We start from the raw sequence: 144,179 nt of genomic DNA, 5'->3' as shown, positions 1-144,179 counted from the left end.
ACTCGGGTCGGCCATGTTGGCTGCGTGCAAGGCAGACGCCCTACCCGCTGTGCTATCGCTCCATTTCCCCAATTTTTCTGTTAGAGGTTATATCTACTGGAATTTTCTTACTTTGTTTTTAGTACTCTGTATTGCCTTTCTTTCCTCCTCCAGAAGTTATCTTGTCTCAAAAAAAAATTTTTTTTAATGTGTGTGTATTTAGAGAAAACAATGATAACCACATTAGCTTCACCTACCAGGACTCAGTAATTTTTTTGACAATTTGTTGAATTACGGTTCTGTGGCTTGATGATAGCAGTCCATGTCATCTCATTTGGATTTCACTTGAGGTAATTTGCATCATCCTTACTGATTTGCATAATACCATATGCTGCACCCACTGACTCTGCACAGTACAAAATAATTCCTTTCGACAGGATAACCACTATTACAGCAGGTAGACCAAACTGGGAAAAACCTGTAATCAAATTAAGGAAGCAATAACCAGGTTTCCCCACTACCAAATGCTGGCACTAATCTGTTCAGAATATCTAGGAAACCTTTGACAGAACTAGAGTGAGCACCACTTATCAGGTTACTGCAATGCATATGTAGGTCCTCCAGAAAGTTCTTATTCGTGAACTATGTAGGCTTCTTTGGTAGTGTGAAGTTCTGATTTTTCCCATATTTTGAAAATTGAGTATTTTAGTCCACAGCCCCAAGGTATACAGGTCAGTTTCTCTATCTAGCCTGATGACCTCATGCATTACTTTAATGACCACATGTTTAAATGTTAAGTGTCAGGGGTTAATGTTTAATTGTCAGACAGAAAGATGCAACTGCATAGTTAGGAATGTATCACTCATCTGATCCTTTCTCCACCTCCAGCCCTGACACTCTTCATCTATCTCCTTCCTACACTGTCAAGCCATCATTTCAGGAAGTTGCCAAGGGAGGATGTGGCAACAGGATACAGATTCTTGCTTGTGCAGGTGCTCACAAGGTAGTAGGACTCCTTATATGCTGAGAAAGTTCACCCTTGTCTCTTTGGAGGACTGGAAGAAGCAGTTGTGGGAGGAGTTTGGAGCCATACCTATTGAAGCACAAGTCCACAGAATTTACATGGTCAGGGATCACTTCCGGTGGATTGAGGATAGAAATGGGGTCAGCCATGTACAAGGCAAGCATATTGACCCTTGTTATAGCTCTCCTTGATTCCCTAGAAAACTGTTACTTATTTCTCCTCTCCAGTGTGTGTTTCTCAACAGAGCTGAGTGCCCAAGCAAGCTGAAGTGCCAGAGATGAAAATTCACTCTAGGCCTAATGGAGATGTTCCACTGAATAGCTCCCCTGGGAGCTGGGGAAGCTTCTGTTCTCTAACATGCTGAGCATCTATGAAGGAAACCTTGGAGGAGGGAATACTTTTCGTCTCCTGAAGTTGGAAGGAAAAAACTGAGGGTGTAATTGTGGGGTCTGATGGTTTTTTTATAACCTAGATCTTTAGGAACTGTCAATTAAGGTTTACCTGCTGGAGCGTTTTGCAAAACAAATCAATATCTCATTTATTAAAAATTAAGAACCCATAAGCTTCTAATACACGAGTGAAAAAGCAGGGGAGCAGTGTAGCAATGAAGGCTTGAGGGATTAGGGACAAAACCATAAAGTACATTTATGATTTTAGATATACCACAAAACCGTGGTTGTTGTCATGCTGTACTACAGGGCATTAGCATAATCAAGCTTGTTCATTGTCAGTTTTTTAAAGCTGTACATTACATTAGTCTTGATTTGTATTGTTTCTTCTCTTTTTCTGATCATACCTGGAGGTACCCAGCTCTATTCTCCCATTGGTGCTGGGTCACATGCAGAGCCATTGATTGAACTCAGCACTCCTATGCCTAAAGTGTGTGCTCCAATCCACATCTCTTTGACTCTAATGCAATCCTTTTTTTTCTTTAGGGTTTTTTTTTTAATCATGGTCTCCAGTCCTGGTCTCCTACTACTCTAGAAGAGTAGTTAAAGAAGAAACTCACAGGCTAGAGAGTTACAAAGCAATTGGTTTTCTCTGAAATGAAAAAGGAAACAGAAAACAGGACAGAGTGAAATCTTTCCTATTGGACTTCGTATCTGTGGATTCTAAGTGCTTTTCTTTCCAAGAAGCCTACCCTTCCTCCTCCCCCGAAGTTACAGGTCCATTCCCCCTCCCCACAAGTCAGCTATGCAAAGAACAATCTTTAGGCATTCCAGGCACATGCTCCTACCTGTCTTTCCACAGTTAAATCACTGATTGACTCTTGGTGCCTCTGGTTTTCTAACTGTCTTGTGCATTGGAATCACTCATCTGGATAATTTTTAAAAAGATTCAGTTCCATCCTTAGAATCTGATGTAATTAGCATGGGTTGATTTTTGTTCATCCTTTGCTTCTACCTTTCCTCTAATGATTTTTGTTTTTGTTGTGTGTGTGGGGGAAGAGTTTAAGGGGTGGAGGAAGGGACCTTGATTTTATTAAGGGGCAACACACAACAGTGCTTAGTGTTTACTCCTGGATCTGCACTCAGGAATCACTCCTGGAGTGCTCAGGGTACCACATGTGGTGCCAGGAATTGAACCTGGGTCAGTTGTGTGCAAAGCAAGTGCCCTACATGCTGTACTGTTGCTCCAGCCCCTTTGCTAATGTTAAATGTTTCTGTAAACTGTGTGTGTGTTTTTGAACCATACTGCTGCAGAATCAGATGACCCCATTGTTATACTCATGGCAATGACAATAAACAAGACAATCACATAAAAATGCAGAAAATAGCATCACTGCCAGGAGAAGTGTGGAATACCAGAGCTCACTCCAGACTTGACGAATCAAAGCCCAGTGGTTAAAAAATAAAAACAAAAAACAAACAAAAAAACTTGCTTCCCTCACCTCCATGATTTGAAATCTGCAGCTCCTTCCAAGATCACATCAATAATATCAACAGCATTGGTCCGGGAACTGCACCTCTGTAGCTGGGACCTAAAACATGTCTTTTCTCCCCATTCTAGCACATTTGATCTTGAGTCTATTATTGAGTATTAATTTCTTATCCCAGTCCTACAGCTGACAACATGGTAGAAGAGGAAGGGAGGCTCACTGAGTCACTGCAGGGACTTGGAACTCCTGCAGAGACAGTTGGGGTTTTGGCTTTAGAAAGGGTGCACTTGGCTTCACACTGACCACCTATGTGCCCACTTGCATGAGATGCAGGGAAAGCCTAGCTTGAGGCATTTCTCTGTACAGAGTGGCAGGACAGAGGGATCTTTGGGATAAACTCTAACACCAATCGTTCTTACACCCTTCAATGGGTGAGTCCAGACTCACATCAGGTGAATGTGGCATACTCTGTGAAAGATGTTGTAAACTATCTACCTTGTATAATGTCTGTCTCTCTACATTGGCTCTGTTGTGCCCCTTTTATCGTGGTATACACACACACCATAGCAGTTACGCATCAATCTTACCTGTTTCCCAGTGACTCGTTAGTGTTGATTACACCATGTCAGCCTCTCTTGTACCATCTGTCTCCCAGGTTCTTGAGATGGGCTTAAGTGCAGAGTGTTTGAATTTAGCCCATCTGACCTTGAAGTGGTTATATCTCAATCCAGACACTAACATGCCTATTTCCTGCTGCTCTCTTTTCCCTAGAAATGAACTGATACAGTTAGTCAGTTGCAGGTGTCATGTCCTAATCATAATTGAACTTCTTCAAAGTGGGACTTCTGTCACACCAGTCCCCAAATCTAGCTCCCAGCTCATTATGGAATACACCTCAGTTCCAGTTATGTAACATGTCTACATAGGGACTCTGTCCCTGTCTTTGATTCCACTTCTTTCTATTCTCCTCACTTCCTCTACTCTCATCTCTGGGCATCATCACATTTGTGGTTCTCCTCGCTGTTCCCTTTCTCCAGTAGGATGCTATTCCCCAATGACTACATGGCCTCCTTCTTCTACTCAAGAAAATCTTAAGGATCTTGTTTTCAGAAAGGCCTTCCTCTGACCCTCACCTATCTCCCACAAGTTCTCATTTCCACCAAGTAATACTGCAATACCTAAAACTAACACAATCTAAACTCTTTGCTTAATTTTGGGCTACACCCAGAGGTGCTCAGAAGCTGCTTCTGGTTTTGTGTTGGTTCAGGAAGTAGAGCTTTGCTCCAGGTGATCCTCAGGGACCAGGAGATGCTGATTGAATCTTGGCCTCCCGTGGACATGGCATGTACTAAGCTCATTGCATTACCTCTTCCATCCTAAACTGTCCTGTTTATATTTTTCTTTGCTCCAACACTAGAATATAAACTTTGAAAAACTATTATCTCATCTGTTTTGCCCACATATAATAGGCATCTCATAAGTTGAAGAAATAGTGCCAGGAAATATGACCAATGCCATTTCCATGTTAATTTGCTTAATAATATATCTGATAATAAAATAGACAAAAGTAGCTATGTGGGTTGGAAATTGCTATATAAATAGAAACATACTTGAACCATCAACTCTAACCCCAGCCAGCTGGAGCATGAGGTAATGCAGTGTAAATGAATCATGACTGTTGACATGGCAGGTCAAGATACAGAGTTCAGGGAGCATTTCTACTCTTTTATTTATTTTTGGTTACATGGGTGGTGCTCAGGACTTACTTCTGGCTCTGTGCTCAGGAAGAACTTCTACGATGGACCCTATGTGATGCAGGGGATCAAATCCAGGTTGATCACTTGCAAGGCAAGCACCCTACCCACTGTACTATTTCTCCAGCATCAGTACCTCTACTCTTACTGATGGGTTAGCAAAGGCACATTATAAAAATGGAAATGAAGATGGATGAATAAAATCATTGTCTAAAGAAAGGAAATGATTCTTCCTGGTTTCATCATTCTCTTGGGCTATAGCCCACACTTTCAGGTAAACTGATTTATATGTCCCATGTAGACCATTACATGTAGCCTAAACTTTCCATTTAAGGGCACAAGGGTTGGAGAACATGTCTCAAAACTACATCATATTGTGTCTCTCATTCATTTTATTCCCCATATAATGACATGTTCATAGAGTTCAATAGTAAAAAGCAAAAGCAAATAATCCAATAAAAATAAGCTAGGGGCTGGAGTGGTAGCACAGCAGGTAGGGCATTTGCCTTGCATGCAGTTGACCAAGGTTCGATTCCCAGCATCCCATATGGTCTCCTGAGAACCACCAGGAGTAATTCCTGAGTGTCTGATCCAGGAGTAATCCCTGTGTATTACCGGGTGTTACCCAAAAAGAAATATATATATATATATATATATATATATATATATATATGTTGAAGGTTTAGAGTATATTTTCTCCAAAAAAAGACATAAAAATAGCCAATATTTTCAGAATTCTTCAATATCAGGTCACTGTCACTGTCACTGTCTTCCCATTGTTCATTGATTTGCTCGAGCAGGCCCAGTAATGTCTCCATTTTGAGACTTGTTGTTACTATGTTTGGCATATCTAATACATCACGGGTAGCTTGCCAGGCTTTGCCGTGCAGGCGAGATACTCTCGGTAGCTGGCTGGGCTCTCCGAGAGGGGCAGAGGAATCAAACCCGGGTCGGCCAGGCTGGCTGCGTGCAAGGCAATCGCCCTACCAGGTATCATTAGGGAAATGCAAATCAAAATTCAAAACCACAATGAGATGTCATATGCTATAGAAAAAGGCAGCAAAGTCAGGGAGGCTGTTAGGAAACGGCACTGTGGGAGGAAATGGGAAATGGTGCCCACTCAATGGAAATAGTGTGGAGTCTCCTGAAGAAAATCAGGAATAGAACAATGGTATGACCCAGGAGTCCCACACTGAGTAAACTCTATTGCTGAAGGTAATGAACTCTCTACTTTGAAGGGGTATCTATCTAGCTGTCCTTCATTGTTCATTTCAGCATTATTCAGTCAGGAATGCAGGATCTGGGGATGGGGTGGAGGGGATATGGCATTACTTAAGGGGTATACATTTAGAGTTATAAAGTGGATGAGGATCAGGGATCTAACACATAGTTTGCTGAACTCAGTTCATAATATTATATTTATACTTGGATATTACTAGGATAGCAAACCTTTTTATCTATTTATTTTATTTTTTAAATTTTATTTTCATAAAATTGTTCACAGTAATTGATTGCATTCAATATTTCAATACCAATCCCACCACCATCACACCTTCCCTCCACCATTATTTTGAATTTTCTCACCACCACTCAAGCCTGCCCCACAGGCAGATGCTAAATAACTTACTTTGTATTGCTTATTATGAATAGTATAGGATGTCCTGTGGTCACAAAAGCAACCATGCACTCCTGGATATATAAAACTTTAAATAATTGGGGTCCAGAGACATCTCTGTGATGTGCTGCTCTCTTCCAAGATTCATTTGTGAGTCTCTGGATCATGGCCATTAGTGTGGTTAAATGGCATCCAGAGGCAGTTTGTGGGCATGACAGCCAGGACACCAAATGGTCAGGGAGATGGGGAAGAATGACCCATTCCCGCCTCCATGTGGCCCAGAGTTTTCAGTCACTGGTCCTGTGTACCTGGGTTTTACTTCTGGAAGTTTGTGGCTAGGAGATTAAAGCTTAATGCCCAAATTAGACACAGAAATGGGGATTCTATTAGGATAAAAACATAGTGTTATTGAAATTATTTTACAGTATCAACATATATGAAATCATTATATACCTTATACCTTAAATTTATACTATATATTTACTATATACTATGTACCTTAAATTTACATGATATATTAGTATACATGAATAACTTTGAAAAAAATTTAATTAATTTGAGAAAATTCTGAATATTTTTCTTATATACACAATGATTCAGTCTTTTTCCTCTTCTTTTGCCCCAGTTTTTATTTTCTTTTTAGAAGATGACAAATTTTTGCCATGCTGTCTGAGAGATTCAGTCTTGTGTTGGTGGTTAAAATTATTTTTTTCTTTCATATATTCTATTATTTCTTGTTTGTATATTTCAGATAGGGCTACAAGTATAGATGTGTATTTCTAGCTAGATGCACATGCATCTTTGATACACATAAAACTTTGCAATTTTTCAATAAGTCTTCTCTTATATTGAAATAGTTAATCAATAAGATCATTTCTTATCAATCTGTTTTTTTCCCAGTGGTGGAGTTGTGGTCCTTAAATAACACACATAAATATTACAGATTATTTTTACTTTACAAAAAAGTCAGTTTAGGAGGAAGGATGAGAGGCTGGAGAGTTAGGACAGCCAGTAGGGCATTTTCCTTCCACATAGCCTACACGGATTTGATCCCAGGCATCCCATATGGTCCCCAAAGCAGAGCCAGGAATAATTCCTGAGTGCAGAGCCAGAAGTAGCCCCTGAGTATTTCCAGGCATGGCCCAAAAATCAAGGGAAAAAAAGGAAGAAAGAAAAAGAAAATATAGTATTGCCTCAAGTACATTAAAATTCACAGTTATTATGAAAAGTGGTTACCTCATGAAGGGACACCGAGCTACATTATAATTCAAACTGAATTTTAAAGTAAGATATAAAATAGCTTCTCTTTCTTTAATAATTTTCTTCCTTCATAAAAGTGACCTTATGACAAAGTCCTAGCAATAGGCTCTTATCTGTATGGAATGCCTCAGGCAGGGCAGCTTGGGAAAAGTCCTATAAAACTAACTTCGTAAAGCAGGGTGGAGAGTCTTTTATCTGGGGGCCGTTGGATATTTATAGCACTGTGTGTGTGTGTGAGCGCGCGCACGTGCGTTGCGTGTGTGTGTGTGTGTGTGTGTAGGAGGGTAGGGCATAGAATATTGTGGGTGAGCAGCTGATGAGAAGCATCAAGTACCAGGGCCAGTACACATTAATTCATGGGCCTGCAGGCCAGACACTGCCCACCTCTGTTGAAAAGGGAATTAACAGGCATTCTCCATTCTGAGTGTCATCTGCTTCTCAGTCTGAGATGTGATGTGATTTTTTTTCTTTTTTTTCTTTCTTTTTTTTTTAAACTCTGTGGCCTATCTAGGTTCTCTCCCCTCTGGAGATGCCTGTGTGTTCTCTCTTTAATGAGTCTCTCATTCTCAGCATCCTCATATTTCCCTAAATAAAAATATTTTAATTGGATAATTGTCTCCTTCTGAAATTCCTTTCTGTGAGGGCAGAGGACAAACCTGGAAACCTGAGGGAGGTTAGTGCTCATTTTCCTTTTCCTATAAAGAGCAATTCCTCGGGACCAGAGTGACAGTACAGTGGGTAGGGTGTTTGTCTTGCATGAGGCTGAACTGGGTTTCTTCGCCAGCACCCCGTAGGGTCCCCTAAGCACCACCAGGAGTAACTTTTAGTGTAGAGCCAGGAATAACCCCTGAGCATTGACAGGTGTGACCCAAAAAGGACCCCCCCAAAAAAGACAGAAGTTCCTCACTCTAGTTTAAGCCCATGGTTCTCTAAGAATTTGTGTGATGGAAACCAGTTCCTGCTCCAAGAAAATCAAGTGCACCACAGGTGCAGTTTGATGGCTGCTCGGTGGGACTGATGGGACACCAGTGTCCATACCATGCAGAGCCTGTGTGCAGAGTTTATCAGTTTTAGTCTCTCCAGACATTTCTGTGAGAGACAAGGGTAGACTAATGGGGAGGTGGTAGCTCTCTCTCAAGATTATTACCTCTCTCACTCCCTACTTAACGTAAGCACCTACATCATGGTATTGACAGCCAGGAATCAGGTGGTCTGAATCATTCCATTTCAGAGCCAGAGAGACAGTTCAGGAGAATGTAAGGTGACTTTCTGTATGCCACTGACCCTAGTTTAATTCCCAGCAACATGTATGGCTTCCTGAGCACAGCAAGGTGCTGGCTTAGTGCTGGGAACAGTCCACAGACCTGAATGAAACTCTCTACTCACTGCACCCAATAAAAGTCCATTTCTTTTAACTTTGAGATTTAAAAAGTTAGGGTTCACTAAAGCAATAGAATAGTGGAGAGTGCCCTGGCATTGTATCACATATGGTCCCCTGAGCACCACTAAAAGTGATCTCTGAACAGATCCAGGAGTAAGCCCTGAGTGCTGATGGGTGTAACCCCAAGATGAAAAGAAAAGAAAAGAAAAGAAAAGAAAGAAAAGAAAAGAAAAGAAAAGAAAGAAAAGAAAGGAAAAGAACGAAAGAAGGACGGAAGGAAGGAAAGAAGAAAGAAAGAAAGAAAGAAAGAAAGAAAGAAAGAAAGAAAGAAGAAAGTTAGCTCGGTGGCTGGAGTGGAAACTTCACATTCAGGAGACTCAGGTTTGTCTTTGGCACCACTTTGGTCCCCAGCACATTGCCAGGAATGACCTTGCTGCGCAGAGCTAGATGTTATAGTCTGCTAGTCTGAGCACTGCTGGGTGTGGCTCATACAACAATCACAAGCTTCTAACTCTAGGAGGGAGGGGTAAAAGGATTGCTTGGTACCTGTTTTCATACTGAAACAGCACTATTCCATGGATACCCAGGGCACCTTCACAAAAGCCAGGAACTGGAACTCCAGAGGCTTACTATCTCTCCACCTAACTACAAACTGTCTCAGTGAAGTAGCACTGTCTGTAGCACTGTCCTCCCGCTGTTCATTGATTTGCGCGAGCAGACACCAGTAACGTCTCCATTGTGAGATTTGCTGTTATTGTTTTTGGCATATTGAATACGTCATGGGTAGCTTGCCAGGCTTTGCCGTGAAGGTGGGATACTCTCAGTAGCTTGCCAGGCTCTCTGAGAGGGGCGGAAGAATCAATCAAACCCGGGTTGACCACGTGCAAGGCAAATGTCCTACCCACTGTGCTATCACTCCAGCCCCTCAGTGAAGTAAGGCAGAAAAAATGAGAGTAGAAAAAAAAAAGAGATTATTTTACATCACTCTTCTATTGTTCTCACTTTTCCTTTTGCTATATCAGGTATCAATATTTCAACTGACAATATTTCAACTATGTTCATTAAAAAAGAAAAAGAAAACTCTTTTTCTCAATGAATAAGGAAAGATAGGTTGAATCCCCAAACCTTTTTTAACCCAAGACCCCATGCACCCCACCCCATCAGCAGCGATTGGTTTTGTTCTCATTCCTTTCCAGTAATTTCTTAGCTTGTATTTGGTATTTCAAGGAGGCAACACCCCTACCCTCATGTTTCTGATTCTAGAACTCAGCTTCTATCTTGATTTCTAGCTACTACCCGATTCTTGAAGGAACTGAAAATCAACCATTCTCTTTATCAAGGAAACTGGAACACTTACCTCACCCAGAGCTGAATGCCAAAGATTCTTATCATCACTCCTACAAAGTCAGAAGGGGAGGGTGCGGCTGGTGAAGTGGAGGGTGTAAGACAGGATTTCCTACAGATATACTGAGCGTGAGTCTCAAAATACCACAGCAATTAGTGGTCCAGTTTCTCCTCCCTGAGCCTGGTTCTGGGTCTGATCCTGGATCAGTAGCCCATTGACAGAAGACTGCTTCCAAAGGTGCAAAAATTGCCTTACCTAACTGAGCTCGGACTTGGTATGCCAGATGTGCTTATGGCAATGCTTTTGAAGTAAAGATTTCGTAATCACTTCGTTTTTTATTTGGAAAGGGAGTACAGTTTCCCTGAGCAAGATCACACAAGCAGTCCACAAGCATTTAGAGATAAACACTTTCAATGCGTACACACACACATACCCACGCACGCATGCACACACGCATGCACGTCCTCACGCACACACATACACATACACACACAGGGGTCATTTAACTACACGTAGCATCTTAGCAAGAGGGCACGTTCTCTAACCTGCTGCTTCAATCTGACTGGCCTGTATTTGACTTAGAGACTCTATGCTGAACCTGGGTCTGATATATAAGGACTGACCTAATGTGGTGCTGAACTCTTGGACATGGCCCCACCTGTGTACAGTTGTAAGAAGACTGCCTATCTGGCATGTAGAGGGACCGTAATACTTCAAGGAAAAGATGGACTCCCCCAAATCCAGCCTTCCAGCCATTCCTGCCAAAGTTTCAGGCACCAAGTGACACTCCGAACGCCTTCCAATGAATCTAATTACATGCTGAATACCACAGGTGACCTCAATCAACTCCACATATTGCAGAGAAATCAGCCACTTCCACTCCTGTATTAACACAGTGACTGTTTGATAATGCATGTATAATTCAATCACAATTTGTTAAGCTGGGAACAACTCTTCTGCAGCAGCAACTTCCTGGAGTGCTGGAGAAGGGCAATTCTATAAAACTTCTAAACTGCCTTTAGGACTACCCCTCCCTTTGCAGGTCTAAGCCATGCTTCTTATCTGACCTTCCTGACCAAATCCTTCCACTGCCACTGAACACCCAAGGCAATCAGAATGACAGTTATCTTGTACCAACTTGATTCATTAGATAGTCTCAACTTTCTCCTACTAGATGCATAGATGCAATTATTCCACATGAGATGCTGTACATTCCAGACATGGAAACCCTGTTATACCTACTGTTTTAAAGCCTTTTGAAAAAGAGTTAGGAGATCAAGACTAAAACAAGGGGTAGGAGTTGGTCTGAAGAGATTTATAGCAGTTAGAGCACTTGCCTTGTATGCTACTGACCAGATTTGATCCCTGGCATCTCATACAGTCCCCTGAGCCTCCCCAGGAGTGCAGAGGCAGCAGTAATCCCTCAGCACTGCTTGAAGTGGCCCCAAATGAAATAAACAAACAAAAATGGTGGTGGAAAGGGAATCCGTCTTCAGAGTAAATCCTTATTTTAAAAAAATAAAGCAAGGGATAAGGGTGGGGTTAAATCTTTTCAAAACACTTCATATTGGAATTTGAGTGGAAGAAAATATTCAAGGGTGGAAAGTATATGATTATGGCACTTAAATCTCTAATTTTTTTTCTAGGAGCTATATTTCAGGATATAAACCTGAAAGTATTATCTTGTCTATTAGGACTATTCTCTCTCTCTCTCTCTCTCTCTCTCTCTCTCTCTCTCTCTCTGTCTGTCTTTCTCTCTCCCGACTAAAATAAAATTAGGGTTCCTAATTAGGATCCATAGTTAACTCAATTTATGACTCTATCTCTGAGTCAGATACCAAATACACCTTTTTAATCTCGTTTCCAGGCACTTGGCATTGATGTACAATGATGGGCAGCAATACAATGTTCAGTGATGCATTAATCTTTCTATTCTAATGACTGCACTTACCTGTTTATGGATCAGCAAGGAGTAGCCTAACCTTCACCTTCAGAAAAAATAAGTATGGGTGAGGTGCTTCTAGTCATGGCACCAATGCTTGTGACCTTAAATTAAGTCTAATCTGCTGAGCTTAGGTGCAGTTTACAGCAGTAGGGAGGATATGAATTCCAGATACCTACAGATCCTTTTCATTAGATCAGGGCAGAAGAGATCTTTTCTCAGCTGCTGAAAGCGACCAGGGTTCAGGAATTAGACATGTGTTTAAATTACCATATCCCGTTTATCAAGGGATCCTTAATAATTTATTGATCACCTTCCCTCTAGTTGTAAGATATTTGCAAAACCACAAACATTTCAATTCTGGATGAGGAAGAATTGAATGGATTGGTTAGGGCTTGTGGTTCCAAATTAGTTAGGGATGGAAATGGCAGAAGACTCATTATCCAAACAGGTCACTGTGAGAGTGAAAGGAAGCACTGTTAGTAGTTATTACAGGCTAATAAACACATTCTGCCATTAAAACCTTCCCATTCAGTTGACTTGGGCAATAAAGGGGATTCACTCACCACATAACAAGAACTGAGTGGGCTTTAAAACCTAGCCAGATTCTATTATGCCACCATTCTGCTTTCTGGGTGGCAACCTTGTCTGAAGATTCTCCTCTACCGCAGTCTTAGATAGATAACAGGATCAAGGGGAGCAGCACTCCTTTCCTTCACGTCCAGAAGCAGAGAGAGCATCTTTATCCCAATCTAACACTCTGAGGCCCAGACACATAACTTGCCCTCACTTTATGGAGAGCATAGCCAAGGAAACGTGAAGCAAGTCTGGGCTGATAACTCTGGGGCCTTCTTGGAATGCGGGTGGACAGATTCCCCTTTCTGCCTGAAGGCACAGCAGCTCCCAGAGACCCTTGGCATAGAAACAACCCAGTTCCACAACTGAACCTCATCAAATCGCCAACCTATCAAACCATTCCAGCTCAATTGCTCCTAGAGCACATAGCCAGCACCTACAAATTTCATGGTACTGTCAGTGCAGTAGGAGCACAGAAAATCTGATGGGAAAGTTGCATAAAAGCCTACCAAGGTTAGGACTGTAGCACTATCCTCCAATTGTTCATCGATTTGCTTGAGTGGGTACCAGTAACGTCTCCATTGTGAGATTTGTTGTTATTGTTTTTGGCATATCAAATACACCACAGGGAGCTTTCCAGTCTCTGCTGTGTGGTTGGGATACTCTTGGTAGCTTGCCAGACTCTCCGAGAGGAATGGAAGAATCAAACCACTGTGCTATCATTCCAGCCCAATGAGTGAAAATAAAGGTTCAACTAGCATCAATCAGTCCAGTAAGTCTTCAGAGTATGACTTTAGTAACACCACCATTTTGAGAAATAACAATTATTGCAAACTGACTTTTATTGAAACATTTTTTATAAGTCCATTTGCCTTTGTGTTGAAACAAATATTATAAAGTAAATCTATCTGTGTCTGCAAGGAGAAGCTTTGGGTAGTGCATGGGAAATTTGGTACATTAGTTGAGAAAAGGTCACACACTATTGGTGGGATTGGTGTTGGAACATTGAATGCCTGAAACAACTGTGTTATGAGCAACTTATCTAATCATGATGCTATAATATAAATAAATAAATAAATAAATAAACAAGATGTCTTGGCAAGTTCTAACCCACCATGGCCACCCATTGGAATTGTGAGAAAATCTTTCTCTCAATAAAACTAGGACAATTTTATGGGTTGGAGAATAGTACAGCAGGTAGGGCATTGTCTTGTCTTGTACACAGCTGACCACCAGAGTTCAAATCCCCTGCATTCCATATGGTCCCCTGGGCCTGCCAGGAATGATCCCTGACTGCAGAGCCCCGGAACACCTCCAGGTTTGGCCTCCTCCAAAAAAATTTTAAAAAAGAACTAGGAAAGTTTCAAATTAAAATTTGATTTCAAACAACAGAGAAGAGATAAAAGAAAAGGAAATTAACAAAGTGAATACTGGATAGGTAATCAGCAAACATCTGCTTTGTTGGGAAAAACCCTGAAATATGATGAAGTGACTTCTTTTATGTAGTGAATATAGGGAATACGGACTTCCTAGGAATGAGCTAAAGCCTTTACCAAACTTGATAGGCATGTAAACTTGGGAAAGTTGTTTCACTTCAGTCTCATTTCCTCAATTTGAAGAAATGAGCTAATAATTATAATTGTCTTAGATAGCTATTGTGGGAATAAGTAATATAGGCAAAGTGCTTATGACATTGTCTGGAATCTAATTAGTGCTTCATAAACGTTAGCCTCTTTATAATGGTCATTTAGGTGACTCCTGAGAGGTATATACTTCGGAACTTACATACTAATGCTGAGGCATCAACCTTTCTTCGGGGAAATCCATTTACTGTTTGAAAGGAAAATAGAAATGCAGAAAAAAGAACCAGAGGAAGGAGTAAGGTGAGGTCTACAGAGGGGAGAAAAAAATGACCTCAAATAAGCAGATGAATTAGTCTGGTTTCTGAAATATAAAATGGGTCCCGTCCAAGGTGAGTCTGTCATTCTTACGCATTACAACAGACTCTCTTAGGAGCCTTTTTCAATGTTTCATGGTCAAGAAATTCTCCCTTATATTCAAGATAAATCCCTCTGGTTGTCACATAAGCCCCTTTTATGTCTTCACACAGGATAAAACATGGGTAAAGATTTAACAGACATGGCAAGCTAAGACGGAGCTTTAGCGATGTTGCAGAGGAAAGTGACAAGGCTTAGTGACATCCATTTCTTAGTGACAGGAGAAAAGGGTAGTGTCAGATACAGACCTGTGATAATGTGCATGATAAAGGAGGGAGACAATAGTATCTCTGAGAAAGAACAGGGGAAGAGGTTGGTCTGCTAGATAAGGAGTTGGATTATAAATTTAAGGTAGTAGTATTATCAGAGCTTTGGTTAATGAAATCAAAGTGATGCCAGAATAGTAAATAAGACATTTCCCTTTAAATCTGTCTTCTGTTAGAAAAGTATGCAGTTAAAAAGGGAGGAGAGAGAAAAATGGTGACAGGAGGAGAACTTTAAGCAATCTGGACACATTTTAGCCAGGTTTGCTCATTAGACACTGTCACTGTCCTGTCCTTCCGTTGTTCATTGATTTACTCGAGCGGGTCCAGTAACATCTCCATCATGAGACTTGTTGTTACTGTGTTTGGCATATCGAATATGTCACAGGTAGCTTGCCAGGCTTTGCCGTGTGGGCGAGATACTCTCGGTAACTTGCTGGGCTCTCGGAGAGGGGCAGAGGAATCGAACCCGGCTCGGCCGGGCCAGCTGAGTGTAAGGCAAATGCCCTACCGCTATGCTATCGCTCCAGCCCACTCATTAGAAAATCATTTAAAAATAGATATTATAGGACCTTGAGAGTACAGCGGGTAGGGCATTTACCTTGCACGTAGCCCTGGCATCCCATATGGTCCCAGAGCACCACCAGCAATTATTCCTGGGTGCAGAGCCAAGAGTGACCACTAAGCATCAATGGAAATAGCCCCCAAATCAAGAAAAAAACAAATCCCCAAAACTGATATTATCAGTTTCTACTTTTGGTAAAAGGGGGTCACAAGGTGGGGGTAGTAGAATAATAGTTGATTTTTCTTTATCCTCCAGGGACTTTGGGTGAAAGTGGTACATTTTAGCACCACCTGTCAGTCAAGTGAGACTTCCGCCTTAGAGGTGAAACTAAGCATTTACAATACTCATGCTCTTTTTTTCATTTCTATTTTCCTGAGTTTCCCTATATATTTATTCTCTGGCAGACTAGTCTCTGATTTTAATAGAGGAATTATGTTTTTTTGGGAAAGATTCCAACTCAAGTCAAACTATGTTTTATTCAAATCTAGGTTGTTTATTAATATAACTGGATACAAGTAATTGCTTCAGAAATTAAATACTTTTAAATTATAAGATGTTTTCTGAAGTTTTATTACTTACATTTAACTTGTTATACACATAGTATCAAATAATAATTTTGCATTGAAAATAATAAAGAATAAATTTCTGCCTCTGAAGATTGTTCTTTGATTTTGGAAGAGAAATAACTCCTCATATCTTAGTAAAAAATTGGAAGTTCAATGAGGATTATATCCCAGAGAAATGAATGATTGTAAAAAATAATTTGGGGGAGCTGGAGAGATTGTACAGGAGTTATGGCACTGCCTTGATACAGCTGACTCCACTTTGATCCCAAACAGCATACATGAATCTCAGGAGACAGTCTACCAGGAGAGCACCACCAGGAGAGAACACAGCCAAAAGTGACCCCCAAACAACTTTAAAATTTTTTAAAATTTTATTTATCTCAGTTTATTTTTTCTTTCGTTCCTTTTTTGGGAAGCCAGGGGGTCATGCTTGGTCAAACTCAGTACTTACTCCTGACTATGCTCAGGGATCACTACTGGCAGTGCTTGAGATGGGGAAGGGGGAGCTCATATGTGATGCCATATGCAAGGCAAGCAATCTATCCTCTATAATATCCCCTCACCTTCCACCTAGTCTTCTTTGCTTGTGTCACCAACTAAGGATTTTTTTCATAGTATGTAGCTATCTCCATAATCAAACTGATGGGAGATATGCCTTCTTACTAAATGTAGTTGATTTTAAAAATAATTGCAAATAAACAAATGAATCTGTTTTACATGAGAAATCAGTTCAGAATCCTAAATTTGTTCATTAACAACACTGGAATATTATGGGTGTCAATTTGAAATTATGGGCATGATAAAGTTTTATTTTATATTTCAAAACATAGCCAATCAATTTATTAATATGTTTAAGAATTTAATTCTTACTTAACCACTTGACCTACTACTGTCCGCTAGTCTCAATTACTTAACAACTTAAACTGACACTTAATAAGTATGTAAATGGAAAGCACCCTAACGTAATACAGGTACCTTCCTAAGTGCCAATTATATGCCTCAACATTCCCTTCAATTTGAATGTGTTAGTAAGAATCTAATTACACTGGTTTATAGCTGATGGAATTACAGAAGGAAAGATTTCTCTCCTACATACTTATTAGACCTCAATAAGTGTTCCTTTGCAATCTGTTGCTATTCAATTACCAAGTAATAACTGTCTTAATGAATCTAATTGAAATGCTTATTTCAGACTCCTATCACACACAAAAAGGAGGCTTCACTTGGAGTGCTTCCCCTGACTGGAACCCACTAGGTTGTTTATCTACAAGTGACTTCACTAGGAGGGATGTCCCACTTGTGAAAGCACAGCAGTGTCAAGGGCACTCCCTTCTCTTCGTTTCTCCAGCATAAAACCTAAGGCTTCTCTGAGAAATGTCTAGTGCTGTGCCAGAGAGATAGTACAGATAAGGCACTACCTTGCATGCCACCAACCAGGGCTCGGTTGCTGGCACGCCATATAGTCCCCCAAGACCACCAGGACTAACACTTGAGTGCAGAGCTGGAAATGAGTCCAAACAAAACTGGGCGTGGCTCAAAAACAATAAAACAAAACAATTAAGAAATGTATAGCTCAACCCTTCAAGATCATGCAGGCCGCATGCTCATTAAACATTACTCCAAGAAGATAAAATAATGAACATTGAAATATCAGTAACGCATCTAGGAGATGGATCTTCCTAGTGCCAGTGTTGCCTAAGTAAACAGGAGTGCCTCAGAAATCACTTTACTCCAATGAGTCCTGAAAAGGAATACAGCCATAATTGTACCATCTAACAGTGAGAAAACTGAGGATCATTTGTTTTTTGGAGAAGGGCAAATAGCATTTTATGAACTAGCAAAAGGCAGAGGTTGGGGGACAACCCTAGGTTAACTGTCTTCCACTGCTTAAACTCACAAGAGTTGGAATGAATGTTAGAGCTTAGCTGATGTCACTTTGTAGAAATCAAAGTTTCAAACTCATGGTAAAGAAGGAACCAGATGTTGAGCTCTAAGCCTGTGCACTTTGACAGAAGCCATCTGCATTGTTTAAAAACAAGACAAATAGTTACAGAGCTAAAATATCAAAACCCTTTTAGTTGGACAGTCAGTGCAACACTCCCTCCTTCCTCCCTCTTCCTGCCTGTGACTTTTGGTTGATACAGCAACAGCAGTCATAAAACTCATTCATTTCAAGGTATGATAGAATCAGTTTGAAATAGCCTACAAGAGGCAAGAGGAGAGCCCAAAACAAACCACTGTGCTTATTTTCTTAAAAAAAATATTTGCATTGTATTGGACCAAAGACAAAAGCAAACTTGATTCAAGGGACTGACTGGAACATCAGCTTGATAATTTTTGCACCAATTCTGTAGGGCTTCCCCGTGCAAACTGGCCAGGACAGAGAGCTGGAGGCACTAAGTAAGCTCAGAGTCCTGCTGACTATTCTGTGAGCCTCATCTGAAGGTGATACTGCTCAGCTTGTGTCCACAGTTGGTGTGATGGCAGGTACCACAGTGCAGTTTTGGAACATGTACTACAAGGATTTCCTTTTCCAAAAATGTTGTCAAGGTCATGGGGCAGTTCAGCAATTAAAGGAATTCCTGTGGAACAATGGCTTTCAGAGAGAGAGAGAGAGAGAGAGAGAGAGAGAGAGGAGAAAAATTAGATAAAAGGGCTGGAGAGACAGCACAAAGTGTAAATAGCACAGAGACAGAGTCCAAGCACAGTTGATCCCCAGAATCACATATGGTCCCCCAAGTGAGAGATCTTTGAGCATAGAGCCAGGAATATCTCCTGAGGACCATTGAGTTTGGCCCCAAAATGAGAAGAGAGAAAAAGATATTTCATTTTTCTCCTCTCTCTAGAGAGAGAGGAGATAAATTAGTAATAAAGAGAGAGATAAATTAGTCAGAGAGATAATTTAGTAAGAAAGAGAGAGAGATGAGAAAAATTGAGATAAAAACACTGGAGACATAGCATGAAGGATAAATAGCACAAGAACCAAGTCCAGTTGATCCCCAGCCTCACATAGTCCCCCAAGCACCACTAGGAGTGATCCTTGAGCACAGAGCCAGGAATATTCCCTGAGAACCACTGAGTTTGGCCCCAAAACCAGAAAAGAGAGACATGAGATAAATGAGATCTCTCTCTCTTACTAAATTAGAGAGAGAGAGAGAGAGAGAGAGATGAGGTGAGATTAAGGAGATAACTCAAGTCGCATGCATGCTTTGTGTGTGAAGTTCGAATTTGATCCCTGACCCTGCATCCCCACATGCCCAGTACCACTGGGTATAGCCTGATGACCTCCCAGCACCACCAAGCTCTGTCAGTAAACATCCTAGCCCCTGACCACTGCTGAGTGTGACTCCTGTAAAAATTAAGAATAAGATCAACACAGATCTAAAATAAGATCAACACTCTGTGTAGTCTATATCACTTTGCTGAAGCATCCATCACCTTATGACTTACTTAGACATAGTTCTTATTTCTAACCAATAGTTCAAACCAATGGTGATTGGTATTATTGCCCAATCTAATTATGAAGGCACTGAAAAAGATGGCAAGTCCCATGTGGTCATCTATGCCCAATCTCTCTCTCTCTCTCTCTCTCTCTCTCTCTCTCTCTCTCTCTCTCTCTCTCTCTCCCTCTCTCTCTCTTTCTCTTCTGGTTTTGGGACCAGACTCAGTGGTTCTCAGGGGATATTCTTGGCTCCATGCTCAAGGATCTCCTAGTGGTGCTTGGGGGACCATATGTGGTGCTGGGGATCAACTGTGCTTGGCCTCTGTGCTCTTTACCCTTTGTGCTATCTCTCCAGCCCTTTTATCTCATTTTAAACTATAACATTTTCCTCTAAACATCCATTTCAGCCATGTCAGTAAAGAGGCCTTACAACTGCTTTTGCCTTCACTCAGGAACAGTTGTTAAAAAGGGATGGGTCCTTTTATCTATCCAGCTAACACAGAGAGAAAATTATGGAGGGCAATAACTTGTTTTCTTTGGAAAAAAATAACCCAGAAAGTTGCTATTTTTCCCTGTGGAGGAAGCCTTGAGTTCAGCTGGCCAGCCAAATGATTTTTAAGTTTCATTAATGTGCCAAGCACTCTGTTGGGGTCCCTGGCCAAGAACTTATCACCTAGAGAACTACAGCCTATGTAGCTTTGAAAAATTCTCATCATTGTCCTTATAGTGACAACCAGGGGAAATTTTCAGTGATGAACAGGGAACCCATAGTAGAGAAATAAGTTTTCCTTTAATCCTGTTCTTCCTGAATGGAAAAAAGCCCAGAACAGAACAAGGGGTCATGCAAAATCCAACATTCAGAGACCAAGTCTATGCAGAGAGTGGCCTATAGAACACAAATAAAAATTACAGAGAATTCTTTGAGTTTAACTTTTTTTTAAATGACTATGTAGAGAGTGATCATATGAATTTAAAATACTTTCATTTGAAATTTAAAATGTTTTTAAAATATGAAATTGTGTAGGTGTATCCTAAAGCAACAAGTGGTAAATTTAGTAGAATATATGGAAATTATTTTCCACCAGGGAATACAATAGATTTATATTATTTACAGAAAATCTACTACATTCTATATTCTCATTTGATTATATTTTTAGTGTGTCAGTTGTTGGTTTTGAATCTAAACATGAATTATTTCAAAAATAATGACAATTTTAACTTTCTTACTTTCAGATAGTTTTGCAGGCTTTTTTTTTTACATCACTCCATGAGTTACTGATGGATCCCCACTATAATGCAATCCAGTCTGCAGAGTAATTTCTCCCAGTTTGTACGTGCTGCCCACACGGTCTTCTTTTATTAGAGACCACGAGCTGCTCATAGTGCAGCTTTAATCCTGGAAAATTTCACTTTGCCTCTTGTCTCCCCTCTCCAACTCTGTTCTTCTTGGCTCTTTAATCTTCCTCATAAAACATCGAAATCTATTTTGGCACTCCCTCTATTTTGTTCAAAGAGTTATGGAGTTTAATGACCTAACTCTGGACTAGAGGATCTTGATGCAAATGGAAAGGAAATGAATCCAGGCTATTCTTGGAGATCCACCTGAAGGGGAGGCTCCCTGGACGAAAGGAGGAGAGCTTCTTTTATTTATTTAATACACACCTACTATTAACATATTCCAGAGGGGGAAACTGAGAAAGTCCTACCTCCCATATGGTTGGATAACAGAGGACACATTCTGATTGGGTAATACAAGTAGAGAACATCTGATAACAGCAGTGTTATCAGTGGGGATTGGAGGTAATACTCAGGCAGGTTGAAGCCTCCTGTCAAAAAAGCAGACTTTTTCTCATCTTAAAGAGCTTTGTCAGGGTCTCTCTAACAGTGGTTTAGTAAAAAAATATTTTTAAAAAGTATGCGTTTTGTAACTGAGACCTTACAAACTAAGTAACTTTAGACAAATGACCCCAGTTTACTGAATCTCTCACATAAAATTCGATTAAAAGTATCAGCTCTTATTTAACATAAGAACACAGGAGAGGAAAATGGATAGAAAGCAATCCAACCAATAGTAGCTGTTCATTATTGTTACTGACAAAATGCTGTGTGTATTAGGGCTTTAGCAAGAAGCAGACAACACTTAAATGAGAACAATCTGAGTCAGTTAAGCATAAAGCTGTGGCTGGATGTAGAGGAAGTACATTGTCTGACACACAGCAAGAACAGATGACAATGATCAACTGGACCCCAAAGGAAGAACAGAGAGTGTTTGTGGCTCTTCCAGGCTGGGAATGCTATATGGAACAGATCAACCTAAACTTTCAGTCTTCTGATCTTGAGATGCTGGAGTCTGTTAGGTGCAAAATTTGGTAAAGCATGAAAATGTGCTGGATATGGAGTCTACCACCAGTGGACTTATTGTACAGAGTGGACAAGGACATGTAAGCATGAAGTTTGATTTCAGTTGTATACACTAAGGGCTTTGATAGGAGCTTAAAGAATTAATGACTAAGGCCTTCTTAGGGAACAGATTGCTTCCAGATCAGAATACATGCGTTAGAGGGACTGTGGTTGTACTGGACCTTATGGGTGAGGCAGGTTTCAAACGTAGCCATGAAAGTTGTCAGAACTCAGCACATTTCATCTGACTGGAGCTTCTGGCACCTGAAGGGAACTTAGATGTTATCATTTCTGTGAAACTGTCCATCTTCCCCTCCTGCTATTTATCTTTCCTTTTTTGATCACTACCTGTTCTCTGTCTCTTTCACAGTTCCTCGTTTTCCTTTCCTAGCTGTCCTTGTCTGTGAGAGGAAGATTGGGCAGAAAATGGGGAATGAAGCTCTGTGGGATGTTCAGAAAGCTACAATTCAGTTCTGCTCCATCCCTTGATACGAATGGCAATGGCAGAAAAAGGGAACCAAATAATTACCACCACCACCCTCCAACAAAGGGTATTTACTTGAATCCTTTGACTCACTTCTTTTTCTTCCATTTTCCAAAAACCTAAAGTAGAAAGATTGGAAGACTAGAAGTAGATTTTAGAAAATATTAGCTTTTCCTTTGTCCCTCAGTCTGCTACTACCAGCTGCAAGAAAAAAAAAAAGGATTAATTTCACACTCCACTGAGGTCACAGCAGGCTTGTACTTGCACTGGGTTAAGTCAGGTCCTTTCTCTTTGGCTCAGGGGAAGCAGCACTTTCCAACATGCGGAACGGTTATTCAGACCACAGGCCTTTCTACACGGGACAGCATTCCTTAAGGAAAGATGAATAAATTGCCCTGGATCCTTTTGTGTTTCTGGTTTTTGCTGCTGTTTTCATCATGTAAGCCCAGTTAAAGTGGAATGTAAGCTCAGAGAATTCCCATTGTTTTCTCTAGGTGATTTCATACCTCTCAGCAGTCAATGAGGTAAATGTAAGCTGAATGAATGAACATTTGCAAAAGGGTATCTGAGCTGGGAAGCGATCATAATGGTCACACCTTGTGCCCTCCATTTGCCTTTATTATCTTTCTTCCTCCCTCCAGTAAACTTTTACCTCACTGGGAGAGAAATAAGATTGTGTTCACCTTTAAATTGCCAACAACTGGAAGACTATAGATGTCCCATAATAGGCCCTCAATGCATACTTATTTGAATGAATGATTAACTAAATTATGGAGTGAGCAATTTTGGCCTCAAAGCATAATTTTGGGAAATGATGATAGATAATGAAGTCCCTTAACACTGAGGGCATTTTGGGAAGGGACTTGTACATAAGACAAAGTTTGGACTTTACTACTTATTTGTTATTTATTTCTTATGGGGTATTATTGTATTCTGTAAATAATCAGGGAGTGATTTAGTAACCAAACCTATTTTAGAGTGATCATCCTGCTGGTTATGTGATAAGTCTGATGTACATATACTTTTGGAACCATGAAAACTTTGGTAAACAAAGGACATTTTTTTTAAAGGCACCATGATTTACAAAGGTATTCATGATTAAGTTTCAAGCATATAATATTTTTATTTTATTTTATTGTGTTTTTTTGGGTCACATCTGGAAATGCACAGGAGTTACTCCTGGCTCTGCACTCAGGAATTACCCCTGGAGGTGCTCAGGGGACCTTATGGGATGCTAGAAATCAAACCCAGGTTGGCCACATGCAAGGCAAATAGCACCTGCTGTGCTATTGCTTCAGCCCCGCATATAGTATTTTAACACCAATTCCTTCACCATTGTTTACTTCCCTCCACTGATGTCCCCAGTTCCCTCCCATGTCCCAGCCTACCTCTATTGCAGACATCTTATTTATTTATTTTTCCCTTAGCACTGTGGTTTACAGTACCGATTGAGTCTCACACATATTTTACCTCCTTCCAGCACCCTGCCTTCTTCAGAATGACCACTCCCTTAACTGTGTGTTCTCTTCTCTGTCCTTTCTCCACCCCCCATTCCCCCACCCCCAGAGGCAAACTTTCCACTGAAGTCCACTTCTCACGTTCTTCATTCTATTGCCACAAAGGACATTTTTTTTGTCCAAACATAAGTGTAGCTGTCCAAGCTCTATTATCTATGCACGAAAATAAATCCACTTTCTCTAGGTTATGTGGACAAAGGTTGTATAGTTTAATTAGATTGATTGATTAGAGTTTATTTTGGGGCTCTGTCCCAGTGGTGTTCAAGGAACCATGCAGTTCTAAGGTATAAACCCAGAGCTCCCACATGCAAAGCATACAGTCCAGTCCTCTGAATGCTCTTCTTGGCCTGTGTGTTGTATAGTTTTAGAAGACAACATGTCCTTATAAAACTAGTGAAAACTAAGCATCCTTGATTATCATAGTAAGCATCAAGTCACAGGGATTCCTAGATTTTTAACAGCAAACTGTCCTCAAACTAAGAGAAATGTCTTCATTTTTAAAAATCTGAAAAATTATTTTTGGTTCCTGTGATCCTTCAAAATATTGTACATCAAACTGTATTTTATTGTCACCTCAATATTTGAAAAGTCAAACTTGTAGATATAGATTGGTTTGTCTAGGTAATCTGAGTACTGGCATCTGATAGCCACACTTGTGCATACTGTTCTGACAGAGAACTAAAATGCATTCGACTATAGCTGAGGATAATTGTGGGTTTGTATATCAAAAACCAATCAAAACCTTTTGTTAACATACCATAATAAATATCGATTATTCACCATGAAATACTATGTATGGCTACAATTTTTTTCCGCGTACATCAAGTTCTCCCCTTACAGATGAGTTTTGCCCTTTCTTTCTGACACTGAGTTGGCTTTACACATTGCTTTGACAACAACAAAGTGGTGATTTTGTGATTTCCATGTCTCTACTGAAGAAGACTTGGACTTTCTCCTCACACTCTCTTGGAACTGTATGCCTTGTTTTTATTTTGTTTGGTTTTGTTTTGAAGCCATACTAGGCTGTAGTCAGATTTGACTCATGACTTTGTACTCAGGAATCACAGCTGATGGTGTTCAAGGGACTACATGGGGCACTGGGGATCAAACCTGGATCAGAGCATGCAAGGCAAGAGCCCTACCCATAGTTCTATTTTTCTGACTCCTAAAACTGTATATCTTAAAGTAAACATAGACTATTCCCCAGTGATTGTGTGTGTGTGTGTGTGTGTGTGTGTGTGTGTGTGTGTGTTTTGGGGGGGAGGGGAATTACAGTCTATGCAAAAAGATAAAAATGAATAAAAACAAAAGTATCACAATAGAGGCCCAGATATCTCAGATATCCTTGTTGAGTCCCAAGATATGTAAAGCCATTAGGACTGGCCAGTTTCATAGCCAGGGCTACTTAAGTCTGTTCAATCACCAAGTGGAGCAGAGTTGAGCTATCCTAATAGTTCTCTGCCCAAACAACAAGCAAAAGAATTTTGAGGGAAAAAAACCTATTTTTCAAATTTGAGGATTGGGACAGGTTGGAATAGGGGGTTGGAGGAACATGTGGTTAATAGAATTTGAAGTCTCTCCTTTTTTGTTAACCTGGAATTCAATCAAATGTGAATGTCCTGAGTCTGCTGACTTTAGGACATGGGTCTGATATGATCATTTAAATGCTGAAGTGAGCATGTGAAAAGCAGTACTATACTTTTCTTTGGCTGGAATCAGAAACAAAGTCAGAGGGAGTCAAAGAATGAGAGGGATTTGTTGCACCTCTGTTTGCTTACAGATGGATGGGGCCATAAGACAAAAGTGACTGGCACCTCTGCTGAGAATTCAGCACCCCCCTGCTGATTGCCATGATTCAGTGGTATAACCATAAGATACCAAAACGCTTGAAAGAGTTGAGGCAGATCCATTTGTGCAAGACTTCACATTAAGAGCAAGTCACATTCAGCCAAGATCTTCCTTTCAGCTTCATGAAATTCTGAGCAGAGACTTTGGTCCAGCTTACCCACATCTTTGAGCCAAGAAACTACACTAAGGTGGGTTTGTACTAATGTGTTATGTAGCAATGAAAAACAAGTACAAGTAGCTTATTTCATCGTAAGATGAATGTACATAGTAGCTTTTTTTTTCAATAACTGAAATGACTCAATATGGAGCAAAGAATTTGTTTTGGCTGCATCTCAGAATTTGTTGGAGAGCACTTTAAATATACTAAGGACTGCTCCACCTCCAACCCCCTGTGATGATGATTTAATTGTTCTGGGATGTGGCCCAGACATTGGTATTTTTAAAACGCTCCCCAGGTGATCTTAATATCCAGCTGGAATTGAAAACCACTAAGAAAAAACAAATTATAACATGGGCAGGTAGATAGATGAGAGAGATGAAAAGATTTCCACCACATTATCCCTCTCCTGTCAGACAACCATCAGTAACCAGATAGACAATGTGTTTTGTACTTCTGGTACCAATTAATTGCCCACCATGAGAATTTGTTGGTTTCCCACCACCAACACCACACACACACACACACACACACACACACACACACACACACTACATTTCTCAGATACCAGCTGAGAGTTCTACCTGGAGATAGCTTCAGATCCCAGAGATTAGGACTTAAGGACTCCGGCCCACTTTTTTCTTACCAGTAGCAAGTCCTAGTGGTCCCTGGGCTTCTGACTGATGTTATAGATCTGAAGTATCAACAACTTCCTCCTTGGATTTTATAAGTTTGCTAGAGAAGCTCACAGAACTCAAATGCTTTACTTACTGAATTATTATTTTCCTTTAAAAGTTTATTAATTTATAATTTAGGAACACCCAAGGGTATAGATCTCTAAAACTAGCTATGGTGAAAGTACAGGGACATCTCAGTCTCAGAACACACCACTCTCCCCAAATCTTTAAGTCTTCACTAACCTGTAAACAATCTCAACTCTAACTTTCTGGAATTTTTTGGACACATTGTCCCATAGCCATGGTTGACTTCACAGTTGGCCACTGATGATCAGTGTCAATCTCAAGCCCTTTGCCCCTCTCCACAAGGGTGAGTATGAGTGAGGGGGAAGTGCAGGGGAGTAATTGAAAGTTTTAACCCCTAAATACAGTGTTGGTTTCATTGGCAACCAGACCCTATTTTTAGGGGCAAGTCACTGGATTGACATAACAAAGGCATCTCTCTCATTCTCCCCACAGCAACTCTCAATTGTTAGTAGCACTCTGCCATAAATAGTGAAAAGAACAAATATACATTTTGTATAAATTATAATATAGTGGCTCTGTCAGTTAGGGAGTTTCCATCTGAAGATATGCAGCATCTGGGACCAGAGAGCTAGTAGAGGGATTAAGTGCTATCTTGCATAGAGACAACAGTGGTTCTCTCATTCCATGGCTGGGAGTAACCCCTGAGCACAGAGCTGGGAGTAACCTCTAAATATCACTGGGCATGATACAAAAACAAAAAAAAATTAGGGGATAGAGAGATATTAGAGTAGGTAAAGTGCTTATCTTGCATACAGCCAACCAGGTTTCAGTCCCTGGCACCAAACATGTTTCCCCAAGTCCCACTAGAAATAATCCCTGAGCACAAAACCAGAAATAAGCCCTAAGTGCAGGGTTAGGAGTAAGGCCTCAACACAGATGTGTGTGGCTTCCAAACCAAAACCATACAAATACCTAAACAGCATGATAGAACTTTAATGCCTCTTTTAGCAGGAAACCTAGATATAGGAACTTCAAAGTTGTTTACTTCCCTGGCTTTTTATATTGCCACCAAGCACTTGGGGGCTTTCCATTGATTTTTTATTATGAGCCATGAACTTTTTTCCAGTCAGCCCATCACAGCCAGCCCATCTCTGGCATCAATGAGGCAGTTGGATTTGGTTGTAGTCACCCAGTCCTGAAACATTAGAGTCACTCAGAGTTTCTCCTCATACATTCTTTTACTATTAGGGCAGGAAACTTTCCTCAGAGCCTTTCCAGACTTTCACTCAGCTTCAACGTACAAGAATTGGGTTATATTTCCATGTCCTCATTGTAAGAGATTGATAAAGAAGCAGTCTGCCTTTCAGCCTCTCTCGTGGGACATGGGTTCTCGAAGCAAATTAGAAGCAGGGAAAGTTGAGTAGATGATTAGTGAGGAGACTACCAACAATGTGAATTCTTTCATGCATCATATAAGACACATTTATGTATGTACATACGAACATGCATATGTGAATGTAGTTGTATCATTGCTATGATCTTCTCTCCCAATATTCTGTTATCAGTCTAGTCTGACTTATCTAGACTGTACCCAAGTAGCATATGCTTACAGTTGGCATTTAATATTCAGTAGTTTCTTAAAATATTTTAAATCATTTATATATATATATGTTTATGGAATGGAGGGGGATCATTGTTTATTTACCAAAATAGTAGTACATTTTGCCAATTCTTTCAAGTTAACTACATAGAAAACTTAGCTACCTCATTTATTAAACATTTTCAATAACTATCCATGCCCAACATTTCTGTTTTCCTCCCATTCAACTATTTTTCACTTTCTTCAACTTTTATCAGACCCAATTAAAACCAAGTATACACTTCTCTGGTCCATTTTATAACTGGTGGTTGATATGTTAGCATGAGAGTTATGAAGTAAAATATTCTCTTAACCCTGGTCTAGTTGCTCAAACTATTTACTTATACTTGAGTGTTTTCTGAGTCTTTCATTTTGTTTTGTTTTAGAGCCACACCTGGTCATGCACCTGAGGGGGTACTCCTGGCTCGTGCTCAAATTACTCCTGGCAGTGCTCAGGGGACTAGTTTGGATACTGGGGATTCAACCCAGGTAGGCCAAGTGCAAGGCAAAGATGTCTTACCCGTCGCACTATCACTCTAGCCCCTTTAGATCTTCTTCTGACGCTTCTATTTTGCTTTCAAGATCTTTTATCTTATTTCTACTTTCTGAATGCAAGCCTGTAATTAACCCCATCTTTTCTAGGATTAAAAACGTCTCCTAGGGAAATAAAGCCTGGGATAATGCTTTGCATTTAAAAAAGACCACATCGCCCCTGACTTTTGCTACCCAAATGATAAAAGTTTCCTATTGCAGCCGAGAGGACTTTATTCTTTCCAGATTCCGATCCTACTTCATTCCATGTTTATTTCAACCCTCACAACACCAAAGGGAGCTTCTTCCAAGAACTCTAAAATTCAACCATTCTGCCAAGGATTTTTGTTGTGTTTTTTTGAGCTATGGTTTTTTCTTTTCTTTTTTTCCTATCAGATGTGAACAAAATCAGAGTTATTAGACAAAGTTATAAAAAATTAACTTATAGATTTCTGTCAACCTAGGGTATCTGGAATCCCTTTTTAAAAAAATTTCTATTTTAACTTTCATGACTGGGTTTCAGTCATATAATGTTCCAATTTGTATCTTTTCTAAACTGTTCCTTAAATATACCTAAATATTCCCTAAATATTTATTCTGAATAAAAGGAATTAAGAAAAGACATTTTAAACTCATTCAAAAAAGATCACAACAAAATTAGGGCTCCTCACCGCTTTTAATTCAGGCACAGTACAGATACTTTGTTGGACCATGGCGGATCACATCTCTAATCAAAAGGCCAGTATAGGGAATAGCACAGGGATTGAAGTACTTAACTTACATATGGTCAAGCCTGGTTTCAGCCATGGGACCACATTTATACCCCTTCCCACACCCATCTAGCACCACTAGGAATGATTCCTGAGCATGTCAGAATGTGATCCCTCGAAAACCAAAATAATAACTTTTTTTAAAAAAATAAATAATGCACATCGCAGCAGGGGTCTCAAAAAGATGTAGTCTGTGTATTTTTCTGGTGACCAAGTCAACATTTAGGTAATGGAAATGTAACATCAAAGTTATTTAACTGGGCAACTTTATAAACAAATTTAAGTAGTGTTCCTCTAGGGGAAACATTCTATAACTGTGATTGGTCAGCTAAAACAAAGGGACACTTATCTAATTATATGATTAAATTAAAATTTTTAGCAATAAAGGTGATTTTCATTCTAGTGGCATTGTTTGAACTTTTTCCTTGTAGACTCATTTTCAGAAAGCCAGGATGCCCTAGTAAAAGGTCTTGGTTATTAAAATTCTTGATGGAAGTTAGAAAGGTAGAAAAAAAAGTATGACACAAAACTAGGTGTCTAGATATTAATGTAGAGGTTGAATCCTATTTTTGTTGGTTAAGCTGCTTTAGATTATCTATAAATGCCCTTACTCTCTTTAATGGTCCACAGCTACAATAGAGAAGAAGAGCAAAGTCACCTCTTAAAGGGAAAACTGGTTAAAATGAGAAAAACATTCTTTCCCCAAAGTTGGGGGAAGGAAGAAGAAGTGAAGAATGTTGGAAAGGGGTGTGCTTTCTTGTCAGTTCTAACCGGCTTGCCATCATGCAGAAAAGATTTTTCTTTAGTAATTATTTCATGTGTTCACAAGTTGCCATGACCATCATAGTCTCATTGTCCTCTCAACTACCAGTCTCATTCATCTACTTCCTGGTTTTCTGCTATTTTGGAATCCAAGGAGTAGAGCAAGAGAAATGGACACTACTGCTATCTGAGACCTTGCTCCTTTAGTTCTGGATCAAAGCAGCTTCTTTGCTCTGAGTCCACGCCCTGTAATTTTTTCTGCAAGGTTGTGTGGGGAGGAGGCATAACTGGCAGTCCACAGGAACACGCCTGGCTCTGTGTTCAGGGATTATATTTGTTGGTACTTAGGTTGGGTTTGTACTTATATGTAGTACCGGGGATTAAATCAGGTTGCAAGATGCTTGTACTGTAAACTCTATCTTATTTCTCCAGCCCCCTGTTCTCTAGATTTTGAGTTCATAACCTGCTCAGCTGGTGTCTGAGATACTCTGCTTCATCAATTCCATCTCTTAAAGTCTCTTGATATTGGCATTTCTTCTTTTGATATTGGCACAATTTCCATATTTCATCTCTAAAAAGAAGGAAATTCATTATGTAGACCCTTTAAAAACCAGAGGACCTGATAGTCCATCATAAATACTGATGACTACTCGAAAAAATAAAACTGTTTCCAAAATAAATCTTTCTTTGCTATGTCCAGAAGACTCCTGGCTCTGTGCTCAGGGATCACACCTGGCAGTTCTCAGAGGACCATGCATGGTGGTAGCGATCAAAAGAGGGTAAGCTCTATGCAAAACAAACACCCTAAATGCTACTACCTATCTAGACCCTCTTTCTTTTTTAAAACATGCTCAGAACCAAACTTAGAGACTACAAAAATATATTGGAATAAAACACATTCAAAATGATGGCACTTTTAATAATTTTAAGCAATTATTATGATGATCCTTCATTCTAGACTCATTTCTACAAGTTTACTTTTAAAATATTTTAATGTATATATTAACACCTTTGAAATTCTATTACTTTATTTCATTTCTATTTTGTTATTTTCAATGATTAAAGTTTATGATGAGCTTTTATGTAAATTAAGAAACATTAAGACTTTCAATGTTTTTGGTCGGGAGCTATAGCTCAGAGGTAGAGCACATGTTTTGCTGTCACACTGCTCTTTATTCGTCCCTAGCACCCCCCTACATGCAGTGTGATCAAGGCAGCACTGATGTGTGATCTCCTGCACCACAACTAAAGCATATCATCTTTGGTGTACCACAGCCTACTGTGTGCAAGGAACCAGATTATGTGCAACTGCAGCTGAAGGCAACAACAACTAAAGGATACATTCAGCAAGTAATCTTAACTTGGGCAACCTGAAAATGTCATCAAATCAGGCTAAATATATATGTAATTTTGTTTGCTTTTATTTTGGGGTCACACCTGGCTATGTTCAGGGCTTACTTCTGGCTTTGCACTCAGGAATAACTCCGAGCAGTGCTCAGGGAATTATGTGGAATGCTGGGGACCAAACCTGGGTCATTCACATAGTGCATTACTCACTGTACTATTGATCTGATCCCAAGTCAAGCTGAATCTTAAGAATTGATTGTATTTGATTTTAGTCTTATAAATGGTCACAAAGATGTTGATTGGTCCTGACCCTCAACCTGAGATATTGCTGAACTTTGGAATCTCAAATTCCCAATGATCACTAACACCAGAAGTTAACAAGTGTGAAAAATTACTCTGAAGATTCTCCTTCCTTTTTTCATTTAGTCAAGCTGTCTCCCAATCTCCTGGTATTCTCTTTGACCATGGTTAAATAATTCTATAATTCCCTCATTTGGGAATCTGATTTGCAACTGCTCAGAGGGGTTATATGCTTCTATAAACCGATTAGCCTCAAAAGTTGCAAACATCTGGCCAGGCCCTGCCTCGTCACGCAGGATGAAACTCTGAAGCACTTTTTACATTTGTTCTTCAACAGATATTTTAATATGCTAATTCTATGTTTCCTAGTAAGCTAGGTCACTAAAACAAACAAGAAAGTTTCTTCAAGATCAAGTCAGACTTCTTGCTGTGACCGAGCCCTAAAGGGCAGAGAAGAAGTTACAGTCATATTTAATTTCCAACATGCAATCCCAGCTCAAAATGAAGAAATACCAACATAAGAAATATAGAGAATTCTTCTCCCAAGGATTCTCTGACAATCCACAGATGCAGGCTTGGAAGGATGCCCAGAAACTTAGATGGTTACCAGTTGGACCCATCTAAGAGATTATGAGCAAGTCAGATAATCTCTTTTAATTATCTCCAATTTCATTCTCATTGGTTGCTTTCAGTTTATACCACATCAAGTTAGTCTATGAATTTTGTTTTTCCAAATAACTGATTTGGTTGTGTTCATCACACTGGTGCAATGTGTGACTAATTTCACTGAATGTTTCATTGCATCCCTGGATACTATAATACTTCCACCATTTTTTAAATGTATGAAATGCTGGTTAGAGTCCATTCTTTTGGATTGTAAATTGTTACCCCTTTCATGTGAAGGATGGCATTTTGTGCAGAGAACACGTGAGTTAGCTCTGGTCTCTGAAATGTGAATTGGCTGTCATTTGTCTTTCATAATTGTCATAGCCCTGTTGACCTTAATTTCTACATCTTAAAAATGGAAGTGATAAATCTTATCCCTTTACAACAAAGATTATGTTTAGAACGAACTGGTTAGGACTTTTGAGCAGAAAGCTATTGACCCAAGGAAAGTGCTGACACTTCCTCAGGAATGAAGGGATGTGCTCATCATAGTTTTTTAATAATAACAACAACAATAATAAAACAGAAAACAAACCATAAAAACCCCTTCAAACAAGATTTGTGATTGGTCAAACAATCATGAATTTAGTTCTCTATGAGGCCCAAAGGTAGATCTGAGTATTAGTCTTGTGTTATTTTATACTCCACAAATGAGTTCAGTCCTTCTATCTCTATCCCTCGCTTTCTGACTCTTTCACTTAGCATGATACTCTCCATGTCTATCTACTTATAAGCAAATTTCAAGACTTCATATCTTCTAATAGCTGCATAATATTCTATTGTATAGACGTACCAAAGTTTCTTTAACCAGTCATCTGTTCTCAGTCATTTGGGTTGTTTCCAGGTTTTGGCTATTGTCAACAGAGCTGCAATGAACATACAGGTGAAGATGTCATTTCTACTGTGCTTTTTTGCACCCTCGGGACATATTCCCAGAAGTGGTATCACGGGGTCATAATGCCCAAAAGTAGAGAAAGAGTATGGGGAATATTGTCTACCATGGAGGCAGTGGGACGGTGGGAAAGGTGGGGGTATACTGGGGATACTGGTGGTGGGGAATGTGCACTGGTGGAGGGATGGGTGTTTTATTATTGTGTGATTGTAACTCAAACATGAAAGCTTGTAACTATATCTCACGGTGATTCAATAAAATACAAAAATTTTTTAAAAAGGTAGATTTGAAGTCTGTTTGTCTGTGAGAAAACATATGAGGCTTGAGTTTGCATTAATCATAAATAACCCTTGGAATTGTTGCATTTGAGCAGTAGCTTGACCTCTCATGGTTTCTTCTTTTTTTTGTGGATGATTAACACATTATTTAAAACATTTTTTAACAGGGACAATCTGTCTAATTTTTTTTTAATTAGTGAAACACCATAAGGTACAGTTGTAGACTTACAAACTTTCGTGCTTGGGTTTCAGTTATACAATGATCATGTACCCATCCCTCCACCAGTGCCCATCCCCCACCGCCCCACCTCTGTGGCAGGGCATTCCTTTTTTGCTCTCTCTTTCCTTTAGGGTGTTGTGGTTTGCAATAGAGGTATTGAATGGCCATCATGTTCGGTCTGTAGTCTACTTTCAGCATGCATCTTGCATCCTGGGCGAGTCCTCCAAACACCCTTTACTTGGTGTTCCCTTCTTTATCTGAGCTGCCTTTCCCTCCAGCATGTGCTGCCAGCTTCTAAGCCATGGATCAGACCTCCTGGTACTTATCTCGACTATTCTTGGGTGTTTGTCTCCCCTTCTGTTACTTTATATTCCCCAAATAAATGTAGTCCATATCTGTCTCTTTCTCACTCATTTCACTTTGGGATGATACTTTCCATGTAGAACTACTTGTTTGTAAATTTCATGACTTCATAATTTCTAACAGCTGCATAGTATTCCACTGTGTAGATGTACCAAAGTTTCTTTAACCAGTCATCTGTTCTCGGGCACTCTGGTTTTTTCCAGATTTTGGCTATTGTGAACAGTGCAGCAATGAACATATAACTGCAGATGTCATTTCGACTATACTTTTTTGCCTTTCCGGAATATATTCCCAGGAGTGGTATTGCTGGGTCAAATGGGAGCTCAATTTCTAATTTTTTTGAGAATCGTCCATGCTGTTTTCCAAAAGGGCTGAAACTATTGGCATTCCCACTAGCAATGAAGAAGAGTCCCTTTCTCCGCACATCCGCGCCAACACCAGTTGCTTTTGTTTTTTTTGGATGTGGGCTAGTCTTTGTGGTGTGAGATGATATCTCATTGTTGTTTTTCTCTGCATCTCCCTGACAATTAGTGATGTAGAGATGAACATCTAATCTTTGATAAGGGAACAAGAAATGTGAAGTGGAGCAAGGAAAGCCTCTTTAACAAATGGTGCTGGCATAATTGGACAACCACATGCAAAAGAATGGGTTTAGACCTCGACTTAACACTAAGCACAAAAGTCAGATCAAAATGAATTAAAGACCTCAACATCAGATCAGAATCCATAAGGTACACTGAAGACAAGGTCAGCAAAACCCTCTACCATATTGAGGCTAACGGTATCTTCAAAGATGACATGCCACTGACCAACCAAGTGGATAAATGAATGGGACTATACTAAGCTAAGAAGCTTCTGCATCGCAAAGATACAGTGGCCAAAATACAAAGACAATCTACAGAATGGGAAAGGATATTCACCCGATACCCATCTGATAAGGGGTTGATAACAAGGATATACAAAGTACTGGTTGAACTCCACAAGAAGAAAACATCCAACCCCATCAAAAATGATGTGATGAAATGAACAGAAACATTCTCAAAGAAGAAATCCAAATGGCTAAAAGGCACATGAGAAAATTGTCATGGTTTCTTCTTTAGCAAAGGTAGTTTTCTAGTCCACTATTCTCCAACAGCATAATACCTCAGAGCATCTTACTGCAAGAATTCAGAAATCATGTATGCTAACGGCTACCATATTAGATAGATTGGATAGCACAGAACATTTCTGCCAGTATAGAATGTAGCACTGAACAAGGCAGTTCCATACTGACAAACTTTCCCTTTGGCAAACTATTCTGATAGAAAGTCAGTTTTCCCTCATGGGAAGGGGGGCGTTCCGGTCCGTCCTTCACGCTCTACTGAGGTCACCAGTTGCCCCCCGCGAGTGGCTCTCCAGCACAGCCACAGCCCCAGAAGCACAAGGACTTAATGCAGAACCCGGCAGCTTGGAGCAGAAAAGTGAATGGACTATGTGTTAATCTAGGCCATCAAGTCTGCCGGAGGGGAAAGGGTGTTGCCCCATTCGCCCTCTCTTCTCTGGAAAGAAGGATGGCGGCAGCATGGGAGCCTTGTGGACAGCAGGTATGAGCCGGGGGTGTGGGGGCGACTAAAACCTCAAGGGAAGGGGGGCGTTCTGGTTCGTCCTTCACGCCCTACCGAGGTCACCAGTTGCCCCCCATGAGCGGCTCTCCAGCACGGCCACAGCCCCAGAAGCACAAGGACTTAATGCAGAACCCAGCATCTTGGAGCAGAAAAGTGAAAGGACTATGCGTTAATCCAGGCCATCATGTCTGCCCGGAGGGGAAAGGGTGTTGGTCCCTTCCGCCCTCCTCCATCTGGAAAGAAAGATGGCAGCCACATGGGAGCCTTGTGGACAGCAGGTATGAGCCTGGGGTGTGGGGGGGGGGACTAAAACCTCATGGGAAGGGGGGCGTTCCGGTCTGTCCTTCACGCCCTACCGAGGTCACCAGTTGCCCCCCATGAGCAGCTCTCCAGCACGGCCACGACTCCAGAGCACAGAAACCAATTTCTTAACTATCTGACTTTCAGTAGAAATACTTCCAGGGTCAATAAGTAAAATAGCAGAAATCCAAAACCAACATTTAATTCTTGAACCCAGCTGTAGAAAGCAAATCACTTCACAATGCTTTTTCAGCATGTCTGATTTGGGAGGGGGGGTAAACTCTAAATAATAGTGGTGAATCTTTTATTGAAACAATGAATCTAATCAAAGCAGATAGAGTGTTAACTAGAATTCATCTGCCTCACAGGGACGGGGAGGGGTGGGGGTGGGGTTTTATTGGGGTTCTTCATGGTAAAAAATAAGTATTGATAAAGGGAAATGTGTTTGATATTTGCATGACTGAGACCTAAACCTGAAAGCTTTGTAACCTTTCCCACAGTGATTCAATAAATAAATAAATAAATAAATTTAAAAAAAAAGAAAGTCAGTTTTCACAGGAGCTTTGAGTGGACCCATTTCACATAAATGTAAATATAAATATATGGTACCAAGTAAGAGTTCAAAGGTTTTCTGGTGGGATGCGGACACACCTGGCAGTGCTCAGAGCTTACTCTTGGCTCTGTGCTCAAGGCAGACGCAGGGCACCATATGAAATGCCAGAAATCAAACCCAGGTTGGCCAAGGACAAGGCAAGCACCCTAACCACTGTATTATCTCTTCAGTCTGAGTTCAAAGATTTTGGTTTCCTAATTTTTCTACACTGAAAATGCACTTTAGAGGCTAAAATTAATCAAAGTTCATGCTACAAGCAAGTTAGTAGTTGATAAACAATTTTAAGAACAATATCATGGGTCCAGATCTATAAATACTCTATTTCCTTTATATGTACATTGTAGCTCATTAGTGGTCTGAATATTCAGAACTTGACCACAACTACCATCTCCTCGTCCCTAAATTCCCTTGAATTACACATTGATTTTTATCATAAGTCCATTTTCTGCTGGCTTATTGCATCACATCCATTTAACAAAGGTGGAAGCATAGGCAAGGAATTTTGTGTTTTGCATGATATATGTGCACAAAGGGTACACATCAAAGAAAGCCAAACTAAATGGCTTAAAGTGCATTTGTTTATCAGGTCTTATTTTATTGCTAATTCCATCTATATCTAACATCTAACAGGGAACAGGCTGGACATGTTCATAAAAAGTCTACAAACCAAAGTATTGAGAGAGTGATATTTTAACAAGGCATTCATAAAGCAGATAACAGAATAATGGAGCTGACAAATACCAGAGAGCTTTCAGTGAATTGGATGTCACATTATTGCTTCAAAAGTGAGAAAACTTCAGTTGTGAGTGTGTAGTGCCACACTGCTGCCCGATGCATGGAATCAGGATCAGGACCCAGCTCCAGGTCTCTGGGACACCTTGTGTTTGATCTCTCAAGGAACATGAAGGTGGTGGGTAGAAGGGGAACTGGAGCTAGGCAAGAGGGGGCAGAGAAGTTGTTCTCTTAGATGGCAGGAGACTAGTCCTGGCACCTGGCTAACTTCTTGGCCATCTTGTCACTCTCTTGCATAAGAAATGCCCTTTCTTCTCACCCTGCTCCAGCACTAGTCCCTCTAGTTTCCAAATTACCACTTCCCAGCGACCCTGGTGCCCAGGCAATGGGATGTCAGGACCCAGAGCACAGGCAGCCGCTTATGGTTAATTCACCTTCTTTGCCTCTGTATAATTTCTTCCTCATGAAAGCTTCAAGGTCTCCAACCCCTTTTCTCAAATGGATCTAAGCACTTATGCTGAGAATTTATAGTTGTCACTTTAGGGGTTGGTCAATAGCCTGGAAAGGGAAAATGAACTTTAGCCTTTAAATGATCAAAGACAGTGCTGGAGCAATAGTACAGCAGGTAGGGCATTTGCCTTGCACGTGGTTGATCCAGGTTCGATTCCCAGCATCCCATATATTCCCCGGAGTACCGCCAGGAGTAAATCCTTAGTGCAGAGCCAGGAGTAAGCCCTGTGCATCGCCAGGTGTGACCCCCCAAAGCAATATATATATATATGATCAAAAGACATCTATAATAATAATAATAATAGTAATAATAATAATAGAGTCTGGCTGTCCTTGCTGGGGCACCTTGGAGGAGAGTGGGTTGAGTTTCCCTCCCTGCCCCGACCAGGGCTCCGGTAGCCGAAGACCTCCAGAACCAGCCACCGAGACCACTCTCCACACGCATGAATGTACCGGCCGAGGAACAAAGGCATGTGGGTCCCGGGGCTGAGCTCTCCAAGCCTGCTCGGATTGGGGCTGAGCATCGTCCACCCAGATCCTCCAAATAATAATAATAGTTTCTTAAAAAAAGGAAGTTTTCAATTAGCAATAATCGGGCTGGAGCGATAGCACAGGGGCTGGAGCGACAGCACAGCGGTAGGGCATTTGCCTTGCACGCAGCCAACATGGTCGACCCGAGTTCGATTCCTCTGCCCCTCTCAGAGAGCCTGGCAAGCTACCGAGAGTATCTCGCCCGCACGGCAGAGCCTGGCAAGCCCCCCGTGACGTATTCGATATGCCAAACACAGTAACAACAAAGTCTCCAATGGAGACGTTACTGGGCCCGCTCGAGCAAATCGATGATCAACAGGAGGGTCTTTACTTTTTACTTTTTTAAAAAAGGAAGAAGCAAAAGATGTGCATATTAGAAAAAAAGAAACAGAAAATCTAATACACTTCTATGTGTTAGAATAAACTCAATAGGAATAGACTATGTAATCTGAAATAATTGAACATAAATAGAATAGGGGTGGGAATACGGGGTGCAGGCTTGCACAATCTTTCTTCCATGGTGTGGTAGGGTTTAGTATGCCAACATCTGGCTCTGTGGAGACTGAAGTGGCTCTGTTCTGCTACCTTCACAGTGGATTTGTGTCAGCTGAAGTCCTTCGAGCAATCTTCCCCTCACAAAAGGATTCCTGTAAACTCGTTGTAAAATCTCTATACCATAGAAGATCCTGTCAGGAATAGAAAGGTTCCCCAGACCCTTGAACACTGAAATGCAGCACCCCAAATTGAATGACTGCACGGAAGAAAAGAAAAGAAAGATCTCTATGCATATGGCACCCCCCCCACCCCCCCGCTATTCTGGAGAGATACTGCTGGGGTTCTTTGAAAATGGCTGTTAAGGTGCCGCTGAGTTGGCCAGGAGCAAGAGGGGCAGCAGCAACACACATCCCTACTGCCTCTCTCAGCAGTGACAGGATTTCCTCAATATTCACAACACAATGACAATAGCTACCAGCTCATCCCGTGCATGCTCAGGGAAGAGCCAAATACCTTCTATTCCAGCATTTGGCAAAGACATCTGCTAATAGAGTCTATTCAATTAAAACAATGGAAGTGAGAAACGCCGTTTGCCCAAGCAGAAGAAGTGTTCATGGGAATTCTGTCAGCTAGAATTCTGAATGAAAATGATGCTAAAACTTTCATGTGGGATACAAATAATGAATTTTAAAAATGTCTGTTAAACCAGATACACGGACAATTGGGGCCACTGGCATGTTTGCCTGGAGCATTTGACTGTTGATACATTGTCTCATTTTTTGATTAATTTCTCAGGGTTTCAGGGGCTCTGTGTGCATTAGTACTAGTTTTTCATGAAGACAATGGTGGTGTAATCATGAACAGGCAGCCAATAGTACTGGTAAGAATATTTTGGTAGATTGCAAAAGAAACTCTCACTGGTGTTGACTGCCATAAAAGTTACAAGAGGCGGATAGATTGTTGAGAGCATGTAGGATGCCTGGGTTCCATTCCTAGAACTGCTCATCCCACAAGCCCGGGGAGTAATTTCTAAACAATGAGACAGGAGTAGCCCAGGAACAATACAGGCATGGTCCCAAATCAAAACAAATACTTAACAAAGATGATATATTATTCACCTCTTCAATATCAAGAGGCTAGATATAATGACTTGTATATTTTATTTTTACTTTACATGCGTTGTTAAAAACCCAAAGTACATATTATTTACACATCCACAATACAAGTTTACAAGATATCTATACATGTTAAAGTACTCTATAAAACAGTATAGAGCCACTTCACTTTAGGGTTACTTTTTATGCCGTACCATTAAAAAAGATACAATCTGTGTTTACCTTTGCACAAATGGATAAAGCATTTAAAAATTAAATTAACAGGATAGAGACTAGATTTTTATGTTAGAAATGTCAACATAAATACTGATAGAACTCACATTACAAACTACAAGGCAGCACAATGTTACAAAATGTTATCCGGGATGACATAGAGTTACTGTTCCATTTTCCCCACGCCGGGATTAATATTGGTAAGGTGAATTCAAACACGCTTGTCGGCGATGGGCTGAGTATTGTTTATCGTTGGTTGGTTTAATTTATTATTAATCTGTAATATTTTAGTTGCAAAGCTGAGGTGCTTCAAGAACAGAAGTTTGAGCTTTCTGAGCTTCCACAGATCTCAGGGAATCATGTTCGTTATAAAACAATATTCTCAAAGGAAAAGAATAACTGTCTCAGTATTCTACATTCTGTATCAAAATGCTCTGGTCTCTGCAACCCATCCTCCCCCAAGTAATGTGTATCATCAGCGTTATCACAAGGATTCAGTTGAACTTACTTGTCTGACTGAGTCGGGAGCATTCCTCTGCCTTGATACTTTCTGATTAGGTTCAATAAACCATGGCGTGGTGTGCAGCACATTAACTGAAACAGTCGCTGGTTTGCACATCATCAATTGTAAGTGGTTTCTGCAAACTATGCATAAATGACTCTAGATGGTTTCCGCAGGTGTCACATTACCCAGGACACCTCATTTGACTTCACATTATCACCGTGTCATCCTCAGGAAAGCTGGAGTGGAATGTTTATCATGGCAAAGGATAGAATGCTGCTATTTTGAGTGGATTCTTTTACAATTAATTGTTCTAGGTTGGTATTTTTTGTTTGTTTGTTTTTAAATGATCGTTTTAAAGTCTTTTCAGGTGCTGGTTGAAAAACATTTACAACTGGCACTCAATAAGGATGTGCTCTACTGAAAACACTTGACATACTTTTGAGTACTTCTATCATTCTCATGAATAAGGCACAAAATGCACAGATTCAGGTAAACTCACATGTAATATTTACAGTATATTGTCATTACCTGCATGACTTAGGAGAGAATTCTTACATAACACAACTAAAACAAGATTGCACCTCTGGTAAGTTTCCATAGACAGTTTCAGTTAAGCCAATTAGGATTTCGTTCACATTTCTGTTTTGTTGTCTTTTGTTTAGTTTTTATCTTGGGGTTGGAGAAATTAAAACAAAAGAAACTATACTACATGGGGGGGAGACAATCAAAATAAAACCTTATTAGAGTGACTAAGGTTAAATATGGTGACTCAGCTGGATTCACAGTGGACGGGTAGTTTTACTACTGAATACTGGTAGACAAACCAAGGATACCTCTTTTAATATCTCTATTTCCTTAAGCTGGCAAGACTGTAATAGAAGTGTTAATGAATAGCAGCACAAAATTACTTAGAATTCTTACATTCTGCCACTGGGTACCATGTAAGTCAATCATTTTGATGGTCAAATCAGCCTCGATTTTATTTCCTTCTCAGAGTTGTATGCATGGACTGTGGGGGATGGGGGTAGTTACTGTCTCTTGTTCAGTCATGCTCAATGTAAACAAATCCATAGCACAGAAAAATGCAATGGGAACCTAAATAAATTCTAGTGGGAACAGACCATGCATGCGTACACACACGCATGCACACACATGTGCGCACACACACACACACACACACACACATGTACACACCACAGTTCATTGGTGGCATGAAAAAAATGCCACACATGAAAAAAAATGCTACAGTTTGGGTCAAAGACTGAATTCTTAGCAAATTGTTTGGTAATCTACAAGTTTGAGACATTACCTTTTTTTTTTTGACATTTGTGCAAGAGGCAAGGTGAATGCATACATAAAAAAATGTTCACATTTAATGGGAAGACCACACATAATGGCAGTCTAAGTGGAACCCATTTTCAAGTATTTACTAACAGATTCTTCTGAATACTCTATCAGCTCTTTACACTGGTATGGTGCCCCTCAGAGCTCCATATCTCTTCAACTTCAAACAAAAGAAATGGAATGACCAGCACCTTCCTTTGTTTTCAGACAAGTACACAGAAGCCTTGCTGTAGTAGCTACATGTGGCAAGTTCTGGTGTTGCCAAAGTTAGGAAGAGTTTCTTTGGCCACTTGGTTCTCTTAAAATATGAGGGAGTCTCTTGTCTTAAGGTACCCATACAACAGCATCCTCTCACAACACGGACAGAATAAAGCCACATGGAGGAATAGCACACTTGAGGCCTAGTATGTATACTTGTTCAGTGGTCTGACAGATGTGGTTTGAGGAACAAATGAAGGCTTTGGCGGCACATCGGGTTTTAAGGACGGTGTCCTCTTTAGTCCCGTCCGAGGAAGAGTGCCGTTACTGGTGTAGCTGCTCTGTCTAGAGAGGGAAGGCTGCAGATGAACACTCACTGGTGCTCCCTGAATATAGTCCACCTTAGCCCCTGTGGGGGTGGGCATGTACCCGCCACGGTTCATACTAGGCTGTCTAGATAACAACACCCCATTGGGTGAGCTTAAGTTTTTAGGCAGCGCAGATATTGAGTGCCTTTGGGAGGAATTTTTATGATATCCCCTTTGTCTTTCCAGAGAAGTCATTGGGACTCCAGGAGTGGTGGGGACATCCACTCGCTTGGTCGGGCTATTTCTGGGTAGAGTTGAAGGAGGAGAGTAGAGGGAAGCCTCCCGGTTGGGGACTTTGGGAGGGACCTCAGACATAGGCCCCACAGGATCCAACATTAAGGTTTGGTGGGCCATTTGAATATCTCCCATGATGGCTTTGGGGTTGCTATTGGGGTCATTGAGATGTTTCAGGAGATCGTTGAGGGTATTTCTGGAATCCACAGAACGCCGGTGGTCTCTCTTACTGGATGACTTTGTAAGAGGATGGTCAATATTCTGAAGCTTCTTTTCGGCTTTGTGAGCATTTGAGTTTGAGAAAGATGTGTTGTAGTCATGTGTAGCATTAGGAAGAACAATGGCACTGGGGATGTGTCCGTGACTTAATGGGGAATGGGGTGGAGGACTAGAAGGGAAGAACTGGGAGGTTTCTTTCCTTGAAGCCCCATGGCTGTGGGTCTTGTCAGAGTGGCTCTTCATGGCCTGAAGTGTCTTCTGGTGAAGCACAGGTGTGGACTCGGGTGTGGGGAGAGCAGCCAGCTCAGGAGGTTGGCCTCGATGGTCCATCACCATGGACTTCGTATCTCCATTGGGTGGCAACTCCTTCCGACTGGTCAGCAGGTTACTATACAACTTGGGGGAATCAATATTCTGTTGATATTCCTTGACTGGACTGTCAAAGAGACCATTAAGTTTGGCAAAACTTCCACTGGAGTCTGTGCATGACTGGGCTGATTCTGCATCCTTATGGATCTTTCTGTTTTTCCGAACAAACATGTCACGATAGCAATACACTGCTACACCTGCAATGAATGCACCCAAAACAAAAGCGGCAAAGACACAGGTGATGAGGACATTCATGTGGACCATTTGGTTGGATTCTCCAGACTGAACTTCCCATCGGACACCTGTAATAGACACACAGGAAAAGTTTGAGTTGGGTGCTACTTGAAAGTATTATTAGCTCGCACATGGCTTCCATTGAGCCAGCACTACCTTCACGTGGTCCTGCTTAGCTTCCAGGGTCAGGCAGATTCTAAAATTCCATTATCTACATTCTTCTATAATTACAATAGGAATCCCAGAGACAAAGATGAGTGCTGCAATTCCAAGGCATCTCTAAGCTTTCTCTGATCTCTGTTAGAGTCTATCTGTTTACCCCAGTTTCATTTTGTTGAGCAATAACATTAGAAAGGTTAAGAGCTTCTACCAGTAAATCGGATATTTACTAAATGGTCAACTTTAAATTTATGACATTTTTGTCTCATGATGTTTTCTTAATTCATAAATTGGGATTAAAGGGTGGCTTGTGGGATCTGGGCATTGTACAATTTGACATAAACATAAAATGTTAAGATAATCCTGCTAATACTGAAGTAGAATAAGAATACATGATTTGTTCACACTCTAAGAGAACCAACTCAGTCACTTTAGCCATATACACACACTTTCATGTTTGCTTTGACTTTTTTTGTTCCATATTGGGATGAAGCACTCTTTAATTGCAAGCTATGAAAAAAAATGCAGACAGTCTATGGAAATATCAATTCTACATATCAGTTAAGTAATATCACTCAAATATCTGGAGGCACTTAAGAAATATTTAAATTAAACTAGAAGACTATAAGAGTGAATTAGTTTGCAGTTTTGCTTTTTAATGCAACCACAGACATCTAACAGTCAAAGAAATGTTAGTGTAAGAGGTCTTCAAGTCTGTTATATGCTAAAAGCACAGCTATCCCAGAATAAAGTAAGTCAGAGTGAATTGGAAGATTCTGTTATTTTCGGTTAGTATTGATGCCTTTGAAAATTAGTTGCTTTTAATCAGTGTTCAGGGTTATTGAACTCAGTCGTGTTATGAAAAACAAAGAAATAAAAGGAGAAAGAAATGGTGTTACTAAAGGAAACAAAGCAGAAAAGATGACTATAAAATTGTTTGCAACAAAAACATATGAAACCAAAATCAACAGATGTAAATAATAAATGACAATGGACTGTCTTAAACACTGATTGGAAACCGGATCCGACCTTTTAGCAAGCACTAAAGAAGAGATTTATTTTTTTCCCAGACTCATATATCTAATAAGTTATCTCAACAGGCAGCTATTTCATAAGTGCTTCTATTGCAGGTTGAAAATGATAGTTATGGACAAGCGCTCTGTTGCATTTTATTGCTTGTGGCATTCAAGCAACTTAGCACCTCACACGTTCCTTTTTTCATATTAGGTTTTGAATTGCGACAAAACAAAAGGCTGAGAGAGGTTCCTAGACAAAACATCTGATATCAGGATATATGCAATTAATGAGTTTTGGCTTTTGATGTTGCTGGGGTGACCCTCGAAATTCTCCTGTAGCCAGCAGACGCTCAGCTTCTTCAGACAGAAACCAACACAGATTAGATTGTCTGAGTGGCTGTTTCACCAACCCTTTCTTTAACAGCTTTCGACTGCTTTCATCTTTTAAAGAATGCACTTCCACAGAACCACAGAACACCGGAGTGACTGATGCAGCCATGGGAGGTGGAGTCTCAGAAGCAAGCAGCTCCCCTTTGGGTTCCCTCCAAATTAATCCTAAGTGCCTAGCCTCCTCAGAGACATGAAGAATCAGGTTTCCACTCAGTGAGACATGAGTTCCCTGACGAGAGGCCTTACCCTTTGGGATACCTGATAAAGGATCAGTAAAATCAGAAGTGTTTGGGTCATCTTGAACTACAAATTTCCGGGAACTCGTCAGTTTAGGCCTCCAGGTATCAATCACCTTAGGTGTGATTTCTGGGATACTTGCCATTGTGGTAACAGAAGATGAAGATACCTCCATGTCTGTGGTGGCAAACAGATTTTTATTAACATGGGAAGTGTCAGCAGATTTTTCTGATGGATCGCTTGCATTTTTTTAACACGAATTTTGAGTTTATGAGAAAGCTTGCTTGTGGATTTTATAGAAACACATCTGAGGAGACGACATCAAATCCCTGTCTAGCCAGAGAAAGCTAAATACTAAGATGAATGGTAAGACATGTTAAGCAGATTTCAGAATTAAAAGACAGTCCAAACACTCCTCCAGAAGCACTTTGTGTGATTAATGGCACTCATGGAAAAGGTAATAATACAGATCCCAAAGATTAAAAATGGCTATTTTCTTTTTCTTTGGGAAGACAAAATACTGATTCTTTGTAGCTGCTTTTATTTGAGGGGTAGTGTGGGGGTCACATTCATTGGTGCCCGGGGCTACTGCTAGCTCTGAACTCTTGGTGGTACGGGGGGGGGGGGTGCATATGTAGTGCCAGGGACTGAACCTGGGTAAGCGGCATGCAAGATAAACTCCTTAACTCCTATACTACACTTCTCAGGTCTTCTGGGTACATTTTCTGAAAAGTACTTTCACAGGTGCGGTGATATGATATAATCTTTACTGGGGTGTCTAGGGGGGAATGTCATGAGGAAATAACCTGGTCAACAATTGACTTTGAACCTGGTAAACCAGTTCTGCTGAAGTGCCTGTCTGGCTTCATCCTAGAGCCCCCATCCTCCTAGAGCCTTCTCACATCTCAGATGGTGCCCTGTCTGTGTTGAAGCACTTAACCTGGTTTGAGACTTCCAAAAGTTCCTGTAGTCTCCCTCATAGAATTAGCCCCAACTCATTCTAGGCTGCATAAGGAGGTCCCGATACAGCAGATTTGCCATCCTTTTCCTTCTACCCTCCCTGGCCGCTCAAAAAATAAAAACTGCTGGTTAGTTTTAGAAGCAGCAACAGGCCTGGGAGTGATTTCCTCTCTCCATATGTCTGTTACTGATTTTCACCCTATAGATATCCCCTCCTCAAAAGGCAAGCATAGGTTTTTAGGTGAAAATGTTCAATGCCCCCAATTCACACAGGTGCCACGGTCACCACTGACTTTTCCAGAACATACACACAGAGGGGGAATGACTGGTCCCCAGAGCACCTTAACTATCAGAAACCCATCTTCATTCAGTGCGACTCTTGTTCACACCACCGAGACCACAACATTCAAAGATTCCCAGTATGGCCGCAAACCACTCAAAAAAGAACTCTAAAATGTATAAATACACATTTTTTTGTGGAAATGTGTATTTGTTTACTAGGTCTTAGGAGAGGTGAGGAGAGAAGGGGAAAATAATGAAATTTTGCCATCCATTGAATGGAGATGGCCAGAGGGAACATTCACAAGGCAAGGAGGTGAGAGAGAAGACAGCTCAGGTGGATGTGCGTGCAGTTGGAATGCGTCTATGTTAACCCGACTGAGTTTTCTGAAAGGATGTGCCTCAGTCAATGATGGGTTGTTAACATGCTACTAAGGGGTGAGGTGCTGAATAAGAAAAAGTCTTTGGGGACTATCAGTGGGGTTATGAGTCAAAGCAGAAAAATGAAGGGCTGCCAAACTGCGCAAAAGGAGGGGAAAAGGGGCTGAAAATGCTGAACTGAAGGAAAGAAAAGGTTGTTAATTCAAAAAAATTAAAAAAAACTAACCAGATGTTGGACCGCCAAATATTTTGTAATCTGGTGTAGCTGAAGTAGGCAAAATTTCTAAAAGAATTAAAGGAACAAGTAATCAGTAAAAAGTAACCAAAAGAAAGCAAAAAATTCCAATTAACTCAAAAAGTCCAAAGGAAAACTGTAAATTAAAAGGTTAACCTCTCTTCGTGAAGACTACTTTTGTCTAGATTTCCTATAAAATTGTAAATGGTGAAGAAACTGAAAAAAATTAAAAATTAAAAAAAAAAGGTTCTCCACTAATGTTACCCCATGACCAAACAGCTCAGCTTTTGCGAAGTTTACGTTAAATGCTAAGGAGTATGTGTCCTGAGTCATTAAAAGGCTGATTGTAAAATAATGTTCACGTGCAAATGCAGTCAAAAAGAAGTGTCAGGAGAGAAACGAAGGCTGGACTTACCATGGCAATCCCCTAGGTGTGCGGTGTTGCCATACTCGGGGTCTTGCTCATACCCTCCAGCTCTGTGGTGAAGAAAAAGCAAAGAAGCCTCCAGTTATCAAGAGGAACACAAGTGACAACCAGATAGAACCAAGAATAAAGATTGATTGGTAAGAGCAGGCAGAGAACATTTTAAAAAGACCTTTTCATGAAAGCTCGTTAAACAGAGTATTTCTGTGAAACATTTTGGTAACTACAATGTGTAAGAGACCAAAAGAATTGTTCTTTCTCTCCATCCATTTCCCTTAGGCTTGTATCTGTCTCCAATCTTCCGTCTCACAGTTGTACCCTGTCTTTATTCATTTTCCCCATCTATGTCTATGTGTATACAGAGAGTGACAGATATGTAAAGAGAGAAACAGAGCAATTGTGTTATGGGAAGTTTGTTTAAAGGTCCAGTTTTCTTAAGTTCTGGAGATGATCTTGGCTAATGTGACTAAATGTACTCACAGTGTCCCTGGCGTCACCCTCCCACAGGTCTCCTGGCTTAACCAGCCACAGTACGGGTCCCGAGAAGCAATACAAGACCTGCAGAAAACCATACAGAGCATGACTTGGATACTCTCATCATCAAAGGTCTTGATGAATTCGGAGCAGGGTATGTGAGTCAGTGTGAACTTACTTTTTACACGATCCATAACGCTCACAGCGACTGAGGGGGATGCGAACTACGCAGCTAGAGAAGGCCACGTACAGGGCATGATGGTCTTTATCCAACTGTAATGAGATGACTTTTCTGTCCTCCTCGTTCTCGGCATTACACCTACATTGTGAGAGACATTGTAAGATCATTCATTTAGTAAGTCAAGAGCTACACACAACCATACAAGACAAATGGGACTTGGGGTTTGCAATTACTAGAAGCTAGGCAATCTTAAGGAATATTCTCAGTAGCAAACCAGTCAGGCACAGAGTTTGAAAAGCAGTAATTATACCATGTGTCTGCTGCTGGTCTGCATGGTTAGTTACATTTCAGGTGGCACAAGGGGGTTCTTGAGATTGTTTTCCTGTTCTGATTATTGAAGGGAACTGTAATTTATGTAAACCATGCAGACATAGGGAAGTAAAAGTGTTATATTTAATTACGTTTATTTGTTTTGCTCATATGGTGGTGGTAGCGGGATTTGGCCAGATCTAGCAGTGCTCAGAGGCTATTCCTAGCTCTATGCTCAGAGACCAGGGCTGGTGGAGCTCAGGGAACACTAAGAATCACCAGGGATCTAAACTTGGCTACATGCAAGGAAAGTGTCTTATTTTTTAACTTAAAAATTATTTTGTTTTGTAAAACTGATTTAGGTAGGGTTTTTGGCCATACCTGGTGATACTCAAAGGTTACTCCTGGTTCTTCACTCAGGAATCACTCCCTGTGCTGCACAGGGGACCACATGGGATGACAGTGATTGAACCCGGGTCAGCTGGATGCAAAGTACCTACTGTACTATCTCTCTGGCCCTGCAAGGCATGTGTCTTGACCCCTGTTCTGTCTTTCTAGCCTTAAATGCATTTAAAATATTTCTGTGTTAAACATTCTGGGTCTTAAGTTTTTTTTACTCCATTCCTCTCCTCTATTTTTCATTTGTTTTAATGGTTCAAAAATAAATCTATCAAAGGGACCACTATGACAATGAGAGTTGGAAATCATTACTCTGGACAAAAATTGCTGCCACTGTCACTGTGCTCCCGTTGTTCATCGAGTTGCTCGAGCGGGTCCAGTAATGTCTCCATTGTGACAATTGTTATTATGTTTGGCATATCAAATACGTCACAGGTAGCTTGCCAGGCTTTGCTGTGTGGGCGAGATACTCTTGGTAGCTTGCCGGGCTCTCTGAGAGGGGCGAAGGAATTGAACTCGGGTCGGCCATTCGGCCATGCTGGCTGTGTGCAAGGCAAATGCCCTACCTGCTGTGCTATCTCTCCAGCCCAATTGAATGCTAAAGTAGATAAAGGGATATACATGATGACCATAACTCTGAACAAAGAGGGGGAGAGAGAGAGAGAGAGAGAGAGAGAGAGAGAGAGAGAGAGAGAGAGAGAGAGAGAGAGAGCAGATAGAGAGAAGAGAGGGAGAGAGAAGAAAAGTTCTTGCTGTATACATATTGGAGGTAGCAGTGGGGTGGAAGGAGGGAAAGTGGGGACAATGGTGGTGGGAAATGTATACTGGTGAAGGGAAAGGTGTTGGACACTGAATGATATAAACCAAAACATAAAGAACTTTGTAATTGTGTATTTCGTGCTGGTTTAATAATTAAAAACAATTTTAAAAAATTTCTCTATTAGTAATTGGAAGAAAATGCTTAACTAGAAGTATATTCTGTGTGATTATGTGTATATGTGTGTTTTTGAAAGAGAGAGAGAGAGAGAGAGAGAGAGAGAAAGTGAGAGATAGCATGTGTGAGAGAAAGTACAACCATCTGTGCTGCATGTGGCATCCTGAAATCTGCCAGGTAAAGAAAGTGTGCTAAAATGTTTCTCATTGTCCACAGGTGACAAATGAAACTTGAATTATTTTGAAACCCATCCACTGCCCAGTTTTCTAGCCACAGCAGACACAGGAAAACAATAAACGCAGGATTCATTTCCGTGAGGAAGAAAAAAATAACCTAAAATGCTAATATGACTAACCACTGCTAATTCAGAGGACTGCAAGGAAATGACTAGATAAAAATGCAGTCCGGAAATTTTGAGTAGTGCTGAAGAGCGTTCTCGTAAAATATACCTACTTTGCATGGTTGTAGGCTTCAATCTCTTCCAGTAATACGCTGTCATTCAAAGAAAAAGGACTGGTCTTTGCCAAAACTTTAAGTACCACACCAGCCTCCGAGCCAACGAAGATGACTGTGTAGTTCTGGTGGGGTCCTGCTGTATGGTCCACCGCAATGGCTGTGAGTCTGTACCTACCAGAGCAGGTGGGAGAGCATGTCAGAGATGGGCAGGCAACAGGAGGAGGAGAGGTAGAGTGGAGTATGGCTGGCGTTTGCAGTGTAGCCATACCTGATCCTGGTCTTTGTGAACCAGGGCTCATCAGCAATGGGGGGTACAGCTGAGTCCATCAGGGGATGCGATTTGATGAAAGACAGGGTTTCATCCGGGAACTCAATAGAGGTTTCATAAGCTTCAGCAAGGCCATGCTTGGCACAGCAACCAGGCCTAAAGGAAGAACATTGTGTCTGACCCCTCACATGTACCAAAGGCATAAAGGAGAGGTCAAAAGAGTGGGGAGAAAGACCAACACCAGCGGAGCAATGCATCTTCATGGAAAGAGTTCATGTTTCACTTTTGGCTCCAGGGGTTCTGTTTCCCGACTTTCTGCCTCTACACAGGACCCCCTCACAGTGCTGGGAGGTTGACCAAGCTGCTTTCTGAGAATGCATGCTTCCAGAAATCAAAGGGATTTGTTAAAAGTAAAAGCCCTTTCAATCTCTCTCTCTCTCTCTCTCTTTACCTTGGCTTTGGTACTTTGTCTTCGGGGACTGCTGTCCAAACAGAATCTGGAGTTTTCTGTTCTTTAAACCGGCCTTTGAATACTTTTTCAATGTCATCCATGCTAAATGCACAGACTGCAGAGCCAGGAATGCTGAAAAAAGAGGGAAGCCATGAGCAAGCCACCAGGCCACTGTGGGCAAGCAGAGAGGCCTTTTGAAGTGCCAGGGAGTTGTTCTCACCTGTTGAGCTGTGTGGTAAACACCCCGACCACAGTGGGGATGCCATTGATTTGTATTATGTCTGTGATAGACTGCAGAACATCAAAGTAGAAAAAGGAATCTCCAGGGACAGAACAGTTCAGCCGTGCCTTCAGAAAGGAAGTCCAGTGTTTCTCCAGGACCCGCTGGGAGCCCCCCATGTCGTTTTTACATATGCGGGCAACACGGGAATATACAGCCTGCCAAAAGTAAAAGCAGAGCCACTGTTAGGAGCACAGAGGAGGACCGGAAACAAAAGGCTGCTATTTGAGGGAGGTGGAAAAAGAAGAAAGAAAAAAGTGTTGAAGATAAGTAACTCAAAAGACTCTAACAGCTTTCTCTCTAGGGGTCTATACAGTAGCAAGGAAAACTGGATGCACCCAGGCAAGAAATAAAGGGCTATTTCCTGTTCTCCCAAACAAGTGCCCCAAGAAGTGAGCTAGTAAACCTCTTAGCTGAATGGAAACCATTGTCACACTCATTTCACTTCTCCTATTGTTGATGAAATGTGTCATCCTTACACTTGGCATAGAAAGTTTGGTGTACTTAAAATTCACATAGGAGCTTTGATGAATGCACTAAAAACTGAACCCTTATATTTCATCATTTAAAGACTGAGTACAAAAAGCTATTTATGAATGTCTTAATAGTTAAAGTGCCACCTATAGCTAAGGGTGCCTGTAGAATATTTTCTAAGTAACAATGGAGAAATGACACTCGACACTCAAAGCTGCTGGTCGTTGTTTAATTGTTGAGTGCCGCCCCCTCCCCACACCCCAGCATTTGTTTTCAGAAGCCCCTCACCTCTCCACACCTGGCCTTAAAATACACTGAATTGTATAAAACATACAAAAGCCATAGCTTTACCAAAGTTGGCCCAATTCCATCCCATTCAAGTCCACAATCTAAGTCAAGCACGTTACTTGCCTTGCCTAAATTATTATGTTCTACAGCAATTTCTCGGAAGAAGAAATAGACATAGTTTCCATATTCTATGGCATGAAGAAAGTGCGGTTCTGAAAGAAAAATGGGAAACAAACTGATTGCTAAGGGATCATTCATTAGCCTGAGACCCTGACTTCAAGGTATGATGGACAGATATCACCCAGGTATATTCAAGCCTACAAGGACACATCTAAGCCAGCTCATTGAAGAGACCTGCTATGGGTATGCTGAAGCTTCAGGGAACCCATAGACTTTAATGTCAGCTAATGGACTGTAAAAAAAGGCCTACAGGGAACTGAACTACAGCAAAGGTCTTTGTTTCAACTGATTTATTCATTAACCTATTTAACTAGGGAGGAAAAGGACTTAGGTTGAGGGAAAAAAAATAAAAAAAGAACTGTGATTTCTGGACACCAAAGAAGAAAATGACTCTATAGATATGAATGGATTGTTTCTGCCAGCACAGACATATGGACAAGGATGTCTACAGAGTTAAGCTAATTGGTGTTCACACTCTGTCTCTCTGTCTCTCTCTTTCTCTCTCTCTCTCCCTCTCTCTGACAGAAGAAAATCTAGGTGAAACTACCTTCCTACCAGAACTCCTTGACATGTCCCCTTACCATCCTTTGATGTTTTCCTTCACAAACAAAGAAGGTTATAGTTGCTCTAAGCAAACAACATTGAAGTCTGGCACTGACTCTCTCAATCCATGGTACCCAGGCCATCCCACCACCCTTGTTGATTTCAACTTTGCTCTACAAAGATACCTTTTATCCATTTGGAATCATATTTTATTGTGCGCAGAGCAGATCCATCACCCATGCTTCGATAAATAACTGCATCACTAGCCAAGAAGTCAGCTACTGTGGCAGAGTACAACTTCCCATCTGAAACCAAAGTTATAATTTGGATCAAATAACCAAAATTATCCAGTTGTGTGTTATCCTAGGTGGTGTGTTACACCCAATATAATACTTTTGCCTATGTTATTGATATTGACACCAAAAAAAAAAACCCTAAAAAACTGACACCTGGAATCAACCTGTGACAGGTTGGTCTATGGTATTACCTGATTCTACAGATGACGGATCAAAGCATCATAAAGGCAAGCAATTTACTCAGGGTCACTGGCTTAGTAAACAACAGAGACAAGTATCAGAAAACTTGTATTAGCCTCACTTTTAATTCCTCGTTTTTTTTTAAAAGATATTTGCAGCTTTTAGTCCTTTGAAATATCTGTATCAAGATAGCTATTCTACTTATACAACTTGCCTGCACCTTTTATGCTTTTTTGGGGGGAGGGGGGTCATACCTGGCGATGCACAGGGGTTACTCCTGGCTCTGCACTCATGAATTACCCCTGGCGGTGCTCAGAGGACCATATGGGATGCTGGGAATCGAATCCAGGTTGGCTGCATGCAAGGCAAACGCCCTATCCGCTGTGCTATTGCTCCAGCCCCCCTGCACCCTTTAAATTCCTTTTTGCACCTTCAATGTCATTACTCATTACTCATTTATATTCATTACACTAAAAGATCTTACCAGCAAAAAGGGCAACATTGGTTTGTCTGGCATCAAATGGGCATCTTGCCAGGCCACTAATTTCTTCCCCATCATACTCTAAGGTACTCAACTACAAAAGAAGAATAAAAAGGTAGTGTCACATCTGTTCAATGTACCTGTTTGAAGGCAACACTGCTTTATTTGTACCCAAATTCTATTCAAAGTGTACTGTCTTTATTCTTCCATCACATTTTAGAGATAAAATAAATTACTAGGATACAGCATAGAGGATTCAACTCTAACAGCATGCCAGCAAATGAGGAGAAGCTGATTTTTTTAAAAGGCATATCATACAAAATATACTCACTCTATAGTATCTACACATGGGATTAAAGGCATTGGTACCACACACAAAAACCATCTCATCATTTCTTGGGACAAATACTTTAATAAAGTTGTGGCATTCATCCTAAAGAAAACAACAAGTACGTAAACATTAGCTATGCTTCATGCTGACACTGTGGGATCAAGAGCAAATAAAGATCACATCTAGCAGGCACAGGTCTGTTGTACTCACTTTGTGTTTGCCTTTCATTGCACAGTTTTCTCGATCCTGTTGTCTGGATCGCCATGTCAGTTTCTATGTTAATTAAGCAAAGCCGAAGTTCAGTTTTTAACTATGAAAGGTTTTGGAGGGGAGGGGGGTCATTATTCAAGTTCTGGGGGAATGCAAATCAGTTTGCCAAGTATACTTCCTCACCTTGCTTGGGATCACTTCTGTTTTGGGAATTTCATTTAAGTTGACTGTATAAACTTGATCCCTGTTGGGGGGGGGGGGGGGGAAATGATGGTAAGTCATAGATGTGAATGCATAAAAATGTGAAGGCAGCTGCTGGTTTTATTTTTACAAAGCTGCCTTTATTGTGTTTTGAAGATCATTTGGATTTTCTCTGTCTCACAGAAAGTCAACAATGAGAAGTTTTTCATTAGTGAGATCCTATTCTATATCGCCGTGGTTAGGGAGTAGAGAGCTCTTCTCTTCAGGCATGGGTCAAACTGCTACCTGGTATTAGCATAGACATGCATCTAATATTTGCTTGAACAGTTCCAAGTTAAAAGAGAATAAAGATTTTTCCCCCCTGCTGCTTTAGGAATAAAGCATGGTGTATGATTTCTTGATGGCAGTAATAAAACTGCACTGCTGAATCCTTTTAGCTCTGTATTTTGTTCCTGATACACACAACCCTGACTTCTCGGTGAATATTTTTGGCTACTTGCAATTTTTGATCACAATCACATATTAGTTTTTCATGAACTAGACACATTAATGCAAGCGCCACAAGAGAAAAGAATTTTAATCTAATAAACCAATGAGAGGAAAATTACCTGCCAGCAATATAGAGTGTGTCTCGAATTTTCAACATCAGCTGAAAGTCCAGCCTGTGCTGTGATTCATTGCCTGAAGGGCGTCCTCTAAAAACCGGATATTGCCTTGAATCTGCAAGTAAAAATGGGCTAAACCATCAGTCAGGATTATGGAGCTAAAGAATCAATATACAGCATTGATTAGCTGTATATACTAGTTGTAGAAGGGTTTTAACTAAATTCTTCTCCTAAGGTCTTGAATATAAATGAATAAAAGATGGTGAATGTCATCAACTGGTCTTTTCCTTTTCATTTAAAATAGCTAACCTATGTATGGGCTGCTTTAGAAAACCACTCAACAAAACTGTTCCATTTTCTACAAACACTAGGAAATGATTATGGGTAAATTAATATGCAAAACAGTGAAAGGGATCTAAAACTCTCTTTCTGAAAATGAATATGCTTGCAAAATCAAAACCAGAAATGATTTCTTCTGAGAAAAGGAGAAAGTTGTTTCTATTACTTACAGTGATAATCTACGGTATTAAGGGGTTCATCATCTTCAGGAAAGCTGACTGCCCTCAGTTGGGAAATCATCAGGAGCAGCATGTAGGCACAAAGCAGGAAGAACCTCATGGTGCAGCAAGATGAAGGCAGAGAAGCCCCTCCTTAGAAAGCCCACTTAGCTACCTGGAAAACAGACATAGTTTGGAAAGATCACAGTGCTAAGAGGAAGCTGTTTTCTCATTTGTAAGCAGCTCCACTTCAACGCCAGCCCTCTCCAGTGCTTCCTGCACCCTTCCAAGCAAGAGCCAGGACAGGGGTGGAAGAGCTATCTCTAAAAACTCAGGAAAAAACCACGGCAGCCTGCCAGGACTGACGAAAGCATCTGCTGAGCATATTGAAGCTTTAGGCAAATTTGCAAGAGTTTTTGAGGTAGCTATGTATGTCATCGTCACAAAATCACCAGAACCACAAACACAATGCTGGCTGCTGACTTGGCAAGAAGATGTGCAAAGTTGGGATTAGAATTTTAATTAAACCCCAATCTGCTTCCCTTCCTCCAGCCATGAAGTAAATCCAGTATGGTTCCTCTCTGGCCCCCATAAAATGCCAAAGCTGCCTTACGTGTATCTGAGGAACCAAAAGGCCTGTCACCCCTCAACTGATCTTTGCTTAAGACATGGCCAAATTTTGCATCTTTACCCAACCCTTAGCTCTAAATGCATTAGCAGACCAGTTCCTTAAACGTATCAAGTCTAATATGAAAGCAATGACCTGAATAACCTTGAATCAGGGAATAAAAAGAAATAAATAATTTAACTCTCACAGGGAATAAAAAGAAATGAAATAATTTAACCATCAATTAGTCCAGGAAGCAAGCCACGTTTGGCAGAGATGAAGCTGGATAACTGATTATATATATATATATGTATATATATATATATATACATACATATATATGTGTGTGTGTGTGTGTGTGTGTACTTTTTTTTTTTGTCTACCCCTGGCAGTGCTCAGGGCTTACTCTTGGCTCTACACTCAACTATTACTCTGGTTGGACTGGAGGGATCCATATGAGGTGCTGGGAATTGAACTCAGGTTAGGCTAGTCCCCAATCAGTTGTACTATTTCTCTGTTCCTTGGGGAAAAGCATAGATTTGCATTAAACAACTTAGGCAAATGCCTTACCCACTGTACTATTGCTCTGGCCCCACATTAAACGATTTAGAAACAAACCAGTACCTTGAGTATGAATGTTCTCTTAGCTCTACTGAACTTTAGAGCTGTAAGGGACCTTAGGGACCAACTAGTCCAACTCCTTCATTTTTTTAGATGAGAAAACTAAGAACTGGAAAAATAAAGAGACTCAGTGAATTTCATGTAGCTATTTAGGGCAAGACCAGACTTCTGGTCTGAGTTACCATTCAGGTTCTTTCCATCAAATTGAATGAATAAAGAAATTAAATGACTGAGTCATTTCTTTTCCTTTCTTCAAAAATAAAGCATTACAAAACTCAATTTTTTGGAGTAATGGATATAATCATTATCTTTATTGAAGTGATGTTTCACAGGTGCATGCATATTTATCAAATTGTCCATTAAAAATGTGCAGCGTATTGTACATTAATATCTAAACAAGACAACTGTAAAATATTGTCAAAAATTATAAATATTTGCAAGTTATTTATTTTAAAATACAGCTATAGGACCTGGGAGACAGTACTGACAGTAGGGTGCTCACCTTGCATGCAGCCAATCTTAGTTCTATCCCTAGCACCCCATATGGTCTCTGAGCCCACCAGAAGTGATCACTGAGCTCAGGGCCAGAAGTAATCCCTGAGCACAGCCAGATATTGCCCAAAACCAAAAATAAAATTCAATAAAATAAAACTACTTAGAACCTCTCTGGGCTAAGAGGTCACAAACTGTTTTTGTGAGCTTGTAAATTCTCCACTTTGCAACAATACCAGCCTTTCCTCAACACAAACTGTGACTGTGTGGGCAGTAAAACATTAATCTGTAGCTCTAGTTTCACATACCTAGGAACTTTAGGGGTTATTATAAGAATCAGTTCAAATTTTGGTGTGTGTGTGTGTGTGTGTGTGTGTGTGTGTGTGTGTGTGTGTGTGAGTCATCTAACCACTCAATTAGGTACCTACAATGACTCATCTCTTTTTTGTCTGTTTTTTTTTTTAGTCACACCCAGCATTTTTCAGGGTTTAATCCTGGCTCTGTGCTCAGGGTTCACTCCTGATAAGCTCAGGGGACCGTCCCTGGTACTGAGAAAAGAATCCAGGTTGGCCGTGTGCAAAGCAAATGCCTTATCTACCTGTTTTTTATTGTTGTTAGTTATTGTGGTGGTCATATCCAGCATAATGAGAACCACCAGAGTATCTCTAGATGGTTCTTGAGGGACCTAGTGGTACTGGGGCTCAAACTCAGGGTTTTACACATTCACTCTCTATCATTTGAACCACTTGGGAACCTCTTATATCTTCTTGATGTCAAATTCACAGAAGCACATTGTTCTATGCAATGCTCTTAATATATATTTTTCTTTTCTTTTCTTTTCTTTTCTTTTCTTTCTTTTTTTTAATTAGTGAAACACCATGAGGTACAGTTGTAGACTTACAAACTTTCATGCTTGGGTTTCAGTTATACAATGATCGAGTACCCATCCCTCCACCAGTGCCCATTCTCCACCACCAATGATCCCAGTAGCCCTCCCACTCCCCATCCTTTCCCCCCAACCCACCACACCTCTGTGGCAGGGCATTCCCTTTTGCTCACTCTCTCCTTTAGGGTGTTGCAGTTTGCAATAGAGGTATTGAGTGACCATCGTGTTCAGTTTATATTCTACTTTCAGCACTCATCTTGCATCCCTAGCAAGTCCTCTAAACATCCTTTGCTTGGTATTCCCTTTTCTATCTGAGCTGCCTTTTCCCCTAGCATGTGCTGCCAGCTTCCAAGCCGTGGAGCAGATCTCCTGGTACTTATCTCAACTATTCTTGGGTGTTCGACTCCCATTCTGTTACTTTATAGTCCCCAGATGAGTGCAGTCTTTCTATGTCTGTCCCTCTCTTTCTGACTCATTTCACTTAGCATGATATTTTCCATGTAGAACCACTTGTATGTAAATTTCATGACTTCATCTTTTCTAATAGCTGCATAGTATTCCATTGTGTAGACGTACCAAAGTTTCTTTAACCAGGTAAAGTAAAGGCCCTCCCGTAGTTCGTCGATTTGCTCGAGCAGGCCCAGTAACGTCTCCATTGGAGACTTTGTTGTTACTGTGTCTGGCTTATTAAATACGTCACGGGGAACTTGCCAGGCACTGCCGTGCGGGCGAGATACTCTCGGTAGCTTGCCGGGCTCTCCGAGAGGGGCGGAGGAATCGAACTCGGGTTGGCCATGTTGGCTGCGTGCAAGGCAAACGCCCTACCGCTGTGCTATCGCTCCAGCCCTTTGTCTGGTTAATTCTTTAACCAGTCATCTTTTTTCAGGCACTTGGGTTTTTTCCAAATTTTGGCTATTATGAACAGTGCAGCAATGAACATATAACTGCAGATGTCATTTCGACTGTACTTTTTTGCCTCTCCGGGATATATTCCCAGGAGTGGTATTGATGGGTCAAATGGAAGCTCAATTTCTAATTTTTTGAGAATCGTCCATGCTGTTTTCCAAAAGGGCTGAACCAGTCGGCATTCCCACCACCAGTGAAGGAGGGTCCCTTTCTCGCCACATCCACGCCAACACCCGTTGCTTCTTTTGGATGTGGGCCAGTCTCTGTGGTGTGAGATATCTCATTGTTGTTTTGATCTGCATATCCCTGATGATTAATGATGTAGAGCATTTCCTCATGTGCCTTTTTGTCATTCGGATTTCTTCTTTGAGAAAGTTTCTGTTCATTTCGTTGCCCCATTTTTTGATGAGGTTGGATGTTTTCTTCTTGTGGAGTTCAACCATTGCTTTGTATATCCTTGATATCAACCCCTTCTCGGATAGGTATTGGGTGAATATCCTTTCCCATTCTGTAGACTGTCTTTGTAATTTGGTCACTGTTTCTTTTGAGGTGCAGAAGCTTTTTAGTTTAAGATTATCCCATTTATCTATCTCAATACACCTTTTTCTAACCAAAGTAAGAACTTAGTTTAGTAAAGAAAGAGACTAATAGTATGAAGTAATAGTGAAATAGCATAGTGGGTAGGACCTTGCACATGGGTTCAATACCAGACACCCTATATGATCCCCTGAGACCCACCAGAAATAAACAATGAGCACCACTGAGTATGGCCCAAACTATTCCCCTTCCCTCCCCAAAAATATTAATAGTAAAACAAAATTTTTGAGTTGATAATTTTGTGTATTTATATTTGAGGGGGAATTGGATCACAACCAGCAGTGCTTAGGCTTTATTCCTGGCTCTGTGCACAGGATCACTCCTGACGGTGGGGTTGACCACATACAAGGAAAGCACTTTACCTCCATGCACTACTTATCTGGCTCTTTAGTGGGTGATTTTAATCCAGTGATTTTTTCTTTTCTTTTCTTTTCTTTTTTTTTAAAGAACTGAATCCTGTACATTATTTGGAAAGACACATTAGAGAAGCAAGTCTGACTTACATTTGAACAATCACTGTCACTGTCCTCCCGTTGTTCATCGATTTGCTAGAGCAGGTACCAGTAACGTCACCATCGTGAGACTTGTTGTTACTGTGTTTGGCATATTGAATACATCATGGGTAGCTTGCCGTGTGGGTAAGATACTCTCGATAGCTTGCTGGGCTCTCCAACAGGGCCAGAGGAATCGAACTTGGGTTGGCCGCTTGCAAGGAAAATGCCCTACCCACTGTGCTATTGCTCCAGCACATTTGAACGATATTTTTCCAAATTCTTAGCTGATTGACTTGGTAAAGGATCTCCACTCTCTCTACTTTTTTTTTTTTTACTATAATATGGGGTAATAAATACCATCTTATTCACAAGCTGAAAAAGAACCAAATGCCGGCACAGACAGATTCTAAGTCAAGTGAATCCTCCTCACTCATTTCCTGTTGTATGCCCTTCCATGAGACCATGGTGGATTTTATAAAGAGTCTAAGTAAGAAAGGCCTGAAAGAAATAGATGTCCAAAAATATTAAGGCCATAAAACCGTATTTAAAATTTTAGAATCCTTGAGCATGCGGCCACATTTGCTGCCGCACCACATTTTATATGCTGGTAAACTTTTATACAAGGGCTTACTGCTCCAGGGTGAGATACAGCAATCTTCACATACTTTCCCCTAAGGAAACTTTTTTGGATCATTTTTAGCACATTATTCATAACAAGCAATATAAATTATTTAAGTCCTGCTTGGAGGCAGGGTTTGGGGGTTGGAGTGGAAACATTCGAAATATGGTGGTGGGTAGGTGTTGGAATATTAAATGTAACAAATTATTTTGAACAACCTAGTAAAAATAAAATAAAATTCTTAAAAATATTAAGGTTATTTGTTCCACTTCTTCCCCCTTGCAAATAGTTATAATAATACAAATGGGCTTTTATATTAAATTTTAGGTCTTTAGTTAATTTATCAAACCTGGAAAAAAACGTTTAAAAAATTGCTAACAATCCAAACATCCTAACCCAACAATCACAACTGAGTTCTAGGTTTTTTTGGTTTTTTGTTTTTCACTATGTGCACAGTTTCAGTCACAGGGACACAAAGAACTCCATCAAGTTACCACTGCTCCTGAAACAGCAGCTTCCCTCCTTGCTTCACCACAGTAGCTATGCTTGCTTTGTTGTTGTTGTTGTTGTTGTTAAACATTTACTACCATTTACTACAAACATGGTGTATCTACCATGCTGCAATCTATGTTGTTGCCACTGACTTCGTATATAACATTTATTATTTACTTCTATTTGAGGTAAGTTAATTACAATTAATGGTTTTATTTTATTTTTGTTTATGCACAAAGTTACTGTACCAAGTGGACCAGAGAGATAGTACAGAAGGTAAGGTGCTTGCCAATCCTGGTTAGGTCACAAGTCATCACATACAGTTCTTAAGCACTACCAGGAGTGATTCCTGAGCACAGAGTCAGGAGTAAGCCCACAGTACAATCAGGTAAGTCTGAAAATCAACCAAATGAAAAAAAATTCACGGCACCTCCATCATCATCAAAGTGCTAAAGATCCTTCAACACTGTCCAGATGCCACTTCTTAGTCCCTGTCTTTGGCCTTGCCCTCACCTCAACCCCACCCCCACAATTAATGTGGTAACCTCGAATCCTGCTCATCACCTGTCTTTGTTTTTTCACTAAAACTGTATTACTATTTATAAAGACCCTAGAAAGTTAAGGCAGCATCAAATTACAAAATCTTGTCCTAAAAATTAAATTCTGCTTATGACACCAGACCCAAACTTGATGCTGCTGAAGGGCAAATCACTGAATATTCACTGGTAAATATTCAGAAACATTAGAAATATCAAAAAATGTAAAGAAATCTTAGAACTATCTGCCTGAACCCAAGAAGGGGTGAGACTCCATCTCTATTGGGTGAAGTACTGAAAGGTTCCTGTCTTGTGGACACATGATCCGGAAGGCAGGGAAGGGCGGGGTCCACACCAGGAAGCTTATCTCTCCCAGCTGTGATTTCCACTTTGGGTCAGAGGACAAAATCACGCTGACTCACTGTCGAGCACTGGGCTGCGGCTGAGTTATCACTTTCTATCACTCATTCATGTGACACTGCAGAATGCAGTTTTCACCCAGTCCTCCTCCCAGCAACCTCATCCTCTAAAATAAAACCCCACCACTAATTGCTTCCTGTTCTTGCATAAAGCCATTATTTGAAAAAAACAAATTTTACTTTCTGATTTGTCATAGCACTTATAAATGGAAGTGTTTACTGTAAAATACATATCAAAGTAAGGCTAAGTGGAGAGGAAAGAATCTCAAAGTATCTAAGGGAAAGGTAGCAGGAAGGAGATTTATTTGCAAGTAGATCTCCTGACTACTTCAGATCTCCGCTTATTTAAGAAAATATCTCAGAATTATAGGGTTCTGTGAAATCATGAAACTAGTTACAATGAAATAGGGCAAGTCAAGAAGTAGAGAAAAATGTTGAAAAGATCTTTGCTAGATATAGGGTTTAGAAAAAAATGCTTCCAAATGTACTTGTGCTACTTACTTCCTGGCTCTGGAATTTTATTTAAGTTGACCTGAACTCTGGACTCTCAGTTACCTAAACTTGAAACAGAAACAGTTTTCTTGACTATCTTTTAGTGTCTACTTAGGGTTAAATGAGATATTCTCTATAAAATATCTAACATATGAGGCCAGAGTAATAGTAGAGTGGACGGGGTATTTGCCTTGCATGTGGCTAACCCAGGTTCTTCCATCCCCAGTATCCGCTATGGTCCCCAGAGCAATGCAAGGAGTAATTTTTGAGTGCAGAGCCGACAGTAACTCCTGAGTATTGCTGGGTGTGACCCCAAAAGCCAAGAAACAAACAAATAAGAAAACTAATATAGAGCCAAGTCCATAGCAAATCTAATAAATTATAGCAAATATTATTATGATTATTACTATTTTACATTGGGCTGGGGCAAAAGCACAGTAGGTAGGGTGTTTGCCCTGCATGTGGTCAACCCAGGTTCAATTCCTCTGTCCCTCTTGGAGAGCCCAGCAAGTTACAGAGAGTATCTGGTCCACACAGCAGAGCCTGGCAAGCTCCTCGTGGCATATTTGATATTCCAAAAACAGTAACAAGTCTCACTTTGTGTTCCTGGAACAAGAAGATGCCATTGGACTACACTAGCATGCAACAGGGACAAATGGAGATGTTACTGGTGCCCACTCGAGCAAATCAATGAACAACGGGATGGCAGTGCTACAGTGCTACTACTTTTACATTACTAGGGGAAAAGGTCAAAAACAAGGTTTGCTCTTTCATCTTATAGACGAGGGTTTGCAAATACAGCATGGTGAGTAAGGAGCTTGCCTTGCACTTAGCCAACTCAGGTTTGACCCCCAGAATGATTAGAAGAGATTCTTGAGAGCAGAGCCAGGAGCAAGCCCAGGGCATGGCTGGGACTGGGTGTTTTCCAAAACAAACAAACAAACAAACAAATCTATTCATTTCATATAGCCATTTACACAATTTTATCATCCAAATGAAGTTGTACCTATTTTTTTTTTGCTTTTTTGGGGTCACACCCAGCGATGCACAGGGGTTACTCCTGGCTTATGCACTCAGGATTTACTCCTGGCGGTGCTCAGGGGACCATATGGGGTGCTGGGGATCAGACCCAGATTACCAGCATGCAAGGCAAACACCCTCCCCGCTATGCTATCACTCCAGCCCAGAAGTTGCACCTATTCTTGAAGGTACAACTTCACAGACAAACATCCAAGGAAGAAGGAACCACTTTCCTAATTAATAAACCTATAGTAAAAAACATTCCTATAGGAAATGATTCCTTTCTTAATGATTCCTTTAAGAAAAGAGGATATATAAGAAAGTAAGGTTTGCCACTTCTTACATTATATATGTGATCTGACCCTATTATTTCTGATGGGGTAGACTAAATACAATGACAAGAGCTCTTAGAAAAGGTTTCAGAGTTAGCATGACAACAGAAAATGAGTCCCATACTCAGAACTTGATTTCACTCTTGTGAGACATGTTAATTCTTTTAACACATCAAATTGAGAAGTAGCTATCACGAAGTCAGATTTAGGATCATCTTACATTTAGGACCGAATGTCCAGAGATTTGGATATGGATCTCTGAAGATCAATACCTTCATGAGAGGAGGTAAACATCAAACATTTGCTAAAAACAAACAAACACAAAAAAAACCCCTCCAATTTGGTCTGCAAATTACATCCAGCATTGGATGGATGTCATTTCTCTCCAGCACCAGGTTGCAGATAAAAGTTAGGGCAAATCTTCTTTAGGACAAAATAACATCCTCCAGCATCTATAATGTGTTGCACAAAATGTCCAGCCCTTAAAAACAATTAGTAACTATTTCAATGACTCAAACTAAGAAAGGTAGATAGAAATATGCCCATGTGTAATCTATATATTGGATTTATCAGAGATTTTTAATTTTAAAAACAATTTTTTTTACTTAAAAATATCTGTGTGGTTTTTCAGTGTGTTCAAGAAAAAAGATGACAAGGTAGAGGACTTCACCAGAGAATTGGGAGGATCTATTTTAACTATTTGATGAATTTTTTTAAAAACTGAAGAGCACTATGGAGATGGATTTCTTGAGATGGAATTAGCAATCCACTTCTTGTAGCTGAAGAGAAGTTTAGTCACCAGGAAGATGGGTTTATAGAAATTATCAGACAGGAACACGAAGGGCAAAAAGGCTGTAAAAAACAGACTAGAGAAAAGCACATAAGATCTTGTAAAAAAATTAGAACATATGAGAGAGGGAGAGAACAGATAGAAGTAATATTTGACAAGATAATCATTACATTCTTTTTCAAAACTGACAAAAGACCATTAAGTCACACATTCAAGAAACTTTATGAACATTTCAATACAAAAAAAAAAAAAAACCAACCCAGACTAAACACATCACAGTCAAAATGCTGAAAACAAAGACCAGGAAAACATTAAAAGCAAAAAGGTATTTTACTTTCAATGAAGCAAGAATAATACTGACAGCTGACTTATCAAAAAATATAATGGAATCTAGTAGACCACAGAATAACATCTTCAAAGTGCTAAAAGAAAATAAATTTTCAGTCTAGAATTCTATAACCAGTGAGAATATTCCTCAACAATGAAGTCAAAATGAAGATTTTTCTTCAAAAAAAGACAAAAACAGATGTTCTATAAAGATTCTCAAACTAAATGAAATACTGAAAGGGAGTTCTTTGAGCAGCAGAATTAATAAAGTTGGGCAATACAAATTTCTTTTATTGTTACAGTATCATGGATAAATTGAAATTATGGATCCCAAATAGAGAAATTGATCATCTTTCTCCCCCTGTAAATGGCACTAGTTAAAAGGAAAGTAGAGGGGCTAAGATACAGAACAGAGGATAAGGTGCTTGCCTTGCACAAGAATAGTCCGTTTTATCTCTGGAACCACATATGGTTCTTTGAGTCCTGCTTAGGAGAGATCCCTGAGCACAGCTGAGTGTGCCCCCACCCACCAGGGTAAACAGAGAGTTCAGAATTCAGAAATCTCCTGTTTTATTCAGAATAAAAGCACCAGGAGATAGCTCAGAGGTCTAGGCTGGCATGCACTAGCACATGAGCTGGAGCCCTACATTCCCTGCTGTGGCCTCAATAGCCCTTTCCTAGGCCATGCCTAGGTATTGAACTGCCTGGCCCTGATGGCTAAGTATTGCTAGGAGGAGTCTCTGGAGTCCCTGAGTACTGCTTAGGAAACATCCCCCATATCTCTAAAAAGAACTCAGAAAGAAGCCATGCTGATTTGAATGTTCATTTCTGACTCTATTCAAAGGACACCACTACCCAAAAAGGATCTGTTTAGACTGGAGAATATGAGGTGGAATATGAGAACCCCCATCCCCAACCTGAAGATTTGAAAGTGAAATTTTCAGTTTCCCAATGACTTTTTTCAGGCACCCAGAAGCTGATTTATATAAATAGATATCTCTATCTATATATCATACACACACAAATGCACACACACACACACACATATAAAATCACATATGTGAGGTTCTGCACCTTCTCCTGTCTTTCAGCTGGTAACTCTCCAATCTTCTAAGAAAGTCTTTTCAAAGTCTTTACAACCCCAATCTCCATGGTTCCATTCTAGACTTAGGACTAGCTATCATCCCTCCATTTTAACTACAAGTCAAGCATCATATACTTTGATCCCACTCTCGCTGTCCCAGCTTTCCTGTTTGTTTGACTACACAGGCTCTTTGTTGTCATCAATGTTTTCCTTCTTCCAATTCATTAACTACTCCTTGGAATGCCACTATATACAAAAGAGATCTGAGAGTCCATTGCTGGTCATTTCATCTCTCTCCTATCCTAGACTCTCGTATTCTCTTTCTCCTTGTCAGACTTTCTTGCTGATGAACTCGGTCATTTACCTCCTGCATCTCAGATCCAAAACAACTGAGCACTAGCGAAATAAACCCACTTTGGGGCAATCTGGTAGTAATATCATTGCATTCTGGTTACCAGCTACCAACTGAAACCTACACTTCTCTATCAAGTTGGCCCATCTCCCAGCTTGGCAAATCTCTCTCATTCTCCTCAAGGCCCTGAACTGTTTCCTCTCCTCTACTCCACTCTTCACCCCCTGCTCCACAGCTATTTCATGGATAAAAGGCCCCAAAAGATGCACTTCCTCAACTCACTCCTTCTTCCCATCCCCAACTCATCTGCATTTGCATCTTCTAGCTTTTCCTCCTCTCTGCTGATTCAAGAGATTTCACTCCCTAACCTTTTCTTTCCAGTGCTTTCAGCCCATCTTCCTGCCTTTTCTGAAACAGATAGAAAATAAGGACTAAGTTTTTTACCTTCTGTACTGCTTTTTATGGACCTTCTAGCCTTTAGATTTTGCCTTTTTATCTTTAAAAAAATGTGCAAAAGCTCTGGGTGCTCAGGGCTTCTGCAGCCACACCTAGCTCCTTCCTCCCATTCATAATCAGGCCTCAGGAAAAAGGTTTTGATTCTCACTGTCGTCATTTCCGCACCTCCCACTCTTCTATCTGCTCCCTCGCTCCAGCTCTGGTCTCAATAACGCCTTTCAGTAAAGACGAGGATGACCTCCAGGTCCCTAACGGCAAAGGATACTTTCCGGTCCCTTCTCATGTGACTGCTCAGGAGCTCTGAGAGGCGATGCAGGCCGGCTGTTCGCTGCCTTTTAGAGGACTGCATTTCCTTACCTTCCCTCATTCCGCATTCTTCTGACCTTTACCTCCCTTTCTGTCAGCCCCTTATTTGCTCCCATTCATTTTCTAAATGCAACCTGAATGATCTTTTCAGAAATGTAACCGGCATCATATAATCTCATAATCCTCCAGTAGCTTCCTGCTGTGCTGAGGAGAAAGCGGGATCTTCTTTGTGCTCTGGGAGTGCAGCCTCTCCTTCATTCTAATCTCCATCTCTCTAATTATTTCTTTTTCTACCTGCTGGTCTTTGGCCCTGGAAAATCTCCTACCATCTATTTCCACCTTGTCTTTGCCCATACTCTTATTGGCCCTTCTTGGCCCCTATTCAGCATCTGGGTAGATATTTCTGTGTCCTTTGGGATAAGCATATCTTGCCATTGTAAATACCTGAAAAACTCTGAAGGGAAGGAGAAACAAAAGATCTAATGATGCTCCCTCCTGAGTCACCACAAGTCAGTGTAAACAGACATTTTTGGACTCTAATTTAATTTAGGTTCAGTGAATACTATTTAAAAAAAAACAATTAACTACCCCACCAAGCAGGGACCACAGAGCCAAGGAGGATGGAACCCCAGGCTCAACTCCAAAATCTTTTGTTGAGAAGACTGTCAAATAGAGCAGAGAAATGTTAGAACAGAGCTGTATGTAGCAGAGGGGGCACTTTCATACCAGGGTCTCTGAAAATCCAGAGGACATCATTCACATTGTCACACATGGGACAGAGTTTCAGGAGTACACAGCCACCTGCCAGCCCCACCAGGTGAAATGGAAATGAAGCCATGAATTTAGGAAGATTGAAAAAGAGCAAAGGAAAGCAAGTTAATTGCTATTCCTTTGAGCCTACCAAGACACAGAGGATCATGTAAATGAAGGTCAATTACAAAAGGAGGTTTAGGTTTGTAGAGCATCCAGTGCATTTTGTGTAGGGCTGTGGATTTTAATCAGCATTCACCATCAGCATTTAATCAGAATAATATGACAGTCAGGCCTATCATAGTATTAATCAGCATGATGTGACATGTCTGTGTAACCTTTGCACTCTGAGAAGGTGAGAAGAAGGGAAGATGAACCTTCATTAGATTGATACAGATTCCAGAAGAACCCTCAGCAGAGGTGAGGTGGGCTACTCTGCCGATATTCTTAGCAGCATGGGTAGTACTTGCATTCAAGTTTATCAGCAACTCTTTACTTATATTAAAAATAAATCATATGTATTATTTATTTTTAAATATTAAAACACAAAGACATATATATATATACATATATTATATAATATACATGCATGCATACATACATGGGCTGGAGTGATAGCACAGCAGGTAGGGCATTTGCACGGGGCCGACCCGGGTTTGATTCCTCAGTCCCTCTCGGAGAGCCCAGGCAAGCTACGGAGAGTATCCCGCCCGAATAGCAGAGTCTGGCAAGCTCCCCATGGCATATTCAATATGCCAAAAACAGTAACAACAAGTCTCACAATGGAGACATTTCTTGTGCCCGCTTGAGCAAACTGATGAACAAGAGGACAGTGCTACAGAGCTACAGTGCTACATATATATATACATATATATATATATATCATATACATATATACACACTCTCGGGAGTTCAAGATGCCGCTCTGTTTAACGTTCATTGATTTAAAGAAGGCCTTTGATTCTGTTGAGACGGAAGCGGTCATTGAAGCCCTAGCCAATCAGGGCTTTCAAGCCCAATACATCAGGATCCTCCGTGAGCTGTATTGCGGATTCACTACCAGGATCTCACCATTCTACAAAGAAGTAATCATTGATGTCAAGAGAGGGGTGCGGCAGGGTGATACCATTTCACCGAAACTCTTCAGTGCCACCCTCAAGAACATCATGCGACGACTGGTATGGGAAGGAATGGGAGTGAAGATAGATGGTCGGCAACTACACCACCTCCGCTTCGCTGATGACATTGTTTTAATAACACCAAACATCAGCCAAGCGGCACAAATGCTGGCCGACTTTGACCGTGAGTGTGGAAAGGTGGGACTACAGCTGAATCTTACGAAGACAATGTTTATGAGAAACAGTCTTGTTCCTGACGCCCCATTCGCTCTCAATGGAACGACCATCTCCGAATGCAACAGCTATGTGTACCTAGGTCGAGAGGTCAACATGACAAATGACCTGGCACCCGAGCTGCGCAGGAGGAAGAGAGCGGCTTGGAATGCCTTCAAGAACGTCGAAGAAATAGCTAAGAGGACGAAGAACCTCCGGCTCCAGGCACATCTCTTTGATTCCACTGTTCTTCCTGCATTAACATATGCCTCAGAGACCTGGGCCCTACGCAAACAAGATGAGAACGCTATTCAGGTCTCCCAAAGAAGAATAGAAAGAGCTATGCTTGGAATATCACGTTTCACTCAAATGAGAGAATGAATCCGAGTTCTGACATCCGTCGACGATCAAGGATCAGGGAAGCTGTCTCATATGCCAAGGTGTCGAAAATCAGATGGGCTGGTCACGTAATGAGATTTAAAGACGACCGCTGGACTAGAGCTGTTACTGATTGGATTCCACGGGATGTCAAAAGACCGCGTAGCCGCCCACCTACCAGATGGTCAGACTTCTTCGTCAAGATCATGAACGATCGGTTTGAGGCCCTTCATGTTCCCGGAGCGAACAGATGCCATTGGGCTACACTAGCACGCGACAGGGACAAATGGAGACGTTACTGGCGCCCGCTCGAGCAAATCGACGACTAACGGGAAGTTAAGTGATTAAGTGATAAGTGATATACACACACACACACACACGCACACACACATATATACACACGTATATATTTCCCCACCTTTTCTTGTTTTTTACTGCTGTGATGACTGCGGCCTTAACACCTACTATGGTGCCTGAGATCACAAATAGCAGTACCACTGAGATCTCTTTGGGCGTGGGGTGAGGCAGAGGATCTAATTCTCAGACTTCAGCCCACAGGCTAGGTGCTCTTTCTGCTGAGCTACATGCCCAGGTTCCTTGTCAGTGACTCTTCACTCCTGGGAGATCATCTGCTCTTTCTTTTAAGGAATTTCTACAGTAAGTTCCCCATCCAATCCACTCCTACAGAGTGGTTTAAGAACCAGGTACCAGGTATGAGCAAATCTCTCTTCTATTGTTCTAGGCCAGAAAGAGGTACCTGAAAAGTCCTTGATTCTATGCCCCTCCCCCCAATGTGAATTTGATGCCCAGTGACAATAAGGGCCTTCTTCAGTGGTACTTTTATCATTAACCACTAGCATAACTGCTCCATTGCAAGTAAAGGACCAAACAATTCTCTGACTCATCCTTCAGATAGCCAAAGCTCAATGGACACAATTAAAATCTTGGAAGGCACAAATTCCAGAGGGGCAAAGAAAAGCTAATCAACCATGAGAAATCTTTCGGAAACTCATCTTTTCTCACTGAAAGTGGCAAAGGAAAGGATGAGGCACCAGAGATCTGAGGTCACTGACCAGTCTCTTCACTTCTCTGGCTTGAGTTTCTTCAGTTAATAAAAGAGGAGTAGGCTCAAAGTATAGGAACACTTTCTTCTCTGTTCTCCTTTGAGATCTGAAAGAATTTCAACTTCCCATATCTTCTCAAATGAATGGGACAGTATAACCAATATCTCAATTCCATGGGTTCTATCCCTTCTGTGAGCACCCCTCACCAACACAGGATTTCTCCTGGGACCCTGCTCTGCTATCAACCTGTCTCCTAGCCACTTGTCCACCCACGTTACCTTGGAAAGAAGTCTGAATCTCCTGTTTTCCATTTTCTAACTTTTCATTAAATTTCCAAGCTACTTCATTTTTACTTTAATTCCTCTCCATCAACATCAAACATCTGATTGCTAAACCCAACTCAATCCTTATTTGTTTTTTGGCCCTGCGGATTGAATCCAGGTCAACTGCATACAAGACATGCATTCTTTATTGATAAATCACTTCTTCACTCTCCCCAGGTGCCAAATCCTGTAGATCTCTGTCCCAGAGCTGGAAATGCCACCTTTGACTTTCAAAGTTGCCTTAGCCTTCTTGCTACTTTTTTCTGGCACCCTTCCTAATCTCATCTAAACATGCCCAATTTAATCTAAATATTCCCATTCTCATCTAAGCTTAGGGTCTTCATGATTCTATCTACTTTGGGAATTCACGCACATCATACCCAACCTTCTTCATCATTAATTAACTGATGAGTTCCAAAGCCACATGCCTAGTATAGACCACACACCTAAGACTCAGAACCAACTATTCAGTCCTCTGCTAAAAATGTTATCTCAGTAAAATACTACTACTACTACTACTACTAATAATAATAATATTGGGGCTGGAGCAATAGTACAGAGGGTAGGGTATCTGCCTTGCACACGACTGACCTGGGTTCTATCCCCAGCATCCTAAAGGGTTGTAATTCCTAAGTGCAGAGCCAGGAGTAAACCCTTAGCATTACCAGGTGTGACCCAAAAAGCCCCCAAAAATATTAGAAGAAAGAAAACAGGCAATTTCAATTCAGAAAGTATAAACCTGAACTGCAGAAGCCTTTGCCTTGACTTGTTCTATTAAATTCCCTACAGAGCACAGGCACTGAGCTCAGAGTACAGAGGTTCAAGTTCATGCACTATCACTTGCCACCATGTGACCTTGAGCACGTCACCTCTCAAAATCTCCAATTTTTCTGCCTAAAACAAAAAATATTATAGCACTAATAATATTGCAGTGCTTCAATAAGATAATCTATGTCAAACATATAGACAGACCACTTGCACTTGATGGGGGGCAGATGGCTACAACTATTATATCATTGTTGTTAATAGTATATTTAATATCTTTCTCAGCCACTTTAAGTCTTTTATCTGGGACTCATCCTAAATCTCTTTTGTCCCATCATCCTATCCTATCATCCCAATATTTCAGAATGAAGCTTTTATTCCCATTGTTCTAGAAACCACCTTGGGGGAGGGACGGGATAGTGGTGGAAGTGAGTGGTGCTCCCAGGCACTGCTCAGTGGGACTGGGGCACCATTCTGGAAAATGATTGGTCTGGTTTGGGGGGGCTTGCCTGAGGTCCAGTGATCACGCCTCATGGCATGGTGCTGCAGTGTTGGGGGACACCAGGACCACCATAGTCTCTTGGGGCTACCACAGGAGTAGTAGTAGTGCTGGGCATGAGATAGGTGATTCTCAGGACCTGAGCATATGCAAGGCATGTACTTCAGTCTTTTGAGCTATTTCCATCCAATCCTAAGAATCTCTTTAAATTGTTTTTTGATGGCCTAGATTTTGGCTCATTATTACAAAACCATAAGAGTGATCTTCCTAAATCAACAAAAGGATCATGTTATTTTCTTGTCTAAAAGAATTGAATGGTTCCTGAAAGTTTATATGACAAATTCTAAATTCACACCCAGCTTCTTCATTTCGTCTAAAGATACTTCCCCTTCTTGGTCCCAAGGCAGTTTCTTCTATGCACACCATCCATTCTCTCAAATGTCCTTCCCAGACAGTCTATTCATTAACTCCCTGTGACTGTGACTTTTTCCCCTTTCCTTTTCCTCTCCTACCACAACCCCTCTCTCCGGGCTACAGGGCTCCACTCAGGATGATTAGTCATACGGTGACACTGTGCAAATACTTCTATTACAAAAATGATGATCTCGTCTTAATATTCCTTGTTCTCATATTTTCTCTATTAAACAGGGTTGCATGAAGCAGCAGGATCTTATTTACCCAGGGCACATTAAACAGTCAATGTTCAATGAACAGAGGAAGACATCCATAAATAAAGGAGTTAGTACCTGGAATAGGACTCAGCTGGGAACATGAGCCATACCATAACCATCTCATTTTCATCAACCCCAGCACCTACTCTTACATCTGCCATGGTTCTCCACAGTTCTCAATAGCACAGCCCCCACCTTCCCCAACCTCCACTCTTCTTGGACTTCCATGTTCTGCAAAATCAAAAAGTTCTTACAAATGGCAACAAATGCCCCTTTCACACCTACCCACCTACCCTTCCCAGGCTGCTCTTTGATCCAGGAAAGATGGGCAGTTCCAGCCAGAAATAAGTGACTTATGTCTCACCCATACCCTGACCTCTCCCAGTGAAATTCCTGCTCATTTTGTAACTCAAAGGAAACAAAGACTGAGTTATTTCTGAGATTAAAGAGAGGGGGACAAAAGATCATCAGAAAAGGAAGCCTGCTTGACCACCCCCCCCCCACACACACACACACTACTCAAAACAAACAAACAAAAAATAAAATATAAAAGGAAAAATCAGCCTGCCTAGGGGCAGGCTGATGCCTGGGATCTTGTACTGGGAATTTCTTTTCTTTGGCTGGTTGCCTTTTTTCCAGTTACAAAGTAAATGATCCTAGATGAAACATAAGCCAAACACGAGAATAAATACGTTTATAGGATCTCTTCTTGGGGCTAGATTCTGGTAGAATGGGGAGCGTGGTGGCAGGCGATACCATGAAAAGAAGAAAGGACACTCTAGGTTCGGAAGCTTTTTGTGATCTTTGTAGATGTCTGGCTTTTATAATCAATGCCTTCCTAAAAGTTGGGTCAATTTTAATTTCAATTATATTTTCCATGCATGAGGAAACCTGGCTATTTAAAGAAGTTTTCTGAAAATGAAGCCAGCTCTTTTGCTAGGGTTTCGAGTTAAGTCTGAATTTTCTTAAATGAAAGCATACCAGTCATTACATTAGGAACACTGTTGGTCAAATATTAATAATGCAAAAAGGAATTGAACTTGAAAGGAATCGGGCAGGAAGGGACAGAAAACAGGACCTCACCTGTCTTTGCCAAATTCTAAGCAAATCAGCACAGGGATCCCAGAATTAGTTCTCTGGTCAGAACCATCGTTCCGGGAACACAATTCTCAGAACTATCTGCCTACAAGTTTTTACCTGCCCATGCAAATTCATTTTGGAGAATATTTTCAAGTTAAAAACAATCATCACTTAAATTACACTAGAAACTAACGAGAGGATGAACCCCAGCTGGAAGCATCTAATATTCAGGTAAAAGAGAAAACACATGAGTTTCTTCCAAGAGCAAGATTGAACGAGCCTTGTGAGGATATGAAACGCAAGAACCATCTATAGTGGAAAAACAAAGAAAAATAAAAAATGGCAGGAGATTTCGTGGAAGAAAGGATCACAGCCTGCGTCCACAGTTCAGGGAGGCTTGGTGGGCCTTTCAGGATAAGTGACAAGAGAAAAAGAAAAGCCTTTGTTATCTCTCCCCCACACTCATTCCCAGCCAGGCCTCCAGGAAAGGAAGCATTCTAGACAAAGGAAGGGCTCGAGACTCCAAGGGATGGCCGAGATGCCAAAGGAATCAACTGGCCTTTGGAACACTGGCTTATTTTACCAGCTGACCTGCTGGCGCTGCCATATGGCCTGAACATGACTCTGTCTTGGGGCAACTCGGCCTGGGTCTGTGCCTGGTTCTGCCCTCCAGGCTGGGAAGACAGAAGTGGCGCAGGTTTGTTTTGAGTCTCCTAACTTTGTCCGAGGCAGTCATACTGGAAAAATGGCTTTCCAAATCCTCCCAAGTCTTTGCAGGTTTTCAAAGGATCTGAATAATATGCCAGGGAAGAAAGGCTGAAGATGGGCAGCTGCAGGGACTTGGGAGAGAAGTAGCAGACTGATGAAGGGACGAAGGATCCTGGAGTGGGGAAGTGGGAGCAAAAGCCAGATGACAGGTGCATCTAGGGATCTGTTCCTCATCAATCCTACTAGGGAAATGAACTGCCCTTCAATTAGGTGTGAGTCTTGCTACATTTCTATAAACCACCTTGCTTGAGCTTTCCTCAGTGATGCCACGATTTACAACAACCAGGGATGGACTTGCAGGAAAATGACATGCTAACAAAGCGTGAGAAAGAAAAATCACCTTTGCTAAAGTTTCAGAGTTAAGAATTCCTGGTCCAAGTCCTGTGGTTTTTCAAGTGATCAAAAATATGAAGTTTGTAATTGTCCTCTGAATTAGGAAACCTACTAACTCATTTGTGGCAGAGAGTGGAGGCTGATTAATAATTGTTCAGAATGAACTAAAATAAATCATTACCATGATCCACATTCCATTGGAAAACAGTTCTGACTTGTTTTTTAGAAATGCACTTCCTGGGTGAAGGAAACAAAATTTGAAAGCATTTTTTTCAAAATGTGTTTTGTCCTGTGGATGCAAGTAAGGTTCTTAATGATCTAAATGACTTGAGTTCGACAGTCCTGGACTAAAAGTTAAGCTCTAACCAAGAGGGAGAACAATGAACAGCCCAGGAGAATTTTAAGTCGACCAAGGACACTTGGAGGGCCGGGTTTGGGCCCAATCACTTCACCTGAGACTCAGTGTTTAAACCTCAGGCCCACAGAAGCAAATGGGAATTTTGGTCTACCGGTATCAGTTACTGAGACTGCTTATATTTACTAAATGGGTCCAATACTGTTAAGGTACAAGAGTATCTGGGCCCATTCCTAAGGGGGATGGAGCCTGACCCAAGTGTGCAAAAATGGATCTTCAGTTGCTGTGCTCTGGAGTCCGAAAGCCTAACAGTGATGGATCCTAGCTTTTAATTAGCTATCAGCCCTTGGGCAAGCTGGTTAGCTGTTCTGTTTTTTTTTTTTAGCTGCCCTCTAAGTTGGGGAGAATTTTGTGAGAACTGAATGAACTGTGTCAGGTTTAGGCAGGCAGTACAAGCATCAGGGCACATGTGTTCCAAGAGGGAGACCTGGGCTCTATCCTTAGCATCACAAGGCCCTTCAAAGCGTCACCAGAAAGAGCACTGGAGGCCCTGAGCACCAGCAAGGAGGCCTTGGTGTCTCCTATCATGGAGCAAGAGCCACCACATTCTCAGGTGATAGCACTGAACCTTCCATCCAGCTGTCCAAGAGTTGCCCAGACAACCCTGCAGCTTCCTTGAGAGGCCCCCAAACTGTCACTGTCACCTACCTCCCATTGTTCATCGATTTGCTCCAGCGGGCCCAGTAACGTCTCCATTTTGAGACTTGTTGCTACTGTGTTTGGCATATTGAATACATCACGGGTAGCTTGCCAGGCTTTGCCTTGTGGGCGAGATACTTTCGGTAGCTTGCCGGGCTCTCTGAGGTGGGTGGAGGAATCCAACCCAGCTCGGCCAGGCTGGCTGCACACTGTGCTATCGCTCTAGCCCAGGCCCCAAAACAAATAAATAAATTGAAACTACAAAAGCTCTGAAAAATAAAATTAAAATTAATAAGAATGTGTCTGAGTTTCTGGTACCTGTTATACTATTAGATGAACATCAGGAAAGCCTGCACTCAGCCTCTTGCTGGAGATAATTATGCTTCCAATTTTATAGTGTCCTTATCTATGTTTACTATGCATCCCCCTATGCGTGACCTCAGGTGGTATTAATCATACCCCAGACATCAAACGCACCAGGAGATAATCAGAGTTAATGTCCAATGAAAACAAAGTCCAATGAAAACAGAGTCCTTAGAGTCTGACAAAAGAACAGAGGCCATGGGGCCTGAGCAGGTAGGGCATTTGCCTTGTATGTTCGATCCCTGGCATTCTTTATGGTTCCCCGGCACTACTGGGAGTAATTCCTGAGTGCAGAGCCAAGAGTAACCCCTAAGCATCACTGGGTATGACACTGGGTGTGATGTCCCTTCCACTGCTCAACCAAAAGAACCTCCCACCAAAGAGAGAGAGAGAGAGAGAGAGAGAGAGAGAGAGAGAGAGAGAGAGAGAGAGAGAGAGAGAGGTCATCTGAGGGGTAGTGGAGGCAGGGAAGGATATTGGCTGGACATGAAGTGATAATATTTTACCCCTAAGTATATGGAAGGGGAGGGAAGAGGAAGAGAAAGGAAAGGAATCTGGATTCTATTCAGTCTCCGAGGAACAGCAAGACTGTGAGAAAGTCAACACACCCCTTAGGCTTCAGTTTCCTCATCTATATGATGAGCGAATGGATTAGAATCTCATTAATCCCCAAGGTCCTCTCCAAGTCAATAGATTATGTAATTCTAAGTTTTGAATTGAGGTGAAAATATTTCTTTACCGAAGGCAAATGACAATTCCCAATTCACATTTCTCAAGTTTCCCTCTAGTATTGACACTGATTACCTGGGATACCAAGAACACAAGACTTCTCTACACCCCAGGAAAAGCGGGAAAGTGATGCTGCCTCTGCTCCTCACCTGCTCGCCAGTCCCCCCTCCCCCAAACAACTGGAATGATGCTTGGTCTCCTGGCCCTAATGAAGGAAGTGGCTTCACTCTGACAATCTCCCAGACAGAGATTCAGAGAACCCTGCATTCATCCTCCATCTCTAATAGTTTGGTCCAGATCCCCCACAGGTCAACTGATTACTAGCAATTTTTCCTTTAACTCATGGGATATGGTTGTAGGAAGGAAGCTTAGACCACTTATATCCGATCTCTAGGTTCTCATCCAGGACCTCTGGGTTCTCAGACCCTCAGTCTCCTGAAAGGTACTCTGCAGCTGGTGGTGGTACTTTATCATTTATATCAGCCCCCCACATCTCCCAACAATATTTTTCTTGGACCCCGGAGTTGGATCATGCACGTCTCATATTGATCGTATATTGTGTGTGTGTGGGTTTTTTTTTTTTTTAAGCACAACTACACCTTGTCTGTTTTGGCCCTTGAAGGTAACGATAATCTCTGCTGAACAGCATGTCAGTTTCATGAAAACAGAAGTTATGTTTGTTCTGTTCTCTGCTTTATCTTTATAACCCACCATCATGTCTGCACCCTGTATCTATTTAGAGAATGTCTGCTGAGTTGGGGAATGAAAGAACTGCTCAAGGTTAGACTGTTAAAAAAAGGCTTAGGATCATTTGTCTTCAGGTCCACTGTTCCTTCATCACCTCCCTGGCTTAATCTAAGGGAGGCTCAAAAAGGACTTGCGTAGACAAAAATAAAAACAAAGGGGTGGCCATGATGCTCAGGAGTGGGTTCTCCAGTGGGAGGTGCAAGAAGGACAGCAGGTAGAATTCGGATGATGTGTAGGATGGTACCATATGCGCTGTGAATTGACACTCCCATTTTATAAACAACCCCCCTTCTCCCTGTCTTCCAGTTCTTCATCTGGAATTCCTCTTCCTCCCCTCTGACCAATCTCTGACCCAATCACTGCCACTAGGCTGGCTCTTCCTTTCCTCCTCTACACCCCAAATCTGGATTTGCCGTTACCAGAGCATGTCCCAAATCATATCCTATATCCTTGTTTTCTTAGCATCACTTGAGTCCTTTTCCCTCTCTGTCCTCAACTGTGAATTCCTTGATTGCCAGTGCCTCTTAAGTCCATAAGTAAATTCTTAAATAGAAGTGGTCAAGACACAGATTTTCAATAGTTGTTTTTGAATGGATTGTTATGTGCAACCTTGTACATCATCAAGAAAAAAATCAAATCTGCTTCAGAAAGTACTTTCTGCTTGATGCTTCCCTGGGAGCCACCAGCAGTCATCCAGTTCCCTGGCAATGAACATAAATACACATCGGCATGAAACAAGGCTGCAGACAGGACCTGTCTAATGCATAGCTCCCAGTGACTTGCCATCACCAGCAAGGTTCTGGGTATGTTCCCCAGCCCATTGCCTACGATGCCTGGGTCTTGGTCCTGGTACCTAAATTCGCTTCCTGTCATAGGTAGCATAATGGGAGGAACAGGGAAAAAGACTGACTTTCAACATGCAAATAGAAACAGATTCCTCTGGAAAGAGGAATCTGCCTAATTGCCTGTGGAGAGAAAGGTGTTCCCTTTCCTCGCTTACCCCGATCCCAGAAATAGGGCACAAGATGGGATGGTGAAGTCAGAAGGTAGAGGGCTCATTTATGGAAAAGGTACAGTGACAGAAAGAGGATCCAACCAGGGCAAGCAAAGGACTCAACTAGGCCTTGAGCAGAGGGAGAATCCAGGGACCCAGGCTATCTTCCCAAATGGCTGGACTGTGTTTGTTCCAAGTAAGGGAACTTCAGGAACTGCCTCTTGACACTGTGGAAGGCCCCATCAGACTCCAGGGAAGGGGGCTCTGAGATCAGAAGCAGCCACAACACAGACACAGTCCTTCCCCACTAGTGGAAAGGGCATAATCTCAAATTCTCAGGTCTTAAATTACCTGGAGAAGTTCTGTGCTGATTGTGTACCTCTGTAGTATCCCCCTGTTAAAAAAAGGCTTAGGATCATTTGCTTTCAGAGAGAAGCAGTGAAAGGTCTTAGTAAAGGTTAGAGGGATCCCACAGAAAGATCACTCTGTGTGTGTGTGTGTGTGTGTGTGTGTGTGTGTGTGTGTGTGTGTGTGTTCACAGGTGCTTGTTTCTGCTGTCTCCCCTGCTCCCAGGCTTCCTCTGGGGTGTGAGAGGGAACATCGCTGCAGACTACCTCATCAGGGTATTTTTTTTTAAGGGACAAGTGAGAAAATATGAGTAAAAATACTTGGTAAGTTGTAAAGGTGCTATACAAGTGTGAAGAAGTAGTATTATTATCAGTGCTTTATTTAGTTGCTACTTGTATCAGCAGGGTATGCTGACATGGCTTTTGCTTTTGCTCACATAAATATCAACATTCCTATTTCCCCTGTGGCAGTTACTCTGCAAGTCCCTGAGCCCCGCTGGGCCTCCTGTCCTGGTCCTGCTCCTACTGTCCTGGGTACTTGGAATGTAGCTTCTCAGTGGGGCACACTCTCCACTGTTCCTCGGGACACATCCCCAGCAAGAGCCAGTTTCCATCTCTCTTTGGTTTCGTGTACTCGTCATCACTTTGACTAAGGATTTGTATTGACCATCTTCTACCTTTTTTTCCCTCCCTGGACTGAGAGTTCCTGGAAGGCAGGGACTATGAATAATGCTAGAAATAAACAGGTCCATAGGTCAGTGCATGCAATATTTCCCCTGCCTGCTCCACTGAAAGAGGAAAGTTTGCCTGATAAAACAATTGTTTTGTTCCCTGTAACACTCCTGCAGTTTAGGTGTAATGTGCACAGGCTGGAGGCAGGCAAAGAAGAGATAATAATGATCACAACAGGCTGAGGCTTAAAGCTGAAGGCACAAGAGGCATTGTGCTCCACACCCCCTAGGAGGCTGGCGCTATTTCCCCCAAATCTGCAGATGAGGAAATAAAGAGGTAATCTACCTTTAGCCACAAAACAAAGTAGCAGGACTCAAATAAGTTCGCCTCCGATGTCTGTGGGCTTAATCACTGCATCAGAAAAAGGTAATGACAAAGAAAAGGAGTCGTGAAAGAGGCATTTATAACTTACTGAGATAAGAATATTATTGTGGGTTTAGCTTGATTTTATTATTGTGGTTTTAAGATCTGAATAGCCTATTTTCCCCCACATCCCTTCTTCTAGTCTAATAATGCCCCAGCAGGTAAGTGCATCAAAGTTTTCATGCGAAAATACAATAATGAGAGGAATTTCATGCAGGAAGCAAGCCAAGATCCTGTCTCCCTGTGTAATGGGAGTTGGCCTCCTTCACTTCCTCCCACCTCCACCTTTGAAGTAGTCAGAGGCCACTTTCCTACCATCCTTGACCCAATTTCATAGCCTTTACATTGTGTTCAGGGGCAGTAGGGCACGGGGTGCGTGCGGGCCCACTCCCAAGCACAGATAATTTCCTCATCCAGAAACTTGCTGAGCAGAAAGAGACAGAAAGCCTACTGATTCCTTCAGAGGTAGTGGCTCTTTCTAGAGGTGTGTCCTTCCAATGCAGAGCCAGCCAGGCCATCTTTACTTTTGGAAAACTCATCTAACTTTCCATCTTCAATGAGTCAAAAGAGAATGAAAGAAGGAAATTTTTTCATTCACACCCCACCTCTATCTTATGGAATGGACCGAAAGGGGGGAGTTTCCTTGAGTATAAAACCTGAGGACAACACATGTATGGGGGACATCTCCTCACCACACCTGAAGATAACACCCTCCTTTGATCCAAAGAGGAAACATATGTTAAGTCTATTCTGGCTGCACAGTCCACCTGCTTTGTGACATTTGAAAAATGACCTCAAGTTGCATTTTGAAAAGAACTGGAAATAGGAGTCAGAAATATGGTACAGCAGGCAAAGTTCTTGCATTACACATAGTTGATCCAGGTTTGATCCCAGCACTGAATATGGTTCTCTAAGCACCACCAGGAGATATTCCTGAGCAGGAGAAAACCTTGAACAGTATTGGGTGTAGCCTAAAGACCAAAATAATAATAATAATATTATTATGAGAGTAATAATAATGATTGAAAATAACCATGTTTCTTTAAGGCTTTTTTTTGAGGGTTATAGACAATATGCAGAAAGCCTTAACACTGTGACTGGCAACTATGTTCAAAAAGTATCAGCTATTATAATTGAGTTTTGTTACTATATCACAGGAATCACTATTTTCTCTGCTGTGTAGCCTATTCTTTGATAAAATTCATTGTTTTTGAAAGCTATCCTTGGGGAATTTTCAGTGTCTCCTTTGTATTCCAAACTCTAACTTGAAATACTCTTTGGTAAACTGGGCAAAGAAACTGTCTTTAAATAATTTCTCTTTTCTTGGCATTAGTATAGAAATACCTAACTAAAACAGTAATCAGATGAGAGCCAAAAAAGATACAGAGCATTAGAAGTCAAGTACTTTGTCAGTATACTAACATTATTCTTAATGACATGCATCACACATGGATATCTACCTCTAACTTCTCTCTTATTACAGAATGACAACAGATAATTAAAATGATGGAGACAAAGCTTCCTGGGGAAGGTTGGTGGGGCGCTATGTGGAAAGAACATTGCAAGATTCCCAGTAGTGGAAAAATCAGCTCAAGAGACACCAAATTAAATTTCTTGTTATAAGGTAAATGGTGAAGTCACTCCTGGAGTATTCTGTTGAGTAGGGGAGAATTTAGCGACACACTATCATCTCCCAGTCCCTGGTGTTCCAAGTAACTGGGATTTCAGTCTCAAAGCGTTGGAGGTTATAAGCATGGTCCCAAAAAACTTTCCACTTAGAAATGGATATGGGTATATCAATCTTTTCTCTAAACCTGAGCTATGAATGCTTGAATAAAAGAACATGGTAGAAGTAAGAGTTGGTCAATGTCTGGGTCCAGAATGTCCTAAATGGGCAGTTTCCACTTCCTGTTTCCTCAGACACCACTGATGTAAACACAGATGTATACCTGGTCACACAGCAAGAGAAGCCCAAATACTTCTGGGGAAGAGGTCCACAAGCAGAGGAATTAAGGTGGCCATGCCACTCCGCTGAGTTGAGCTCCCAGCTGACAGCATTCCTCTCCTAGACCTCGCTGAGTGGGCTTTGCCACCAGCCCCTAGGGAGGGCACTGAAATTGAATGTCTCTGCTCCACATTGTTCAAATTGGAGCTACATGAGTCAAATTCATTATCTGAAGCACCCAGTTTTGGATGATTTCTTCTGCAGCTAGACAATAATACATCTTATGTTTGGAGGGAATCCTTTTCTGCATCCTTTAAGGTACTTTCTCTATCCTGAAATATTCCTTTCTTTGTTTTCTCCTCTTAGTACAGTTGAAGACTGCAATTAGTCATCATATCTACTGACATAGGAAGCCTTCAGTTAGAATATAAAGGCTGCATCAGTTATTCAGCATTTAGAATTCCAGTTGTGTGTCAAATAATATTAAAAGTGTCCTAAAATGTCATGTCTCAGTCTCTCAAAAAAGACAGCTTCTTGTTATCAATCAGTAAAAATGTGAAGTATTGGATTAGAAAGTTGGCACACTTAGTTCCAGTGTCTCTTCTAGGAGCAGGCAATGCCCAAGCTGGGAGGGCATTGTTGCCTGTCAGCTGTGTTAAGGTGAAGCTGACTCGTGTTGGATCCTGTCACCATATATGGTCCCATGAACCCTGCAAGGAGTGATTGACAAACAGGGTCAGGAGTAAGTCCTGGACAACTTCTGGTTATGGCCCAAAAACAAAAACAGTAAAATATTAACAAAATTATCTATAATATTAAACTGTCAATTTTCAGTAGTGCTAAAAATATATACATATATATTTAACAGGGCTGGAGCGATAGCACTGCAGATAGGGCATTTGCCTTGCACACGGCCGACCTGGGTTCGATTCCTCCACCCTTCGCGGAGAGCCCAGCAAGTTACCGAGAGTATCTTGCCTGCACAGCAAAGGCTGGCAAGCTACCTGTGACGTATTCGATATGCCAAAAGCAGTAACAACAAGTCTCACAATTTGTTGTGAGACGTTACTGGTGCCTGCTTGGGCAAATCGATGAACAACGGGAGGACAGTGCTACAGTACTCTATTTAACAGTAGTGAAGTATACAATCAATAAATTGTATATTGTAGGGTAAACAAATACAGTCACTTTAGAAAATATATTGGCTATGTATAATACACACACACACACACATACACACACACACACCACATACTTTCATCCAGGCTTTATAATCCTGGTACCACAAATGGTTCCATCAGTCCACCTAGTAGAAATCCCTGGGTACAGAACCAGGTATAAGCCCTGAACACAGCAAGAAGTGGCCCAAACTCTCTCTCTCCATATCCCCCCAAAAGAAAAAGTTGGAAACAGGTTACATTTCTGAATATGGAAAAGTAGTTCAAAGAGAAATCTATTATATTAGCCTCATGGAATATTATGCAATCATTAATATGTTAATAATGAAGAACAGCAATCACCAACCTATGACATAACTCTAAGTGGGGAAAATCAGAAGATAAAATTGTGTCTGCTGATAAAAACTTTCTAAAAACAGAAAATATTAAAAGGAAATCATTTTAAAAATAAGTTCTATTGAGCTTCCTCTCTCTGGAAAGAACACCATATATTATTAGACATTTTAAAAATGAGAAATAGAATTATAATCCATTAACATAATAAAAAATAATCACTGTCCAATTCAAGTATGCTTGTTTTCTTGGTAAAGATAGTCCTTCTGTTAAATGGAATTAATAGCCAATATGTGGATTCTATGGCAAGTATTTCTTAAAATATACAACTTATTTTATAGGGTGACTTCTTAAAGAATATGTTCTCTATCATTTTATGTCATAATCTGGGTGTTCTGTAACAGAAAATGGGAGTATTTCAGAGGTTTCAGTTAAATTAGCATACTATAATTTTGGCTTTGCTCTTCTCTCTTCCAACCTCCTACTTTTTCCTTCCTTGGCATACAAAACATAAAATGCTAAAAATCCAACCAGCAACAACAGTTCCTATTTTTAGAGTGATCTTTAATCCGATTTTCACAAAGATTCATGCCAATTCAAAAATCACTGCTGTTCTCTTGGTGTTAGTAACGTAGTGATAGTCTTTTGCATTAAAAATTAAGAATGACAGTCGCATAAGAGGAAGGAAACCTGGCCTAGACTTCTCAGCGGTCAACTGTACACCAGCAAAAGCAAAAGGGAAACACTGCCATTGTGTACAAGAATATTTAAAGCCCAAAACATTTTTAGCACAGTTGGCATTAGGTCTCCTTTATGTAGAAAAAAACATGTACAGGAAAATGGAAAAGGAAGACCTATTTCATTCAAATCCCCAACTTCCTCTTAAAGTCCTGTGAATGGAGAAGCAGGAAGTGAAGCCTCTCTCTGCCAACTTTCTCGCTCTTGCTGGAATCATCACCGTCCTTCACTGCAAGCCAAATAAATGACAAACTAAACATGAAGTAAATGTTTATTTGAAGGTGTAGCAAAACATTAAATACAGTTTTCACATGCTAATTTCCACAATGGAACTGTTAACATTTTACCTTCATGAACATGCAGAAGGAACTCTGAAACTACTTCAGAAATTGATCAGATTGAGCTCATTTTTCTTGGCCAAAAAATAAATATCACTGACTAAATAAAACATTAAATAGCTTTAAAAATAAATAAATAAAATTGGTGGGGAAAGTGGACACTGGTAAAGGCATTGGTGTTGGAACATTGCATGCTGAAATTTAATAATGAATAACTTTGTAACTCTGTAATTCACGGTGATTAAAATAAAAATTATCAACCTCCTTCATAATAGCTAAGATACTTAGCTATTTCTGTATTTCTGTCAAGATGTAGAGCAAGAAGTGGCTCTCTTCAAATCCACTCATTTACTGCTAATACAAATGCAAATACATCAGTCAGTCAACCATTAGGGGCTGAAGAAATAGCCTGGGAGTTCAAAAGTAATCTCCCACTTGGTTCCAAGGCTTCTAAACTAAGTTATTTAGTTGTACACAATAAAACAGACAGAAGTCAAGATGTTCTCTACACAGATAAAGCACAATTAAGTGAGTCTGAATCAAATTAGTTAGTAATTAAATAAGCCCCTAAAAAAAAACTGGGTACCTTTTACGAGACCAGCGACATGAAGCTTCTAGTTATTAGGGAGGAAAAATTACCATTCTCTCTTTTGCTTTCTCTTTCACACACAAACTCCCTAAATTATTTGAGTTAGTTGTTTAAAAGAATCTACATTAACACCTCTTGATCAGTGTCAAAGTAAAAATTGCTTAATGCTTAAGTGATGAAATCGGAGCACTAAGCATCACGACTTTGATCTTAATTGGCTGCTGGTACTGTGACTTTCTGGAGTTGTTTTTGGGCTTTTAACATTACAGAAAGTCTTCTCATCTCTTCTCTGCTCAAATAGACCACTTAATGAAGCAAATGTTTAGGTGGGTGATTAGAATTACTGGGACCCCTGAATTCTCTAGTGAGCTAAAATTTGCTCAAGTAGAAGGAGGTTGCAGGCAGTATTCAAGCTCCACCTGAAACAGATGACTGCTGAATCTCAGACATTTTAGAGTTGCTTTCTTTGAAATGTCTTCATTTCTTGCCATTTGCCAGTGACCTCAACTTGGTAAAACATATGAGTGTATCTGAAGCCCATGCTTGCTATCAAACAGCTGTTAAGCTTTAATATAGAATTTGGAATGGTGCTCTCAAAGGTGTCAGAATGACTGAGCCAGAAAAGACACTGATGCTTAAACTAAGTACATGCAGATGCAAAGTGGTAGCTCCATTTTTTTTTTACCATGGAGAGACCAAGCCCCATGGAATTAGATATTTGGGTCCCCAGTACTGTAGACGAACCACCTCTAAAAGTGAGCATTAATGTGTGATTACATGGAACCACGTTGGTAAACAATTGCAAGTTGTTTTAAGTCAGTGCGCATGCCATTGTGCTGAATATTTTGATGATCATCTTGCAATAAATAAAAGTTCTTGGACTAAAAATAAAAAGGTGCTCAAGGATGATAATACTCATTTCCCTCCCCACCCCAAGCAGAGTCCCGGCAGTCGAAGACCTCCAGAACCAGATCCTCCTGCTGCCCCTCCCCCCCCCCACCCCCGCACTGTGTAATCCCATCAACGGCCAGGACCCAGAGACTATAAAACCCAGTTCCCAGAAGCACGCGGCCGCAAATGCGGCCACGCAACATCTTATTACCTCATTCTTGCTTTGGACACCCTGGCAGGCTACTGAACGTAATCTGTCCACACGGCAGAGTCTGGCAAACTCCCCGTGGCGTACCCAATATGCCAAATACCAGTAACAATGATGGGTCTCATTCTCCTAACCCTGAAAGAGCCTTGAATATGGCACTTTTAAAAATCTCAGGGCTAGGACAAAGGAGACGTTACTAGTGCCTGCTCGAGGCAATCAATGAACAACAGGATGATCGTGATTGTAATATTTGAGTTTTAAAGTCTTGGATAATAGAGGTGTTGTTAATTCATTTAAAGCATAGCAAGTACTGGAGTGAGTTATATCTCCTGTAGGATATTACAATGGGTACAAATTAAATAAACAGGAAAAATACTGGTACTCAATCGATTTGATTTTATGCTGTCAAATCACTAAAGACCAAGCAGACCAAGTCTTGATGTCATAGGTTTCAGTTATACTGCTAAATTCTCAAGAAGATTTCTGTCACTAATTTTTCCCTTTTGGGTCCATAATTCCAAATATACCTCAGATATACGCATATGTTTTACCAAGTTGAGGTCACTGGCAAAGCTGTGTGATTGTAGTGACCACAGTTATAATAATGCAAACACAGGTCTAACATAATTTTTGAAGATAGGTTTTAAGCTCCTAAAAAGTGAAGATTAGCATCAATGAATCTAGAGACTTAGGCTATTTCAACCGCATTTACAACAGAGAGACCCCAAGTCCATGAGAAATTAGGCAGCTTGCCCAAGCATGTGATGCAGTGGGAACTCAGAATATGGAGTCCCTCACTCTTTCCACCTCATGTCTGTCTCCTCAGAATCACACCAAATCAACGCAACTGGTGAAATGATGCAATCAGGTCAGGCTACAGGATGTGCAGAAGCTGGTGAAAAGTGAAAATGGGGAGAGTTCCTTATTTTTCAAAAAATAGCAGTAAGAATTTGGGTTCCAGGAAAGTGTTCCAGTGGTACAGCATAAGCCTAGTATTCATGAAACTGAGTTCAAACCCCAGCATGGCACCCCCTTCCCCACAGATACTACCAGCTCAGACATGACTGGGAGTGGCATTCTGTCCCCAGCACCTATAAAATATGTTAAGAACTTCAAGATGATTACAGGAGAACAATCTAGACATTGTATAAGCCCTAGAAAGCAGCCTTTGGTGTATGCATTTCACTGTTTATTGAATTTTTTGAACACTCAGAATAATGATAAAGCACGGATAAATAAATAACAGAATGTTCAAATGAATGAAGAAAGAAGCCTAGAAATTACTACTAAGAATTAGAATCAGGTTGAGTTAGGATAGTATATGACCCTGAGTTGTTGGTTCATTTTTTTGTTCCTACCCCCAAAATACATCCCTGGTATAATAAACCATCATCCCATCATGATTATGTTTCCAGAACCCAACACAATTGGCAGTGTGTAATGTGGTAATACAACTATGTTTGTATATGTTCAAAAGTAAAAGATGCCAAATTCTTACTAGATCGCTGCTGTTTTATTCTTTTTGCATTTAAAAGTAGCCATTCATATGTGTTCTATAAAATCAAGAGATATGCATGTATAAGTATTCCACACATCGCCAGACAATCTAGGATTCAAAAAATAGTGATAATAAAAGACCAATACAATGAAATATGTCATTATACCAGAGACCATGTTAAGTTCTCTGCATATATTTCCACCTGAAAATGATCTCATAAAATCTTTATGATAGATATTTTATCTGATATTTTGTTGTTGTTGTTGTTGTTGTTGCTGTTGTTAGGAGAACAAGTCTCTGAGACGTTGAGTGGAGGGGTCTGAATTTGAACCCAGTGTCAGTTTAGACTTGTGGAGACTACTAATTCTTTGGGAAGTAATACAGTGAAGTTTGGCTATCCAGAGCACTGCTAAGAATGGTGACTGCTTGCCTTTGAAGGAAAAGATTATTCTTTTTTTCCCTGTTTATTTATTTATTTATAATAATATATATTATTATATCACTGGAGCGATAGCACAGCGGTAGGGCGTTTACCTTGCACGCAGCCAACATGGCCGACCCGAGTTCGATTCCTCCGCCCCTCTGGGAGAGCCTGGCAAGCTACCGAGAGTATCTCGCCCGCACGGCAGAGCCTGGCAAGCTACCCATGACATATACGATATGCCAAACACAGTAACAACAAAGTCTCCAATGGAGACGTTACTGGGCCCACTCGAGCAAATCAATGATCAACAGGAGGGCCTTTATTTATTTATTTGTTATTGAATCACTGTAAGACAGACCCTTACAAAGTTGTTCATGATTAGATTTCAGTCATACATTGTTCCAACACCCATCCCTCCACCAGTGTACATTTCCCAGAATCAGTGTCCCCAGGTTCCCTCCCATCACCTCCCACCTCCCTGCTTCTTTGGTAGGGGATTTTCTTATCTCTCACTGTCTCTCTCTCTGTTTCTGTCTGTTTCTCTCCATCTCTGTCTCTGTTTCTATTTCTGTCTCTCTGTTTCTCTCTCTCTCTCTCTCTCTCTCTCTCTCTCCTTTTGAGGCCACCCTGTTCTAATAGTTAAGGATTTCCTATTGCAAACTCAGTCGAAAACACTAACTCTAGTGGAAAATATTATTCTTAGATAAAGTCTTGAGTGAGAGAGAAGAGGAGTGAAGTTTCACTTTGGTGAACAAAAGTGAGCCATAAAACACTGAAAGGAGAATTTTCAGATAGTGAGAAATCTAGGTGGTTAATGTTTCAGTTTATGAGAGGCAGATTATGTGTACAAAGAAGTTAAAAAGGACACTCCTTCACCCATATTTTATAGGATTTTAAGTCTGATTTATTAAATTCTAATTGTGGGGGCTTGGGGGGAGGTAGGCTCAGAGAGTGAAAGAAGCCTGGAGAGAAAGCTCATTTCCCACTCAAATTCATCATAGGGAGTCTGTAAATTGTTTCATTAAGTGATAAAAAGCATTCAAAAGTGGGTAACTTTCCTCAGTGGATGGAGGATTTATAATATGTGATAGAAACATACTCAACTAACTTTAGCTCTTCAGGGGTTAATGATTTTTTGATGTAGGAACTACAGAAAAAATAATAATGTGAATTGATAATCATGAAATGTCCCAGAGTTTAAGAGACAGACTGTTTCTGTTGCTACCTCTTCAAAGATAAAAGTCCCTTCATAATTATGGCTTGTGTTTATTATGCTTCAAAGTGTTTATCTGGCAAGGGATGTATCTTCTTTATTTTTTATAAAATGAGCTATAGAAAATAAAGGGGGGCATACAAAGCAAATTCCTTTTATATACTCAGCGCACTTTTCTTTAGTACTATCCTCCAATGTCATAAATTTAGTATCTGTCTATCTCTCTCTATATATATATATAGAGAGAGAGAGAGAGAAATATTTAGTGGCCACACCCAGCTATACTCCAGGCTTACTTCTGTCTTTGTGCTCAGTGATAACTTCTGGTGATGCTTAGAAGACCATGTGCTTTGCTAGGGATTTGAACTCAGAAGGCAGCATGCAAGCCAGTGCCTTAACCCCTGTACTATCTCTTCAGCCATATATTTTAAATGTGAAATCATTTCAGGTATGCTAAATTTTCTGATAAAGGCAAAAACAAAACAAAAAAACAAAAACAAAACCCTCTAGACAAATACTAAGATTTTATAACTTGAATGAACTCAGGGGTATATTACAGGTAGACTCATGGGTACACTGCCCCTACCATATTGTGCCTATACAACAGTATATAAGTAGAAAGAGTTTGGAAGAAAATGCTAATTTTGTTCATATGCTCACTGGTGAGTTTCTTCCATCTAAGTCAATTGTAGTGGTTCCTTTCTCCGTCCAAGGTGTTCAGGTGTGAGTGTTGACATAATTCTATCCACTGCGACCAAAGTGAAATCTACTACTAAGAAAGGTTTCTTAGGATGACTTGGTCTCTTATCTCCGAGATTCTCACCTGGATTGTCCCAGTCTTCATGAGAGTAGGAAAGGAGATAGCCCAAGATACACTGGCAAGATATCATGGCAGAGAAGAACATAGAAAGCACCTAAGACTTGGATGATACTGTTGAATCAAAGAATGAAGCAACCACGGAGCCACACCACCTCAGGTCTTCTGATTATCTGACTAATAAGAAGCCCTCCCTGTTCAGGTTTTCTATGGTAGCCATATCCAATATAACTGAGCATCTACTGTGTTCTTAGAACTAAACACTCAATTTAAAACACTCAAACATTCAGAAATATATTATTTATAATAGGGGGCATTTTCTACATTTGAAAAAAAAAGGCGTGAGAGACAGCTTGAAGAACTGGATCACGATCACGATCACGATCCTCCCATTATTCATCGATTTGCTCGAGCGGGCCCAGTAACATCTCCATCGTGAGACTTCTTGTTACTGTGTTTGGCATATCGAGTATGGCACGGGGAGCTTGCCAGGCTTTGCCGTGCGAGTGAGATATTCTCGGTAGCTTGCCGGGCTCTCCGAGAGGGGCGGAGGAATCGAACTCGGGTTGGCCATGTTGGCCACTTGTAAGACAAACGCCACTGTGCTATAATCTTTGAATTTGATCCCTGGAACTGCCTGCTGCCTGCTCTCCCCCCAACACGCGCCCCCCAAAGTACTATTAAATGGGCCACTGGTAAACCTTAATACCTACCCTAGCATCAAACTGTCAGGCCTACATGACTGGGCTAAGCATTGCCAGGAGTGGCTCCAGGGCACCCTGAACTCTGCTTAGGGAAACCAAAATAAAGAAACAAAGGGGTGGGGGCAGGACAGGGGGGAGAGGAGAGAAGGAGTCGGGAGGGAATGGAAGGAGAGAGGAGACCAAGAAATTAGTGATACAACTCATATTTCTTGTCTAATTAACAGACAGAATTCTGAAAGCTACTATTTAAAATCTCTGAATATGTGATGGTAGAGTATTTTTATATATGGCCGCATTTATATACCTATGGTGAAGGTGTTCTTTAAAGCAGCACAGTCATCTATCACATTTTTAAAGTCTTTGATAACACATTACACATACTGGAGGAATAATAGTGGGGAATAGCAGAAGAAATGTACAGAAAATACGGCAAATTTCAAGAGCCGAGTAAAGCAATCATGAGCAAGTTTCCAATCCACTGGTAGTAGTTCCTTATCTTCCTTCCCATGCATCAGACAATTCAAGTGCTTTTATTGTGGCTAGCTGAACTAGCCCACCAGATGACATCTATATTAAAATATTGTACAGAGACCTTTAAGGATAATGAGCATATTAAAGAAGATGTGTGTCTCTAAGATGATACAGAATCAACGGTGGCAAATTTGCTATGTGGGGTCTACCATTCCCCTTCTCTTTCCATAGAAGGCTCCACTAATCAACAAAGGTATGCATTTAGCCCTGACCTTGAATGCAGTCCTATAAATTTCAATAAAATAAACTGCAGCAGCCACTACCAATCATTCAGGTTTGACTCTCCACTTCGAAACCCATTTGCCCTGTCTGTCCTGCATGCTCAAGAGGGGGCGGCTCTTTAGGGAGATACCTGAAAATTACACAGAAATTGTGCAATGGTAGCATATGAACCCCTGAGAGATGAATGTAGTACAATTACTGCTACCTGAAGATATCACCCGATAGCACAGTGGGTAGGGCGTTCGCCTTACAAGCGGCCAACATGGCCGACCCGAGTTCGATTCCTCCGTCCCTCTCGGAGAGCCTGGCAAGCTACCGAGAGTATTTGATATGCCAGACACAGTAACAACAAAGTCTCCAATGGAGACGTTACTGGGCCCGCTCGAGCAAATCGACGATCAACGGGAGGGCCTTTACCTTTACCTTTACCTTATTTTTGAAAATTGAGTCTAAAAATTATATTAGCAACCCTATTAGCAGCAGTGACACTTAAATAGTTCCCAAAGAAAAGGGCAAAGTGTTGTAAACTGTAAATCACAATAGTCCTGCATTTGAGGACTATTTGTGCTATCTGTCTTTTTGGACAGAGAGCTGTAAATACCTTCATGAGATGGATTCATATTTTTCTAAATTACCAATAGGTTTTATCTTACTACCCAGGTTTGATTCCTTTGCCCTTCTCAGAGAGCCTGGCAAGCTACCAAGAGTATCTCACCTGCATGGCAAAGCCTAGAAAACTACCTGTGACATATTGGATATGCCAAACACAGTAACAACAAGCCTCACAATGGAGACGTTACTGGGCCCGCTCGAGCAAATCGATGAACAACAGGAGGACAGTACTACAGTGCTACAGTGCTACCCAGGTAATGAAATATAAAAATAAATAGAGCTCCAACGAATCCTCCTATTCAAAACAATCTTGCAGATTATTTAGCCTTTCTCTACTACACACTACATCTCTTACTTGGTTCTATGTCCTTGAGAATTGGAAGGTGTTACTTAAGCACATGGACATTTAGTCTAAGAGCAATAGGAAGAGAACAGATGCTCCCTGGGCCTCCCTGTCTCTACAATGTGAGAATATAAAAAAAAAATGCACCACAGGGCTGACATAAGGATCACATAAGAAAATGTAAATAAAACACGTAAGGGGCTGGGGGAGATTAGGAACTCAATAAATGTCTGGAAATTATCGTGTGAAATCATTGTACAGAGTGGGAAGTGATACACTACTGAATGTAAATAACAAATGGTGATCCTATATAGTTCATTGAATCAGTATTATTGAAGCACTGATCAGGTTTTTTTTCAAATTTTCAGTTATGTATTTTTTATTAAAAATTTTTTTGCTGAATCACGGTGAGCTAGACCCTTACAAAGCTGTTCATGATTAGGTTTCAGGCATACAGTATTACAACACCCATCCCGCCACCAGTGCACATTTTCTAGCACCAGTGTCCCCAGTCTCCCTCCTTTCACCCCCCAACCCTCCCCCACCCCAGCCTGCCTCTATGGCAGGTGCTTTACTTCTCTCTCTCTCTCTCTCTCTCTCTCTCTCTCTCTCTCTCTCTCTCTCTCTCCCTCTCTCTCTTTCCCTCTCTCTCTCTCCCTCTCTCTCTCTCTCTCCCTCTCTCTCTCTCTCCCTCTCTTTCTTTGAGCAATGTGGTTTGCAATACAGATACTAAAAGGTTATCAGGAATATCCCTTTACCTACTCTTAACACTCAACTTGATCATTTCTGGGTATTATTGTCGTACTGTCCCCTTCTCTATCTTACCTAACCTCCACCCCACACACAGTTGTAGATTATTCCAACCTCTGACCCAGTCCTCCTAGAATGATCTGATTTTGATGAAACCTTTTCACCTGCATTGTCTTCTGTGATGCTCATTATCATTTTGAGTCTATGAGGAAGGGACTGGGCCTCTGAGGGGACAGGGCTTTTCCCAGTTTACAGTTAGTGCACTATTGAACCAAGACGAGTCTAGGTGCCTTCATGACCATGTAGTTTATAGAATTATGCACATTCAGTGTGTAGAATCTTAATACCGACAAAATGCTACTGTCAAAAGATGATGGGCTTCTTCATGGCACACCAGACCATTTCCCACATAAACTCATTCCATGGAGATTTCTGCCAGGGTTTTCTGAATCCCTGCTACCCCCACCCTCCCCCTGCTCCTCCTAGTGCTTCCCAAGTACTCACTCTAATGCATCTAGTCAATTGTGCAAAGCACAAGGGAAAAAATTCCATCCTGACCGAGGCAAGCAATCACCTTATGCCCTGAAGCATGAAGTTTGATTACCCTTATCTCACTTTATCATTAAATCAAAGACTGTAACTATGAATACAGGCCCAGGACTCCATTTATGAAATGATATAGGCCAGTCAGCAGAAATAAGTGACTGCCCTTTTTCTTTAATTTTTGCTCAATGTGAAGATCTTTTGCAAACTGGAAGAGGAGAAACTCCTTAGCTTTAAACAGACTTCATTACTTTCTTTGCTCTTCCAAGAGCTAGTGGCAACAAGAAATGAGGACAATGACTGTCTTTGGCTTATAACCATATCCCTGTGTGGAGACAAGAGGTTTTAGATCTATTAATCTGCCAACACGAGCCTTGCAGTCTAGCACCTTTCTTGGATGAGCATCTACACTTTAGCAAGATCCTTGGCAATTTGCAGGCACACTTTGATGTTTGAGAAGCTCTGGATACACTGGAACATCTTTTCTCAAAGGGTGGGCAAGGGGCAAGTTGAATGGGAGCAGGAGCTATTTGGGGTGTTTGTTATTATTCAGATTCCTGGGCCCTGTCACAGACCCACTGGTGCCTGGACACCAGTTATCTGCATTTTAACCCTGTGTGAGTCTGATGAATTTTGAAAACCAGAGGGTCAGTGATAGAGATAAAAGACATGAGTGGTGACACCAATAGATGGTCTAGGGGGTCTAGGAGTATGTCTGAATTTTCACTCATCATTCTCGTTTGAATCAGCCCAGGACACAACCAGTATAGAACACATGATTCACCTATACCTGTCCTTCAACATACCCAAGACAGGGAGCCCTATTTCTGATAGGAATTCAGGAAGGCTGACTTCTAAGTTAGAGACTGCTTGTACCAAGTTTGGGGGTGAGTCTGCACACTGTGGGCCCTTTCTTGCCACATTTTCCTTTGTACTTGGACTGGGTTTATGACAAGGTGCAGCCAGGGTTGTTCAACTGGCTTCCAGGTCTATGCATCAGTTAAAGAGATATGATAAAATCACATAAAAGGTTGGAGTAGGACAAGGGCTAAAAGCACAGTTCTCAAGCCAGGCTTAATTTGCTTTTACTTAATAGACACTGAGGTATAAATAGCACTTGCTACACACTAAACACTATTTTAAATGTGCTTAAAATGTTAATTCATTTATGTCTCACAGAAACCCTACAAGGTGAGTGCTATCATCATTATCCACCTTCACCATAGTGTAACACTGATGTTCAGAGAAGTAAAGTAATTTGCTCAGGATCACACAGCAAATCAGTCACACTGCCGACATTCACTTCTCAAAAGGCTTGCTCCAGAGTTCACTCTTTTTTTTTGTTTGTTTGATTTGAGGTCACACCTGGTTGCAGTCAGGGCTACATCCAAGGAGGTGCTAGGGGGATGATGCAACGATGGGAATAAAGTCCGGGATTCTCACATATGCAGAGCAAATGCTCTACTACTGAACCATGTTCCTAACTCCAGAAATCACATTATTTTGGAGGTACAAGGACTCCCAATCTGTGCTCAGGATGCCCCCTCTCTAGTGATACGGTTTCAATATGAAGACATAAAATTATATGGATTACCCTGGTGGTGGGTGGGGGTCTTCAAAGCCACACTCAATGATACTCAAGAGACCATGTGGTGCCAGGGATTGTACTGAAGTCAGCTCCATGCCAGGAGCTCTGTAATCACTGTACAATCTCTCTGTCTCAGAGTTTATATTTTTAATTAACTTTGGGAGGTGGGTCACACGCACCTACGCAAACAGTTTACTCCTTTGGTTTGTACTCAGGGATTACTCCTGATCAAGCTCGGAGGACCATATGTGATGTTGGGGTTGGTCACATGTAGAGCAATTGTCTTAACCACTGTACCATCTGTCTAGCCCTCAGAGTTCATTCACATTCTTTTATGTTTGTTTGTTTTGTTTTTTGGGTCAGACCCAGCAGTGCTCAGGGATCACTTCTGATGATGCTCAATGGACCATATGTGGTGCTGAGTACTGAACCCAGCAGGTCAGCTGTGTGCAAGGCAAGCTGATTACCTTGCCTTGCTGTACTATTTCTTCATCCCCAATTGTTCACCTTCTTAACTAACCTACTACACTGCTTCCCATGGTTTCCCAACTCACTCATAAGCTTCCAACCTGGGAAAGTAATTTATCATACCTCAGTCCCTTGCCATGCAAAATAAGGCATTAAAAATAGCACTCACCTCTAAGAACTTTGATAAGAGGCTTTAATACATGTGGTTTGAAAAAAGTATCAGGCAATAACATAAAGGGCTGAAGCTCATGCCTTTCATACTAGAGGTCCTAGATTAATTCCCAGCATCACATGCCCCAACCCGTCCTTCCCCCACTAAGAGTGATCTGATAAAGCCCGGAATGGCCCTCCAGTACATCTTGGCCTGAGAGGTAATCCATTGCTGAATCTGAGCAACTAAAAAGATCAGGTCCTAAAAGTGGGGTGAACTATAGCTGGGAGTGACCCCCAGGCCCTTGAGCACTGCCGAGAAGGTCTCACCCCAAAAAGAATTGGGCACTAAGTGGGTACTAGCTCTACACACTCAGGGATAGCATGAGGATTTAATTAGATGGCAGATTTCAAGTGCCAGACACAGAGCCACGGCACACAGTAAGCAACAGTAAGTGCCAGCTGTTATTATTAGTCGAGTTGAGCCAGGCCAGTTTATTTTAGGTACTGTCTGCAAGGCAACTGTACTCTAAGCAGGGGAGGCAGCTTGTCCTTCCCTCCAAAAAGTAACTGGGTAGGAGCCAGACTAATTACCAGACTCAACAGGTTCCCTGCTTTATGTCACTGGAATATTCCTGAAAAGTTCCCAAGATTGAATTGTCTGCTTAATGTTTTCCACCATTGACCTACTTTATAATTTCTCATTGATCTTTCATTGGCAGTAACTCTTCAGACTTAAGAGTCTGCTCTCAGACTGTCATGTAACTATTAACTTATGAAAGATTTCAATATACCATGGAACACTGAACCACTGGAACAACTCTTGGCAAAGCAACAGACTTAATCACTCTCTCACATAATTGTTTTCATTTTATTTTCCCTTCATGTGTTCAAATAAGCATGTTTATACTGCACAGGACTTCCAGTCCTTCCTCCCAGGCAATTCATCACTCCTACCATCAACTCAAGTCTAGGTTGATTATAACATAACAGGTTAATGGTGCTGTGAAAACCTTCATACCTGGAGATCCTAGCTTGGAGTAGGGGTAGGCAGGGGAAGTTGGGGGAAGGACAGGAACCACTGAAGGCAGTAAGTTTACTCTTAAAGTTCAGACCAAGAAGGGGTGCTGAATCCCCAGTGACTCTTAACTTTGCAACGTGTTTGCTGTAACATTTTCCATCTGTTAGGGAAATGTTTTCAGGGCCTTAATCTCATTCTTTGCAGTTTACTGGGCCAGATAGGCTATATCTGCAGTGCAATGAAAGGCAGAACTCATGAGTACATTTACTAACATACTGGCTGTATGTCTACTATGTGTCACTCAACTGACAGTGGTAAACAGCCGAGCCTCCTGGGATAGTCCTGCAGCTAGTTTTTAGTTTCAACAAACTTCTACTTTCTCTTCCGTTTCCCATCTCCACATTCTTCTTTTCCCTCTCCTCCAAAAGAGCCCATATATGTGTGCACTATTCTTTATTATAGAAACTATGTTTAGAGTCTTTTCAAGTTAAAAATAAAAAGACAAAGCTGATGAGGCAGCAACCTTCTAGTTGGTTCTGCTAAACAACTCTGTGGGGAGAAAACATCTTGCAGGGTAATTTGAGGCAAATCATGTTATCCCTGGCAATGTTCATGTGTAACACTGAACCACTTGGCAGACATTGCCAGGACGGGTGTGTGTGTGTGTGTGTGTGTGTGTGTGTGCGTGCGTGGGGAGGTGCTTAGTTCTGATCATGGAGTAATTTATGATATCACCGCGAGATTGATCCCATTTACTTTTTATTCAGATGGCTTAAGCAGAGGGGCCATGTGCTGAAGGCCTACGCACCGCTAAACAGAGACACTCAATAAACATTTGTGGATGCCATGCCATGAAAGACAGCCTCTTCTTCACACCTGAAATCCTAGGATAAAACCTAGACAATGGATCCTAAAGTCCCTTACCACCACCTCCACTGCACCGCAGGACCTTTGCCTAAGCTGTTCTCTATGTCTGGAATGCCTTCCCTTTCACCACTCTCCCCGGCCCCTCACTGTCCACCTGTCCAAATTCTACCTAATTCAAGGATCGGCTCAAATATCAGCAACCCCACAAACCCTGCTCTGACCGCTCAAGCCAGAAATAACCTGTCACTCCTCTCAGTTTCCATAGGACTGTGTATACGATTTCTGGCACTTAGAAGAGAGCCATTTTATTCTGGCTACGATTTTGCCTCATCTTTCCTATACCACTCAATAAGGTCCTTGAGTTCTGGAACTGTGTCATGTTCATTTTTGAGCCCCTCCCCACACTGGCACCTACTTGTATACAGAGCAGACCTTTGGCAAAAGTTAGCTGAACAAATGGTTGCCCCAGCAATGGCAAAAACAGAAACCAACTGCAACATTCTTTGTTCCTTCTTCTGCCTCTCCTTCTATTATAGCTTTACCAAATATATTTCTTTGATCCAGCCATTAAACCTAGGAGTTTTGGGGACTTAATGCTAAATGAAGACTACCAACAGAGCTTGAAGAGACCCTTCTAAAGATATGTGAACACTGAGCCACCATAGCTGTTGAGATGTGGGGGGAGGGTCTTGAGTTCCCTGGCCTGCTGACAGCCGGCTCCTGGGGTTCATCTGTTCTGTTCCTATGTGCCAGTTCATGGCTGAAGAGAAACTCCTGACTTGACTTTAAACACAGATTCCAATAATAGACTGAGTAATTGCAGTTCTTCCTGAGGTCATATCATATATGTGCCAACATATTGGACTTTTCAAAACCTGTATTTCCTTCCCATAAATATATGTTCAAAACCTTCCATTTCAGCCTATGTTGTAGTGGTAATGTGTATTTGTGCTTTTTCCCTCCCATAGGAGTCCTGAATAAAAAAAGAACAACAGGAAATGAGGATGCATAATTGACTCTTTCTCCACAACATGTCTGGTTACTCAGCTAGGTAAAAGGATTCTCCTACAATCCTACGAAAAATGTGGATTACAATAAAAAAAAATATGGTCCAACTTCAGCGTTGCACTTTCCATGCTAGTGTCATAGCTCTGTGAACAGCTGGAGTTCTGTCTTTGTTGATGAGGCCCATAAATACTGCTGGAAAATGGGACAAGGATCCCCAATGGATCTTCACTTGCCAACATCAGGGAAATGCATGTCAGGCGTTCCCCGACACAAACATACTTTTTGGTGGAGAGTGATTAATATCGCCATTTGTCCAGCACTGCTGTAATCTTGGACAGGGAAGGCTAACATGGAAAAATATGGTAGAAAGTATAGCTCTAGGACACTTGAAAGAGAGAATAAGTGTGTTGTCATGACTTAGCCAGCAGGAATAAGAATGAAAGAAAAGAGGCTGGAAAGATAGTACAGTGGGCGCTATACCTGCACTTGGCTGAACTTGGTTCAATATCCTGCATCCTGTATGGTCCCTGTAGCAATGCCAGAGTGCACAGCCAGGAGTAACCCCTGAGCATTGCAAGGGCGTGGCCCAAACACCATAAAACAAACAAACAAACAAACAAATACACACACACACGCCAAAAACAGCAAAAAACAATAAAGGATGAGCACAAAAGCATAGCAATGTGATTTGGTTTAGAGGAAACTTAAATAAGAACCTATCCAGACTATTCATATTATTTCATTCAGCAAAAATTTTCCTTTAAAATAAGATTCGTTTATCACAAAACAAATGCCAGAGCTATCAGGGAGTTGGAAAGTTGCTGGACAGCCTATACCCTTGGAACCAATTTGGGGCAGTTATAAAAAGATAAGCTGTTATTGCCAGGCAGACCAGAATTCAAATCCTGTCTTTACCACCTTGTGACTGTCACAAAAATGACTTTTCGAGCCTACGTTTTTTCCTTTTTATTGATAAAACAGTATAATAAACAGCCCATGTTCATGCAGCCTTTTGAGGGTTACAGGATCAAATGAAGCCGCAGGTCTTGGTGTGGCATCTAGATTTAGAAAGCAGTTTGCAAAGTAGCCTTAGATATCATGCTCATTGTTTCCCCCCCCCCCCCCCCTTCCTGTTGCTGCCATCTTTCTATTGACCCAGATGTTCTGTGGCTGATTTCATTAGTAAATGTTAGGGAAAGAAGTAAGAAGAGGATCGTGTACCACACAGGAGAGACTGTTTCCCCAGCCAGATCAAAGTGGTAAAGCTGCACTTCTAATGTAAAGCGAGGCAACACGACCTAACAAATCTACCCACCTAACTCAGGTCACCTACTTGTATAGAGCAAACCTTTGGCAAAAGTTAGACCCAAATTTTGGTCTATCCATGCAAAAGATTGAGGACAACTTGGAGAGTTTTCACATGAGCCCCAGCAAGTTTCCGTCAGTGATTTTCAGTCATTTGGAACTACCGGCTAATTGCTCCTTCATTCCTTTCTTACCTTTTTCAAACAAACTAAATTCTTCATGTCTAGGATGAGTGGAACCTGAAAGGTACTTCCCAGTTCTGGGATTTCCATGGTTTCACTGTATCATACTTAAAAAGGCTCTTTTTTTTAAGTGGGGGAGGGTCTAAGGTTGGGGTCACTCCTCTATGAAATGGACCAGCCCATGGCTAGCCAGAAGGGCTATTCTGTAGGCGAGTCCCACAAAACCAGTATGAGGTGACTAATACAGGTTGTCAAACAATAGAAACTTCCCGTTCTGGGTGTTAACTTTAGTTACCACAGCCAGACAATGCTGCCAGTGGTGTGGAAGAAAAAAAAAAATCGCTGTAGCCAGCTGTGCTGTTCACAGTCGGCTGGATTCTGTGTAGCTCCAAATGGTGATGGAGCCAGCAGCCTGTTGGAGCCAAGGACAGGATGATGGATGATGTACATGAGGAGTCCAAGTAGAGAGAATGGTAGAAGTTCACTTCAGGGTTGTTAAAATGCTAATCTGGGTGAGTTAACAAAAGCTGAATAAAAAAGAGAAGTTTGAGAAATAAGTACAACTCATCTGGGATCTATGTGGACCACTGATTTGATCATCCTGGGTTACAGAGACACTTATTTTTTAAAAAAATAAGAACGTTTCCTAATTTTCCTGTTGGAATGAATGTCAGCAGCTTCAAGGATCAGCTGCACTACCACTGTGGCCAGGGCTGACAAGGAAAACTGGCCGACACCAGCCATGACAACTGAAACGTGTAATGATAGACTTAAGAGTTATTTGATTTCTATTCTCTCCAGGTGTCATGGGAATAGGTCAAAACACACATTTTTCCCAACTGGAAGTAAGCAGCTGTTCACAAAGTGGTGGGCAACACTGGACACGGGCTTTGATAGATTTCAACTCTGTATCTCTATTCTCAAGGACCACAAAAAGTGAGAGTTCGTTCTTTTATAATCATTTCAACAAGATAATTTTTTTTTTTAATTTATATGTGAGGGTGGGCTGGAGCAATAGCACAGCGGTAGGGCATTTGCCTTGCACGCAGCCAACATGGCCGACTTGGGTTCGATTCCTCCGCCCCTCTCAGAGAGCCCGGCAAGCTACCGAGAGTATCTTGCCCGCAGGGCAGAGCCTGGCAAGCTACCCATGACATACTCGATATGCCAAAACACAGTAACAAGTCTCATGATGGAGACGTTCGTTACTGGGCCCACTCGAGCAAATCTATGAACAACAGGAGGACCATGACCGTGATATGTGAGGGTGGAAACACTGTATTGCTCAGGAGATACTAGTGGCTTTGTGCTGAGGACTATATATGGTGCCAAGAATTAAATAGGGGTCGACTGCATGCAAAGCAAGCACCTTAACCCTTACCTTTCTGGCCCTCAATATCACGTTATTTGAATTTGAACTAGAGGCAGGAAGATGGACGACTGTAAATAAACGGATAACCTTGCCATAAATTCTCTAGGATAAAACAACATGCTTCACTTGTACACAAATGTACACTTTTAATAAATTTTATGTTTCTTGGCAAGTGAACTGTTTTTGTCACTCTCTCTCTTGAGTTGGTTCTCTCTCTCTCTCTCTCTCTCTCTCTCTCTCTCTCTCTCTCTCATTGTAAATACAGCAACATGGCCTCACTTGGCCTTCCCACACAGGCTTCCAGAGCTCCTTGCAATGACAGATCCTCAGTGAATACTGACTGGAGGCCACCATCCAGTTACTTCTTGCTTTCTCCAGAAATGAGTCTAGAAGATGCAGAGTTACTGTCTATTAATGGAAATAAAAGATAATTATTTTATCCTCAATATGCTGGGGATGGATTTAAACTCATATGGTTACACCAATGATAGTTAGGCATTCAGCCAGGCTTTTAACTCTGCATAAAATGCATCAGAAGGGTGAAAAATGACCCTATTTCAGAGGCATTTTTCACTCTTTGTATCTTAGTAAAACTCACATTCAAGAACAATGACTAAGCTAATTACCACGGCTCATTATGATGGAGCAGCAAGAAGGGAAGAACTCCAGTAAGTCCTGAACACTTATAGGCATCTTTGTGAATTAAACTTCTGATTCCTGCTCACTTGGTGCTTTTCAAGGAAGAGAATCCACCACAACACAGCATTCAGGGGCGCACTTACCCAGAACACAGTTAATGGACAGATCCTTCCTGCACAGTCAGCCCCCAGGGAGCGGAGGCCACCAGGATCTCTAAGTTGCCCTCACTCTCAGACTAATACGTTTACGTCACTGTCATCATTCAAATCTATCAAACCAGGGCAGACATGACCAGATGGTGCCATTAGAGGACCCTCAACCCCAGAAATAAATGAAAGTGGGCAGAATGCCCACAAACCTAAATCAACCTCCAGTTAACCAACGGTTTGGCGATGGCAAATTTACAATATTCCTGATACACTCCCTTGCATCATTGAACTGTTTCTCAAAAAAGAGGAAAGTTATTTACATAGCTTCTTGAGTAGAAATAAGGAATGAGGACAGGTATAATATTCTGTAGATACTAATCAGAAATGGCAGCAGAGCATTCTTAATCTTATCAAATGTGTCCATGGAAAATAATGGACAGTAAAGCAAGACATTTTGGACATTTTAAGCTTATTTAATGTGAGGTTGGAGCAATGGTACAATGGATAGGAGATGCACCGGTGATCTGGGTTCGGTCCTCAGCATCCCATATGGTTCCCCAAACCACCAGGAGCAATTCCTGAGTGCAGAACCAGGAGTAACCCTTGAGCATCACCCAGACATGCCCCCCCAAAAAAATTTTTAATAAACAGGCAAACAAATAAATAAACGTCCTTCTGAGAGCATATTCTAGAGACTAACTAGTAAAAACAAAACTCAGCTATGACTGGACTATAGTTTATTTACTTCAAGATGTTTAAGTTTGCAGTAAGATAGGCTCAAATCTCAGCGCTTATCTGACAATTTCTATTTCTAGAAGCCGGGGTAAATGTTTGTAGACTATTTGCCTGTCTCACAGAATATGCCTGTCACTCACTACATGAAACATGACTACCCACAACTCAACTCCCTGTGTTAGAGACCTAACACAGCCAGGGGATTTTTAATATGAATGTACCACCGCACACACCTATTGTTTCAACCACCACAAGCAGAGTAAAGCCTGGTAAGATTTCTGATTTCTTTGAGGAAGGAAGCTTGGAAAATTTCTCCCAACAACCATGTCGACTATTTTGAGGGGCAGAGACCAAATCAGTTTAGAGAACTGTTGAAACATTTTTGCCCAGACTACAGTCTTACAATAACAAAAGAATCCAGTTTATTGTCACAAATATTGAGCAAAATGAAGGACTCCCTCAAAAGCACACAGACTTTCTTTTACACTGAAAGTTCTTAGTAGCCAGGAGCTCTTGGGAAAACTGCCCCAGACATTTCTTTCCCAGAGTAACCAAAAACACTACCATTGTTTTTAGAGGGAAAACAGCCGACAACAGCAGTGATCTTAAGGTCCAGTTACTGTTTGCAAAGTCTCTTTATGATAATGACCTACTGTCTCTTCTATGTGACAATCACCCTAGTAAGAGCAGTAAGGGGTTGTTGGGACGCTGAACCCTGGGTTTCCAAGAGGCCACTGGCCACAGGGAGTAGTACCCTGAGTTCTTCTAACGATGTAACTAACACACCACCACGCCAATCCTCCCCTAACTCCAACTCTGATCATTCCAAACTTAGGATTTAAGCCATCGCACTGACAGCAGTGGTCCAGAGAGTCGGCTTAGCAGAAATCAAACCCAGTTCTCATCCACACCTCCAAGTCCTTCACGACCTTTCATTTCAATCCAAGAGACACACCAGGGAGGAAGCTTTGAGCCCTTCCAAATCAGCCAAGGCGGCGGCTGCCATATCAGTCTCTGCAGACCAGGAACAAACACCATCGCTGTCAAGGCCGGGGAATAAGTTTCCCTACCTTCCTCCGCACCATGCCCCTTGCGGGCGGCGGCGGCCGTGGCACACAGCGGCTCCCTCCGGGTGGCAGGACGCGGCTCGGCGCCGGAAACGGGGCTCATGCAAAATTGACTCGTCCTTATTTGCTTCCATCCATAATTGATGGGCAGATGAGAACGTAACGCATCTCGGCGCTGGGCTCTTGCCGCCTGGCGGAGACCCTGTCCAAGACGCGTCCGTGAATCATTTCCAGTCGGAGAACAAAGCGCGGAAAGTTGCGGGGGAGAGTGGCGGGAGGAGGAACCCGGCGCCTGGTGGGAGGCGGGGGTGGGCGGTGGGCAGCTCGGGGCTCGGGGCCCGCCCGCGCGCGCTCGGCCAGCAGGGGAGGGAGGGTGGGAAGCGGCTGCCCCGCGCCCGCGCCCGGAGGTGGAGGGGGGAGTGGCAGACTCCCCGAGGCCCACGCCCCCGTCCCTCCTGCGCCCCCGCCCCCGGGCAGCGAAGCCCGGGCGCAGTGACAGGTAGTCTGGGCCGCTGCCCCGTCGCCTCTTCTCTGCTCGTTTCCCCCAGCCCGGCCGTCCCGGGATCGACTCGGGGTGGCGAGGCGCCGGGAGGCGGCGGGGCGCGCCGCCAGCTCCTCCGGCCTCGGCTCGGTTCCGGCACAGGCTCTCGGGGCCGCGGCCCGCACCCGTGCCACCCCCCGGGTCCCCAGAGACAGAGTGCAGGGAAGTGCGCAGCTGGCCGCTTCCAGGCGGAAACTTTTATTCGTCCCCCCATCCCAAACCTTCACCTCCCTCGAAAGGGTGCGCCGAGGGGTGGTGGGCTTGGGGGCGAGGGTTCCAAGTCCGGGCGCCCCTCCCCCCAAGCCTCCGGCTCGGCCAGTTTTGACCGTCCCCCCTGCCCTCGCACCCCCCCAGCCTTCTGCACGTCCCCTTGCACGACAGGAGGCGGAGAGCTGCGAGGAAAAGAAATCTACTCTCCAGTGACAACACGCACACACACAAACACACACTCATACTGCGATTCCTGCTGGGTGGGACCGGGGTCCGAGCCTCACCCAGGCGCCCAAGCATTAGCAAATATTTACGAGAAGGTCTTACCTCATGGGGAGGCGGGAGGAAGGTTGTTTGCAAAAAGAAAAAAACCCAAAACACCCAGCCCGTCAGGCACAAGGAGGGGAAAGATGATAAAGAAACATCACACCGAGCTGTCCATCCCCGCCGTCCCCTCACGTTTGGGCTTCCCGGAGGCGATCCTGAAACTCGCCACCTCCGGCGCCGGCAGCAGCGGGACGGGGCTGGAGCAAAACAAATCGGGGCTCGGCGAATGGTGCAATTCGATCCATCTCGAGTCAGTCCATCGGCGAGCCCGAGCCGAGCTCCCGCCCCGCGCGCCTCTCTCTTTCTCTCACTCTCTCTCCCTCGCTCTGCTCTTTCTCTCGCTGCGCGGAGACACCCCCGGGAGCCGACGGCAGGAGGCGCGGGCGGCCGGGCGCGCGGTCCTCACTGGAGCGCGGCGGCCAGCGCCTCCTGGAGGCCCCCGCCCCGGCGTCGCGGCCCCGCTGACCCCACGGTGGCCTCCGCGTCCCTCCTCCCGGCGCGCTGCTGCGCACCCTCCCCTCTCCCCACCTCTTCCAGCGACTCCCAGCGCCTCAGCCGTCCAGCTCCCGGAGGCTGCTGCAGCCTGCAAGGCAGCTCTTCCTCCTCTTTCCCTCTTCTTTCTTTCTTTCTTTCTTCTTTTTTTCCCTCGCGCCCTCACTTTTTCCTTTCTTTCCCAGAGCCTTCCTCCTGTCATCCGAAGGATAAATCGTTCATCCCCGAGGAGTTGAAGGCGCAGTTGCTCGTGAAGTTATGCCTTAGTTTTCTAGTCTGAGACTTATCTTTTTTTTTCTTTCTAAAGACATCCTAATCAATCCACCCCCACCTTACCTTGTCTCCCCACCCCACCCCGTCCCCAAGTCCCCAATTTCTCTTTATAACTACTAAGCAAAACAGCTGGGAAGAAGCAATCAAACATTGCTTTATCTTTTTAAAATACAGAAATTGCCTACTAAAAATCCCATTTCTACTTTGAATGAAAGCCATTCAGTACAGTATAATTTTGCAGGCTAATGAGCCGGTTTTACAGGCAAGTGTTTCGCTAATACGTTGTGGGAGAAATGAAAATGTCCTTGAAGTGACATCATTTAAAATTGACTGTCACAAGTGAAAGGAAAATAATGTCATATATTCCCAAACAAGAGGATTTTAAACCCAAACTTCATTTCCAGGCACGGGCTGTGTCTTATTAATTTCCAGTTGAATTATGAATCACCGGAGGGCTCTAGATGGTTGGAATGAACCATGAAGCCCCTATTTAAAGAAGCAGAAAGAAAAGTGCTTTTCCACCAAACTTTTAATTTTCATTTGAGTCTAGTTAATTACCACGAAAGAGAGAAGGGGACACAGAAAGGATTTTCTTCCCTCCCTGCTTTTTCTGCTCACACAAAGTTACATGTTTACATTTAGTAAAAAGACCCTGTTCAGAGCTATTTGTAACTTCCGCTGACAGCCTTGAAAATGAACTCAAAAAAGACACCCCAAGGAACCTCTAGTGGGATTCATCCAGAGAGCAGAGAATCTTTTCCTTGCTAGTTAACACTTTGTTACCAAGAAAGGAGGAGGGGGGAATCTTTTAAAATACGAACTCTCTTCCTGCCGTTCTTCCTATTAGAAGAAAGGGCAGGGGCGGAAGAGTAGCTTTGGCAGTTGCGCTCTGTGGTTTTTCTGTCCTTGAGAGGCTTTTGCTGGCCAGCGGGCTAGTATTTTCTAGCTGTGTTGGGCTCTGACATCATTGCAAGATACTTGGCAGCCAGGATCCTTCTCCAGCCAACCTCTGACCCAGAAAGCTGTGTCTGTTTTGTTGGTATCCAGTCATTCCGTATATAAGGGAGCAAGCCTGCTGCAGGCAGAAGGGTCTGTACACTGAATGAAGATGCAAGGGATTGACCGTTGGCTAGATAAGAAATCAAATCCACACCCGCTTGGGAAGGCAGAGCTTTTTGAGCCATCCTGTGTTTGCAGTAGCAAAGGGGAAAAGTTCAAGTCTCTAGATGCCTGACTTCTTTACTGAAATTCCACTATGGCCAAATGCATGAGGCATCATCCCCAGAGAATGCAGTTGACCAAAGGCAGAGTCCTTAAATCCAGGAATAAAACAGTTTTGGGGTTGCAGAAGGATATGCAGATGGGTCATTTCCAGTCAAAGATTAGACATGTTTTCAGTTTAAATCTCAATCCAGACCTCAGACCCAATTCCCATGTTTAGTCGAATGGGGGAGGAGAGGCAAGGAAGCAGGCGAATCAATCCACTTACTTGAAGATATAGTACTCTTGACTTTTTGGTCAAGATTAAAACATTATTGATAAGGATTCATCGTATCCTTCACTCCCAAAGTCTTGAAAAATAGGAAAACAAACTTTTATTTGGGTTTTAATGGAACGAACTATAAGGAGACAGCTTACTTTCTTAAGGGTTTACTCACACTAGAGCCTTTCTGTTGATTTTATGCACTTCTTGTCCTGTCCACACATCTATCTGAATCTCCACCACTTACCTTACGTTTCAGGCTGAACATTGTCCAGATATTTGCATACAACTCCCACCATGACCACCAGTGCCACACCCAACATGGCAACATGGACCTTGTCTAATTAACCTAACGTCCCATGCCTAGCATGATGCCTGGTACAATGAACACTCAACTCAAATATACCTCTTAAATCTGATTATGGAACCCACAGATCTCTTATGTTCTTTTATGTACAAAGCAAAGAGTATAGTTATTTCTAGATTGCATGCTATTCAGAATTGTGGTTTACTCATCTCTGTCCCCAGACCTAGCATAGTTCTCCTGAAACCATGTTTTCTAAGGTAAAGGTAAAGGCCCTCCCGTTGATCTTGATCGTCGATTTGCTCGAGCGGGCCCAGTAACGTCTCCATTGGAGACTTTGTTGTTACTGTGTCTGGCATATCGAATACTCTCGGTAGCTTGCCGGGCTCTCCGAGAGGGGCGGAGGAATCGAACTCGGGTCGGCCACGTTGGCCGCTTGTAAGGCGAATGCCCTACCCGCTGTGCTATCGCTCCAGCTTATGTTAAATGAATAAAAATGTGAAGGAGGGAGGACTCTTTTTGGCTCTTCTCACATCTACAAAGAATACTTAAGAGACTGGATGCAAAAAAATTTTTTAATTAAATTAAAAATTAAATTGAAAAAATTAAATTAAAAAGAAAACAGAAGATAACAGACTCAGTAGTAAATTACAAACTAGTTATTTTTGTTCATGTTCACAGTTAAATTCAGAATTTTGGTTTCATTTCCAATCTACTTTTTAGAATAAAAGCTAGCTGGAGCAGGAGGAAGGTACCAGTGGTGGTTAGAAGAGGAACTCTGCGATGGAGGAAAGGGAATACTCTGGTGGAGGTTGTGGTGTTGGAACACTTATCATCAACATTTATGCATGAAACATTATCATCAACATATAGTAAATCATGGTGCTTCAGATAAAAAAAAAAACCTAAGCAAACTTACCACTTGATCCTGCAAATGCACTGTGGACAATTAATCCCAGAGAAATAAGAATTTATGTCTGCAAAGAAATTTACACACAGATATTCACTGAAGCTCTATTTGTAATAGCCAGAATCAAAGTACTCTTCCCTGGCTAAGTACTTGAACTATGGCGCTCCCATTCAGTACCATGGAATACTAGTCAGCAATTAAAATTGATTTCTATGTTTTATATTACTATATGCCATTAATATGCATAACAACTTAGATTTAAAAAAGAATAAAAGCTACTGAAAGTTATAGGAAACCTGTGTGTCACAGGTGTGTCAATAAAAGTTTGTAATCACTAGAGTACCACTCCTTAACTGTTTATAGTTTTTAAAACAGTTATGTTTCATATGTGCCAAACTCTAAGTATCTTACAAATATTAACCTGCAGCAGTTTTATGATGTAAATATTATTATTATGTTGGTTTATTCAAGAAATCTGGGCTTTGAGAGTCTAAGTGATTTGCATAAGCCCACATGGAGGTAACTAGGAGGTGAACATAACTTCTTACTTTAAGTGAGTCTAGTTGTAAGGTCACAGTGACTAGCAGTAAATAGTGAAGACTGTGGAACAATTGGTCATCTAGATTCAAACCCAGTGTCCTCTCTGGGATCATTTACAAACTACATCATGGATCAGAGCTCTCATCTATGAAACAGGGGTGATGAAGTGTTATATATGGATGATGATGATGATGATGATGATGATGATGGTGATGGTGATGATTTGGCTTTTAGGCCACACCCGATAGAACTGGGATTTACTCCTGTCTCTGCACTCAGATATCGCTACTGGCAGACTCAGGGAACCATAAGGAGTACCAGGATCTAACCCAAAGTGGCTGCATGTAAAGCAAAAACCTTAGATGCTGAACTATCTCTCTCACCCCCTCACAAGCATTTTATAAGATTAAATGTGAAAATGCACATCAAGTGTTTGGGATCTTACCTGGAACACAGCAAACACTGAGTAAATATTAGCCATTATTATGATGTGTGCCCTGGAGGCACTAAGGTCTTGTAATCCCATTGAACTGGATGAGGAACTTAATCCAGTCTCATCGCAAAAGTAAGACTTAGGGCCAAAGAATATGTCACACAACAGGTTTGTAATGAATTTTTGTTCCCTACCATGTCCTTCCTTTGCTCATCATTGTGTCTGCGTCTTTTTGTTAAGATTCATTACTCATTAGCCAGTTGATCTGAAATACCATTTGTATGAATTTGAATGAATAATACAGTTTCAGATATAGAAGCAAATGTTTCCAAACAAAAAGAGAGATTGAAATTTCTGAAGTAGCTTCAAGTTTTATGATTAACTTGGAATGCATATATAGTAATCCTTGCATTTGTACATTACAGAGAGTGCTTTTGCAGCAAGGGATTGATTTCAAAACTAATCTAAGCTCTCGATGACATGATAAGTCATTAATAATATAGGCCCAAATCTCAGCATCTGCATAGGCACAGCTGGCCTCCTTGTGTCAACAGTATGCATATGAAAGTGACTCTGCCAAGATATTTCATTTTAATGAAAAATATTTATCATGATAAATCTTAAACCTCAAGATTTTACTGACATATTTCATTTCTATTATTGTACCCTGTGATAAGTATACATCATAGCTATGCTTATGCTCAGAATGATAAAAACTTGCTTTTAAAAGTCATTTTGATTACTTTGCCTTAACATGAATAAATTTTTGTTTTTGCTGTACATTCTGAGTAAAGAGCATGCATCATGTGTTTATGGAAATAATAACTCAGTTATTTATCTAGTTTTGCTAATGATTCTGCAGTTGTACATGGAAAAACCATAATGAGTGCTCAAGTAAAACATAAAAATCAGGACTGGTATTTTTTCCATCAGGAAGATTAACAGTAAACTGACTTTAATAATACTAGCTCTTCTGAAAGCAGAAAAGAAATAGAAATAATGCTATCAGCATTTTATCAAGATCTTTTGAACAAATAGAAATAATATAAAAGTTCTGGAAGTGGGTCAAAAAGAAGAGAATGCAGACAGAGTTGCTTATTTATATAAGGTAAAGGTAAAGGCCCTCCCGTTGATCGTCGATTTGCTCGAGCGGGCCCAGTAACGTCTCCATTGGAGACTTTGTTGTTACTGTGTCTGGCATATTGAATACTCTCGGTAGCTTGCCGGGCTTATTTATATATTGGAAAAAAATGGTTCAGATACAGAAATGTCACTTATATCTCAAAAGATAGGTAATTGAGAGTCCTATGCAAATTTCTGACAAACTTCTTTCCAAAGATTTATAGTAACCACACTTCTCACCTTGAAGAATTGGGTCCAAATAATATCTAGTAAATGTTAGAATGACCAAGCACAGGAGAAATATGGTGAAAATCATAAAAACTGGTGAAGAATTCAATCATTATATGTGTTTTTTTAATATACCATTTTTTAAAAAATGGACTTCCATGACTATTATCATTATTTCATTATCATTATTTAAATAAATGTTAAAATTCAAACCCCCCAAATCAGAAGGAAACAATGAGTTATTTAGTTTATCCCAGCTACTGACAAGCCACAATAATATCACTCAATTCTTTATTTTATTGTTGTTGTCATTTTGCTATGGGGTCATAACTGGCAGTGCTCAGGGCTTACTTCTATCTCTGTGCTCAAGGATCACTCCTGGTGAGTTTGGGGAACCCTATGGGATGCTGAGGATCAAACCTGGGTCAGCCGTGTGCAAGGCAAATGCCTTACCCACTGTAGTATCGGTCTGACCAATATCCCTCACTTCTTACCATGCTCTTGGAGACAGATTTCATTTAGAACCACCCTTTGGCCCCCCAACCCTCACTCCATGGCCCCGTGACGCTAAAATAAAATCCAGGTTTATTTAAGTTAGTAATCTTGTCAGGGGATTCAGTCTTTGTAGATGATGGAGTCTAGACCTTAATGTATCTGTTTGGCTCTAATGCCTAATTTTCTTTCTTGGATAGCATGCTATGAAAGCAACCATTGGTTTGAAAAAAAAGTGCCTTGGATAACAGTAAATAAAAACACGCAACTAGACACTTAAAGCAAAATTGAAAGTGTGCATTCAGAAAATAAACACGAAGAGTTCTCATCACAAGAAAAAAAATTTTTGTACCTTTTCCCCCTTTTCTTTTTAGTCTATCTGAGAAATGGATCTTAGTTGAATCTATTCTGGTTATCATTTCACAATATATGTAAGCAGGCCATCATGGTGTTGAACTTAAATATGTACAGTGATGTATGCCTTTATTTCTCAATAACCCTGGGAAAAACTGTGTGCCTTAATTTCTAATTCTTAGATAGTCTGTGATTGTCACAGACAAATTAGTGTCAGGACCTCTGGTACAATAGAGTCACAGTGCCCAACTGGTTAAGCTACAAATGTTGCAATTAATAGTTGAGACTATAGGATCATATCTTCTATAAAGAAAACAAAAAATCAGAATTACATAATAGCTTTACCTCCAAGAAATGTAGAGGCGAGTAACAGAGCCCATTTAATGTCAGAAAAAAATAGTGCCACCTATTGGTCAAAAAAAGAAAAAAGGAAAAGGATGCTGGGTAATTTTCATCTTTCTAAACAGTTACACAAATCGGTAGATTGTTTTCTTTCCTTTGCTTTCTTAGATGGAATGTTTCCTAACAGGGACATCATATTAATTATGAAAGTATTAAAGTCATTTTTTAGAAAATGGTATAATGTATAAAGGCGTGAAGAGTATTACATATATGGAGAACAGGAAGAAGTTGACATTCTGGGTTATAAAATAATAACCAACACTATTATCGTTCATCTGTAATAACAGTGATGGGCTGAAATTCCCAAAACCCTGCTAAACCTAGATGAAGAGGCAAGTTCCTGCCCACTCAGGGCTGACTCATTTGACTAATGTCTAGATCTGGGTCTGAGATTTGGTGTCATTGTGGCAGCAAGGATGCAGAAATGACAGGTGGCAGAGCTCACACTCACAGTGGTTTCATTTATGTCTAAGAAGGGGTCAGAAGAAACTCTGTGTCGTGCGGATCATTTGGTTTTACAGAGAATTTGCTCAACTCTTCTTGTCTGACTGGCCTTCTAAACTAGAACCCATCATAGTAGCCAGTCGGCAAGTCAAAACAATTAAGCCCTCTTCATCTCTACCACAAATTCTCTTACTAGGCAGTTCCTATCAACCAAGTTAGAATTAAGCTTCATGTGATTCATTTTACCATTACTGAGGATAAGCTCCTCAATGGCTTTCCTCTGAGAGCTTAAATGGTAATATATGCTGGAAACATCATTGCAGACTTAGAAATTTAAGGAAAGTTTGAAACAGGAGACTCACAGAGTTTTGCCATCGTCTAAATTTGTGTTCTGATCACAATGCTAAAAGAGAAGAATCAAATAAGAACTTTTCTGAAAAAAATCTAGAAAGATCTAGAAGTACTATTTAGAGGTCTTTTGTTGATTTGTTTGCTTTTTTGTTTTTAATGCAGTCCATAGATTCCATTAAATCAGAATGATTTTGTTTTGTTTTATTTTTTGGTTTTGGACCATACACAGCTGGACTCAGGGTTTATTTCTGGCTCTGTGTTCAGGGATCATTCCTGAAAGTGCTCAGGGGACCATATACAGTGCCAGGAATCAAACTGGGGTCAGCTGCATCAAGGCAAATGGTGTAACCCCTGTAATATCTCCACTATCTAAATAAATGTTTTAATATTATAGTGTATTCATGTTGTTGAATTTTACTGCTTCTGGATTTGTACACACACATGCACTGTGTGAATATATGTGGGTAATGTATATTTCCTCTCTAATAATTCCTGTATAAAGGCTTTGTGAGTTCTTTTGCTTTATTAAAATCTTAGGATTGTGCTCCTAAACTACTGCAATATGTTCCAAATTTCTGGGTCATAATTACAGAATAAACAGATTCATTTCTCATCACAAATTTTAATTAAGAATTCCAGTTATGCAATTATTTGCTAATGAATAATACCTACTCTGTACCAAAGCACATCACTAAATATGTTTACTCTAAAATATGTTTTCTAAAGATAGTTTCCATAGGTCAGCTTCCCATTTGTAAGTCATCAACCTTGCATTAAAAAAAGAGAAAAATGTTTATCTCCCATTTTATTGAGATATATGGGGATTCGGGAGACAAGGATAGTCCATAATTGCTGAGAATAAATTAACTTAGCATTAAGGTCTAATCAGTCATGATTTGGGCTCCTCATAAACGCAAAATTACTGAATTCTGTGGCTTATTTCTGTTTAGATCATTTGGTGAGGCCATTGGATTGTCCACTTATTGGCTAGGCTCTTTCCTGGAAAAAAGATAGTGAAAGCATTTAAATACTCCACATTTATTTATTGTGTTTTTGAACAATTCACTCCAGTCTAAAGCTACTGATTTCTTAAATGTGCTCTTAGTTTCTGTGTAATAAGACAATAACCAATTTGCTCATTTTGACTTATTTTTATAGTAAGAAGGAAAAAAGAGAGTACATGAACAAATAAATAATCCATTTTCCTGTCAAGGCTGAAGTTTACAGGAGGGTGATATTTCTGGAAATTTCAAGCAAAGTTAACACTTCCAAGTTAAATCATGCAAAACATACCATAGTTGCAGTGGATTATGAGTAGAAATGTTTTCCCAAAGGGTCAGTAAGTTCCAATAAAATAGGGGACCTTTCAAATCATGACATGACAAATTCCAATCAAGGTGACAAAGAGATAACCCCAGGATAAGAATGTAACTGAAATGGAAGAGGACAGGATCATTCACTCATTCATCCTTGCATACATTCATTTCACTGATTGTTATTAATAGTAGCAAGCTGCTTTGTGTAAAGCAGTGTGCAGAGATAAATGAGAAATACTTTGCATTTAGACAGCAGCTTAAAATTTGAAAAGCAGTTTTATCAGTCAGAGTTCTGGCAAGGAATGGATGCCACATTTGACTTAGATAATTTGAAAGCCTTTATTTAATAAAGGGATTGTTTGTAAAGGAGTAAGTAGACTAAAGGAAAACTACAAGGAAGAGTTACCTGTGCATCTTCCCTTAAGGAGGCAGAGGAGGACAACATTAGTAGAAACTGGACACATAAAGATAATGTGGAGAGGACCACCATGCAGGAAATGTGACCTTCAGCCAATGTATTAGAGTCATCTATAGTAAGAGTGCTAGGAAACAAATATTGTTACTCATTCTTTTCTTCTTGTTGATTCCTTACTGGAATTCATTATTGATTCAATCAAAGTATGTCAAAGGCTGAAGGGACAATTGATACAGTCCTTAGAATTCTAGCTCTGGAGGCACAGTGAAAGAAGCTCAAAAGATAGTAGATCTGCCATAGCATATAGGATTTAACTATTTATTTTTATGTTAAATCCTATACATAAAATTAACACATCGTGGTTGGGATCCTAATTTTGTAGATCAGAACTGGAACTAGAGATTTCTTCATCATAATTTAGTTACATAGCAAACAGAGTCGACTTTGAACCTAAGTGTTCTGATTTTAAACCTGGTGCTTATCTCCCTGTTCTTTGGACTTCCTTATTACATGTATCTCACAAAATTGCATGAATAACATGTTTTATTATTTACTTCACTTGATCACTTGACTACTCGTTAATCATCCAACAATTTGCTTGAGCGGGCATCAGTAATGTCTCCATTCGTCCCTGTCACGTGCTAGCATAGCCCAATGATGTCTGCTCGTTCTAGGAACACGAAGAGCCTCAAACCGATCATTCAGGGTCTTGACGAAGAAGTCTGACCATCTTGTAGGTGGGCGGCCATGCAGTCTTTTGATATCCCATGGAATCCAGTCAGTAACAGCTCTAGTCCAGCGGTCGTCTCCAAATTTCATTGTGTGTCCAGCCCATCTGATTTTCGATGCTTTGGCGAACGATACAGCATCCCTGATTCTTGACCATTGACGGAGGTTGGAACTCCACATTCTTTCTCTCATTTGAGTGAATCGTGATATTCCAAGCATAGCTCTTTTTTTTTCCTTAAAATTTTATTAGTGAAACACCATGAGGTACAGTTGTAGACTTACAAATTTTTGTGCTTGAGTTTCAGTTATACAATGATCGAATACCCATCCCTCCACCAGTGCCCATTCTCCACCACCACTGATCCCAGTATCCCTTCCACCCTCCATCCCCCTCATCCCACCCTACCTCTGTGGCAGGGCATTCCCTTTTGTTATCTCTCTCCTTTTGAGTGCTGTGGTTTGCAAAAGAGACATTGAGTAGCAATCATGTTCTGTCTATAGTCTACTCTCATCACACATCTCCCACCCTGAAAGGAACCTCCCAACACCCTTTATTTGGTCCTCCCTTCTCTATCTGAGCTGCCTTTTTCCCTAGCGTGTGCAGCTGGCCTCAAAGCCATGGAGTATAGCTCTTTTGATTCCTCTTTGGGAGACCTGAATAGAGTTCTCATCCTGTTTTCGTAGGGCCCAGATCTCTGAGGCATATGTCAATGCAGGAAGAACAGTGGAATCTAAGAGATGTGCCTGGAGATGGAGGTTCTTCATCCTCTTAGCTATTTCTTCGACGCTCTTGAAGGCGTTCCAAGCTGCTCTCTTCCTCCTGCGCAACTCAGGTGCCAAGTCATTCCTCATGTTGACTTCTCAATCTAGGTACACATAACTGTTGCATTCAGAGATGTTCATTGCATTGAGAGCGAATGGAACATCAGGAATGAGGCTGTTTCTCATAAACTTTGTCTTCATGAGATTCAGCTGGAGTCCAACCTTTCCACACTCATGACCAGCATTTGTGCCACTTGGCTAAAGTTTGGTGTTATTAGAATGATGTCATTAGCAAAGCGGAGGTGGTGTAGTTGCCGACCATCTATCTTCACTCCCATTCCTTCCCATTCCAGTCATTGAATGACGTTCTTGAGGGTGGCACTGAAGAGTTTTGGTGAAATGGTATCACCCTGCCAAACCCATCTCTTGACATGGATGATCACTTCTTTGTAGAATGGTGAGATTCTGGTGGTGAATCCGTAATACAGCTCAGGAGGATCCTGATGTATTTGAGTATGAATGCCCTGATTGGCTAGGGCTTTGATGACCACTTCCATCTCAACAGAATTAAAGGCCTTCTTTAAATCAATGAAGGTTAGACAGAGTGGCATCTTGAACTCCTGAGAAACTTTATGGAATTTCTTTTCTGTGTTGTTTGTTTGTTTGTTTGTTTGTTTGGCGCCCACACCCAGTAGTACTCAGGGCTTACTTCTGACCCTGTGTTTAGGGATTATTCCTAGCAGGTTCAGGAGACCATATTGAATGGTGGGGATTGAATCTGGGTTGACCATGTGCAAGGCAGATACCCTACTAGCTGTAGGATTTCTTACTGGCACTTGCTGGGGTTTGAATGTTTCTCTAGATATTTAGAAACCATAGACTTAGGAGGAAATGATTAATTATCTAGGCCGGGCTTCTTAAACTTTTGCCATTAAATGATCCCTTTTCACCGAATAAACATTTATGTGGCTTTGGGATACAGAGATGTATAAAACTTTGCTGAAAATGAAGCAAAAAGAAATTAATTTTAAGGTAATTTCTACTTTTTAAAGTTAAGAGACCCATGTGGTGTTGGTACTCAGTTTGGAAAGCTGGAATCTTAATGACATCTTTAATATTTCCATCTTGTTTTGCTTCTTTGTTTTATATTGGGGCCACATCCAGCTGGACCGAGGGTGCACTCCTAATTCCACACTCAGGGATCATTTCTGGCAGGGTTAGGGGCAGCACATGTGGTGACAAGGATCAAACCTGAGTCGGATGTGTGCAAGACAAGCACCTAACCTGTTATGCTACCTCTTTAGTTTTAACCCATTATTTTGAAAGGTGGAGTTCCAGCAAGAGAAAGAAAAGGTTCAGAGAAGCAAGAAATTTCAGAAGTAAGGATGCTAATGTAGTGGTCAGGACAAAAGAGGGATTTGGTGGTGTTGGTGAAATCAATAGTAAGGTATAAATAGTGTTCAGAGACACAGCAGACATGGCTGATGTCTAAATGTGAGAAGAGGTAGAAGCAGAAGACTTTTTTCAAGTTTCTTGACTTGGTTGAATTGAAGAAAAGTTGAGATGTTGTAAGAGATGGAGCCACAAGAGGTGGAGCAGGTTTGCAGGGGGCTAATTGAGTTTGGTTTTGGATAAGTGGAGCTTGAAGTGCTCGCATGGTGTTCATGAAGGGATGCCCAGCAGCAAATTGAAAATTGTTATTACAATTACAGTTAGTGGGTGGGGGAAATGTTCCAGAGAAACACCCAAATCTAAATGAGCCAATACTTATTTAAAAAAAATAAAAGAAAATATTGCTTTTATTAAATGACCTAGGTTTGCCTCTATGCCCTCTGAAGTCTATGAGCTCAGAAATGTTGAGGTAAGAAACTCTTCACTGCTTCCTGCTTCTGATAGCTTCCTCCAACACAGAAATCACACAGTGGAGAATTACAGTTATTCCCATTCCTTAATCATGTTTTACACACATAGGAAAAGTGAGCCTGGCAATTCATCATATTTTATCGAACACTATCTTGAGCTGACTATTCAGTGTTATCTTTTTCAGTCTGTTATTTTTACAGAAAATGCAGATAGGTACCTTTAAAACTTTTCATAAAATAAGATAATTTCATTTATCTGTGAAATATAGAGTCAAACTAAGAACATGGACAGTATTGAATGATGACAAACCCATGGTATTGGAATACAGAACCAGTTGCCGGAGGGGAAGGAAAAGTAGAGTGGTGGGGGGGGGAGTAGACCAGACTAGACAAGAAATGTATAATGAAAGTAGGTAAAGGGATGTGCATGATAACTTCTCAGTACCTATATTGCAAACTCTAATGCCCAGAAGGAAAGAGACAGAGTGAGAGAGAAGAAAGATGCCTGCCATAGAGGCATGCTGGAGTGGGGCAGGGGAGATACGGTGGCTGGAGGGATAATGGGGACACAGGTGGTTGGAAATGTACACTGGTGAGGGGGTAAGTGTTGGAACATTGTATAACTGAAACCCAATCATAAACAAACTTGTGACTGTATATCTCATGGTGATTAAAAACAAAATTAAAAAGAGGACCAGACCAGAAGAGACATTAAAAACTGCTGTGGAGGGTCCTTGGCACTATGGGTGGTGGTGGGATGAGGAGTACTAAGTTTGTATTCAATACTATAAATGTTAACACAATATTAACTTCCTAACCTGTAGTAAATAAAATAAAATTTTAAAAACGTCTCTCAAAATAAGTATTTTATAGATGTAATAAAACTTTGGTCTTTCTTAGCGAGCTATGGTTGAGAAAACCATGTGCAATAGTTAATAGACTGAAACCGTTAGCAAGGTATTTAAAATTAGGCAGCCTATGTCTTTAGTCATCAATATTTGCTGATGGTTTAAATGAACTTGGAGATATATAGTTCAATGTTTTCTTTTCTCTCATATTGGAAAACATCACTGTCACTGTTTTACTCGAGTTGAAATATTAACATGAAATATAATAGAGTATCATCTCACAGTAAGAAATCACATTTTGACAGCCAGATGATCAAAAGCTAGAATAATAAAGATCAAATTGTTACCAAATTCTCTTTACAAAAATATTATAGAAAAGATAAAATGACTTTAAATTTTTAGGTAAAGTTTTTCTTTTTATTTAGGAAAAATAAAGGTCATGAAAAAGAGAGTGTTGGCACCATAAAAATCCTGATATTTACAGGGTGAGCTTTGAAATAACAGCATTTTCCCAAAAAAGTTATATTTTGCTAGTCAAAAGACTCAAAATATAAACTATTAATTTCTTTCTTACAGTGATTTCTTTATTTAGGCCACTTAAAAAATTAAGTATTCATCTCACATTTAGGGAAGATTGAAAGAGAAGTAGAGAGGGGAAAGTACAAAGAAATGCAGAGCCAGAGTAAAAGAAAAAGAAAATGAGAATTGTAATTATATTTTATGGCACATTTTGAATTAAAAAAAGAGATAACGTCTTTCACAATCTCCATAGGTTAAATTTCTAAACAGTAGATAGTTACATTGGCAGAAAGTTACTCCTCCTGCCTTTGTCATTAATGGAAGAGGAAATAAAACAGATATAAGTATTTGTTAATTTCAGAAAAATCATTTTAAATTACATAGAATCATAGAAAGTATGCTTAATCACATAAACAAACTTCATATTAAGACATTACTTTATTACTCTCTATAAACTTTTTATGAATTTCCTTAGTTTATGGTTAAATTAAAAGGAAATGAAAGGCAGAGATGAACAACAAAGAAATAGCTCCTCAGCTTTTAAAATGACTTTATTATAACTTAATTTAGTGCTCCAACTATCTGAGCAATGCAAGGGTAAGAACGGGACAAATCCACAGTTGGATTATTCAGTCAAATGTTGAAAAAGAAGTGTTTGGCTTTTGATGAATATTTAATATGCCAGAGGGCTCTCAAGATTCCACTTTAGTGGAGAGATCTGGAACAGTTTTCAGTAGAGACTGAATTGCCAGTCTGGTCTCCTGAGCACTCTCTATCACGGTTATTCCTCTGATATTACATAAGTTGTGGAGATAAAATAAAACATCATGGAACACAAACTGTCCCCTATGTGTGCCTAGTAAGTGCAACAGAAGAGGAAAAGGATTGAGGGACTGGGAAAGTTCCCACTCTATTAGCTTTTGTTGTTTGGGGCCACACCTGGCAGTGCTCTGCAGTCAGCGACCACTCCTGGTGGGGTTCTGTGGACGATATAGGGTGCCGGGGATGGAACCAGCGTGGGCTGTGTGCAAGGCAAGTGTCCTACTCACTCTAGCTCCCACAGATCCCACTCTGGGAGTTTCCCATGGGTTCTTGGCCACTGGAGAATGAATCATCAGTACAGGCATATGGCTTCTGGCAATGTCCTTGTGTCTTTGGGGCTTAATGGAAAGTCAACTTATTTCATATGTGCTAAAGAATGTGGCCCCGATTTGAGCACTATTTCCCATATGGCTTCTGACTAGCATAAATCAATTTGAGGAATCACAGGACTCTCAAGACAATTTAGGCTTTCCTGCAACTCAGGAGGATTGGGGAACCACTAGTTGTTGAAGTCTGCTTTGAAATCCTGCTTGCAGAAGGCTATGGGGAAGTTTTAGGAATGACAAATCAGGGAAGAGTGAATCCTAGATTTCTGTGCCTCAGTTTATAAAGGTTACTATGTCAGGAGTCGAGAAACAGTATAGGAGGCAAGGTATTTTCCTTACATGCAGCTACTGTGTTAAGGCCCCCTGTTTCAAATCCCCAGCAACACATATTGTTCCCTGAGCACAGTCAGGGGTCATTCCTAAGCACAGAGACAGGAACAGTTCCTGAGCACCACTGGATGTGGCCCAAGACCCCTCCACACACAGTTATTAAGTCATATATTACTATATCTTTAAATACTAGAACAACTCAAAAGGCAATGGTGTTGTGTTTTGCTTTCTTTGCTTTAGTATTTTAACCTTTCCCAGTTTGTTTTCTCTTCTGTAATGCTGAGATAATGTTTATGATGAAATTATTGCTAGAAGAAGAATAATTAATGTTTGTGGTAACTTTATGTTCAGTTTTATAGAGTAAAAATTTAAAATACCATATTAAAATCCACTGACCAGCCTAGTGACCATGGAAGAATCTCTCCCTGTGCTCTGTTTAACTCTACGTGCCACTCCCTGACTCATTCTGATCTGTCGCTCTAATGTAACTCTTCTATTCTCTCTGATGATTGCTTTATTAATCCACTGTTATATTGCCCCATAAGTTATATAGAGTAACTAAAGGGTAATGCATTAACTGCCTTAAACAGCAAGTGCTAGGAAGCAGGGGCCATCTTTGTATCCTTAGTGCATACGACACTGTCTCACTAAATACATATCGATTGAATGAACAGTCTGAGCCATAAAATAGAAATTGCTATCAAAAGGTGAACAGTTTCCTATTATAGTAAATATTTTAAAAATATTATATACATGGGCTGGGTCGGCCATGTTGGCTGTGTGCAAGGCAAACACCCTAGCCCGGCAAGCTACTGAGAGTATCTCGCCCACATGGCAGAGCCTGGCAAGCCACCTGTGATGTATTCGATATGCCAAACACAGTAACAACAAAGTCTCCAATGGAGATGTTACTGGGCCTGCTCGAGCAAATCGATGAACAACAGGAGGACAGTGATACAGTGATACATGGGCTGGAACAATACATGAATCAACTTGTTGGAGCAAGTAGGGCCCTTGCTTGCATCAGCTGACCCAGTTTTGATCTCTGGCATCCCACATGCTCCGCTAAGTCCTGCCCGGAGTTATCCCTGAACACAAAGCCAGAAGTAAGCTCTGGGCACCACTCAGTAATGGTCCCCAAAATGAAAAAACAAAAACAAAAAAACCCAAAAAAACAAAAACAAACTCCAAAAAACCATACAAGTCCAAAAACCAATCACAGCTCTGAAACAAAGCTAGTGTAGAAAAGTTCTTTATCATAATCAAAATTTCACTCAAAGTTTAACATAGTGCTTAGTGGTAAGTTATAAAAATTTCTCTTTGGCAAACAACAACAAAGGGCCAGAGAGATAGTATAATGGACAAGGGCTTGCTTGCAGGCTGCTGGGTCTAATTCCCTCTCTGTAACTCTTCTTTTTTAAAAAAACTCTTTTATTAATCGAGGTACTATGATTTATAATACTATTAATGATAGTATTATTTCACATATAATAGTATTATTTCACAAATAATAGTATTATTTCACATATAGTTTTCACATGTACATGTGAAAACATACATAATTCCAATGCCACGCCCATCACCAGAGCACCCAGTAATTCTTGTCGAACTGGACTGGCAGTTCAATCTCAAGGCTTGAGGATGAGGTACTTCTTTGGTCATTCAGTGCTAAGGATTACTTGGGTCACTTAGAGAGTGCTAATTCACCAGAAGGGTCACATGGGACAGTTTCCAAGGCAGTACCCAGCCGTGCTAGAGAGACCACGTGATATTGGGGATCCAACAGGAATTAGCTACATTCCAGGCATGCACCTTAACCCTTTGCACCTTAACTCCTGGGTCCTCCAACTTCATTCTTCTGCATGTAAAATAATATTACATATTCAGGGCACTTCAAGAAGGTAAAGTAAAAATATACTGATTCAACAGGGGGAAATTAATTGAACAAGTAATTTCAACCTACTGAACTACAAAAAGATATTCCTTTTAGTAGTCACTAACTGAAAAGTAAAACAAGGGCTTACCACTTATTTTAAAAACAAGGATGGTGTAATCCAACATTGAGGATGTGCGATGTCCCATCATACCTATAAGTGTTGGTGAATGTAATTTGACATTCTATATCAGAAAGTAAAATATGGTTGTCCATTTAAGCAGAGGGTTCACCTTAGTGAATCAAGTTTTTGTTTGTTTTTATTTTGGGGCCCCACCTGATGAAGCTTAGGAGTTAGTTGCTTCTGACTCTACTCAGAAATGACTACTGGCAGTGCTTGGGGATCACATGGAATGCCGGGGATCAAACTTGGGTTGGCCTGCTGCAAGGAAAGTGCACAATTATTTAGAGAGTGCTAATTCACCTGCTGCACAATTTCTCTATCACTACGAATTAATTATTTTCAAATAATAGAATTGGGGCTGGAGAAATAGTACAGCAGGTAGGGTACTTGCTTTCCATACAGCCAATTTAAGTTTAATTCCCAGTACAACATATGGTGTCCGGAACCCCACTAGGAGTGCAGTAGTGATCCCAGAGCACAAAGGCTTGGAGTAACCACTGACAAACACTGGGTGTAGCACAAAAATAAAAACAAAATAATTGGGTAAATGCATATTAATGTTGGTATTCTTAGGGCTGGGGCTGGAGCACAGCAGGTAGGGCATTTGCCTTGCATGCAGCCAACCCGGGTTTGATTCCTCTGTTCCTCTCAGAGAGCCCGGCAAGCTACTGAGAGTATCTCTGCTGCAATGCAGAGCCTGGCAAGCTCCCCGTGGTTTATTCAATATGCCAAAAACAGTAACAACAAGTCTCACAATGGAGACATTACTGGTGCCCACTCAAGCAAATCGATAAACAATGGGAGGACAGTGCTACAGTGCACAGTGCTATTCTTCGGGCTAATTATAATAGTAGCAAATTTCAATCTGTCAATAGGAGCATATTTAAATTATGGGTATTGTATCACTGTTATCCCATTGGTCGTCGAATTACTCAAGTGCATGCCAGTAATGTCTCTATTCCTCCCAGCCCTGAGATTTTAGCAGCTTATTCTTACTCATCTTTCCCCAATGATTGAAGGCTCTTTCAGGGGAAGGGGAAGGAGACCTATTGTCGTTACTGTATTTCGCATATAGAATAAGCCACGGGGAGCTTGCCAGGCTCTGCCTGTGTGAGCGGGACACTTTCAGTAGCTTACCAGGCTCTCTGAGAGGCATAAATGGGTAGGAAGTGTCTTATAACGCGACTATGCGGTCCGAGAAGTGGCCTGGAGTGTGACGGTGTTTGGGCAGTGGAGTTTGGCTACCAAGGCTGGGTCCCTTGGGGTGGGGAGGGCTTTCAAACGCCCCACAGCATGGTGCAGAGTCTGGTAGCCTGGTTCTGGGAGTCTCATTTTATACTCCCGTCTGGGAGGAGCATCCTGAGTTCTGGAGGGTGGCAGATGAGATTATCTGGTACCCGCAGGGTGTTGCTTATGGGTGTGAGCCCTGAGTCACTGGAGACTGGGGGAAGCAGGCAGAGGATCTCTGTTCTGGGGTCCATTGAATCCAGAGTCCAAGGTCACAAAGTTCCACATTGTCTGGGTTCCGTGGGACTTCATTCTTGCTTGAGGCTTGGCCTGAGTATCGGGAAAGCACCCTGAAGCATGGCGGTGGTTGGGTAGTGGAGGTCAGCTGCTGGGGCTGGGTCCCTTGGGGTAGGGAGGGCTCTCACCCGCCCCACAGCCTAGTGCGGAGTCCCAATTATGGGTATTCAGTCAGTAAAATACTATTTCAATTCATGGATACAATAATATTTTGTGCATAGAAATACATTTATTATGTTAATATATATATGCTACAGAATGGCTTATTCCATATGCTTTCCGTTTTGAAAAATAAAACCAAAATGAGGTGTGTGTGCATGCATGCATGCTTGTGTGTGTGTGCCTGTGAATATGTGTGTGTGAGTGTGTGTGTGTGTATTTTTAGGGGTATAAATAAAAATGTTGAAAACTTTGTTTTTGGAACAGGCCATTTTTCTTTGTTCTACTTATGCCTGTATCAGAAGTATTTCTTCTTTCATCAAGCATTACTTAATTTATTAACAGAAAAATATTACTATTTATAACAAAATTTATAACCTTGTAAACATTTCAATATGTTCCCACATTTGATGCATAAACCTATCCCACCTCCTCTCTTCTTCCAAAGTTGGAAAAATATGTACCATTATTTAGTAATGAAGATAAAGACTAATTTTTAATCCAAATATTATTTTGGGTATTATAGAGTTTTTCCTCCCTAGACTCATCTAGATGGTAAAGGTAAAGGTAAAGGCCCTCCCGTTGATCGTCGATTTGCTCGAGCGGGCCCAGTAACGTCTCCATTGGAGACTTTGTTGTTACTGTGTCTGGCATGTCGAATACTCTCGGTAGCTTGCCGGGCTCTCCGAGAGGGGCGGAGGAATCGAACTCGGGTCGGCCATGTTGGCCGCTTGTAAGGCGAACGCCCTACCCGCTGTGCTATCACTCCAGCCCGGCATCTAGATGAATGTATTAATTTTATACTTTCAATATTGTTTCAAAAAATAGAAGCCAAGTTCACAGACATCATTTTTTTCTGCAACAAGTTTCTGAAGTAGTTACAAGGTAAGTTCTAATAATGGTTACTTTCTCTTTCTCTAGAGGAATAATAATGTATATATAAAAGTTTATATTACTCACCAAAAATCTGTAAATTTTAAAGTGTAAAACCAAAAAACTATCAAATGTCTTACTGATATTATGACATAAAATAGCTGCAGTCAATTTCAAAATTCTTATATGTAAATGTGTACCTTTTATTTTCTTTAAATAACAAAATTATATTTTATGTTCCATGAATATGCATGTAAATGATTGTATTGATTATATAAAAGGCCCCAAAATACCATAAAATGAATATATAGCCTATATAAATACAATTCCACCACACTATAAATTCCAGTTAGCTAAAGCTAATGACTAGTAGAACAAACTTGATAAACAATACAGTCACCTTCTTTAGAACTTAGAAATTATAGTACAGAATTATTTTAATAGATCATGTCATTTTTTTTACAAAAACGTTGTGCATGGAATTTGAACCAAAAATGGTTTTGGCTTGAGTTTCCACCCTGCCAAAGCCTCAGAAGCTTCATCCACATCCCACAACTGTCACCAAACCAATAGCCTAACTCCGATGCTTCATGACTAATCTCTGCAGAGATACCAAACCAATCAAACTTCCAGGCAAACCAATTTTCAGGTTGAAAACTTGGGTCTTCTGGGGGTGGGGATGGGCAGCATCCCCAGCTGCATCAGCCCAGTTCTACTGGACTTTCTAGAGTGCACTATGGGGCCATGACACTCCCAAATTCCACAATACTGACATCTCAGTAGGAGCACCAAATTCAAAGAAAAAGTAACATAGAAGCCAACTCAGCTCAATAAACAAAACAACACAGAAGGCTCAACCAAAAACAGCCTAGTAAACCATCAGAGAAGGATTTAATTATCCCATTATGAAGCATAACAATTTTCACAAATTTTCTTATACTGAATTTTTTTTTTTTTGATAACTCCATTAGCTGGGACTCCGTGCCAGGCAGTGGGGCGGGTGAGAAAGCTCCCCACCCCAAGGGACCCAGCCCTGGCAGCCAACCTCCACTACCCAACCACCGCCAGTCTCCAGGTCACTTTATGGAAGCTCAAGCCAAGCCACACGCATGAATGAAGTCCCACGAACCCCCCATAATGCGGAACTTTGTGGCCTTGGACTCTGGACTCAACAGACCCAAGAACAGAGATCTGTAGGATAACTCTGTTTTGCCCTTCCTACATAGCCTCAGATAGTTTTTGGGTTGCTCCCATCACAGTGCTCCCATTCCTCTGTGTTTATTTGTAACTTCTTTCTTTGTGCTCTGTTGACTTGTAAATATTGTTTTTCTCTTCTCCCTAAGTCCCTTGCATAGTTTATTCAGAACTATGTCCTTTTTGTATGGACACAAGAAGACATGCTTTAGTAATGTGACTCTTAGTGATATTTTCCTCCTGGGCATCTTTTCTCTCATCTAAGCCTCAGCTGCCTTTACTCCCTAGCGCCCCCAAAAGCAGGGTCCTGATGAGGGACTGAATGGAACCAGGGCAAGTGGTAAGCTATGTGCTACCCTGGCCAAAGTGCCATAATGCTTAACTATAAGTTAAGCGCTTGGTCATGGACAAATGCTGCCATGATCCAAAAAGTAATAACTAGATTTGGACACTGCTAGGGTTAGGAATGATTAGTCTGGACTGAGTGCTGTAGTCTGAGTCTGTGGCAAGATGTTTCCAGGAGAGCTGCCCTACAAGCCTCAATGTTATCTCTTACTGAGTCCATACAAAAATAGCTAGTATTGATATGTTGATAGTTATTGGACTGAGGAAAGGAGAAAAACACCTTAGGAGGTATTTTGCCCTTGGGCAGTAAGGAAGGGCTTTTGAATGCCTTTTAGGTGGTGTTCCCTTTGAACTTGGTGGGCCCTCAGGAAGGGCTTTCTTATGTGTATTTGGCTATCTGACTGGGCAGTGTCAGCCTGGAGAGATAGGGAATGGGAGAGACAAGAGAGCTGGAGAGAGAAGAGAGCAGGGTGGCAAGATGGACGGCGAAGAGGCTAGCAAGGGGGAGAGAGAGAAGAATGTAGAAGAAGAATACAGGAGCAGGCTTGTGGAGAGAGAGAGCCCAGGCTGCGAGAAGGAGCATGGAGAGATGAAAGGGAGAGACAGGAATGAGGAGCAGTGAGAGATCAGAATGGGAGGCTCAGAGAGACTGGGGCAGGCGCGTGGCGAGAATGGAATAAACTGCAACTGATCAATCAACCCGCTTGGCCCTCATTTCGTCCACTATCTACCCCAGGGTCTGGGCTGCCCCAGGTTGGGGGCCGGCCTGGGACCCCCAGAACTTGGGCATCCAAGGGATAGAGCCATCGGGGCCATCCCCTAGCCGCCTTCAGAAAGATTTTTTACAGAGATCCTCTGCCTGCTCCCCCCAGTCTTCAGTGACTCAGGGATCACACCCATAAGCTACACCTGCCTGGACCAGATAATCTCCTCATCTGCCACTCTCCAGAACTCAGGATGCTCCTCCCGGAGGGGAGTACAAAATGAGGCTACCAGAACCATGCCACTGGACTCTGCACCAGGCTGTGGGGTGGTTGAGAGCCCTCCCCAACCCAAGGGACCCAGCCACGGCAGCCGACGTCCACTACCCAACCATTGCCAAGCTCCAGGCTGCTTACCGGACCCCACGGCCACGAACACATTATAAGATAATTCCTACCCATTTTGCACAATTACTGCACCATATCTGATGGGGTTCAGACAGTAGACAACAAGTCATATAGAAAAGTGTATAAATACATGTCTCTCAGAGAGCCTGGCAAGCTACCAAGAGTATTCTGCCCACATGGGCAGAGCCTGGCAAGCTCCCCGTAGAGTATTCGATATGACAAATACAGTAGCAACAACAAGTCTCATTCCCCTGACCCTGAAAGGGCTTCCAATCATTGGGAAAAGATGAGTAAGAAGAGGCTGCTAAAATCTCAGTGCTGGGAGGAAAGAGATGTTACTGGAGCCCTCTCGAGTAAATCGATGAACAGCAGGATGACAGTGATACAGTGAAATCCATTAGCTATTAAGCTGTAAAAAACAATACAAAATAAATTATTTTGTGCCTGCTAAGTAAAAGGGCTAGAGCGATAGCACAGAGGGTAGGGCATTTGCCTTGCACGTGGCCAACCCAGGGTCAGTTCCTCCATCCCTCTTGGAGAGCCTTGGCATGCTACCCAGAGTATCCCGCCCACAAGGCAGAGCCTGGGAAGTTCCCTGTGGTGTAGTCAGTATGCCAAAAACAGTAACAACAAGTCTCACCATGGAGACATTACTGGTGCCCGCTCGAGCAAAATTGATGAACAACAGGACAGTGCTACAGTGCTACAGTGTCTGTTAAGGAGGCAGGTTTGCAGGGGTGGCTACTAAAATGGCAACAAAGGTCACTTTGGGATTACTGTTGGAATATTGAAAGTTTGTGACAACTGCATTATGAGCAATTTTCTAAACCATGATGTTTAAATAAAGTAAAAAAATTAAGAATAGTTTTACTCAATAATAAATTAATAGTTATATTAGAAATCTCTCTGTCCTTTAAATATACACGCATTTCATCAAAATAATTTCTTTAAGCATTGAAAAACATTATGTAATTAGAGGGAATGACTGGAAAGTAGAAATAGCCTGACTGGAATTTGCTTTCCTATTATTTCCTTTACTTTTGGTCCATACGTGGTGGTACTTAGGGATTACTTCTGGCTGACTCAGAATCACTCCTGGAAGTGCATAGGGACGGTATGTGGTGCCAGAAGACCAATGAGGATGGCTGCATGCAAAGCAAGTGAATTATTTACTTTACAATCTCTGGTCCTTCCTCTCTTCTTTCATCTCCAAGCATTTCCTACATTTTTCTATTGATTTGATGCTAAAGATAATATAAAAATTTTTCTACATGTCTAAGCATGGCTTAGAAGTTCTGTCATCCCTAACTTGTGTTTCCAGAATTCAGTATGCTGATATGTTAATTAAGAGTGTCAAATGTTTAAATTTTTTGTAGGCAATTTAATGTCGTGTAAAGAGCACTGCATAGAGACAATCAGAACCAAGTTTATATCTCAATTCCACCCTTTAGTATCTCTTTGACCTTGGAAAATTTACTTCATGAGGTTTTTGATTTCTTTAAGTAGAAAATAGAAATAGCAATCTTTATAAGGTTGTTAAGGACAGTAATGTGCTAGCATTAGCAAAGCACTTAGCATATTGTCACACTGCTTGCCACACTGTAAACTTCAAGTTGCTAGCAGACTTCTTTCTTTTTTACCTAAATCTTACAGTCATGTGGATATAAACTTCAGAGAGAAGATATTGGTGAAAACTGAATGTTTTGAAGAAAAGGAGAAGGAAAACTAAAGTCTTTGAAAACCTAGCATAGGTTTACTATTTTCTTTTTGTTGTTTTTGGGCCACACCCAGCTGTTCTCAGTACTTATTCCTGGCTCTGCACTCAGGGATCACTACTCGTTGAGCTTGGGGGATCATATGGGGTACTTGGGGATCAAACCTGGGTTAGCCACATGCAAGAAAGCTCCCTGTCTGCTATACTGTCACCGCAGTCCCAGTTCTTATCTTCACTGGACTGGCTACTGAGCAGATATTCCATCTATCATATAAATAAATAATTAGGATAAAGGGGTAATTTGGTATTACTCTTTCTTCATATTCTTTATGATTATTATTTTATAATCACCTCATTGGTGTCTGCTTGTGCTTTTATAGCTATTTTTGAGTTTAAGTTCATTGTTAGCTAATTGAATGACACAATGAAAAATGTTACAGCCACTACCACTGGTATGGTGTTATAGACTATAACTGGGTCTGGAAAGCCATTGCATTAGGGACCTAGTTAGTCTCCAAATCATGGGAAGCAATTTAGTGGAATAAAGTGTGCAACTCTGATAATGATTGTGTGGGGTGCTGCACTTACAAAGGGATTGCAGTTGCAGAGGGCTCAGGGAGAAAGAATACGAAGATTGATTAGTTATGACTGCAATGGGTACAGCAAGAGAACCAGATGTCCATGTGCCATATATTTCTATTTTGTATGCTACATGAATCAGCTCACCAGAAAAAAAAAATGGAGGAAGGGAAACAGTAACAGATGACAGTTAGACAGGAAGGGAATCATCAAGTTTATAAATGCTTCTCATTTAGTAGGTTCACAGTTTTAGGTACCATCTATATTAATTTTTTTAATTTACCTCTTGAGAAATTTTCCTTGGTAGAAAGATTTTAGCAGCTGTGCCTTGAAAAAAGTCTTAAAAGTGTTTCCTTTTCACTGCAAGAGGTGTCGCAATAGCAATAAGAGGCATTTATAAAATTGTTTTGGCCATTAGACAGTTTGATCATTTTGTCTCTTAAATAATCCTTTAGTTTACACTGTTTTTATTTTCTCATTTTCTCATCTCTTCCACCGGTTACATAAGGATCAAAGCAGAGCATCTAAAATAGCTTGCATTGAAGTGTTTATTGACCATTTTCCACCTTACCATAAGCACTGCTCGAATATTAAACTTCATGGATTAAGCAAAACCTGTATAATCCCAAGGGTACCCCCTTAAACCATTAACTAACTTGAATTGAATCATGGGGAACAGCCATTTTGAAGAGAAGTTTTAAAAGTATAATTTGTTCCAACAAACCTGTTAAAGATCAAGTGATTTCTGATAGAACTGACTCAAAATTAAAAAGATTCTAAGATCAACTCTAGCCAAGTCTCCTATGTTACTGATATGAAAACTGATAACGAGGGAAGTTAATGATGCTTTGTCCATAGTGGATTAGCTTGCTTTACAGCTAGTCTTTTGACACTCAGTTGTAGCACTTACCACCAAATGTTATGACCCTGAAAATAGCTGTTTCAGAAGTGAGACGATAAATATATGTATTGAGGGTGTTAGGAGGCTTCTCTATTGAGGCAGGAAAACTTGGAAATTTCAGTTAGCGATATAGATAAAATTAGGTTAATTAAAATTATTCTCAAATCAACAAAGCTTTTCAATGCAGCAAGAAAGATTTGGAGAATTGGTAAATAACTTAAGACAATTGGCTTAAGGGTCTTAGAATCCAGATTGTAATCAAAATAATCGACTGGGTTTTTATCTCAAAATAATTTGAAGTTAAAAGTAAAAATACAAACGACCCAGGAATTCAAGGAATATTAATAATGTGTGTATGTGTGTGTGTGTGTGTGTGTGTGTATGTGTGTGTGTGTGTTGGGACTGGGGCAATCACATAACCTTTGCTAATGATAAAAGGCAAGAGGTGAATTAGGGCAGCAAGTCTGCTATTGCTCTGGATGCTCTTGTGGTCCTGAGGAATTCTTACGGGGAGTTGGAGGAGGAAAGCAAAGCTCTCCTCAGGAGAATCATGTAAGTTCTAACATACAGGAAGTGTGAGAGGGTCCTACTATATATAGTCTTCCTGTGCTTCACCGCTCAGACCTTGGGGAGAGCCAATCAAGTCCCTACATTCTGCTCCCCCCGTGCCAACAAGTTCACAAATCAGTGCTTCCTTTGTTTTTCTGCATAGAGGAAATGAGACTGATATTTGAAAATTGAGCTTAGTATGCCAGCAAGAGGAACAATAGATATATCCTTTCCTCTATTTGATAATCTTACCTATATTTATTGGACATCTAGGAAATGCCAAGCACAACATTATGTTAATTTGCTGGGTGGGATTTATAAGACAATGATAACAAAGATAGGAATTATCACAACACTACTAATTTTCATGTATCGAGTCCCATCTATGCCAGGTACATAATTGTGTACTTTACAAATATTAATACTCATAACAAATCCATGAGAAAGGCAGTTCCACCCTCAGCATTCTGTCTGTATGAAATGGGCAGCCAGTCCCTAGGGAATCAGTTCAAATGTTTGGCTGATAACTACCTGAATGACTTAAAGAAAATAACAGATGGCTAGGAATCTCTTTTACCCTTCCTCCCTTCCTTCCTTCCCTCCCATCTGTCCTCTTTTCCCTCCTTATGTTGGTGGGATAGGGGCTCTCAAGTAGTGCTTAAGGTCATAGGAGCCATCCCCAAAATACTTGACCAACAGAGCAGACAGTTGAATGACAGGACCTCAGCTGAGGTGCTCCTCAGGCCCTGCAGTTCAAAGACGACTAGGGCAATATCTCCCGGTGATCATGGGGATGTATGATGCTAGAGATCAAACCAGTGTCTCCTGAATGCCAAGCATGAGCCCCTGACCTTTGTGCTGGGTCCAAGGTTTCATCCTATATGTATAAAATCAGAACATTAATTCCTATAGAGTAGGGCTATAATCATGCCTTTCACAATAAGTTGGCCTTGAACAAGCTGCAAAGCCGATGTCAGATCCTCACCACTGCCTTCATCCTTTCTCTTCATCTTGGAAGCAAGAGAAGTCACCAGAAACATCTGCCAAGTTTTTCACTACACAGGACCCCTCTTACCTCCCCTTCCCACCTCTACTTCTAAAAATAGCTGCTGAGAGCTGTGATCCCTGAGAACCATGTCTAAAACTGTGCTGTTCAGGCTAAGAGAGATTCTGTAATGATGTCATTTCTCAAGAGATTTTAGTGAGAGACCAGGTAAACTTCTAGGGATAGCTGGAGATTGTAAAACATGCAACCAACATGAGAAGCAGAAAACATAATCTGGCTTAATTGAAAACTAGGTTATCTGAAGAAATGCTGAATCAAAAGTTTTCTTTTTGCTTGTTTTGAGGCTACAACTGAGAGTGCTCAGAGATTACTCCTAGCTTTGTGTTTAGGGGTCACTCCTGGTGGTGTTCAGGGAATCATGTACAGTAGTGAGGAAAGAAATGAGATCAGCTGCATCAAGTACTATTTCTCTGGTACGTTGAAAGCAAGTTTTTTTTTTCTTTTTGGGTTGCACCCAGCAATGCTCAGGGGTTACTTCTGGCTCTGCACTCAGGAATTACTCCTGGCAGTGTTTGGGGGACCATATGGGATGTTGGGAATCGAACCCAGGTCTGCCACGTGTAAGACAAGCACCCTACCCGCTGTGCTATCACTCCAGCCCCAAAAGCAAGTTTTTAAGTTTCTAACGACAGTCTGGAGACAGTGGAATTAAGACTGTTCTCTTAGTTTATCATGGAATGATGTCAAGAAAAACATACCGATAGTGAGTAAGATGAAGCCTTGTCTTATGTTAAGGAAAATTGTATTTCTCAGCAGGTAGATGATGTAAAGATTTAGATATGCATGAATTATTATAAACATGTACACAGCTATACTTACAATAACTGTGCAAATGTGCAGCACTAAAAGACGATGACACAATCATAGCAATGCAATACTGAAACCTATGCTTACTGGGTACGCTGATGCCTTACTGGTTACCAAAATGTCATCTTAGTTTATCACAGATCAATAACTCATTACATGCTCCAGAATATACAAAATCCAATATGAATCAACTTGCTGTCACATCCAGGCATTCAAATCTCACACCAATATGGACCTTAAGTCATGTGACTGCATTTTTACCTTCCTATACCAGCTTTGGGAATTAAAGTACATTTTATATTTTGTTACATAGAAAAATAATAAACATCACATTCAATTTCACTTGAAGTTTTGACAGTTGAAGAGAAAACATCAGATGATGATAAATTAAAATCTTGACTTGAGATCTATAAATGGGTGTATGTATGCATGTGTGTGCACGTGTGCATACACAACTCTTCTCTCCTTGTTTAAAAAATATGTTAAAAAGTTACAGGACTTAGGGCTGAATAGTTAGCTCAGTTGGCTGAGCTCACACTTTGCATGCAGCAGGCCTGGGTTCCATGCCCAGTGCTACAAGGTCTTCTGAGCATCTCTGGGTGCAAACCTGAATGCTGATACAGAAGTAGTCCTTGAACACCACTGGGTATGAGCTCAAGCCACACACACACACACACGCACACACACACACACACACACACACAGCAGTTACAGCATTTTCATAATTCAAATTGGCAAATCTTCCCATTTATTTCCAGTTGACACCTTCCTTGGCACATTTCAAGCGACAAAATGATTTCTCTATATTGTTTAACCTCATAACCAACAAAGACTTGAAATACAGCCTCTGCTTCATTAGAGGGAAAAATACATTGTTATGATAGCAGTGCACTTAAAGGCAAACTGGAATAAGAAAAGATCATCATTTTGCTTTTTCTCTGCACTGAAAGAGTAGAACTGGGGTTTGGCATTGGCATTACTAATCAGCTTGAGTTCACAGACGTTGGATTTCTATTTGGACACAGATGAAGAGCATCATTAAGTGTACCCACCAAACAGCCATTGGCCACCTAAGGCCCAGCAATCTGCTTCTCTGTGTAACTTAGTTTTGTAATCCTGAAGGCATATGCCAGGCACAGAATAAGTCATCCCCATTCATATTAACTTTAAAATTTGCCTAAGTTACTTTCCTGTTCAGAAGTCTTATTGTTTGGGGGCCTTTGGAACCTCTCTGAGTTACCAGCATATATCACTACTACCTCCATAATTGTAACATGATCTCTAATTGCACACAGATGTGTTTTAATTATCAACCTTCTCTGCCCCAATTGTTCATCTTTGTCACTTTTATATAAAAATGATTTTGATTTGAGAAAAGCAGCTGTATTCTTCCCATGGCCTGCTGCAAAAAATAACTTGCAGTTGACTAACTGTAACAGACACATGCGTTGATCTTTTCACAGCTGGGTGGTTTGTATTCATGTGAACCTGGGGAAAATATTGCCATTTGTATCAGGTGAGTGAATACACAGCCAAACCACAGTCCTGTAATCCTCACTGTTGAGATTGATGACTGCAGGCAGGAGGCCTGGGTTTTATCAAGTGACCCCTGGTTCAACTAGTGAGGGGCACCTGGATGGGACAGAGAGTGGCCTTTTCCTGGGAAGTCTGCTTCTTGTGCAATTAAGAAAAGCCAAAAACTCTGTTATAAATTTGTTTTGATCAGGTTCAAGCAGAGAGGAGAAATCTAAAAATTCTTAAACTGGGATCTTTAGAGGCTGAGACTTCCATGAACTAGGAGGACCACGAACAATCTGATAGTAAATTCAAAAATGGTGTGCAAATGCATCTTCATTTGATTTTCTTATTTTTTAAATTTTTTTGGAGGGGGGAACAGGGTACCACAAATAGCATGGGCTGCCATCATGTAAAATGTCAATGCACTAGATTTGTACTTTTTTCACTTTTTAAATATGACTATGCATCAGAGTCATCTGAAGACCTTGTAAAATACTGATTCATCTTCTCCCTGGTTTTATTGAGATGTAGTTGATACTGAAGAGTTTTGGTGAAATGGTATCACTCTGCCGAACCCCACTCTTGACATCGATGATCACTTCTTTGTAGAATGGTGAGATCCTGGTAGTGAATCCATAATACAGTTCACAGAGGATCCTGATGTATTGAGTTTGAATCCCCTGTTTGTCTAGGGCTTCAATGACTGCTTCCGTCTCAACAGAATCAAAGGCCTTCTATAATCAATGAACGTTAGACAGAGCGGCATCTTGAACTCACGAGAAAACATAATGAGCTTGGTTATTGTGTGGATATGGTCGATCGAATTGGAGTCGAGCATCCTCCACCCAGATCCTCCAAATTCCAGTAGGCGGGGGTCACACCCACCAACTGGCCCCCTGGCGCCATGTAATCCCATCAGCGGCCAAGACTCAGAGACTATAAAAACCAGATCCCGGAGGGAGAACAGTGCAGTCTTCTGCCCCCGCGCGTGGCTATTCCTCGCTGGGGCCCATTGGAGGGAGCAGGTTGAGTGTTCCTCCCCGCCCCGACCAGGGCTCCAGCAGCCGAAGACCTCCAGGACCAGACACCACCATGCTGCGACCACTCTCCGCACACCTGAAGGTACTGGCAGAGGGACAAAGCCACATGGGTTCCAGGGCCGAGATCTCCAAGCCTACTCTAATTGGAGTCGAACAGCCTCCACCCAGATCCTCCAAATTCCAGTAGGCGGGGGTCACACCCACCAACTGGCCCCCTGGAGCCGTGTAATCCCATCAGCGGCCAAGACTCAGAGACTATAAAAACCAGATCCCGGAACCGCGGGGCCACAAATGCGGCCACGTGACATCTTATTATGACATCTCATTCCCACTTTGACAAACTGGCAGGCTACCGAATGTAACCTGCCCACACGGCAGAGTCTGGCAAACTCCCTGTGGCGTACCCAATATGCCAAATACCAGTAACAATGATGGGTCTCATTCTCCTAAAGATCCTTGAATATAATCTCAGGGCTAGGATGAAGGAGACGTTACTGGGGCCTGCTCGAGGCAATCGACGAATAACAGGATGATCTGTGATCTGTGATGGTCGATCGTGGTGAATCCTTTTCAGAACCCGCCTTGCTCGCATGGTTGTCCTTCATCTAGTGTTCTGCCAATCCTATTCAGGATGACTCGAGTGAATAGCTTATAGATGATGGACAATAGGCAGATTGGGAGATAGTTGCCAATATCGTGGATGTCTCCCTTCTTGTACAGTAGTACAGTCTTGCTGGTTTTCCACTGGGACAGAACCTTGCAATCAGATAGTTAGCATGTGAAGAGCTGAGCCAGTGTATTGATGGGTACCAATGGCAGATTTTTCAGGTGTTCGGGTCTTACCTTGTCAGGGTCAGGTGCTGTTCGATTCTTTACCTACAAAATGGTGTATCGAATTTTGGAAGGGGGAATGCTGGAAACGACATATCCATCCTGCAGAATTTGATATGTGGGCAGGTGGACGTGACTATCGAAGAGATCTGAGTAGAAATCATGGATAACCTTCTCCACTGACTTTCTGGAAGATGTGATAGATCCATCAGGATGTTGGAGGGCAGTCATCTTGGTCTTGTAATTGGCAAAGGACGGGTGGGCGTTGCGAATGCTTTTCCTGACTTCTGCTGAATCTACCAGCTCTGCTGCTCTTCTGTCTTTGAGGTCTTCCTTTATCACTTCTCTGCACTGCTTTGTGAGCTTGGATGTTCACTTGAGGTTGCCCGAGGCTTGCACCAAGCCACGTTGGTGAATAAGCTCAAGAGTTTTCAAAGATAGGCATTTTTTTGTGACTATCTCTCTCTTGGCAATCCTCGCACAATCATGGATGTGCTGAACCAGTCGATAGTATTCCTCGTCAATACTGTCAATGATGGCATCTTCCGATGTTGCCACAATAGTGCCAAAGAGCTCCCAGTTGGTGGTCGTTCTAGGAGTTCTCTTTTTAAAATTTGCAGCCCTTTCTCCCAGCTCTGTGAAGTAGAATTTTGCACGAAGGAGACGGTGGTCCGATCCCATTTGGAATTTTGGGATAAGAGTGACATCCGTCATGCAAAACTGTCGATTGAATATGATGTGGTCAATTTCGTTGCGGAACCGTCCAACGGGAGACTCCCAAGTCCAACATTTAGATTCGGCCTACGAAGGAGACGGTGGTCCAATTCCATTTGGAATTTTGGGACAAGAGCAACATCCGTTAGGCAAAACTGTTGATTGAATCTGATGTGGTCAATTTCATTGTGGAACCATCCAACGGGAGACTCCCAAGTCCGACGTTTAGATTCAGCCTTCTGTAACTGTGAGTTACCATGGATGGTCTTGGTCGACATGATGAATTCAGAGAGTCTCTCACCCTTTTCATTCCATTCTAGGTCATGAGTCCTGATGTGGAGTTCTTTGGCTGATCTTCTCGGTCCTATCTTAGTATTAAAATCACCAACAATGATCTGTAGAAGGTGTGGTCTTCTTTATAGAACTTCTCCAGCTTTACGTAGAACTTCTCAATTTCTCCTTCATCACAATTGGATGTTGGTGTGTAGACAACGAAGATAGAAACTGCTGGCAGTCAGCCACATCTATTCGAGTGTAATCATCTGATTCGGGTTGTTAGGCATTCGAATCAATGCTCATGGCCAAGTTCATGTTGACAGGGACACAGACAGCTTCAACACCTCTTTTATCACATGTTCCAAGGAACAGTTCTTCTCCAGTGTCAAAAACGGCGTGATGTGATTGATGCCTTCTTGTTTTGGTCAGATCCATGATGTTGTACTTGATCTTTCGCACTTGTACCATTAGGTCCTCGATGACTGCATCTGATGCCAGCGTAAGTGCATTGAAAGTACAGACAGTCATTTTTGTCTTCCTTCGTTTTGGCAGCCTAGTTTGGCCTTGAGATTTTATCAGCCTCTCCTTCCTCATCCTTCTTAATGCTGCCATATTGGTGGCTCTTTCAGGGTCAGGAGAATGAGGCCCATTGTATTTACTGGTTTTGGCATATTGAATACGCCACAGATAGCTTTCCAGGCTCTATCTTGAGAACGTCATGTGATGACTGAAATGGGAAGGAATGGGAGTGAAGATAGACTGTCGGCAACTACACCACCTCCACTTTGCTGATGACTTCGTTCTAATAACACCAAACATTAGCCAACCAGCAGAAACGCTGGTCAACTTCAACCATGAGTGTGGAAAAGTGGGACTACAGCTGAATCTCACTAAGACAATGTTTATGAGAAATGGTCTCGTTCCTGATGGTCCATTCGCTCTCAATTTAATGAACATCTCCAAATGCAACAGTTATGTGTACCTAGGTTGAGAAGTCAACATGATGAATGACCTGGCACCTCAGTTGTGCTGGAGGAAGAGAGCTGCTTGGAACATTTTCACAAGCGTCGAAGAAATAGCTAAGAGAACGAAGAACTTCCGGCTCCAGGCACATCTCTTTGATTCCACTGTTCTTCCTGCATTAACATACGCCTCAGAGACCTGAGCCCTATGAAAACAGGATGAGAACGCTGTTCGGGTCTCCCAGAGAGGAATCGAAAGAGCTATGCTTGGAGTATCATGCTTCACTGAAATGAGAGAAAAAATCTGGAGTTCTGACCTCCGCTGATGGTCAAGAATCAGGAACGCTGTCTCATTTGCCAAGGTATCGAAAACAGATGGGCTGGACACGTAATGAGATTTGGAGATGACCAAATGGAGTGACTAGAACCATTACTGACTGGATTCCAGGGACGTCAAATATCGTGTGGCCGCCCACCACCATGAGATGGTCAGACTTCTTTGTCAAGACCCTGAATGATCGATTTGAGGCTCTTTTTGTTCCTAGAATTAGCAGATGCCATTGGGCTACACTAGCACGTGACAGGGACGAATGGAGACGTTAATGGTGCCTGCTTGAGCAAATCGATGAGTAACGGGATGTCAAGTGATCAAGTGATCAAGTAGTTGATACACAGCTGCATAAGTTTTAGACGTGTGTCACAATGAATTGATTTGCTACGTTGTGAAATAATTATAATAGTGCCAGTAATATCTATCATCTCATATAGATAACAGAAAAAAAGGAACTTTTGGTGGACACTTTGGAACTTTATAATTTAACGTTTCAACAAACTGTAGGTATTCCACAGGATAGTGTCAACTATAGTTATCATGTTGTCCAGTGGAAAGCTTGTATCTTTTTACCACATTTTCCCCGTTTTTGTAATTATTTCCTTTCGTTTTCATATATTTGATCTCTTTTCTTATAACAAGTTCTTTTTTTGTTTTGTTTTCAATTATACATAAGGGGACTGGAGAGAGAGAACAGTGAATAGAGTGCTTGCCTTGGATGTGGTCAACACAGGGTTGATCACCAGCATCCCATAAGGTCACCGAGTACTTCCAGAATAATTCCTGAGTATAGAGTCCGAGTAACCCATGAACACTGCCAGGTATGGCCCACATGCCTGACTCAAGATAATAACAAAATTCTACATAAACATGAAATCATACAGATTTTGTCTTTCTCTCTTCAACTTATTTTACTCAGCATAATACCCTCCAGGGCCATCCATGTTTTCACAAAGAGCAGGATTTCCTTCTTCCAACCCATCTGCACACTGGAATAACTTGTGGAGCTTTTAAAAAGAACCAGATCCTAGGCTCTGCTCCCAGAAATTCTAATTCAATTGATCTGGGGTGCCCAGGCATTCAATTATTTTTGCAAAACTCTCCAGGGGATGCTAATAATGTGCAGGCAGGACTGAGCATTGTTGCCTGAGAGCTGCAGAGTGGTTTGTGGTGATTGTGGACAAGGGGACAGGGTTGGAATATAAGACCCCTTTTCTTTTCAATGACTTAGGTATAATTTTTGATTCTGCTGCATATGATAAACATCTGCATTCATTAGGCTGCCACAGTGAAGTCACACAGACTAAGGTGCCTGTTAGTGATTTTTAATTTTTCCAGACACTTGGCACACTGAAAATAAGAAAAATGTCTTTCAGACTAAGGCACCAATTAAAAACTATTATGTGTAATAACAATATTTATCTGTTAATATATCTATATATCAACACTTATCTGCTCTTATTTATAATAGTACTGCTCCATAATCCAGGCGTGCTATGTGTCAAGTGGCAATGACTTTTTCATGGGCATGCAGGAAATTTCTGAGGATGGGCAAAGAATTGAAGACTAGTGGTTAGAAACCAGGGCTATAGGCAACAACACTGAATTTCTCCACAGGTTCAGAATCCAGACGTAAAAAGTGAAGGTGATGGCAGGGATGGGTTCTTGGGAGAATAGAGAGGGAAGGACTAGTGCCAGATCCTGCTTTGTGGCTGATACACAGTGCTCTCCTCTTTGTGTCTCTTCATAGAGATTTCCATTTGGGATCTCTGGAATCAAACATCCCTCTTTGGTAAGGATGCCAATGATGAATTGGGGCCTATCCTCATGAGGATTCTCACTTGTTTATATCTGCAAAAGAGCCTATTTCTAAGTAAAGTTCCATTCTAAAGTCCTGAAAGTTAAAAGTTTAATACACAGATTTGGGAAGAACACAATTCAACCCATAACACGAATATTGTTTTCTCCAATACTACAAATATCTGGGGGCTTGGGAGGGATCCTCTTTCCTCCTTTCCGCAGATTTCCTATTCAAACTGAAGCCTTGTGTTATTATAGAAAATCAGTCTCTTGTAAACATCGTCTTCACAGCCTGTGATTACAGACTTTAAACTCTCCATACAATGTCTTTGAGGCAGAGCAGCTAGATACCAGATTAAGGTTCCAGGGTCATTGCTAAACAACCAGAAAGTAGTTAGGGGCACTGTGATAGGCCCATCTGTGTGACACCATGAGTCAGAGGTAAAAACAGACCCAAAGAAAACCTAAAAATCTTTTTCAGTTTAGTTCGTCGAGAATTTTCTGACAGTTTTACATGGCTATGCTTTGCTCTGAGCATCGGAGAATCAGGTATAATGTGTTTTTAATGTAATGTGACAATATTTAAGGTACTAGACAACCTTGTTTTCGCAGTTTAACTCCCTGAGCTAAAGGATGTTTTGTTGGCAGCATACTTAGGGATTCTTTTAAAAGCCTAGAAAATTGTATAATCAGCAAGTGGACCTTAGCAAGATTTTTACCAGGGCAAAGGAACAGTAGATCGCATGGAAGATATGAGAAAGCGAAGATTGCAAGTGGGTATACACTCAATGTTCTATTTTCACAGGAGAGGGACACAATGCTGCCTAAGGGATGAGACAGGGAGAGTTACATTTCTAACACTGCCAGTGATTTAGAATAATGCTTAAAAGTGAGTGGAAATGTCAAGGGTCAATAAGAAAAAAATAAGCAAATAAATTTTGTGAAGAGTTTTAGCTTTTACATATAGGCAGTTCTTAAATTCCTTATTATACTTTGGCCACTCTGGCTATCATCTATTATCTTAAACTTCTCAAGTTCTTTTCCATCCTAGGGTCTTTGTCCTTTCTGTTCCTCGTGCTACAAATGTTTTCCCTCCAACTTTGCATCAAGGAATCCCACCATCCTTTGGGTTTTCAAGATCAATGTCTCCTCTGAAGTGAGTTTTCTTTTACCACTTCATTTATATACGTTCCCATTCACATATCTTTTCGATAAGGGTTTTACATTTTAGCTACCTGAGAGTTAGTCTTGGGGATAACCATGCTTGCCTTGCATTCAG

The 144,179-nt window shown here is 41.2% G+C and overlaps 1 protein-coding gene across 1 annotated transcript; it reads right to left on the bottom strand.

The window, feature by feature from the left end:
• Positions 1-40,368: 40,368 nt before the first annotated feature.
• Positions 40,369-105,925, bottom strand: SEMA6D (semaphorin 6D). The gene is made up of 19 exons (XM_056135357.1): positions 105,720-105,925; positions 56,182-56,344; positions 55,676-55,787; positions 55,050-55,110; positions 54,867-54,929; positions 54,657-54,758; positions 54,329-54,419; positions 53,554-53,673; positions 52,769-52,857; positions 51,824-52,041; positions 51,604-51,735; positions 51,153-51,308; positions 50,882-51,055; positions 48,784-48,924; positions 48,612-48,689; positions 48,123-48,184; positions 47,699-47,755; positions 45,862-46,029; positions 40,369-44,118 (listed from the first exon to the last, which is right to left on the bottom strand). The coding sequence occupies exons 2-19, from the start codon at positions 56,288-56,290 to the stop codon at positions 42,830-42,832; spliced, it is 3,222 nt and encodes a 1,073-aa protein (XP_055991332.1). The 5' UTR covers positions 56,291-56,344; positions 105,720-105,925; the 3' UTR covers positions 40,369-42,829.
• Positions 105,926-144,179: the final 38,254 nt, after the last annotated feature.

This window comes from Sorex fumeus, unplaced genomic scaffold (genome assembly GCF_029834395.1).
Source record: "Sorex fumeus unplaced genomic scaffold, SorFum_2.1 ptg000111l, whole genome shotgun sequence".
Taxonomy (NCBI): domain Eukaryota; kingdom Metazoa; phylum Chordata; class Mammalia; order Eulipotyphla; family Soricidae; genus Sorex; species Sorex fumeus.
This window is presented reverse-complemented; position numbering and strand designations above follow the sequence as displayed.

What these genes read in the sequence shown, in the direction of transcription:
- SEMA6D (XM_056135357.1), bottom strand. Translation starts at nt 56,290, where the DNA reads ATGAGGTTCTTCCTGCTTTGTGCCTACATGCTGCTCCTGATGATTTCC. An exon ending in ACACTCTATATTGCTGGCAG is followed by an intron (nt 55,111 to 55,675) that starts GTAATTTTCCTC and finishes CCCCCCCAACAG; the next exon opens with GGATCAAGTTTATACAGTCA. An exon ending in TTCACAAAGACCAGGATCAG is followed by an intron (nt 51,056 to 51,152) that starts GTATGGCTACAC and finishes CTGCTCTGGTAG; the next exon opens with GTACAGACTCACAGCCATTG.